General features: G+C 37.5%; 3 protein-coding genes across 8 annotated transcripts; 1 reads left to right on the top strand and 2 right to left on the bottom strand.

The window, feature by feature from the left end:
• Positions 1–25,575: 25,575 nt before the first annotated feature.
• Positions 25,576–65,526, bottom strand: BTLA (B and T lymphocyte associated). Of its 3 annotated transcripts, none has more exons than XM_030329071.1 (10): positions 64,345–65,526; positions 63,353–63,425; positions 60,944–61,226; positions 58,677–58,797; positions 57,100–57,282; positions 39,981–40,304; positions 33,192–33,227; positions 31,848–32,006; positions 30,331–30,377; positions 25,576–26,668 (listed from the first exon to the last, which is right to left on the bottom strand). In XM_030329071.1, exons 5-10 carry the CDS (start codon positions 57,185–57,187, stop codon positions 26,393–26,395), a joined length of 930 nt encoding a protein of 309 aa, XP_030184931.1. In that variant the 5' UTR covers positions 57,188–57,282; positions 58,677–58,797; positions 60,944–61,226; positions 63,353–63,425; positions 64,345–65,526; the 3' UTR covers positions 25,576–26,392. The 3 variants fall into 3 exon arrangements, with proteins under 3 accessions (XP_030184931.1, XP_030184932.1, XP_030184933.1); XM_030329072.1 differs by having other exon boundaries at positions 31,848–31,988; XM_030329073.1 differs by lacking the exons at positions 58,677–58,797; positions 60,944–61,226; positions 63,353–63,425; positions 64,345–65,526 and adding an exon at positions 41,428–41,551 and having other exon boundaries at positions 57,100–57,182.
• A 23,049-nt stretch (positions 65,527–88,575) lies between these two features.
• Positions 88,576–115,410, bottom strand: ATG3 (autophagy related 3). The gene is made up of 12 exons (XM_030330552.1): positions 115,002–115,410; positions 112,255–112,296; positions 108,524–108,573; positions 105,776–105,846; positions 104,083–104,190; positions 99,344–99,393; positions 96,979–97,060; positions 93,733–93,767; positions 93,327–93,482; positions 92,212–92,339; positions 90,386–90,454; positions 88,576–88,810 (listed from the first exon to the last, which is right to left on the bottom strand). Exons 1-12 carry the CDS (start codon positions 115,071–115,073, stop codon positions 88,729–88,731), a joined length of 945 nt encoding a protein of 314 aa, XP_030186412.1. The 5' UTR covers positions 115,074–115,410; the 3' UTR covers positions 88,576–88,728.
• A 172-nt stretch (positions 115,411–115,582) lies between these two features.
• On the top strand, positions 115,583–136,470 carry SLC35A5 (solute carrier family 35 member A5). 4 transcript variants are annotated; one of them, XM_030330548.2, is made up of 7 exons: positions 115,583–115,845; positions 116,634–116,782; positions 120,651–120,749; positions 122,270–122,403; positions 125,008–125,075; positions 132,606–133,386; positions 135,001–136,470. In XM_030330548.2, exons 1-7 carry the CDS (start codon positions 115,775–115,777, stop codon positions 135,067–135,069), a joined length of 1,371 nt encoding a protein of 456 aa, XP_030186408.1. In that variant the 5' UTR covers positions 115,583–115,774; the 3' UTR covers positions 135,070–136,470. The 4 variants fall into 4 exon arrangements, with proteins under 4 accessions (XP_030186408.1, XP_030186409.1, XP_030186410.1 ...); XM_030330549.2 differs by having other exon boundaries at positions 115,583–115,814; positions 116,606–116,782; positions 135,001–136,007; XM_030330550.2 differs by having other exon boundaries at positions 115,586–115,814.
• Positions 136,471–144,179: the final 7,709 nt, after the last annotated feature.

Here is a 144,179-nt window from a genome sequence, read left to right as displayed (position 1 = left end):
GATTAGTTGGATTAGATTAGATTTTCTAGGAGGGGAGCTTCAGAAATGGATTTTTATAGACAAGTTTTATTGAGGGAGTAGTCTTCAGAACAAATCTCTAAGACAGAATGTGAAGCAGAAGAGGGAAGTAGAGAGAGGTAATCAGGATGTGACTTCAGGTACAAAATAGTCTGGGTTGGTTCCTTGGGGGTGGGGGTGCGCTGGAGCATAAGTTGCACCACAGAGTTGTTCCCCTTTGAGATAAGGGGTTGATCTATCATACCTAGTATGAACTAGTCACTGATTGCTTATAGGCTATGGTGAGGGAGTTGGCAGTCTCCCAGAGAGGTGACAACCATCATCCAAGGAAGTGGGTGGATAGGTAGCTGTGAGTCATTGGCAGTCCACACTTCCAACAGTTTGGGAATTTGTATAACTGCCGGTAAATGCAATTGGGAAGAGGTAACAATGCCATCAATACACATGCCCTATTCCACCTATTTGACTTGAGATAATTGACTTGAAAACTCTAAAAATGTACTAAAGAGGAAACAGAAAACAGTTTAGAAATGTTGTTGATGAAGTGACAAATGTACATGTAACATTAGTGAAGTTGATAGTATGCTTTGTGAAATGAAATAGACTGCACTGGGGTTCCCTTCAGACATGTGGATACATACAGATTCAGTAGAGGTAAGATACTGATAAGTATGGGAGCTTACCAGTTAGGGCAGAATTTACAAAATTTTGATGGCAGGAAACTTGTAATTAAAAAATTGTATACAATTTGAAATTTTTAGCAGGCATTCCTTTTGAAAACCATTACCTGTGCCCAATCAGAGGTGATTTTTTTTGTAATGTTTTTTATTTGAGTATGGTTGCCACACAATGTTACATTAGTTTCGGGTGTACAACTTAGTGATTCACTTTCTCTTTACATTACACTATGCTCACCACGAGATGTGATTTTGGAATAAATTCATGGGTAGCATTTCTTTATTTCTTTATAAAGATGAGAAAACTGACCTTCAATCTATACATTTGTATTATATTATATATATATATTATAAATTATAAGCATATATATATATATATATATATATATATATATATATGGAGAGAGAGAGAGAGAGAGAGAGAGAGATTGATTTTAAGGAATTAGCTTACATATGAAGGCTGGCAAGTCCGAAATCTACAGGGGGAGCTGACAGGCTGGAGACCCAGGGAGGAGCTGATGTTGTAGTTCTAGTCCAAAGGCCATCTGGTAGTGGAATCCTTCTTCTGGGAAGGTTAGTCTTTTTCTATCAAGGCCTTCAACTGATTGGATGAGGCCCACCCTCAAATTATGGAGGACAATGTGCTTAGCTCAAAATCTACTGATTTAAATATTGATCTTATGGTGTCTGGGTGGCTTTGTCAGTTAAGCATCCAACTCTTGATTTTGGCTCAAGTCATGATCTCACACTTCGCGAGATAAAGTCCCACATGGGGCTCTTTGCTGACAGCACAGAGCCTGCTTGGGATTCTTTTTCTCCCTCTCTTTCTCTGCCCCTCCCCCACTCATTCTTTCTCTCTTTCTCTCTCACTCTCAAAAGTAAATAAACATTTAAAAATATAAATATTGATCTCATTTAGAAAATACCTTCACGGAAACTTCTAAAACAACATTTGACCAAATATTTTGGTACTTTGGCCTAGAGAAATTGACACATGAAATTAATCATCATATTGCCCAATCCTTTACAAACTTCTAGAGTATTCAGCTCCTTTTCTTCTCTTATATTTCACAGTATAACTTCTCCTATGCTGAGCCTTGTGCATTTATTCACCAGGTTATTCTTAAATTTTCTATTCTTAAATTTTCCTGGTTCAATGTATTTCACACATCAATCACATTCTCCCCTGAATTAGTTGGAAAGTATAATGTTCTACACTTTTTTTAAGTTTATTTATTTTGAAAGAGACGGAGATAGTTTAAATTTAGCTTTTTAAGTGTATTAATTTTGAGAGAGATGAATGGGGGGAAGGGCAGAGAGACAGGGTGAGAGAAAATCCCAAGCAGGCTCTGCACTGTCAGCACAGGGTCCAATGAAGAGCTCGAACCCACAAAGCCATGAGATCATTACCTGAGCCAAAATCAAGAGTTGAATGCTTAATCGACGGAGCCACTGAGGCACCCCAGAATGTTTTGTACTTTTGCCCCCTCTGCAATAACTATTTGGGGAGTTGTGTTTTAAGAATGCTGCGGTTAAGGTCATAGCAAGGAAAAGCAAAATCAACTCATCTGACATTGCAAATACATGAGTCACAAGATAAAGCTCACAGCACAGGTAACACAAGGGAAGTAGTCAGAAAATTTTTTGGTGTATAATTTCAATGTTTTTCCCATCCCAAGAGTTCATTTTGAGCAGGCAGCATTGGTTTAAGGGTTTGGAGTTCTTTTAAAATATATAAAGAAAATAAATGATTTAGGAAAATGAGCATTTCTATTACACTAAACTGTCCACCAAAACAACGCAAATAATGAACTGTGAACATTCTCTGAGCTCTCTTGCTTCACATCTTTGGTTATTCTTCCCCTTAACCTGAACTTCCACCAGACAAATTCCAACTCCCTCCATCAAGACATTAAAAAGAAGAAGAAGAAGAAGAAGAAGAAGAAGAAGAAGAAGAAGAAGAAGAAGAAGAAGAAGAAAGAAAGAAAATAAGATAGAAAGAAAGAAAGAAAGAAAGAAAGAAAGAAAGAAAGAAAGAAAGAAAGAAAAAAAGAAGAAAGGAAAGAAAAAAAAGGAAAGAAAGAAAGGAAAGAAAGAAAAAGCCTCACTTCCAGGTTCTGAGATTTTCACAAAAGTATTCTTGTCTGGATAGTTGCTATTTGGTTTTCTGGGGAGGAGCGGATTTCATTTTATTTTATTTTTGTTTGTTTTTGTGAAGGGAAAAATAGTGTCAAGAACCTCTCATTCTGCCATATTTATTGATATCACTGTCAGAATTCTATTATTGTTTTTGTAAGAACACTTAACTAAGCAGAATCCTGTAAGATTTATTATATTAAGTCTACTCCTGGAAGAGAGTCTATGTTTCATCAAGCTAAAATTTTATATGGACCATGGGAGTCAATTAAAGAACAGTTAATGATTCAGAATAGGGACAACTTAAGATTTTGGTCACTGTTAGCTCTTCGAGTTACTATTTTAGTCACTATTATCTCTGGAAAAGCAACGATAGTTTTTCATATTATTGGCTATGGTTAAAATCCAAGACTATCTCATATTTTTATTAAATGTTATTTTTGTTATTAGGGGTTTTTTCTTCAAACTCCTGCTTTATGGTATCCTGTGTTAATTAGGAGTGATAAACTTGGATGAGATACTGTAATAAATTTGGGGATTTGTTTCAAGTTAAGAGCTATGCATGTATACTCATGTACAATGCTTGGATTGCTTAGTTATATTCCTTTATGGCTACTGAAGAGTTTCCAAATGCTTTATGGCTGAAGCAGAGCAATTTGGAGAACTGTGTTTTTAAGTTTAATTTTAGAGATTTCTTATTTAAGTAATTCAATCATTATAAGAGATTAAAACCATATTGTAGCATGATTTAGAGGATTTAGAAACTTGGGTAGTTTTTGATGGTGAAGAAATCTGCTTCATTTGGTGATTATGCTGTTCGGTTTCTAATGCGTGGGTGTGGTGATTAATTACCAGTATTTTCAAGTCAAGTGGTTTGTCAGTGTTTGGTATTTTTTTACATTACTATGATCACTGAGAATCCAAAAGACCAGAATTGGGAAAATGCGGGAATAAAATTCATTAAGTACTTTCAAGTGTCATTTGTAATTACATAACTGGATTGATTAGGGCAAGGTGCATAAGCTAGATTTTCCGTTTTTTGTTTTTGTTTTTTTTGTTTTTTTTTTTTTTTTACAATATAATTTATTCTAAAATTGGCTAACATGCAGTGTGTGTAAAGTGTGCTCTTGGTTTTTGGGGTAGATTCCCTTAGCTCATTGCTTACATACCACACCAAGTGCTTATCCCAACAAGTGCCTTCCTCAATGCCCATCACCCATTTTCCCCTCTCCACCAGTCCCCAACAACCCTTAGTTTTTTGTCTGTATTTAAGAGTCTCCTATGGTTTGCCTCCCTCCCTCTCTGTTTGTAACTTTTTTCCCCTTCCCTTCCCCCATGGTCTTCTGTTAATTTTCTCAAGATCCACATATGAGTGAAAACATATGATATTTGTCTTTCTCTGACTGACTTATTTCACTCAGCATAATACCTTCCAGTTCCATCCATGTTGCTGCAAATGGCAAGATTTCATTCTTTCTTATTGCCAAGTAGTATTCCATTGTATATACAAACAACATCTTTGTTACCCATTCATCAGTTGATGGACTTTTAGGCTCTTTCCATAATTTGGCTATTGTTGATAGTGCTGCTATAAACATTGGGGTACATGTGCCCCTATGAATCAGCACTCCTGTATCCCTTGGATAAATTCCTAGTAGTGCTAGTACTGTGTCATGGAGTAGTTCTATTTGTAATTTTTTGAGGAAACTCCACACTGTTTTCCAGAGTGGCTGCACCAGTTTGCATTCCTACCAACAGTGCAAGAGGGTTCCCATTTCTCCACATCCTCGTCAACATCTGTAGTTTCCTCATTTGTTCATTTAGCCACTCTGACCAGTGTGAGGTGGTCTCTCAGTGTGGTTTTGATGTGTATTTCCCTAATGATGGGTGACATTGAGCATTTCTTCATGTGTCTATTGGCCATCTGGATGTCTTCTTTGGAAAAGTGTCTACTCATGTCTTCTGTCCATTTCTTCACTGGATTATTCGTTTTTTGGGTGTGGAGTTTGGTAAGTTCTTTACAGATTTGGACACTAACCCTTTTTCTGGTATGTCATTTGCAAATATCTTTTCCCATTTCATCAGTTGCCTTTTAGTTTTGTCGATTGTTTCCTTTGCAGTGCAAAAGCTTTTTATCTTGGTGAGGTCCAATAGTTCATCTTTGCTTTAATTTTCTTGCCTTTGGAGATGTGTTGAGTAAGAAATTGCTGCAGCTGAGGTCAAAGATGTTGTTTCCTGATTTCTACTCTAGGGTATTGATCGCTTCCTATCTCACATTTAGGTCTTTCATCTATTTCGAGTTTATTTTTGTGAATGGTGTAAGAAAGTAGTCTGGTTTCATTCTTCTGCACATCACTGTCCAGTTCTCCCAGCACCTTTGCTGAAGAGACTTTTTTCCATTGGATACTATTTCTTGCTTTGTCAAAGATTAGTTGGCCATACATTTGGAGGTCCTTTTCTGGGTTCTTTATTTGGTTCCATTGATCTAAATGTTCTTGTGCCAGTACCATACTGTCTTGATGATTATAGCTTTGTAGTACAGCTTGAAGTCCAGGATTGTGATGCTTCCTGCTTTGGTTTTCTTTTTCAAGATTGCTTTGGCTATTTGGGGTCTATTTTGGTTCCATACAAATTTTAGGATTGTTTGTTCTAGCTTTGAGAAAAATGCCAGTGCAATTTTGATTGGGATTGCATTGGATGTGTATATTGCTTTGGGTAGTATTGACATTTTGACAATATTTATTCTTCCAATCCATGAGCATGGAATGTTTTTCCATTTCTTTGTGTCTTCTTCAATTTCCTTCATAAGCTTTCTATAAATTTTCAGTATACAGATCTTTTACATCTTTGGTTAGGTTTATTCCTAGAAATTTTATGGTTATTGATGCATTTGTAAATGGGATCAGTTTCTTGATTTCTCTTTCTGTTGCTTCATTATTGTGTATAGAAATGCAACCGATTTCTGTACATTGATTTTTTACCCTGTGACTTTGCTAAATTCATGTATCAGTTCCAGCAGTCTTTTGATGGAGGCTTTTGGGTTTTACATGAGGAGTATCATGTTGTCTGCGAAAAGGGAAAGTTTGGCTTATTCTTTGCCTGGGTGGCTCAGTCGGTTAAGGGGCCAACTTCAGCTCAGGTCATGATGTCCCAGTCTGTGAGTTTGAGCCCTGTGAGCCCTGTGTTAGGCTCTGTGCTGACAGCCCAGAGCCTGGAGCCTACCTCTGATTCTGTGTCTCCCTCTCTCTCTGCCCGTTTTCTTGCTTGCTCTCTGTCTCTGTCTCACTCAAAAATAATAAACATTAAAAAAAAAATTAAACCCTGATGTCTTAAAGAGTCCCGCCCCATGTGCCCCTGTTTTGAGGAAGTGCTACCAGTTTCAGGGAAGTGCCACTCTGCACTGCCAGATATATTGCCTCTGGCTGGCAGGCGCAGGCAGTCTTTGTCCTTTGAAAGGTTATATACCTTCTTCCCACAGCACTCCAGGGAGGGGATTGTTTTCTCCTATTGCAGACTGTGCCTCTGAACTAGTCACCAAGCCCAGGGCTGGCTCCCCTCCTCCCCTGGTGCGGGAACAGGGCAGCCAGCCCCAGTCCGAAGAAAGCCCTGCAGTTAGAGATTGTATCTTTCTCTAACCTGGTCTGTGATTTCTCTCTTGTCCAGATACAGTCCTATACTTCCCCTAACCTCTCTTTCTCTTCCCTTTATCTTTCCGCAGGAGGGGATCCTTCCCTTCCATTCCTCCACCACCCATTTTATCTCTCCTAGTTCACAATCACACACCTATGGCCTGCCAGGTCATCCCGGTAGGTCCCTGGAGGTGTCTCTGTCACTTTGTCGCCCAGACTCTTGGAGTTCAAAGTCCTTTGGCCTCAACACTACTGTGTTTGAGGGATGAGGGCACTTCGGATCCCCCTACTTCTCTGTCATGTTGGATCTCTCTCCTAGATTTTCCAGTTTTCAAAAATTGGAATTGTAATAACTATTCTTTGATGTGCTAGTTCAATTTTCAGTAGCAAATGTGTATGTAGAGGATCTTATTAAAACTGAGAGTTATTTGAATACCTTAAACCATTTTTTTGTGTGTGATCAATTTTTAACTGTTTTGCACTAAGTATGAAAGTTGGTATATAATCATTGGAAGATATCCAAGTAGGTAAGAGAATCTATTTTGGAGCTCTGAATGTGAAACCAAGAATGTTCAAAGCAGGGGATGTTTAAGTAATCTCAGATTGTTGTGGGTGTGGATTGGCCAATGTTAGAATAATATTTTGAATAAGAACACTGCAAAAATGCTTCTGCTATATGATTTGGTTTATAAAGTAATGCGTGGTTCTAATAAAAGTAACATTGGAAATTGTGACTGACTCGCACAGTTTCTCTAATGCTGTCAAAAAGGTTATTTTTAAATAGTTTGCCAAGTTTTTTCTAATTCTTCTCAGTAGGAGTGTGTTAGCCTGATTTACCCAGATCTCCTTTAATAGAAACAGAACATACAGTTCACTTTTCAACGATGCCAAGTATTTGTGTTATTTCTAGAATCAATTATCTAGTCTAAAATTTTAAATTACTAACTTGCATGATTTGTCAAGGAAGAGAATAGTGTTGAAATGTTTTTTCTTAATTTCCAAATTTTAATATTTTGGGTCCAGTGTAAATAGACTATTTACACAGAGTGGGTCCACTCTATAAACAGAATGCGGTAAACAGATATGGCAATTAAAGTGAGTAATTGGGTACAGATGTTAATATGTGCTTGTGGCTTCCAGGTTAAATATTTAGAATACAAATGTGCAAGGAATAGTGTTCTTATTAACACTAAACTTCCAATTAATAATGACGTGGTAAGTAACTCATCTGAAAACCCTCTTTTTTTTTTTTAATGTTTTTATTTATTTTTGATACAGAGAGAGACACAGTATGAGCAGGGAAGGGGCAGAGAGAGAGGGAGACACAGCATGTGAAGCAGGCTCCAGGCTCTGAGCTGTCAGCACAGAGCCCAACGCGGGTCTAGAACTCAGGAACTGTGAGATCATGACCTGAGCCGAAGTCCAATGCTTAACCGACCGAGCCACCCAGGCGCCCCTGAAAGCCTTCTTTTTAATGAGATATCTTGTTCATAATTTAAGTTGTGAATAACGAATCCTGAATATACGAGTAACAGTTATGAAGAGTGCTTTAATGTAGATATATAAAAACGATAAATGTCAGTGGTTAATTCTTATTGTACTATCACTAGTCCCAAATGACTGGAAGTTGAGAAAGTCATAATTTCTATGCCAATTTATGATAAAGCATAGACAGCAGGAAATTGTATTGCTATGGGAGTGAGAATGATGTCATGGCTTGGACAATAGCATTGTTTTGCAGTGTAGGGTAAAAATCCAACTAGTAGGAAATCTCTTACTATTATGCTTAGCTGAGAATAATGCTCTAACAGGAATTAGATCATCTATGAAGAAAGGAAATCATGAATGGAGGCCAACTTCAGCTGGTTTTATGGATGTTATTATAATTAATCTTAATAAAGTTAAATTGCTAGAAGAATTTAATATAAAATGAATTTATGGCTATCTTGGTTATGATGAAAAATATCTGTAATATAAATAGCATTGAGATAAAAGTTTTTGTTTTCAAGTTTCTTTTTTTAATATTTATTTATTTTTGAGAGACAGAGTGAGACAAAGTGAGTCTGGGGGAGGGGCAGAGAGAGAGGGAGACACAGGATTGGAAACAGGCTCCAGGCTCTGAGCTGTCAGCATAGAGCCTGACGCGGGGCTCGAACCCACAGACTGTGAGATCATGACCTGAGCCGAAGTCGGACGCTCAACCGACTGAGCCACCCAGGCGCCCCTGTTTTCAAGTTTTTAATAGACTAGATTAACTATTGAGAAGGAGATTGAAGATAAAACTTAAAATCTATGAGAAATAGAGACTTATTTCAAATAATTTTTATTTTTATTTTTTTCAAATAATTTTTAAATAAAGGCTATTTAAGCTAATTATGAAGCTATATAAATTGTAGTTAATATAAAACTTAAGTTTTTTGACAGATCATTTATTGTTAGTAATATGAGTGTGGGTATAAAAATAATTAACATTGAAGTAGAATAGTATATTGGGCATATGAGACTGTATGTATTTGACACTATTACTAAGAATGCCAAACCTACATTGGAATCTCAAGCTACAAATGCTAATAAAATGAGTGGTATTAAAACCAATGATGTTAAATATTTGTTTAGGGTAAGCAAAGTTATATAGAGATAATGCTATGCACTCTAAATTTAATAGTGAAGATATTATTTGGGACTGGTAAATGAAAAGTCACAGTACAGCCACAATGAAACTAGTGAGAAGTTCATTTAAATGGTGTGGGGGGTGCATTGGCATGAAGGAATGAGTGAGTCATAATCTAATGAGTCAGTATTATTTGCATATTGCTACACTATTCATTTGAGTCTTTTGAGGAACAAGCTCTTAATATTATAAGAACAAATGGCAGAGCAAGCACAATTTGTAGATCATATTTTCAGTATACTCAAGATAGTGATAATAAAGAGGCAGTCTCTGGGTTAAAGGGCTGGAGGGTGATAGCTACTGGGAAAAATTTTGTTGGAAATAAATGTGTAGATTCTCAACAAGTCTATATTCAGACTGGTTTTTCTGTATATGCATTTAATTGTCATATCATAATACAACAATAATTGATATGAAAGTTAATATTTCATGAGTAGTAGTGATGCCATTTGTAAGTTTATTCTTCCACATTAGACTGAAAATAACTAATTGGAAGCTTGCTATTAGTCAGGGTTCTCCAGAGCAATAGAACCAATAGGATATTACATATATGTACAATATATATAATATATACTATCTTATAAGATATATATACTACATATATCTATATATCTGTATAAGATATCTATTTAGATATAATCTAGATTTAATATTTATTTATGTTATTTACTTATTATTTAGCGTAAGGAATAAGCTCACATAAGTACAGAGCCTGGTAAGTCACAGAGTCAACTATAGATCCAGGAGTCCTGATGGGTCAGCTCCAGTCTGGGTCTGAAGGCCTAAGAAATGGGAGAGCCAAAGCCATAGTTCTAGTATGAAGGTGGCAACTTCGAGACCCAGGAAGAGTCAGTATTTCAGTTTGAATCTGAAGGGAGGACAAAAGCCAATGTCTCAGTCTGAAGGCCTTCAGGAAGAATTGCCTCCTACCTAAGGGAGAATCAGGCCTTCAACTGATTGGATGAGGCCCACCCTCACTGAGGAGGGCAAACTGCTTTACTCAGTCTACAAGTCTTTACTCAGTCTAAGTGTTAACCTCATTCAAAACCACCCTCACAGAAACAACCAGAATAATGTTTCACCAAATATCTAAGAGCCCTGTGGCCCAGTCAAATTGACACATAAAATTAACCATGACAACATCATAGCTCTACTAAACAAGACAAATATAATCTTACCAATAAATTAATGTGAATGAAATCCTCAAAATGTCAATATTAAATGGCAACTTCTAGTCTAAAATGGTACGTATAACAGATATATTCACACATATACGTAAATGTTAATTGTAGTACATGAATTTAATTATTTTAATTATTTAAGGAATAACTGGAAATGTTGTTCCTATTACATATAAATCACAAAATTCCATCTCTCAAAAAATGTTGAGTCATATCCACTATTGGAAGGTGAAATAGTGTCTTGAGTATTCATATATTTGTACCAGCATTAAACCTCTAGGAGAGCGATGGAAATAATTAATGTCTTTTCATTATTCAGACATTGTAAATACATTGCTTGATATTCCTACTATTAGTAAACCTGATATATTAATTTAACTTTATCAAAGTCTAGCCCAGAATTTACCACCACAGTACGCCGTGGGGGTGTGGTTGAGCTAGGTGTGGTAAACCACTTCAGTGAGGGTATGAGGCCAGCTCCATCTGATCTTTTGTAAACCCAAAGGTATTTTTAAAGGCGATGGGCATTGAAAAGTCATAAGGTTACTAATAAAAGGGCCAAGACCAGGCTCTGTGTTTATGGGTATAAAACAGCATTTTCAGCACTTAGATTCAGATTAAACTATATAACTCATTTTTTTAAATTGTGAAAAGTCCTTCTTATGAGGGCTTTCAGGAGTGCTATGGCAACACTGATAAAATAAAAAACTTAATCTATATGCATTCAAAAATGTTTTGGAAAAAAAGTCCAAGCTATCGAAATAGAAAAAAAAAAATTTAATGATGAAATTTGAATAACTGTCATGGAAAAGAAGTATTATATTACTTATATAACTCCCTAAGATTATCAAGTGCTAGTAAGTAATAGTCATATTTGGGATGTAAATTGTAATATTTAAGTGTCAGGAAAACATGTCTTATTATGCCTTTCGTTTTTAATTTGTGAATGCTATCTTAAAGATTTGACAGCCTGGAAAAATCCGGTTGGTACTTAAATTTATAAATATAAATTTATTTTTAAAGTATACTAATAATTAAATTTATAATTATCTACTTGTTTATTATTACATGTGCATGTATATATATTTATAAGGGTATATGTGTATTAACTTGTGTATGTGAGTGTATACGTGTGTAAATGTGTACATGTAAGTGTAACATTATATCTAAGATTATTATTACATGTGTATTTCCATGTGTTTGTATTATATACGAACAGGAATAATGATATGTGTGCATGTGTATTATTGGATAAAATTTATACACAAAATTCTTGTGTTCACTAGGCATTAAATAATATCTTACAGCAAATGCTGCTAATAGCAAAAGTTTAATTAAAGTCTAGCAACAGCTGTTTAACTGTTAAGGCCTTTGACAGCCATAGCTGCAATTGCCCACCCTAAGTTTAAACATATCAAATGAAAGCCATTACAGTTAAATGTGATCATATGCTGATGGTCATTAGTCTAGGATTATGTCATAGTTAAGAGAAAAAAGTAGGAAACTTTAAATGAGAAGTTTCTGAAGGACAAACTAGATACCACTTTTTGTTATAGGATCGTGGAGAAGGGTCAAGGAGTTGCTGGTTTCTTGATGCTTAGTTAGTGAACAATTACATTGGAGATAATATGCATAATGGTGAGGATTTTATGGTATAATGATATGTATAATTAAAGGTTTAATCCTATGTAATTAAAAAATGACTGCTTTGAAAGCTGAACCAGACCACATGTGACTTCAGGTCCCTGAGACCTCACAGCTTAATCCTCCTATTCCTCTGGGGCCTGAAAATCCAGTGGGCCCTCTGATGCTCTAGGACCTGTGTCTCAGGCTGTGTAGCACAGCAGAGCCAATTTACTTCTAGAATTTAGAAACCATTTTATTTATTTAAAAAAAAATTTTTTTAATGTTTATTTATTTTTGAGAGAGACAGAGACAGAATGCGAGTGGGTTGGGACAGAGAGAGAGGGAGATGAATCTGAAACAGACTCCAGGCTCTGAGCTGTCAGCACAGAGCCGGACGCGGGGCTCGAACTCACAAGCTGCGAGATCATGACCTGAACTGAAGTCAGACGCTCAACCGACTTAGCCACCCAGGCGCCCCTAGAAACCATTTTAAATAGCAAAGAATATCAGAAACAAAATTACAAAGATTAAATCAAAATTATAAAACAAGAAATGAAATTGTAACAATGTCAGCTCTCTTAATCTATGAATGCAATTAATTAACTAATAAAAATAGTAATAGGTTTCAGAGTGGCGATATTTGTGTTTTTATAAATTCTTTGTGTGTTATTTTTAAAGCTGATCAAAATTTGTTGAAGTATATATTAATCCAATCAAAACATAATACAAATAGTTAATTCTAGCAGATGCAATGAAAAGGAAACATATTCATGAGGATTATATTTAAATTAACTACATTCAAAAACAGTATTTTATAAAATGTAATTCTGTCACAATTCAATAAGAGCAGCTGTAGAATCAATTAAGTAACTACAGCTAAATTTTGTTTCTGTTTAGAGAATGAGTGGGGGAGAGGGGCAAAGGGAGATGGAGAGAGAGAATCTTAAGCAGGCTCCATGCTCAGTGTGAAGATTGACAAGGGGTTTGATCCCATGACCCTGGAATCATGACCTGAGCCAAAATCAAGACTCTGATGCTCAACCAACTGAGCCTTTTACATTTTTACAAAATAAAAATCAAACTTTTAAACTTGCAATTGTCCTGCTGCGGTTTGGGGTTTTGGGGTTTGACTGCTTTGAAAGCCGAACCAGACCACATGTGACTTCAGGTCCCTGAGACCTCACAGCTTAATCCTCCTATTCCTCTGGGGCCTGAAAATCCAGTGGGCCCTCTGATGCTCTAGGACCTGTGTCTCAGGCTGTGTAGCACAGCAGAGCCAAAAAGACCACTCGGGAAAAAGTAGAATTTAAATTCACTTCAGTCATTTTTGTTTGTTGTGACCATTTTTTTAGTGCATTGAACTTTTTCTCAGTCAACAGAGCTGTCAAAAGGAAATTTTCTAAAGCTTTTTCTCTCATGGGAGATAATCTAGCTTTGATAAAAAGGAGTAGATTTTTCTAATTCTTTTTCAAGGTCCTTTATTCCAGGATATTTGTATAGCAAACAGCCTTGGAAGAAAGAGATAATGTCTGCCTCCAGAGCAAATGGCAGGCATGCTTACTAACCAGTTAAAAGATCAGGTTACTTAAGTTTGGAGTTCCTGTCCTGCAACCCACTGTTTGTGCAGGCATCCATCTGGTCATATCTGCATCATCCTTGTGGGACTTGAGGGGCAAGGGCAATGGACACAAATAGGCTGATGCTCATGTTGCTTGCTGTGCCATGAATGAAAACATCCTTTTCTCTGGTCCAAGGATCTCATGTCTTCTCCCAGAACCCATGAAATTGTGGCAGGTCAACTTGTCAGCTTGCAAGTAAGGTAAAATCTCAGACCTTTTACAGTTCTTGCCATTAAACTTAAATTTATATACTGTGTGATTCTATTTATGTCAAGTTCAAAAGCATTAAAGCTAATATATGGTGTTAGAAGTCAGGATAGTTTCATTGGAGAGCAGAGGCATGGCTTGGAGAAAGCATTAGTGGAGCTTCTGCTGTGCTGGCCATGTTCTGTCTCTTGCTCTGAAAATGTGCTGATTGCATAAACTTATTCAATTCAAGTTCAGCAATCTTTGTACTTATCATTTTTGCTTTCCTCCCCTTTATGAATGTTTTACTTCTATAAAAGTTCAACTTAAAATTTAAGAAAAATAAAAAAAATAAAAATCAAAGATCGTGACCAGGATAGCCACATCAATGAAGTAAAAAAAAAAAAAAAAAGTGGAACTGGGGTACCTGGGTGGCTCAGTTGGTTAAGCATCCAACTCTTGATCTCACTATCAAGTCCCAAATTGAGCTCAGCACTGGCTGTGGAGCCTGTTTAAGATTCTCTCCCTCTCCCACTGCCCTTCGCCTATTCATTCTCTCTCTCCCTTTCTCTTTCTCTCTCTCCTTTCTCTTAAAAAAAAAAAAAAAGGTGGAACTAATTATCCATAACTCAAAGAAAGAGAAAAAGAACTGAACATTATTAGCTAAAAGGTAAAGAAAATGGAGGAGAGATCCAAGAAGAAAAATACACTTTAGTTGAGATTTCAGAAGTAGAGACGAATCAAGGAAGACACACATTTGGATATATGCTATTTGATATTCAGAATTTCAAGGATAGAAAAATAATCTCTGTAACTGTCTAGTCAGAAAAAAGAAAGACAAGCAAGTTACCTAACATGGAAAAAAATTATATTTACAACAGACTTTGTTTCCATAATATTCAATGTCAGAACCAAATAAAACAGTACCTGCATCATTCTGGGGTTGGGGGGTGGGTGGGGAAGTTATCCAAGAATACCACGTTACCATCTATATATGTGGCAAGAGAAATATACTCTCAGATGTAGATGGAATCAAAAACTACACCATTTATTTACCTTACTGGAAAAAAATATTGGAAGAAATATTTCATCTGCCAGAGAAACAAATCTAAATGGACATCCAAAAACCAGGAAGACATACTGCAGAAGAGAAAACTACCACTAAAAGAGCATTGAATGCTTTTAATAGGCTTATAAATTACCCAGAGATGGTTACATTACCTATGGGACAACGTAACAGTCTTCCTGCCTCTCAGGCCCCCAAATGGCCCTACAGTGGCATACAGCTGTAGAGATTATGCCCATTCTGCGTGAGAAATCTACAAAGATGGAGAAGGAATCTTTGCTGTTGTTGGAGCTGTTAAGCCAGGAGTAGGCCAAAGACCCTCCTGGTACCCTCTCCTGCCTGACTTCTCTGAGGTCTCTAGCTTATCCCCTTACCCACTCACCATATATAAACAATTTGGGATATAAAGCAACCCCAAGACATTTCCATCAGGCGGAACCAAGACCAATTTCTGAGACTCCTCCTTTAAGTTCAGACATTAAGTTTTGTCTGAAGTCCGATCCTTCACTTAAACATCACTCTGACATATTTAGCTATCAGATTCAGATGAAACCAACCATTCCCTTCCCCCATGTGCCCAGCAGGAACACTAAAGGTACAGATGGATGGCAGTTTATATACACGAAGCCACCTTCTTCTACCATCCCACAGCTGAATATTCGGATAGATATTAATGTGAAAGCCCAGTAGAAGGCTCTGGCGAGGCTCCTAGAGCAGCCTAAATCAAATACATCAATCAGAGTGAGTTTATTTCCTATCCAGGCTTACAAAACACAACTCTTTTAACTGATCATTTTCACTTCCCTGTTTAAATGGTTTACTGAAACAGAGGGTCATCTGTCACTTCCTGTTTTTGAATATGTACATTTTAATGGGGCTAGGAGTTTTATCTTATATGAAATGTCCTTGTTTTGGTGTAGTCAAGCTGCTATAACAAAATCCCATAAACTGGGTGGTTTATAAGCAATGAACATTTATTTCTCACAGTTCTGGAAGCTGGAAGAAAGATCAGGGTGCCAGCATAGTCAGGTGAGGACTTTTTTCAGGGTGCAGACTACCCATTGTATCCTCATATGGTGGGAAAGGCTGTAGATTTCTCTGAGGTCTCTCTTGTAAGTCATTACTCTCATTCATGAAGGCTCCACCCTCATGATCTAATCACTTTCCCAAAGCCCCACCTATTAATATTACCTTTGCAGTGAGGGTTTTAACTTATGATTTTGGAGGGACAGAAATATTCAGACCATAGCAATTCTCAGAGGATTGAAGTAAATGTCATGTTCACAAACCATTCAATGGCTTTCCCGATGTCTATTAAATATATTCCAAATCTGACAACCTAGCAGACCCACAATGCCTTTCCTAGTGCTAGGGATACACAAAGGCCAATGATATCTTAGTCTTTATTTTCATGCATAAGGACTTCATTTATTTTCTACCTATGTGCTTTCTCTTCTATTCCATTGATCTGTGGGCTCTTCCAGGGGTTCTCAACTGATATTTAAGGTTGCAGATTTTTCTTTTTTTTTTTTTTTTTTTTTTTTTTTTTTTTTAATTTATTTTTGGGACAGAGAGAGACAGAGCATGAACGGGGGAGGGGCAGAGAGAGAGGGAGACACAGAATCGGAAACAGTCTCCAGGCTCTGAGCCATCAGCCCAGAGCCTGACGCGGGGCTCAAACTCACGGACCGCGAGATCGTGACCTGGCTGAAGTCGGACGCTTAACCGACTGCGCCACCCAGGCGCCCCAAGGTTGCAGATTTTTCAACTACTGCCCTAAATCTGTCAGGTTTTGTTTCATGTGTTTTGAAGCTCTACTAACTAATAAGTTCAAACACATTTAGTATTGTCCTTTTCCTTGAGAGGTTGACACTGTGAAGTGTCCTTTATCTCTGACAAACTCTTTGTCTTCAGTTGTACATTCAACAATCATACAGCCTTTTCAGCTTTATTATGATTGATGTTTGTGTGATATCTTCTTCTACCCTTTTACTTTTAGCTTATGTATTTTTACTTAAAGTATATCTGATATAACAGCATACAGTACAGTCTTGTTTTTCAATTTGAAAGTTTCTATTAATTGGAATCCATAGTTCATTTATATTTAATAAAATTATTTATACAGTTAGGTTTAAGTGTGTAACCTTAGTATTTGTTTTTATTTGCCCCATATGTTTTCTGTCCATTTCCCTTCTTTCCTGATTTCTATTGAGTATTTATACTATATTTGTATCTCCTTAATTGGTTCTTTAGCTAGAATTTTTTTAAAAAAATTTAGTGATTGCTCTATGGATTTCAATTTGCATCCTTAACTTATCACACTCTATCATGTTGTATTATTATACTTCCATTTACCACTTTCCCATTCTTTGGGCTGCTACTACCCCGTATTTTACTCCTACATATTCTATACAATTTACATTACATTATTATTTTTCTTTAAACAATTATCTTTTAAAGAAATTAAAAATAGGATTTCAAATGTGTTTTACATTTACTACTTATTTCTTATGTCATTTCAACAGTCAAATTTAGAGACAGTTTTTAAGAGAAAAAAAAATCATGAATGTATGCTTAGACTTTCAACTGGAAACTTGGATTTCAGGATTCTGAACATCTTTAAGTTTGCTATTTTGTTATATTTTGTTGTACAGGAAAGCTTTATTTCTAAATATATTAACATAGTTATGTATTTGCTTTATCCTATATTATCTACATGTTTATTTTTAAAATAATAACATCAGGGTAACTGTGAAAAATGCCAAATGCAGATTAAAATATATGTTTTTTTTTTGTTCCTATAATATAATCTCTACAGGATGTATAGTTAAAACACTGATTAAAGTCATTTAACATAATTATTCTGTATACATGGTTATTGACCTGAGATACAGTTAAGCTTGATTCAGTTTGGTTTATTTATTTATTTTTAAAAGTAATTTTCCGGGATTTTTTTTAAGTTCATTTATTTTTGAAAAAGGGAGCATGTGCGCACATGAGTGGAGGAGGGGCAGAGAGAGAGAGAGGGAGAGGGAGAATCCCAAGCAGGCTCTGTGCTGACAGCAGGGATCAATCCCATGACCCCATGAGATCATGACCTGGGCAGAAATCAAGAGTTGGATGCTTAACCAACTGAGCCATCCAGGTGCCCCAGTTGAGTTTGTTTTCAGTTTGGGGGGATTACTTTTTTCTTTATATATTGTTATTATTTAACTATGCAACTAATTTTCATGATTCCAAAGTTAAAACTCGATACCAAGATACATGTACTGAAAGTCTCATTTCCATCCTTGACTATTCCACACATATATGTATAGGTATATGTATATGTGTGTGTGAGGATATGTGTAGATATGTTACATCCACTACCCATACCATTTTTCTGATGTTTCTGGGATGTGGTAAGGCACTGGGGATACTTGTAATGCAGAATAGGGCAGTGCATTTTACAGACAAAAGAATCTTAACATTGTTCTGGCCACTTGGAGAATCAGATACCACGAGGTCAGCATAATTTGAAAAGAGTTGCCAGTTAAAAGAGGTTAAAACTAGGACATTTTGTGATATGTGGGTTTTAGCAAATGGGACACTTGATTTTCCCCAAGACCACTAGGGTGCTTTTATAACTCAGGAGCAGTGAGACTTACCTTCACCGAAATTTTGGTCCAATGATTTTACTCCTGAGACTCTGGGCCTTATTTTTCTCTTGGCTTCATCACTGTTTGTCTAATTGGTTTTTCCAACACATTGATACTTCTCACGGGGAGGAGAGATGGAGCAGTGATGAGAAATGTCAAGTCTGCCCAAGCCCCATATCTCCCATCACTGATGCTAGCATCCTTAAGATTCACTAATCCCTCAGTTTCACACCGGTCTGCATACTTGTCTTTATCTTCAGTTTTAAGTGCATCACACTGTGACATCAGGCTTGAGTAAGACCAATGTTAGAGACTCCTGCATTCAAGTGCAATTGGCTCAGATCCAGTTGCATTCATGCTGCTGAGCCCTGTGCTAGTCTCCTACCCCATGCTTAATCTCATTACAGTATCTTCATTATACCCTGCCCATTTTTGTATCCTCCTATACATACTTACCCTGATGGCCATTTTATGATCTGTCCTTGACATCAGCATATGTATTATTCTCTCCAGTGTAATTTCAGGTCCTTGCCTGGTACAATTCCTTTCTTCTCTCAATGGCCCAGAACTGGGAACTGGGAACCAAAAGCATCACTGGGTTACATAGTGTTATACATGGATTGCAGGGATTAGTCCAACATTTTTGGGTCAGCTTCAGCAGATAGATCTAAGGCATTATAGAATGAGTCCAGAACAGCTCAAATCCTTCTCCATTGCTCCTTAAGCTGATGTTGCAGTAAGAACATGGGTTCTGGAATCAGATAACTAGGTTATAATTCAGATTCTACCACTTATTAGCTCTGTAAAATTGGACATGTTAGTTGACCATTATGTGCCTCAGTTTCCTGATCAGTAGAATGAACACAACAGCTACCTACTTCATAAGGTGATTGTATGAATTGAGCAAGTCATACACTTAAAAGGCTTAGAACAATGCTTTACACATAGACAAGCACTCAATGAATAGTATCTATCTGTTATGATGAACAATAAGAGGTGGGGCGCCTGCGTGGCTCAGTCAGTTAAGCGTCCAACTTCAGCTCTGGTCATGATCTCAAGGTTCCTGACTTTCAGCCCTGCATTGGGCTCTGTGCTCACTGCTCAGAACCTGGAGCCTCCTTTGGATTCTGTATCTCCCTCTCTCCCTGCCGCCCCCCTCAAAAATAAACATTAAACTTTTTTTAAAAAAAATCATAAGAGGTAAAATATTGTCTAGTGATTATTATGCTTGGTTATGGACCATAGAAAGCCCCAGGGCACAAGACTCAATTTAATATAGCAGTCAACCTATGGGCTATAGCTCCACTATGGATCCAATTCTATTTGGATTACTTCCTTGGAAGAGATTCATTATATTATTTAATTTGCACTTCTTAACTTGAGAGACATACTAAATATTAGTATCACTCAAATAAAAGTTGAGATTGAGATCTTATGTTATTCAATCTCTACATAGAGTATCACTCAAAGAAAACACAAATTCCCAGAAGTCTGAAAAACAATTCAATCTGTCGTTATCCGGTGTGGAGTTATTATCGTTTTTAGCCATTGTAAGGTAGCTGGAGAGAGTTGAAAGTTTCTAACCTGATGAAATTCTAGCCAGTCCTGACCCTCCTTTTATTTTAAAAAACCCCAAATAAAAATTATTTATCAATTGTTAAGCTTTAAGACTTGGATAAGTTTATAATGATATTGTCTAAACTCAAAATAAAATGTATGGCTATATCAGGATTTTAGTTACATACCAAGAAGTGTAAAGAAGCATAAAGAGAAAATAGTTGCAATAGAGCTCTCTGTTTGGCATAAACTGTTTGGTATAATATACAGGAAACACTTTGTAACTACCTACATGCTATTTAGATGACAATTACAACCAAAATTTGGCTCGTATCTTGTCACTTCCTCTAGTAATTTAACACCCACTAAGTACTTACCAAAATTTAAAAAAAAAAAAAATCATTCTTTTGCTTTCCTCACATTCTTACTCAACTTCTGAAATCCATGTTTCACCGATCTACCTTCTTGCAGACTTCCCGCACGGAAAGACGGAAAGACGATTGATTTCACTGACTGGAGAGATGGGCAGAGCCCCTGGCTCTGTTAACCACATTAACCTTGGGAAGAAGCCCTTGCATTAAAGGCAAAGGAGTCACATCCCTGACTCTCATTCATTTGCATTTAGAGAGGTTTGAGGCAGACTGACATCTCCCACTTGGCTGGTTGGGTATCTCTCTTTAGATCTAACTTTTCCTATAAATAAGTCCCAAAGTCAAGCAGGATTTAGGGGTAGAATTGGTAGGAAACTTATGTTGTCTTTGGACCCAAGCCATGCTCACCAATTTACCATTCCTATTAATATTAGTCTTTTCCCCCAGTCTGACTTCTTTATGTTTCAGGCAGTCAAGGACCTGTAGACACAGAGGGCTGAGAACAATTCAACTATTAGAATATATTTTTTGTTTGGTTTCTATCTCTTCATCTATGCTATAAACAGTGATGAGCAGTAATGGAATCTTTCTCAACCAAGTCACCTCAGAACCTAACAAACTAGGTGCCTAGTCTATGATCATAGATTGTTTGCAGATAAAGCGATTCCCATGGAACGTTTACCCTGACTAACTTCAGAATAGAGTTTGATTTTAAAGATCAATCCCCAGAACTTGCTTTTGAACTTTTAATTTGATTTCTAACATAGGATTTTCAGTTCCTGTCTTCTCAAGTTTAGCACAAACATTCTATAAAGTAGTAATGTTTTCTTTCTCACTTGCCATTTTTACTTTCTGGGCTGGGTGGTGAGGCCCTTCCTGTTCCTGCCTAAAATAGAACTTTCCAAATGAGTCTATCATGAATGTGACTTGGCTTCCTGCCACACCTGACTCCTGGTGGGGACATGTGGGTTCATAAAGGCTAAGCTTCACAAATCATCTGAGTGATCTTGTGAAAAATGCAGATTCTTATTTAGTAGGTGAAGACTGAAATTCTACATTTTTAACAGTTCCCAGAGGATGTCCATGCTACCGACTTGAAGACCATCCTTTGAGTAGCAAGGAATTAGACGACTCACTTCACAAACAATATCATCCATTCCTTAAACACTATTTAATTCTACTGTGTGCCAAACACTGGGATAAGAAACTAAAAAGAAATGTAACCTAATCTCACCCATAAGAAGCCCAGAGTCTAATATGGCAACAAATTTAACAAATAAATGTTCTGGGGTGCCTGGGTGGCTCAGTTGTTGAGTGTTTGACCCTTTATTTCAGCTCAGGTCATGATCTGGTCATGACTCAGGTCAGGGGATCCACCCCCAAGTTGGGCTGTGTGTTGAGTATAGAGCCTGTTTAAGATTCTCTCTCTTACCCCCTGTCCCTCTCCCTTACTTGCTATGTCTCTTTAAGTTAAAAAATATTTTAAAAAAGCAAATAAATGATATGACCATTAATAGAATGAGAAGACAATCCACAACCTGGGAGAAAACAGTTGCAAAAGCTGTATTTCTTAAAACATTGTTCTCCAAACTATGCAAATAAACTCTTAAAACTCAACAATAAGCAGACAAGCAACCCAATTTAAAACATGTGTAAAAGATTTGAATAGATACCTTGCCAAGAAGATACACGGATAGCAAATAAGACTATAAAAAGATGATCAACATCATATGTTGTTAATAGGAAATTGCAAATTAGGACAAAGAGATATTATGACACACCTATTAAAATGGATAAAATCCAGAACAGTGATAACACCAGATGCCAGTGACGATGTAGAGCAACAGGAACTCTCCTTCATTGCTAGTGGGAATGCAGAATGGTACAGCCACTTTGGAAGGCATTTTGACAGTTTCTTACAAAACTAAACACACTCTTACCATCCTGAAATCACACGGTATTTGCTCAAATGAGTTAAAAACTGATGTCTATCTATGCAAAAACCTGCATAGGAATGACTGTAGCAGCTTTATTCATAACTGTCAACTTTTGGAAACAACCAAAATGTAAGTGATTGGATAAATAAACTGTGCTACCTCCAGACAATAGAATATTATTCAGTGCTAAAAAAAACAAATGAGCTATCAATGGGGCGCCTGGGTGGCTCAGTCGGTTAAGCAACTGATTTCAGCTCAGGTCATGATCTCATCATTCCTCAGACTAAGCCCAGCATCTGGCTCTACTGTCAGTGTAGAGCCCACTTGGGATTCTCTCTCTCCCTCTCCCTCTGCCCCTCTCCCACTTGTGCGATCTCTCTCTCTCCCTCTCTCTCTCTCTTACTCTTTCTCTCTCTCTCTCTCTCAAAATAAATAAACATTAAAAAATAAAAAATAGAAATAAATGTGGTATCAATACACAAATAGACATGGAAGAATCTTAAGTGCATATTATTAAGTGAAAGAAGTCAATGATAACATATGGTTCCAACTGTATGACATTCTGGAAAGAGCAAAACTGTGGAGATAGTAAAAGGATCAGTGGTTGTCAGGAGATTGGGGGAGGGAAGGATAAATAGATAGGGCACAGAAGATTTTTAGGGAAGTGAGACTATTATGTACATTACTATAATAAAGGATACATGTCACCATACATTTGTAAAAACCAATAGAGTTAAAACACCAAGAATGAATCCTAATGTAAACAATGGACTTTGGTTGATAATGATGTGTCAATGTTTGTTCACTGATTGTAACAGGTGTACCATGTACCACTCTGGTGCAAGATGTTAATGATGAAGGAGGCTGTGCATGCACAGGGGCAGGGAATACATGGGAATTCCCTGTACTTTCCACTCAACTTTACTGAACCTAAAATAAATTGAGAGAGAGAAGAGGAGGGAAAGAAGAGAAGAGGGGGGGAGGGGAGAGGAGGGGCAGGGAGGGGAGAGGAGGGGAGATAATCTGGCCAGAGAATCAATTCTGGGACCTAGAAAGTCTTCATTGGTAGGCAAAACTGATCAAATAAACCACATATACCAAACTAGCCTCTACACTGGGAAACCTGCATTAAATTATCTGGGATGCCTTTCGTTGTGAAAATTGTAGAACCGTATTCTGGATCTCCTGAACTAGAACTTCTTAGTGCTAGCAGTTGGTAGTTTACAGTTTATCAAGCTTTTCGGGCTGTTTTTTGTACCATAAAGTTTGAGAATCACTTTCTACTTCATGTCCACACATGTTTTTAGTACAAAAGCCAATACCAAATTGATTCTAAATAAATTTTAATAACTTTACTTTCTTATAGGTAACGATCAACAAGCTTAAAATTCATGAAAAATCTGTTTTCACTCTTATGTGGATCCTGAGAAACTTAACAGAAACCCATGGGGGAGGGGAAGGAAAAAAAAAAAAGAGGTTAGAGAGGGAGAGAGCCAAAGCTTATAAGAGACTCTTAAAAACAGAACAAACTGAGGGTTGATGGGGGGTGGGAGGGAGGGGAGGGTGGGTGATGGGTATTGAGGAGGGCACCTTTTGGGATGAGCACTGGGTGTTGTATGGAAACCAATTTGACAATAAATTTCATATATTGAAAAAAAAATAAAAAGAAAAGAAAATTTGCATAAGAAATTAAAAAAAAGAAATAAAACACTTGTATCTATTAATAATAAATACTCCTGAATTGTCAAAAAAATTCATAAAAAATCATTAAATTATATACATATTCTTTTTCTCATATTTCCTTAATTAAATACACCATGTAAATAATACTGAGTAGATTTGTTGGGGGAAATACATGTATAACTCTGATAGCTTTTATTAAGAAGGAATAAAAACATCAATGATTTGGAATTTTGGCAGCATGGTACAAATGTAAGAATAAATCATTTATAGAAGTGAAATCTTTACCAACATTATTTTTACTATAAGACATGCTAATAATATCCTCAATAATACACAGACATATTTTGTTTAAATTTTAAAAAAATTATGAAGGAACTGTTCAGCATTGTGTGTTCATCTGATAAGGACAGCTAAATGTATCCTCCCCATACTTCCTGTTTCTATATTTAAGAATACCACAAACAGTTATTCTAATATATCTTTTGTACGTAATTGCCCATAAATGCTGGGCTGAAAAAGCCTACCTGGAACTGATTGCTCAAAATTTCGGGTATAGCCATATCATACTGGCTAGATAACAGTGACTCACAATCTCAATCTAATGGGCAAAATCTTAATGCCAGTGTTACATGAGGAAAGCTCCACCACAAAGTCCCAGTTTTATCTTCATGGCATAAAAAATTGTATGGGATGTCATACTCCTGTCCCCACAACTTCATACATTACTTTCATACATTTTCTTTAATGATCCATTTGCTGTAGTATTTTAAACTTTTTAGGAAACTGAAATGGAATGTCAGTTTTGTCAGTTTGTCTTTTTTACCACTTCTGTAAGTCATCTATCCTCCCTTATACACACACACACACACACACACACACACACACATCCCGCATTCATTTGTGCAGCAGCTCACATATTTGTGCAAATGGATCCCAACCTTTGCTGTCCACTTTGTAAGAGGTCTACTGCATTCTTCAGTAGCAGCACCTGAGAAGCCTAATAGACTCATGCTGTTGAATGAAGTTGTAGGCTATTTTTGACATAATTAGACTCAAGTACTCTGGAAATTCAGAAAGTTTGAACCCATCTCTTTTTGCTCTACTCAAGTGGCTGCAACTACAAAATTTTTAATGAATTGTTATGAAGCTATACCACTTCACTCTGGATGATTTGCCCTGACTTCCCTAGAAAGGAGTAAGAAGAACAGCAAGATACAGATGTGGTTAGTGAAAGTATGGTGACCTGGGCTGGCCAACTAAATATTCAAGACTTTTCTCCATTCCATTTTTTTTTTAACATTTATTTATTTTTGAGAGACAGAGAGAGGCAGAGCATGAGCAGGGGACGGGGAGAGAGACACACACACAGAATCCGAAGGAGGCTCCAGGCTCTGAGCTGTTTGTTAGCACAGAGCCTGACGTGGGGCCCGAACTCATGAACCGCAAGATCATGACCTGAGCTGCAGTTGGGCGCTCAACTGACTGAGCCACCCAGGCACCCCTCTCCATTCCATTAATAGTTCTTTTAATTTGCTATCAGATCAACTATGAAGCAGTTTAAGTCATTAATCTGCATTTGCTCGATGATGCTTATTTTTATGTTTATTTAAACAACCACGAGTATATTAATTCAGCAGCATTATATCACATTCATATACATTAGTCCATGTGACCTAACCACTGAGTCACAACTTTGTTTATAAATGCACCACACATTAATTGCTCCATTACTACCTATATTTGCTCAACAATGTAAAACCATTTGCGTGTCAGGTATGGGGAGCATCTGCTCCATGGTAGTCGGTGTAGCCAACATCTTTACTGAACCATTTATGCTTTCCATTCTTTTCTTATATCAAGTCTAAAGTTACTTCTTTACATTAAAAAAAAAAACAGTATTAGAGGGACAGAGGGATATTTCTCATCATGGAAGAATGACCAGAAATAAACATATTATCATGACTGTGTTGATGGTTAGTCAAATTGGGACATCCTTTCTTTGTCAAGAGAGTGTAGTGAACTGATCCAGATAACACAAACCTCTCTTACTTACATGTGTCTCTTATCCTCCAAAAAATATATTAGCTTTGTAAATTGGGTAAAATGTAGCTACGTTTAAATATTCTGCCACTCTGCTACTCATAATATCACTTAGTCTTGGAGGGAAAGGTTTTTGTGTTGTTGTTCAAGGGGGTCATATAAAAAGTTCCCTCAGAATTTGGGGGGAGAAATTTTAGTCATTTGTCCTATGAACCCTTAAGACCCGAGCACCAACATGAACCTCCTTAAAGTGAAGCTTCTCAGGTCAAGGAATGTTATTTAACCTTTTGTTGGGCTTGGTAATGGTGTTGACATGCATATCTTTCAGTGATCACCAGTTGGAGATCAAGATCGAATTTAACTCCTCACACATATGGCCGCATATTCTGTAGGTGTTTCTTTCACATTCCTTGATTGTCTTGGGTTTATTCCAATGACAGAATGGTTCAAAGAAGCGTAAACAATGCCCTGCTTGTTTTCCTCCAGACATGGGTTAGAATAAACTTCAGACTCTTCCTGGACCCTGAACCAGGGGTCATTATCATAAGTACTAGTTTCTGATAGCAGTGTTTGGGGATTTTGCCCGGTTCCCACTTCAGTTTCCTCACTCCGAAAGGGCTGGGGAATATCAACCTATAAGAGAAAAAAGATTGTTTTAACTACCATGTGGTAGTGCATACAATTAGCAAACTATTAGTATATGCTAAATGGAGTCAACACATCACCAGAAATAATTTATTCTTCCTCACATTTGCTGCTGACATCCACATTTTTAACATATTCTTATTTGTTAAAAGATGAAAGTCTTAGGAACACTATGTTCCTCCCAAGTACTTATTTTGTGCTTTGTTATTGTTCACTTTTGAGGTCACAGAACACTTTTCTTTAAGTTTTATTTATTTATTTAGAGAGAGAGCATGAGCTGGGGACGGGTAGAGAGAGGGAGCGAGAACCCCAAGCAGGCTTAGCACTGTCAGCACAGAGCCCAAAATGGTGCTCCATCCCACGAACCATGAGATCATGACCTGAGCCAAAATCAAGAGCTACATGTTTAACCAAATGAGCCACCCAAGTGCCCCAACAGAATACTTTTCAATCTCTCAGCCCAAATTAATAAGAAAAGCATAAATATACCACAAGAAACTTCAGACAGCTTATAAGATAATGGATAGCATTAACACAGCTTAGAAGTAAATGATTAAAAATAAAATAGAACAGATGCCCTCTAAGGGGTCAGAAAGAATAAATATGATGAGTTATCCAAGATACATTATTATGATTTAAAACCTGGAATTAGAAATTGCTTTCAATTTTGGAAAAGGAGGGCCTAACTACAGGAAAAATTTTACAATATTTGGATTATCACAAGAAAATTATTATACTTCCAAATAATTCAAATATCTTACAGCTTCTGAGAAAGAGGTGAACTTAAAAAAAAAAAAAAGAGAGGGACACCTGGGTGGCTCAATCGGTTAAGCATCCAACTTGGGCTCATGATCTCACTGTTTGTGAGTTCGAGCCCCGCATCAGGCTTTCTGCTGTCAGCATAGAGCCTGCTTCGGATCCTCTGTTCCCCGTCTCTCTGCCCCACCCCTACTCGTGCTTTCTCTCTCTCAAAAATAAATAAATATTTTTAAAAATTAAGAAAAAAAAGGGGAAAAGAGGTGAACTTACAAAAACTAAAATAAAATGTGTCCTGATGCTTCTCACTCTTTTCAGTTATTTGTTACCCACTCCTAACTATTCAAGGACATTACCAGGTAAAAATGAAGATATTATTTTAACTCTAAGAGTTGTTAATTCAATTTTTAATCACAATTTTGCCAGTCAATTTACATACATGTAGTTTGGTCTAACTCCGTGAAGGTATCAGATCCACAGTCTTTGACAGTCTACATGCCTGTCTGGTCCTTTATCGTCCTTATTTTGTATGTGAAGTAACCCATATCCTACCCTTTCCTGGCAGAATTCTACCACACGTGCACGTCTGGCCCTATCCCAAGAAACTAAGCATTAGATGCTGAGTACACCGCTACCTTTCAATGAGGTGGCTGCCCAGGAAATAGCTCCAAGGCAGGATGATTGAATGAGGCAGGAATAGCTTTACCCCCCTCAGTCTCTTAGCTCAGCTGAAAAGTGTCCCAACCCCCATTCGAAGGAACCTGGGTAATTTCTCCAAAGAAGCTTTGAAGAAGAAAACTGTCATGTGACCTAATAAATAGCCATAAGTCCTCAATATAGCAACAAGATCCCTGTTGTACTTTTACAATTGTATAAAAGTCTGTCAACTCAGTTACCTGGCTCCCTTCCCAAAAGATGGCTGGTTTCTGTGGAAAACTTGGTTAGAATGAATGATGTAAAAGAAAACACGGTGTCCTGTGGCTGAGCCTATCCTGTAGGACCTCAGGAAAGTGGGTGGAGGCCATAAGGCTCTATCTGTGGATAGAGATGACAAACGCCAAAGCCACTATCCTACTCTATATTTGTAATGCCATTTTACAGTTTACAAAGCACTTTAAAAAAATACACAGTTCCGGGTTTTCAGTATTTTAACTATTTTTATATACTCCAGGGACCATTGTGGAATAAGATGAGAATTTCGGCTTTTATATGTACCTGCCATAATTTTACCAGTTCCTTTCCCTCCGTTGGATTTCTATTCCACTGATTTCAATACAAGTCCCTTCCTAAGAAATCTTTAATCTCAAAGATCTAATATGGCATCACTATATTTTCTGAAATGTTGGCCAACTCAAATGGGCCAAAGCTGTGAGTTCCTGCAAAAGACACAGGCATCTTAAAACAAAATTCCTAAATAATTGCACACATAGAGAAGCCCATTCAATTCAACTTCAGATCATAAATAATTTGTTCAGCCTACACAGGAAGACATATGACTACATTTTAACCAAGCTGGGCTTTATCTAAACAAGAAACTATTTAGATTATTGTTTTAGATAGTTTCATAGATCTCAGTCCTGATTGTAACAGAATGTAGTTCATTGTTGTTCACTATAGGAAGAAAGAAAACAACATTTAAGAAAATTTTCCTACTTGAAAAAACAAAACTTCAGCACACAACACAATGATGCCTACTGCTGCTTACTAAAAACTTAATACGAGTTTACAAAGTTGAATGTATTTGGTTTGATTTAAAATTGGGCAACCTGGTGAGGAATGCTGAGTGTCATTTAATATTATACATAAAATTATTGGCTGTATCTGCCTTTGGTATTTCTGGAACTTTTGAGAAGGTTACTACAACTTTATCTCTACCCTTCCACAGTGAAACATGCACGCACACACACACACACACGCACACACACACACACACACTACACACACACACACACAGACACGTTCCTTTGCAGTACCTCATTTACGATTATTTGTTTTTAACTGAAGACCCTCACTAAAATTTTTTCAGAAATGTATTGCCTCATCTTCCATTTTTTTTGAGTTCCAATATTTACACAACATTGAGCCCCAAATAAAAAGCCTATGTTTAGATTCCAAGAACTTGTAGGGAAACGACACTGCTTCCAAAATGCCCTTGGCTTTGTCTGAGAGGTCTCTTCCTTGATGAGCCCACACCCATTATGAGAGTTTTTGCATAATAACTAGACTTAGGGTCATGTTTCTTTAGCTGCTGGGAGTCTGTGAAGATATCACATGTCATTTACGAGATTATTTATGGTTCATTCTTTCATTAACTCTCAATTCTCTACCAAAAGACTTTAAGGTGTTTTTGTGAGAATATTTAAATAGCCTGAAGTCACATAACAGGCCAATAGCAAGCCAAGGCTGTACAAGCTACTCTCTGACTTTTCTGCTTCAGGTCTACCCTGCCACTAATGCCCTTCCAAAAGGCCACTTATTGTGAGACTTGTGAATTCTGAAGAATCTTTGCTGCAGGTGGAGATTAATGTAAAATAAACACATCCTGGGTGGCTCAGTCGGTTAAGTGTCCGACTTCGGCTCAAGTCATGATCTCACAGTTTGTTGAGTTCGAGCCCCGTGTCGGGCTCTGTGCTGACAGCTCAGAGCCTGCAGCCTGCTTCGGATTCTGTGTCTCCCTCTCTCTCTGCCCCTCCTCTGCTCTCTCTCTCTCTCTCTCCAATTAATAAACATTAAAAAAATAAACACATTTTTAGAAGTAAGTCTATATATAGCATTTAGAACAGTTCCTGGGACAGGGTAAATGTTACATAGACTTATTAAATTTAAAATATTATATCAAGATTCAGATGGTATAACATAGATTGCATTTGTTTTAACAGATGCATGGAACATACCAGGTTAATTTCCCTTCCTGCTGTGTCAGAAGGCTCCTTTTTTTCTGCTGGAATTCAAAAAGACAAATAAGAAACCAAGAAGAGTAAAGAACGACACCAAATTCTTTCCCAATTCCCTGTAAGTTAAGGTTGTGGTAAGAATATGTGTTTTGGAATCAGATTGCTAGGTTGAAATTCTGGGGCAGAGGTGGGATGCCTCCCAGGCCAGTGGCAGCGTTGCTATTTGTTTTGACGTGTTTATTTGCTGGAACCAACAAGGCACATACACTTCGGTTTGTGTGCATTCGCTGGCTCTTCCCTTCTGACTCCGGAGAGTCCTATGGCATATCCAAGAGGAAGGGGCAGGATGTACTGTATCACTTTAAACAGGCTGGAAATCCTGTTCTGGGGACATTCTATACCTGATGCCAGACACACTGCTGTCCCCTCACCCACAAAGGCCAGGATCTCCTATGGCCCAGTTCACTTCAGATATAGTAGATCAAAGCATTTATTCCTGCCTCTTTTTCTAAAGTTTTCTAAAGCAGCCTCAAGAAAGATGGTGAAAGCTAGGGAGGGACTATCGAAAGAGACTTGGAGTTGCACATGTGAAGTGGGGGTTACAGAGGATTCCTTCAGTATTCTGAGAATGTTCTGGGCTCCGGAAGTCCTTACCACAAAACACCGAAAGTACTTTTGCCCAGACAAAGCTTTCTCTTGTGGCAGAGAAAAGGGTTGCTCTGTGTAGCTCTGTTTCTGTAGCTACCCTGAGGCTGCCCATGTGGGAGCTGGGATGGGAGGAGATGGCAGAGCGGGAAAAGTAAAGAGAGAGAGAACAGGGATGTTTTGGAACAGAGCTGCATCAGAATTCTCTACACATCTCTTTCTTACTATGTTTAAGTGTTTGCTCCCGACACCAAAGGAATTCTTACACAAGCAGAAGGGAATTGTTACCAAGATTTCACACCTCTCTTGTCCTAGCCAAACCCACATTTTTTCAAATGCATTACTTTTGGGTGAGAGTTCAGTTCAGGCCTGTGTTTGCGGTGGCAAAAGAAAGTACAGACATAGGAATTTCCTTCTGGGAAATACAGTCTTCATTTAGGCAAGGGCGTGTATGAGTGGTATGATGTGGTGTGGCTCTGAAAAAGAGGATGAGACAAACTAACTCAAAGCAGACTTGTTGGCCTGAGAGATTATGTCAACCTCCCTTTCACTACCCTTAAAGTTTAGAAGAGCTGCTTGTCACATAAACTTAAGACAGACACAAGTGGAATGGGTCAGTCCCAGCCACATGCCCTCTTTAGCACAGGCCTGGGGCACTGTGCTGTGGAGAACATGCCTCTCTATGACTGGAGGGGACCTGAATTAATCCATTTGTCTTTTTGGTGGAAGGATGTTGTCCCTGAGGAAATCATTATCCATGGCTCCTTGCAGAATATGGGAAAGAAAACAAGAACCAACTAAAAATCAATCAGCCCTAGTAACTGACCCCCAGATGTGTAGCATATAAGCAGCAGATGGAAGGTAGAACCCACCTTGGTGCCTTCTAAGGCAGAAGAACAGGCACAAACAGGTAATGAGCAGAGGCAATGCCCCCAAAGGAAGCAAACTATAAAGCATCCATCGTTTGTCCGCCGTCACTTCCTGAGAGGGTGGTCCTGAGGCACCAGTTGTATCTGAAATGTGAGTCAATGCTAAAGACAGTTAGGAAATTTCAGATATAATAGGATCGGTAATACCTCCTGCATCATCAGAACTTGAATGAAGGAGATTTCCAGCTGATGCCTCTATTTCCCTTCCGGGATGCATTCCCACAGAACCCCTGGCCTCAGTATTCTCACCCACCTCTTGCTTTATTGATGAGCATATGTGGGTGGCTCTGGGTTAAAATTCATCTTTTGTAAGAATTTGTAATTCTGCTAGGATTGATCCCCTCTAAAAGAATACCCATAACAGCTCTCAGAAAGCACTTCACCAAGCTTTATCTTACTTGACTTACTTACTTGACATTGACATTGTCTTACTTAACTCTCATATTCACCACTAAAGAAAAGTAAAGAAACTGTTATTTTTATCTAGTTCCATGCCTTGATAAAAGGGTTATTGTTCCAAGACTCTTACCCGAGGTCAGATAGCTAGTGAGTTGTAGTTGGGACCCAAGCCAACATGTTTTTGATACTAAATTCCAGTTTCTTTAACACAAAGGTCTTTTTGTTGTCTCGTAACTCTTTGGTATCTCCATATACTATATAATTTTGTTATCTACAGACAGCCTTGTTATCTCCAAATATGCTCTGCTGGGCATACAGCTTATACTCATTGCTATGATCAATGTTAACATGCGTTAATGTTCTGTTTGTCCATGATAGGTTGCAACTAATCGACTGATCGTGAAACAATTTAATAGACCACAAAAAAACATTAAAAATAAGAATCACAACAGGATAGAAAAAAATCAGAATGCATCACACAGCATTAATTTTGTATATATGTTAAGTATTTTATGCAGCAAATTTTTATTTCTAAATATATTAACATAGTTATCTACCTTCTTCCTCATATGCTTGGTTCAAGGTAAAGGTGGTCAGGAGCTACTGAAGCTGGGCAAATAGTGCTTAGATAACAACAGAGTGGTAACAAAGTCTTCATTATCCATGCTGCAGCTGCTGCTTAGGTTAGGACAGCAGCCAAGTCATTACCAACAACAGACACAGCTGTCTGGGGGGAGGGTATGAATAGAAATAGGGACAAGGGTTCCCACATAGAAAACCTAATACAAAAAAAAAATTCACTCCATTAGGAAAATCCAACTTTTATCCTTTCTTCAACCATGAAACAATCTTATTTCCTTATTTTTATTTGACTAGTTTGATACTTACTTATTAGAGGGTATTCTGAATTATTTTGAGTCTGTTCTGAAATAGAAAAGCAAGATAAAGAATTGAAACTGGTTGCAAAAACAATACTTATGTGTGTCTAGAGTCAGAGTTAGTCTGAGAGGACTCCTGCATTTGCACACTAACCGAACCCAGTAACCCAGCTCAAAGGAGTTTGCATGATGTGCAAATCACCACCTCAAAGATCACGGACACAAAGTTAAGTCCCTAGATTTATTTTGAGGCTTGAAAAATTACCCTAAATACAACACAAACGTCATCTGTCTGCGTTGATTCCCTTTTCCCTATTACTTAAGTATAAGGACAGAATACAGCCTGTGTGACACCTTCCGGCACTTGGAAAAACAGGATGCTCATTCAGCAGGTGCTCCAAGTGGAGGGCCTTGTGGAGGGCCACAAGGAAAGGATGCTTTGGAAGCCATGCTGACTACTCACTCTGAAACAGAGATTGTGCCTTTCACTTCCTGCCTACTCATACCACTCTCACTTTTCTGCTAAGAGAATGACCACTTGACTTTGTGAAGTTCCTAATCACGGACTGACCAAGGGAGGTTGGGGAGGATGTACAGGCCCATGTGCATTCCAGGGATTGTTCCCCAGCTCTGTCACCTTTTCTTCTGGGGCTTTGCTTTGCAAAGCACTTTTCCTCATTCTGGGAGAATACTGCTTTCCCAGCAGCGTCCAAGCCCTGACTCTGCGACAGCCCTGTTCTTACATGGACCAATTCTTAACTTGGACAAAGAAAGAGAGTCAGATGCAAAACAGGAAAATTCCCAATAGCGCCAAAGAAAGATATTTGAAGGGGAGAAATATTTTTTGTGTCACACCTCCACATCATTTTTATGCAAAGCATTGTTTTTAAATATAATTTTATAGTATATTTTTCTCCTTCGGTACTCAGCTCACTGAGTACTCCCACATACAGAAGGAAAAGGAATTTTTCTTGAACTCTTTCCCTATTATGTTTGCTTTCATCACTTCATAAAAGGCAAATTCACACCCATTTCAAAGCCAATTCTGAAATAATTCATTTGACTTTTGTGAAGGAAGCAAGGATGACCCAGAAAAATATGACACAGTTCCTGCTTTCCAGACATTATAATTCTTCATGGGATAAAGAACATTTTCCATACATTACTACAGTGCAAGGAAATGTCTGATAAATGAGAGGCACAGACCTTAAATGGCATAAAATTTGCTAGAAAAGAGAAATCACTTCCCCTAGGGCGAACATGGAAAGCTTCCTTAAGAATGTGGGAAATGGGCTGGGCTTGACAGGATGGCCAGAATTGTGGTAAGTGGAGGCAGATGAGTGGTTGCCCTATAAGTGGAGAGAGCAGCATAGGGTGAAGACATGCGATGGCAGGTAAGGCTGTGGGGCTGGAGTAGAGGCTCATGGTGGAGTCCAGAAGCAATCAAGGAAGGTAGGTGTGGGTGGACTGTGGAAGGCCTTGAATGTTGGTTAAATGGGAGCCCAACATGGGAAGCACCGCAGATGCTCTGCGGGGACTCAGGAAAGGAGCGGCATTATGGAAGACATTTATTAGGCAAGTGAAGTGTATTAGGAAGATGTTTGGCTGAAATGGACTAAAACAGGAAACACTAAAGACAAAGAGTCCATAAGGCTGATTGGAAGATTTGGAAGGAAGATAATGAAAGTTTGAGATGCTCATGAAGCTACAGGAAGGAAGCAATTCCAGAGTGAAGGTTGCTGCCAGACAAGAGTAGACGGCCAAAGCAAAGTCCTGGGGACCTCCCCTTAGGGCAGGAGCACTGATTCAAAAGTGATAAGAAAGTCAGGAGAGTACAGATTAGAATAGGAATCTCCAAAGGGAAATTTAAAAAGCCCTTCCTGTCTTCTAGGTAGCTTTTCCTTCTCACATCTCCATCTTTCTTGCTCATCCCCAGTGTGATCCTAATAAGCACATCCCCCCCCCCCCCCCCCCCCCCCCCCCCCCCCCCCGCCCCACAGGCACAGGGTTCAAGAGAGAAACTGCCTCTCTTCCCTTTGGCCCCTTCCTCCCCAAGGGAGACAGATTGTTGATCCTAATTTCAGCTCCGACTTTTTCCTAGAACAGGAACCTTCATGCACTTTACAAACTGTGCAACCATCTGTAGTGGCTGTGGCATGACCCCAAAATGGGACAGAGGAGACACAGTAATACCCCTGGGACACTGTCATGCCATAAGTCATTTTTGGGTTGCCTCTGACCTTGGCTGAATTCCTCCCTCTTGCACAGAAGGGGGTTAATTCCCACAAAAGAAGACAGAATTACACAAGACAGTCCCTCTTCCAAGGAGAGTGGACTCAATGCCACTGCATTTAATTTTATTATACATTATATTAATATACATTATATAAATAATCTAATAGCACTGAATTACTATTTCATAGCATCATTAATATCCTGGAAGTAATGTTTTGCAAGTTTTGCTTATTTTTATCATTTTATTTTGCCAGTTAAAAAAGTACTACTTCTTAAAAAATTCAATATTTTACCTCATTATGTGAATGTGCAATTTTCTCCAGAAAGGATTCATTCCATAATCTATAGTATAAGCTTCTCCAGGTTGTTAAAGGCAATTGTTTCACTTTGCATAGATGATGTTATTTAATTCATTTAAGAATTATAAAGAAATATTTATTGAACACCTACTATGTGCTACACACTGTGCCATCTATTTGTAGAGAAGCAAAAATGTTTAAGACACAGCTTCCATTCCAAAGAGGTTTATAAGCCAATGCACGGATAGTCACAGGCAATTAGCATTGAGTTTGATAACAAATTTGCAAAAGCAGGGTCTCCAACTCTGCCTTAAATCCCTTCTACACTTCTGTGCTTGATGATAGAGGTTGTAACCAGCGCTAGATTGTTGTGCATTCCTTTACCAGGCTGCTTTCAGAGGTCTTAAAATAACTTAAAAGATTTTTAAGGAATTTAAGTGGATTCCTTCATTGGGTTACTTTAAGGGAGTTAAAAGATGCTCCAAAGTGTGCATATATAGTAATAAATTAATTTTTACAAACACAAGTGTATGCATTCAAATGAATGGTGTCCATAGAGGAAGTGACTGCATACGTCTGCATCTAGATATCAGACATTACTATTGCACCAGAACTCTTTGAAATTTCTCTTTGCAGTAATCTTCATGGTCAATTTAACATAAATATTATTATTTTAATATTTTAAAGCATACAACTTAGTGTAATGTTGTACAACTCTCTAGTGTTGTGCACTATCTACTTTCAGAACATTTTCATCATCCCCAAAGGAAATTCCATATACATTTAAGTAGTTACTCCCATTAACCCTTTCTGCCAGCCTCTGGCAGCCATTAGTCACTTTCTATCTCCACAGATTTTTCTGTTCTTCATATTTCATGCAAACAGAATCAAGATTATAATATGTAATCTTTTATATCTGGCTTCTTTTACTTAGCACAATGTTTTTGAAGTTCAACAGTTTTGTAACATAACAGTACTTCATTCCTCTTTTGCCTGAATAATATTCCACTGTATGAATATAACACATTTCCTTTATCAGTTTGACAAACATTTGGATTGTTTCGACTTTTTGACTTTTGTGAATAGTATGGCTATAAGCATTCATGTACAAGTTTTAATGTGGACATATACTTTCATTTCACTTGGATATTGCTGGGTCTTGTGGACACTGTTTAACCTTTTGAAGAAAGGTTGCCAGACCTTTTCCAAAGCAACTGCAACATTTTACATTCCCACCAGCACAGTACAAGGAGTTCAATTTGTCCACATCTTTGCTATCACTTGTTATTTTCCATTAAAAAAAAATCTAGTAATCTTAGTGTGTGTGAGTGGTGTCTCATTGTGATTTTGATTTGCATTCCTCTAATAACTAATGACATCGAGCATTTCTTCATGTGCTTATTGGCCATTTATATATTTTCTTTGAAGGAATGTCTATTCAGTCTTTTGCCCATTTTAATTGAGTTGCTTATCTGTTGTTGAGTTGTAAGACTTCTTTATATATTCTGGGTACTAGTCCCTTATCAGATATATGATTTGCAAATATTTTCTCACATTCTATATGTTGTCTTTTCATTCTCTTTATAGCGTCCTTTGATGTACAAAAGTTTTTAATTTTTATGAAGTATAATTTATTTATTCATGTATTTATGTATATATGCTTTTGATGCTGTAGCAAAATAATATTGACAAATCCAAGATCATGAAGATCTACTCCTGTGTTTTCCTCTAAGGAAAAATAGTATTAAAATTTTATACAAACATAGATTCTATTGTTTTAGTTCTTATATTAAATATCTGATCCATTTTTACTTATTTTTACATGTTGTATGAGGTAGAGGTCCAAATTCATTTTTCTGTGTATGTATATCCAATTGCTTCAGCACTATTTACTGAAGAAACTATCATTTTTCCATTGAATGGGTTTGGAAGTCTTGTTAAAAGTCAATTGGCCAAAAGAAGACATCCAAATGGCTAAGAGACCCATGAAAAGATGCTCACTATCATTCATAATCAGGGAAATACAAATCAAAACTACAATGAGATACCACCTCAGATTGGTCAGAGTGGCTAAAATTAAAAACTCAGGGAACAACAGATGTTGGTGAAGATGTGGAGAAAGGGTAACCCTCTTGCACTGTTGGGGAATGCAAACTGGTGCAGCCACTCTGGAAAACAGTGTGGAGGTTCCTCAAAAAATTAAAGATTGATTACCCTATGACCCAGAAATGGCACTACTAGGAGTTTATCCAAAGGATGCAGGAGTGCTGATTCATAGGGGCACATATACCCCAATGTTTATAGCAGCACTTTCAACAATAGCCAAATTATGGAAAGAGCCTAAGTGTCCATTGACTGATGAATGGATAAAGAAGATGTGTTTTATATACACAAAGGAATACTACTTGGCAATTAAAAAGAATGAAATCTTGCCATTTGCAACAACTTGGATGGAACTGGAGGGTATTATGCTAAGTAAAATAAGTCAGTCAGAGAAAGACAGATATCATGGTTTCATTCATATGTGGAAGTTGAGAAACTTAACAGAAGACCATATGGGAAGGGAAAGAAACAAAAATATATAGTTACAAACAGAGAGGAAGGCAAACCATAAGAGACTTTTAAATACAGAGAACAAACTGAGGGTAGAAAGGGGTGGGGGGCAGGGAAAATGGGTGATGGGCATTGAGGAGGGCTCTTGGGATGAGCACTGGGTGTTTTATATAAGTGATGAATCACAGGAATCTACTCCCGAAGCCAAGAGTACACTGTATACACTCTGTGTTAGCTAACTTGATGATAAATTATCAAAAACAAAAAAAGTCAATTGACCAAAGATGTGTGGATTTATTACGGACTCTCAATTCTATTCTATTGATCTTTATATCTATACTATGTCAGCACCACACTGTTTTGATTATTGTAGTTTTGTAGTACATTTTAAAATAAAGGAGTGTGAGTCCTCTAACTTTGCTCTTCTTTTTCAAGATTTTTTTCAGCTATTTTGTATTTGTTGCAACTTTATGTGAATTTTAGGATCAGCTTTTTCATCTATGCAAAAAAAGAAAAAAAAACGTTTGTTGGGATTTTGATGGGAATTGTATTGAGTCCATAGATCACTTTGGGAAATATTGCCACATTAACAATTTTAAGTCTTTTAGCCATATTTTGTTCAGTGTACAAGTGTTGAGTCTCCGAGGTTAGATTAATTTGTAAATATTTTATTCTTTTTGATGCTATTATAAATAGAATTGTTTTTGTTTTTAATTTCCTTCTCAGATTGTTCATTGGTAACGTATAGAAATACCACTGACTTTTTTAGTTGATCATACAACCTTGTTGAATTCATCTATTCACTCTAGTAGCTTTTGTGGATTTTTAATGATTTTCTATATATATAATCATATCATCTGTGAATAGAGATAGTTTCACTTCTTCTTGTTCAATTTGGATGCCTTTTATTTCTTTTTTCTTGTCTAAGTGCTCTGGCTGGAACTTCCAGTTCAGTGTTGAATAGAAGTGACAAAAGTAGACATTCTTGTCTTCTTCCTGTTCTTAGAGGAAAAGCTTTCAATCTTTTACCATTGAGTATGATGTGAGATTTTCGTAAATCAAACTTTTAAAAAAAAATTTTCCTCTACTTCTCTCTTTGCTTTCCATTTTTTATTCTAGGTTTTTAACTTCAACCTGTTCTCCTGATATTTGAGCCTATTTGAGGACCTCTGGGAGGGACTGGGGAGGCAGCTAAAACTATGAACGTCCTCAAATCACATCAGGGAGTCAGGTTTATTTGTGTGCTGTTTGCTCTCTGTGCAAACTGTGAATTATTAACAAGCTTATAATTGTCTGAGCACCACAAATGTAACTTCAAGGATTTGTTATCAACAAAAGTCAAGGACTGGTAAGTGGACGAAAAAATAGAAGGAAAAGAGGACAAAGAATAGACAGCTATCTACTACTATTGGTATTCACTTTGTAATTTTTTCCATATTTCAGTGATCTACTTTTGGATTTATCAAATAAATGCTATACCCCCTAAAAGCAAGAACAAGAACTTTTATTGTATTTTTTTCTCTATTCTTTTTTATCTCACTCACCTCAAAATTACATACACACGTGCTCACACAGATAACCATCTGAGGAGTGTGGCAACCTTCTCATTTACATGAGTTCAGTGTCTAACATAATCACTTGAGAATCTGGGTCCTCCTTTTCCTTGAAACATGTTGAAAAAATATCAGATAGCCCTGGAGTGCAGAACTCACCTGTCACATTAATGGTTACTGAATGGCTTTCAATAACTCCAGATGTAAAATTCGCAGAACAGCGGTATGAACCAGAATCACTAGCCAGCGCGTGATTAAAATGAAGACTAAAAACTGAAATATTCTCCCCTTCTTTCCAAGTTGTGTATCCCAGAAGTTTATATGCAAGAGGTAAACAGTTTTTTCCTTTGAGCTTGCACCAGGTCACAATAGGCCTCTTAGTACAGTATTTCACAGGGCACTCCAGATTAAATGGATACCCTGCTGACACAGTGTATGTGGAATATCTCTTTACATACAGTTGTTCATTACATGATCTTTGCCCTGAAAGATGAAAACAAAATTAAAATCAAATATGCTCCGGAAGGACCAGATATTTGCGACTCAACAGTTTCTGCCAAAGATTTCTCAAATATGATCTTACAATTTTCCCAGATAACATTCTCAGTATATTAACCCCTAGTAACAAAGTGTCTGGTACATGGTAGACACATAATAAGTATTTGTCGAAAAAAATTTTCCTCAATTGTTCAATAACTTCCTCAATTTCTTAACTATTACTGATATTTTTAGGGGTGCCAGGGTGGCTCAGTTGGTTAAGTGTCCGACTTTGGCTCAGGTCATGATCTCATGGTCCGTGAGTTCGAGCCCCGCGTGGGGTTCTATGCTGACAGCTCACAGCCTGGAGCCTGCTTCGGATTCTGTGTCTCCCTCCCTCTCTGCCCTTCCCCTGCTCACAATCTGTCTCTCTCTCTCAAAAATAAATAAACATTAAAAAAAATTTTAACTATTACTGATATTTTTATTATTATATTTTGCACTTACCATATTCTTTTTTATTTTTTTATTTTATTAAATATAATTTATTGTCAAGTTGGCTATTATAAAATATTTTATTTTATTATCTGGTAGCTACTTCAATAGTAGCAAATAATAACAATTTCTGTTCAATTATTTTATTATATTCCAAGGGCTGTTCAAAACACATCAAATATCTTAACTCATTTCATCTTCACAATAAAATATATATTATTATGAAACCTATTTTACAGATAAGGAAATTGATGTGCTGAAATTTGCCTAGTGTTATATGCTAATAATTAGGGGAATCACAACTCAAACTCATACTAGAGTCCATTATTCTATAATTCATTAACCATTACTCTGTTATTGTGTCTTGAGGAGTAACCACATTTTCTATTACTAGCTCTGATATATTCTAATAAGTGGGAGAGAGGAACTTTTGTTAACAACTATTTCCCTATAGTACCTGGCATTAGAAATTTTCTTTACTTGTTTCTCAAAGGCTTTAGTACTGCCTTGTAATTTTTTCCATGCCTTTTTCTATGTAGGACACATGCAGCTCAAGATAATTATTGAAAGATAGGATGTTCTGACATAACCTGAATGTTTTGTCTTCCAAAGTGGGAGGAGGAACACAATGTACCTCTTTTGGTCTGCATACAGGAAATTGCCTCCCTTTGTTTTGGTGGGAGAGTTTTTTCTTGGAAACAGGTTTTCTGTTATCTTCTACAAACCTTCTGTTAGTAATTGTCAATTGTACATAAAATCTAAAGCCAAGAGAAATAATTTATTTTTATTATTTTTTAAAGTTTATTTTTTGAGAGAGATAGAGAGTGAGAGGGGAGGGGCAGAGGGAGAGAAGGAGACAGAGAATCCCAAGCAGGACTTGAATAGAGGGCTTGAATTCCCAAACCATGAGTCATGACCTGAGCTAAAAACAAGAGTTGAACGTTTAACCCACTGAGCCACCCAGGCGCCCCAAGAAAAATAATTTCTTAAATTATCAACATTATTGAGCAAGTTCTACTACCTTTAACCTGTCATGAAAGCATTTACCTTGTAACTTCAATATCTAGGACGCAACTTAGAACCAAGACACATGATGAAGAAATGTTCTCTAAACAAGCAAAATAAATATGGCAAGATCCCAAACTCCTCTCACTTGATACATAATCCTCATAACTTTATGATCATTTCCTAATTAGCCAGAGGGAATGATTGTGTTATATAACAGAGTAATAACTATGCTCATAATGAGAAGATTGAATCCACAGCAAAACTTTCAATTAGGTTTAATATATCCATTTTTTTGAAGCAAAGAATTCAACCCATTTTATTCAAAAGAATTTCATCAGAAATAGTCACTTCAAAAAATGTTTTGGCCTCCAAAGGGACAAATGTCAGTTACTTAGAACATATATATTCATTCTCTGATAATTGTTGGATTATATTGTCCCTCTGAAGACTCATGCACGTGAGCAAGAGAAATGGCACCAGTTTACGACAACCACTTAATATTTTTAGCATCAGTTACATGATGAGTGTATATAAATCATAGAATATTCCGCTACTGAACTGACTCTCTGTGTTGGCAAATCAAAATAACTAAAATAGGCCAGACTCCTTTTAGTTAAGAACTCTGTAGAGGTCCATGCCTTTCTATTTTTCCATTAGAGCTAAGGTCTTGAGAGTGTTTTCTCTTTAAGTTCCTTTTCCTACATCCTGATAGTTTTTATCTTGAGTGTCTTTCCCTGTTTTGAGCTATTCTCTCAGCAATACATACAATACATCTGCCTAATTTATTTCACTCATCTTCAAGCACCGTTCTGAATAGATGTACTGTCTCACAAGTTAAAATGACATAAGCATAACCAAGATGATAGCCTAAACTCTCTTAAAAAAATTTTTTTTTACATTTATTTATTTTTGAGAGACAGAGAGAGACAGAGCACAAGTGGGGGAGGGGCAGAGAGAGAATGAGACACAGAATCTGAAGCAGGCTCCAGGCTCAGTACTGTCAGCACAGAGCCCAACGCGGGGCTTGAACTCACAAACCGTGAGGTTGTGACCTGAGCCGAAGTCTAACGCTTCACTGACTGAGCCACCCAGGGGCCCCAACCTAAATTCTCTTTTAAAGACAAAGCAGGCTAAGGGCTACTCCAATGTTGAAGTGGGAGACAGCTTTTGGCCCTGCATTGCACATGCTGCTTTACTTATCTTACTGCTCCACTTTATTTCGACACCTTTGCCAGCATAAATATTCTCATTTTTAGTTATTTCCTAACCTCCAAAAAAACCTCTCACTGTAATTTCTGCTCACATCTTGTCAACCTCTGTTCAGAAACTTGGTTGAATTCCCAGGAACCAGATTGAGAGAAGGGCCCTGCAGAGAACATTTAGAAACTTGTAGTATTTATTATATATTTATAAATGTATTGACACCTCAAACAAGTTCACTTTAAGACTTACTAATTCAGTTGCTTCCAAAAATTCAAAATAAAAATGAAAGCAAACTAAAAAGCCAAGTTATGAGCATGAAGTTTTCAAAAACTTGAAGAGAAAGGGTAAGATAATCTACCAAAAGGAAGTGCCTAACAATATAACACCTGGATGTGGTTAGACTTACGACAAAAAAGCAAAGAGGCCAGAATCTGAAAAGCCAAGTGAAACTCACATTTCCAGAACTCCATCCCCCCTAAAGTTAATAGATTATCTCAACCTCCTCACTTCCCTTTTCATGCACTTGGATAAATCAGTCATAGCGTATGGAGCCTAGGACTTGGTGCCAACATTGTGGAAAACAATAAGGTAGTTTTAGACAAAGACCCTCCTGCCCTCAAGAAGCTTAGCATTTAATTGATGAGACAAGGTTAACTAACAATGCCACTTTCCCAGAATAAATTTACTATCTTCCGTTTTTTTAATCTTCAAATTGATCTGAGTTGAAAGAAGGGCTCAGAGAGAGCTTGTGTGTCCTTGTACGTTAGTTGTTAGGGGGTAGAGAAATAAATAAGGCAAGGTGTCTTCCTTCAAGGGGCTTGCCTTCTAATGGGAAATAAAGATGTTTGACAAACGAGAGAATGAAATAACACTATAAAGAGGTGTAACTTCGCTTGTGTGTACAGAGGCTTAACTTCAGCTGGGACTATTGGGATAAGGCTTGATGGAAAGGTTACATACTTTGAGCTGAACCTTAGTGAATGAATAGCCCTTTGATAATCAGCAGTGAATGGGACAGGGGAGGTATTTTAAGACTGAGCACATGGAAGGGCAAAGGCAGAGAAGCCAGGAATCTCATGGCAAATTCAAGGAATCGAAACTCACTTCGATCATGCTTTTCTCAAATAGTGACATGGAAACCACTGGTTGTTTCAGAATAAATGCAATAGCGTTAGGAAGAACACACTAAAAGTTTGCTTGTTCACCATGAGAAAATACAGAGCCTGATTCTTTTGGGATATTTATAAAAGTCATGTAAATAGCTAAAAATTGGAATATTTATTCAAACATGGTTGTTCAAATACTAACATATTGTGTGATGGTGAGATAGCCACCCAGTCTCTCTGGTCCTCAATCTCTGTAAAACAGGATGAAAATAGGAAAATTCTTACCCACCATCCTCTCCTACACAAACACATACACAACTTCATCTCCCTCAGTGTGTGACCGATGTGATAAAACCAGCTCTAAGTCTCTCTTTTTACTACAGTACGTTACCTTTCCATTTAGCCATCAGCTCTCACCCAATGCTAGTAGCACAAGTGAATATCCCTTCTAGTCCCAACCTATGTGGTTGTGTGGTTGAGGGTAGGCAAGAAGAGCCAACTGATGGTCCCAACCACGTCACTGACTCTCCCAATGGGATTACAGAAACATCACGGTGGTTCCTGCATACTCTTATCAGCAGGGCAAGGATCACTGACTGTCACATTGACTGGCACAGGGATTTTTCTTGAATGGAGGAATGAATAGACAAATGAAGACTTGCCAACAGGCACTAAAAGTCATCAAGAATATTCACTTTTTGTACAAAGAAAGTATTAACACTTCCCATCTCCCTGAGACTCAAGCGGATGTTTGTAGCACAGCAATACTGCACAGAGCTAAATGGCACCATTGCAAGTCTCCATCGGACAGGCACGTGGACACTTTGCTGCTTGTCCTGAATTATGAATAGCTATTTCACGGCATTCAGGAAATCAAAAGCTGTGCCCAAGGGGCTTGTCTTGTGAAACAATTATTTTCTAAAGAGAGGTGAAGATTGCAGTTGTTTTTGTTTGGGATGTATCAGCTAACATTAATTGTTCCTGCTGTTATTCTCAAACATTCATACTAATGCATAGGGAATTTTCAATGCTAAAAATAATTCAAATAAACATATGCAGTAAAAGAATGAAATTTCTACCATCCTCAGTCTTTCCTGTGATGAAGTATCCCTTTTTAAGTAACTGTAGGTTTAGGAAGACTTACATTTAAAAAATCCTTATGAAAACCATGACTGTTTAGCACAGCATGCATATTCCATGACCAGGGTATACCTAGCATATTTGATGCCCAGAGTGCACCATTTAAAAAAAATTTTTTTTAATGTTTTAATTTATTTTTGAAGGAGAGAGAGAGAGAGAGAGAGCGCATGAGCAGGGGAGGGGTGGGGGCGGGGGGACACAGAATCTGAGCAGGCTCCAGGTTCTGAGCTGCCAGCGCAGAGTCCGATGAGGGGCTCGAACTCACAAACTGTGAGATCATGACCTGAGCCGAAGTCGGACACTTAACTGACTGAGCCACCCAGGTGCCCCTGAGAGTGCATTATTTTTAACAACCTCTTCCTCTATATGGAAAAATGTTTTCAGAAATCATGAAATGAAACAAACCATAAAATGGCCAAAAAATAAATATTCATTCAAATTCATATATAAAATCATGCAAATTAAAAAATACTTTTAAAATATTAGAATACAAAAAAAGAAAAAATGCACAGCTATTTATTTAATAATTTTATTTAAATAAATTAAATTTAAAATAATTAAATTTATTTAATAAACAGTGTGAACTTTGATACAGCCTGATATAGTTTATATAAGTAATTTTCCAGTGACTAACAAATGAATTTTATTAAAACTAAAATTCTACAAAAGATACAATGTAGGCAATTACTCAATTGTACCCTGAATGTGAAGTTTTATTTTGATTCATTCTTTAAGTTTAAAACAACACTTGAAGGGGGCGTCTGGGGGGCTCAGTCAGTTAAGCAACCAACTTTGGTTCAGGTCATGGTCTCCTGGTTCATGGGTTTGAGCCCCATGTCAGGCTCCGTGCTGACAGCTTGGAGCCTGGAGCCTGCTTTGGATTCTGTGTCTCCCTCTTTGCCTTTTCCCCACTGGTGCTCTGTTTCTCTATGTGTCTCAAAAATAAACACTTAAAAAAAACTTTTTTAAAATAAGTACAACAACACTTGGAGGAGAAGAATACATTGAAGTTGTATAGATAATAATCAATAAAACATGAAGTCTTAAACTTTGAAACTAAAGTTCATACCTGGAAACAAATTACACTGCACAGTTGGAACTCATTGTTTTAGATTTAATTAATTAATTAATTAATTTTAAGAAAGAAAGAGAACATGAGTGGGGCAGGGGAAGAGAAAGAAGGAAAAAGAGAAGCCCAACCCGGGGCTCAATCCCATGACCTTAGCCAAAATCAGATCCCAAACTGGGATCATGACCTGAGCCAAAATCAAGAGTGAGACGTTCAACCGACTGAGCCATCCAGGCTCCCTTCACTGTTTTAGATTTTAAATAAATAAATATTCAAAGTGGTTGGATAGGATGAAAGCAATGAAATGGCTCACATTCTGTTTCTTTGGTTTCATAATCACAGTGGTATTGTTGTTTATTTAAAATCTACTCTGGAAATGAAGGAATATGTAGTGTCACAGGGATCAGAGACACAAGCTGCCTAGAGCAAGCTCCAGAGATTCTGAATGTTATAAATTTACTCATGAAATGAACACAGGAATTTGTATGCGTCCAGAGCCAACTCCATCATGAGGAAGTTCTCTGAGTTAGCTTTCATGTAGAATGCAATGTTTATCAAAAGGGAAGTCCTAAAAATGTGCTAATTTGAAATTTACATATATATTATTTAGAGTAATTATTCAGAATTTAGACCAAAGATATTATGAGGGGGAAGAATATTTTATCACTCATATTGTTCAGAATTGCTGGTATATGGTGATAATTAAAAGTACCTTTATTTGTTTTTAAATTCTGTACAGATAATGTCCCCTTAGTGCCCACACCCAGGGGTGTGGGCAAACCCCTGTCTATGACTACTTAGTAACGTGACAGTTTCTAGTGCAAAAGTAATGCAAAAAGAGACTTCCATTGCTCTTCAATTTTCCCTTCAGATCTTTTTTTTTTTTTTTTTTTTTGGTTATCCTACACAAGATACAATCCCTCAGAGCTTTCAAATTTCCAAGGAGGGAGACTTCTGCCCGGGTCAGTCATGAAAGGCTTCAAGGAGGAGGTTGAATCCCCTCTAGCCTCAAACCCACCCTAGGGCAAAGCTAGCCCACCTTCTATTATCACAGTATGATACCTTCACCTACCTATGACATGGTCTGAACCTGGGAGCCCTCTTGGTTCTTTCCTCCTTCCTGCCCCATTCCATCAGTCATAAGGTTAAGTTGATTCAGCATCCAAAATATCTTTCAAATTTGTTTCCATGACACTGTCTTAATTTGGGTTTTATTTTGTTTCATGTGGATTTATTGTCATAGCCCACCAACTAGTCTCCTACAGTCCAAACTTGGCCTTGTTCCCCTCCCCCACCCCATTTATTTTCCACATCATTGTCACAGTTTGCATTCTTTTTTTTTTTTAAGTTTATTTATTTACTTAAGATGGGTGGGGGAGAGCAGAGAGAGGGAGTGAGAGAGAAGTCCAAGCAGGTCTGCAGTGTGAGCACAGAGCCTGATGTTGGGTTCAAACCCACAAACTGTGATCATGAAACCAAGAATCGGTCGCTTAACCGACTGAACCACCCAGGTGCCCCACAGTTTGTATTCTTGAAAGTAAAATCCAGTTGTGAGATTTGTGTCTAAAACCCTCCAGAGACTCTTCAACACCTGTAAGAAATGTCCAGACTTCATCAAATGAAATTTGGCCCCTGCTTCCTTATGCGAACTCACTGCACCCCCATCCTCCAGCCACCCAAGCCCACTTGACATCCCCCTACTCCACGAACGTCTCAGGCTGTTCTGTGTGACAGGCAGCATTCTTTTATAATTAAATGTGTGTGTGCATCACACACAGGGCCACAACTTTCTTGATGAGCTACTACCTGTCTCTGCAGGAGGAGGTGGCCTTAGAAAACGTATGAAAGGAAGAAGGCATGATGTAGCCCGAGACTGAACAAAGAGATCTCAGGAAGAGAAAAATTTCCTGTTCACAACTCTGACTAATGCTTTCTATGCACTAAGGGTGCAGAGCAGACACCTCTGAGTTCTTACAAAGGTGGCCTACAAGGCACTGAGGTGAAGAATATATGCATCTCAATATACCCTAAAGTGGTTAAGTTATAACCACTAAAGAAAAATTAGACCTTACAAGTATACAGTGTGGGAAGGCCTGATTTATGTCCACTCAGGGGTGATATTCAAAGTACTTAGCAAGTGATACTCTGTGGTCATTTAGATACCTGGATCCAGCCAATCAGAAAGGCGTGCCAGCCACAAACAACTACACGGGCCAGTACCTTCCAGCTGAGCAAGTGTATTTGCAGGTATGAATACCATCAGGAGCTAGGAAGGGTAGATAAATCTGTTAGCTCTTAAAAAAAAAAAAAGAGTTTTGTGATTATGAATTTTATGTGAAGTAATTATTTCTTATTTTTAAAGACCACGTACCTTGATTATAAGTATCACCATGAGGAAAATCCCAACTACGATTCACTCTTTCTCCATAGAAAAATTCTTACATATGGAAGGTTCAAAATGGTTACATGTACTGAAAGAAATGAATGACTGTAACAAATGCAGGCTGCCTTAATTTGAGATAAGACAGAGTTAAACATAAAAGTGCAAATAATTTTTGAAAACTACAATGGTTATGAAAGGTATAATACATCAATAATTTTCTGTGTCACGAAGCAGGATTTTAGTTTCTGTCAGAAGATATTGTGATAGACAAACACGAAAAAACAAAAACTTCGGACACAGGGCGGGGGTGGGAGCTACAAAAGGAGAAAAGTCTTCAGACTTAAGAGGAAAACAAGCCTTCAGACGGTCATGGTGGTACAATTTGCCTTACTTTCGAGGGCCTGTGTGATGGATGGCAGGGGAGGTCTGATGACCACCAGGGAAGGGAAACAAGTGCTTCTCCCCTTATAAATTGGTATGGGCTTAGGGGCCCCCTGAGGCAGCGGAATGAACAAAGTCAAGGCCAATTCATGCACAGCAACAGCAGCCATGTGATCACACATCAAAGATTCTGAAGGACATCCACCTGGACACCTTAAGGAATCCCATGAACAGCATCAGAAAGCCCACGTGGCATAGTTCTCATCATAAGCTAGCTGGCTGGCATAGCCTCGGAAAATCACAAATGTGGTGACATGAGATGAAGTTCCACCTCATACAGATGCCACTGTTTTAATGTTGTATCACGTAGTGTTGATTATACTTATTACTTTAACTCTCTGGTAAACACACCCACTACATATGTCAGGTATCCCCAGAAGTTCTAGGAATACCTGGGAAATTTATTGTATGCGTGCAGTGTTAAAACAGGGCTCCTATTGTAAAGAGAACATCGGTAATCTAAGCAAAACCTTGTGACATGATCTCAGGGGTACAATGAAAACTGACCGAGCCTCAGTCCCTACCACAAGATGAAAGCTACTCACTCACGTATATCTACCTGACAAACAACAATGTAATAGAGATCAAAGACATAGAAGTAGTATGAAATAGTAGTTCAGATTTTTCTTCTTCTCTGTGATTATTGTGTGATACTGGTCTTCAGATGGGGATAAGCATCTGTTCCCTGTCCAAACACACACATGCAAACATGCACACATACAGAGAGAGAGAGAGAGAGAGAGAGAGAGGAAGAAACTCATATAATATAAAGTTTCTATAGCAAAAAGGGAACTGGAAAGAATTAAGGAATTAACTTCACAACAAGAGTATGCATAGTACAAATCCATATTTATTCCCTTTGCTTAAAAAAACAAAAGAAATGAGAAAATTGAATTTTCACAATCATCTCCATTATTGTTTCCTCTTTATTTTTATTCTTTTTTCATTTTTTTTTTAAATTTTTTTTTTCAACGTTTATTTATTTTTGGGACAGAGAGAGACAGAGCATGAACGGGGGAGGGGCAGAGAGAGAGGGAGACACAGAATCGGAAACAGGCTCCAGGCTCTGAGCCATCAGCCCAGAGCCCGACGCGGGGCTCGAACTCACGGACCGCGAGATCGTGACCTGGCTGAAGTCGGACGCTTAACCGACTGCGCCACCCAGGCGCCCCTCTTTTTTCATTTTTTAACATTTATTCATTTTTGAGAGACAGAGAGAGACAGAGCATGAGTGGGGGAGGGGCCAAGAGAGAGGGAGACACAGAATCTGAAACAGGCTCCATGCTCTGAGCTATTAGCACAGAGCCCAAAGCGGGCCTTGAACTCACAGACTGCGAGATCATGACCTGAGCTGAAGTTGGACGCTTACCCAATTGAGCCACCCAGATGCCCCTACTATTTCCTCTTGAAAATTTTTGTTATACTGGTATGTGAAAACATTCTTTAAGTTTGCTTTCATGTGGTATTTATTCAGCACACTTTGAGGCAACTTCTTCTAGGCCTAGAATTTCTCATTGTGCGATATGACTATTTGAAGGAAAATTTGAAGTCTATCTCTTCAACCTAGTTTTATTGAGCAATTTGAGACTTTATGCCATATATCTCTTGGTTTTATCCAGTCTGGGATAATTCTAAAATTGTTTTGTCTTAAAATAGTCATTTTAGTATTTGCCATAGCTTTGTAAGTTAGCAAAACTTACACAGCACCTGTGTCATTCCCTCTCCCTGAGAGGACAGGACCCACAGAGAGCTTTAGTGATCATCAGGTCAGACAGTACCCGGATAGTGGAAGCCACTTCCAGAATCACTGCTTCACATTCATTGCTGCTTGTGCACAAGCACATGGCACCTTGCGTTATCAAAGTGCTGCAGACTCATCCTCCAGATGGGAGGAAGATAGGGATATAGCTAATATTTTTGAATTCTTATTATGTGCTATTCACTTTTAGGTACCATGCATATATCGTTTCATTTGATCCTTAAAATTAGTATCTTTATATTTAAGTTGGAGAAACCAAGTATTAGAGAAGCTAAGCCACTTTCTTAAGACAACCAGCTGGTGGGAGGCAGAGCCAGGACCAGGATTGAGTCCTCCACAGCACGAGCCCTTACCTGCCAGGATAGTTGTGGAAGGAAATGAGAACACACAGGAAGAGTTCTTAGCACTGTGCTTGGTTTGTAATAAACAACAATAAGTACCAGGTATTATTATTTGTTTAGGGAAGGGGACACAGCAGTTGAGCAAAGCCTACGGGTGGCAGAGACAAGATAGAAACCAGAAGGTCTGCCCTAAGTGCCTCTGCTCTGAGCAGTTATTCCCAACTGTGTTCAAGGATCAGCAGTAATGCATAATGACTGGTATATACATTGGGGAAACAGATATAATAGACATAGAAAAGGCAGTGTATCCCATAGGAAAATGTCCTTTTGTGTGAGAGATGAACTCCTACTGGATTATACTAACCAGCAAAGCCTGCCTTGGCCAAAAGTGGGAAGTAAAACTACCTTTGACTTTGGATATTTTTCTAAGATTTCTCTCAGTACTTCCCCATTACGTCTCTACCAAGTGATAAATGTCTCTTTGTCACGGACTGTCTCTCCAGCCAAAGGATTCATGTGTGTTCCATTTCTGCAGAGTCCTGCCCACCCTATTTGACAAGAATGAGTAGTGCAGTGTTTGTTGGCCAATTCTGCAATCTTCTCAATGGAGTAGCAAATGTTTTTAGCCAGTTTAATGGGCTGTAAAGAACAATGACTCATATTGACAATTTAAAGAATAGTTCTGGAAGACTTTGACTGCCTGCTATATAGATGGGCCCTTTACTTCAGAAATGCTAGGCCCTCCACCTTGATCACAGTGCCTTCTGGAAGAAAATCAGTGCAGAAAAGGCCTAGAGCATACCTTAGAAGCCATGTCCAGTAGTATCAAAGAAAGCTTTGTCACTGTATCAGAAACCAACGAAAGTATTTCTATATATTGCCTTCAGTGATAATGTAGTTACTTGTGAGCTCAGAGTAAGTGTGGGTTATGTGTTACTCCAAAGACCCAGGGAACGTCCATCTTGACTTCTTTGCCAGGTACTTCCTCACCTTCCTAATGCACCCTACCACAGAGATCACAATGAGATTCACTGGCTTTTTCAAAACCGAAGAAGATACTTAACAATATCCATGTGAGCAGAAATTGCCAATTGTCCCCCAACATTAATTATCTTCCTTTAATATGGTTGAAGAAAATGAAATAGGGCCATGACCACTCAGCTAGAACCTAAATACCCCAGCCTGCCTTATAGCCACTTCTGGACAATGAGCTATTTGTGACATATGTGAGTTCCAGGTTGATCTCACAACATAAATATGGCTAACAGGAAGGAGAAAAGGAGAAGTTAGCTACACCAGCTAAACCTGAGGTTTCCCTATGACTGACCCAGATGACCCCTCCAACATTCTCATGGACTCTGTTCAAGGTGAACCTCAAATTATACATGTTTAGATTCTGAGCATATGAAAATGATAGCCCTGCATGTGTACAAAAAGACACACGCACACAATAATTTCTTCCACAGAGATAAGCATGTAAATTAGAGCCTATAACCATAAGAGGATAGGTGGATAATATTGAGCTTATTTGGAAGTAAGGGAGTGAGGAATATTACAAAAGTGAAGCAAATTACATATGACAGAACAGCTTGCTGACACAATGTAACTCAAGTCAAATGACTACCAAACTCTTATTGTTATTTATTGGTAACTGTGGATGATCTTAGACGATGATATGGAATTTATAGGCAACTTTTCTCAACCCCAAATGAGAGATGGTCTCCCAATACTACTTTAAGGGAATTATCAAGCTAATTAAATTTTGAACTAAAGGAAAAAAAAAAAACACTATTAGCTGAATTTACACAACACTTAGTGATGCATCAAGTAAGTCATGGGAAATCCTCAAGATATAAAGGTTAAAATTAATATGTTCTAAGTGTTTTACAGAATTAATTCACTTAATACTCACAAAATTCCTATATTGGATCAGTGTCAATATTGTCCCATCACTTAGATGGGGAAACAGAACCAGAAAGATTATAGTTACAGGACCAGGAAATGGCAGAGATGGGACAGTAATCCAGATGGTCTGGCTCTAAAGTCCCTGATCCTAACCATTCTGCCACTGCCTTTCCAAGAAACATAGGAAAAGACTGACTTAAATTTTGGGCCTGATTATGAATGCCTGTGAACATTTTGCGTTCAATAATTTTGAACTCTTTTTTTTTTTTTTTAATTTACTTTTGAGAGAGAGTGTGTGAATGGCAGTGGGCGGGGGGCGGGGGCACAGAGAGAGAGAGGGGGACAGAGGATCCCAAGTGGACTCTGAACTCACAGCAGCAAGGCTTATGCAGGGCTCTAACTCATGAACATCGAGCTCATGACCTCAGCTGAAGTTGGATTCTCAACCAACTGATCCACGCAGGAGCCCCAACAATTCTGAACTCTTAAGATAAAACTTACAAATAAGGAAAATTAAGTAGGAAAGCCCCAGTGAAGCAAGATAACCAGCATTTGTCTTCAGTACGACAATAGAGAAAATTTTGATAGTGGAACAGATAAAGGAACTATTAATTAAAGAATTATCAGTGTTAGGAAAGTCTACTCCAGGCTCTTATCAGCACAGGAGTTCATCTTTTCACGCTTTAATCCACAAAGTCCTTTAGCTGCAGAATATATTCCTAGACATTTACGTAAAAGGTAATCATATTTTGTGGCAGACATTTTGATAATAACAAAGCACAGGCACTTGGCAGAAGACGGAGTTCTATCTCTAGCATACCATGTACACATTTCAATAGGAACGGATAGCTAGAGCCATAGAAATAAGTCTGAAAAAGACGCCGTGTTACAAAACAGAAACTTAAAAAATGATAGACAGGCACAGGACACCTTCTTCCCTGTTTCTGCCCAGACACAAGGACATGGCCAGTTTGTGGTGGAGCGGCATACCCTGTGTGGGATGTGGGGTACGGATCCATGGGCCATACTGAACTATCACAACGAAGGAGAAAGGACACAGGCAGGAGCCAAGTGGAGAGTGGCCCTAACTACTGCGTTCTCAGTGGAACTATAAGTGTCCACTGGTACTAGACTAGAAATTTTTTTTTTAATCACAGTAAGCAGCAATCAAAGATTTACTACTGTCTTCATTTCAGACCATATATAGTGCTAAGAAATACCCACATATTAATTGCAGTACTCCTGCCTGCTTGAAGACAGAATCCTTGGTCCAAAGCCTTGTAGCTGGACCTGCTCCATGGTGATGCGTCTTCACCTGCAGCCTAGTTCTTTTTGGTATAATCTGCCCATCTGTGCATTAAGGGAAGGTGCTGACACCTTTATTACTTTCATCAGGACAGAAGTCATACCCAGATACCAAGAGGCAGAGTTCCCTCTGACTTTTTTGAGAAACACAAAAAGCAAGCAAGCATAATTTTAAGGAACAATTTTAAACAAGAAGTTTGTAGAGAACATAACATTTTTCCAACCTTATTACAGACACAGATTCATTCCTAGGAAGAGGCACACAGATCTCACATTGCTTTTAAGTGGATGGAAAGAAATCTATAAAAATTATTTTTAAGCCTTTTGAAACTCTGCCAGTGTAAAGAATTCAGTAGTTAAGTATAACATAGGAAACCCCCAAGATATGTAGGTTAACATGAATGTGGTTTTAAGGAACAGAGCCTTCAGCTCTGTCTGGAGGAACAAATTTCACCAAACATTTATCTCAACCTGTATCTTAAATGTAATGCAAGTCATGTTGCAATCTATCAACTGCTTTATAATATACCTGGCTGGCACTTTATCTGAGGCTTTCTGTTTAATTTTCCAAATAATTCGATACACTATAGTTGGGACTAAACATATTGTGCAACATATTTCATTTTTTCATTTTGTTTAGCTTTAAAAGCTCAACTATTTTAAATGATAATGTTAATGCTTATTTCCCATTTAACTGAATTTTTGGGAGGTTTGCTTGGTTTTGTTTAGCAAAAACACCGTTAACATTTGTCAGCTTTTATTATGTGCACTTTTTATACCAGGCACTTCACCCATATTATTGCATTTATAGTCTTCACAATAGGCCCATAATTTAGGTACAATTGTTATCTCTATCTTACAAATGAGGAAATGAAGAATAAGAGAGAAGAAGAAACTTAACCAAGGTCACACAGCAATGGGCAGAGCCAGTAAACAAACTCGGGCCTAACACCCATGTATGGCTTTATAAGCATATTGGGAAAGGAATAAAAGTTGTACCCCACCTCCAGGGTGAAATAGCACTGAAAATTCTTTTACTCCATTTCACACAGGATAGTTTATGTGTTCTTCAAATTGGTATGAATTCTGTTTTTTAATGTTTATTTATTTTTGAGAGAGAGAGAGAGAGAGAGAGAGAGAGAGAGAGAGAGAGCATGAGTAGGGGAAGGTCAGAGAGAGAGGGAGACAGAATCCAAGGCAGGCTCCAGGCTCTGAGCTGTCAGCACAGAGCCTGATGCAGGGCTCGAACCCACGAAATGTGAGATGATGACCTGAGCCAAAGTCAGATGCTTAACTGACTGAGCCACCCAGGCACCCCAGAATTCTGTTTAATATTTGACTCCAGTTGTAACTGGGATTTTAGGCATCTGATGGAAAGTGAAAAACCCAGCCAGCCATCTAAGCACCCTATCAATGTAATACCAAATATTTGCACACATGAAAATGTTTAGATGACTGGGAATTTTTACTTTGCACCTGGTTGTGAGCCATCCTTGCATCGTGAAGACAAATTCCAAACCACACTGTTCCAGAATTTAAGATGACATTCTATAGGATTTCAGCGACCATATTTTCTGATTTAAAACCACAGCACACAAACTAATATGAGTATGTGTATTTGCAGGGATAACAAGGCAGGATATTTGCAATCAGACCTGCGAACATCAGAAACACCTGATAGCTATTTATAGCCTTTCCAATATATGGGCTCCTATATCAGTGTAAGGGAGCAAAGGAACTCACCAGAGGAAGAAATTGCTTTTTTTGCCTGCATAAAATCTTTGCAGAAGAACACCATCTATGCAGAACCCAAGCTGTTTTCTATATCATATGACACCCAAGTAGGAACCATCCTCTTTCAGCCTAATAGAAGCAATGACAGAATGCTCCAATCCTAGATTTCTGAGCATTTTCTCTTTTAGTATTCTCCAGGTGCACACCCCACTGAAGCAAATAATACAACTTTATTTAGTGACACTATTCAAGAGTAACCAGAGTCAGATATAACCTCAGTTATCAAACACCTACCCAACGGAACACTATAGCACTCTGCTTGCTTCAGTTTGGAAAAGACCAGCTATTTAGTCACCATCAAGATGGCATCCAGAGCATTTTTTCCAGAAATAGTGATAAATTTGTACTTTATTTAAACATCTGCCCAATTCTCTGTCCTTACTATCAGAACATGTTTTTTTTTAGTTTTATTTATTTTGAGAGAGAGAGAGAGAGAGAGAGAGAGAGAGAGAGAGAGTGTGTGAGTGGGGGAGGGGCAGAGAGAGGGAGAGAGAGAGAATCCCAAGCAGGCTCCACACTGTCAGCACAGATCCCAATGCAGGATTCAATCCCATGAACTGTGAGATCATGACCTGAGCCAAAATTAAGAGTCGGACACTCAACCAACTGACCTGCCCAAGTGCCCCCCATCAGAACATGTTTTTAAGAAAATCAGCCATGCCATGACTTGAAAACGATGTTACTTAGTTTATGTTCTAAAATGTGCTCACTGAGCAAACCTCACTCTATGGTTTCATTTACCATTATCCACTTGACATAAATAATACATCCTGCTAACATCGGCAAGCAAAATTATTCCCTCCAACACCCCCTGGGAAATAAAACAAGACATTATTTAAGTAAATGCCTTACCGTTGATACTCCAGATGCCCAGATGTGGGATTAGGAAGAGCACCCAGGACATTTTCTCAATTCCAAGCATCCCAGGTGACCTCTTCATTTCCTGTGCATATCAGGGATGGAAAAAGTCCAGTAGACTTCTCTTCTTTCCTTGAATTCCTCAGGCTTGGACCACGTTACCTACCTCAGTGACATCTGTGAGATACAGAAGAGCAAGGAGGCAGCAGAAGATAGTAGGAAGAGCTTGAATAAATTTGTAAAACAAAGTGAGCAGAAAGATTACGTGGTACTCTATTGTGTGGTTTTTGCTTCTTGTCAAATCGGCTTCTCACTTTCAAACACTATGATCTGCAAAGCAGCTCAGTCCTTAACTTCTCCTTCCGCTTACCACCCTTTTTGCCCCACACTGAGGTTTTCTCATGTTCAGTGACATGAAAAATCAAACTTTAAAGAAGTCTATAGTGTTGCAATCTTTAGGTTGAGATTTCAATCACATTAAGTTCAGGGAATTCATGGTAAAAAGTACCTATGGTAAGTATGCCTTTTCCCATTTCATAGCTTTAGATTATGAAACTTCTTTTATGTAAAAGGTCTTAGATTTTTCTTCCCAAACATCATGTCATGGCAAGATGAAAATGCTTATTGTCATTACACCAGTGATTTATCTGAGGTTATGGAGAATATGAGTGACAGGAAGCACTTCCTCAACAGATGAGGGAAGGGCAAGTGTCTTTAATCTGTAGTTAGATATCAATGGAACAAGACCATCGTTAATATTAGCTACATGTTCTCTCTAAATAATAAAGTTCCGAACTGAATGACATCTTGAATATCAATTAAAGGAAACTTCCATTTTCAACATTCTTCATGTGGTTATTGTCTGGATGAAACAGAATAGAAATAAGAGGAAGAAATGGAAAAGTTTAAGATCAGATAGCTCAGGGTGGAGGTAGGACAGTTTTGTCCAAGTTAGCTGTGCTTCTAATTATAGAAGCTAATTAAATTCACCCATTTGAGGGGCGCCTGGGTGGTGCAGTTGGTTAAGCGTCCGACTTCAGCCAGGTCATGATCTCGCGGTCCGTGAGTTCGAGCCCCGCATCGGGCTCTGGGCTGATGGCTCAGAGCCTGGAGCCTGTTTCCAATTCTGTGTCTCCCTCTCTCTCTGACCCTCCCCCGTTCATGCTCTGTCTCTCTCTGTCCCAAAAATAAATAAACGTTGAAAAAAAAAAAATTCACCCATTTGAGATTCCAAATGAGAAACTGAGACTTGTGACATCTCTGGTCATTGGCAGAAGTTGACCTTGTAAGTCTTTCTCCCAGAGGCTGGTGATTTTCTAACAAGACCAAACTTCAATGGTTTTAAACAAGTTAAAAAAAATAGTTATATCAATTTAAACAGATATTGTGTGATGGTTGGAGAAACCAAGATGAATGAGCCATTGTTCCTCATTTTAAAGAGCTCAGTGAATGAGTACTGTAATCTCCTCATATCTGTCTTTAGTGTGGGAACTGAAACATTCATGCATTTCAACCACCACAGTTTAACATACAGCAACTGTACCTGTCGTCTTAGAGCATCCATTACTTACTAAGTAAACATCCTGTGAAATATTTATGCAGCATTTATAAACTTTTTTTCCGGTGCTCAAGGTGGAATGCAAACTTTCGGTGACAGCTGAGGCAAGGCTCATTATGTCTTTGAAATGGTCCCTGAAGTGAAAAGCCATAAACCATAAGCCAAAGATCTCAGAATATTGTCCCAAATCAGAGAGAAGTCATATATGCTTTGTTTATCTCAGCATAAATCCTTTATGATCCACTATTTTAAAAACATTTTTCCATATTAAAAAAGCCCAAGTTGACTAGATAAAATTTGGAAAAGATGTTATGCAACATCTAGTGTATTTTTTAAGATATCTATTTTGATACTTCCATCAGCATGACTTGCCCTTTACCCCTCCACTGCTGCGGTCCTGATAGACCCGCTGTAGACAGAACTCTCCCTCAGAATCTCACTCCTGTCTTCCTTCTAGTGAAGAAGAATGGAAAGAGGCCTAGCTTCAAAGTTTGTTAGCTCAGCTACAAGTCAATTTTGCTTTACATCTCTACCTCATCTAGTAATTACGTTTCTATCCTGACCCTCCCCTCATTATAACCATGTAATTTTTGATTTAAAACAACCCAGGTGCCCTAACTTGGAGGTGCTTGGGTCATTCAGTCAGTTAAGTGTTCGACCCTTGGTTTCAGCTCAGGTCATGATCTTATGGTTCGTGAGTTCAAGCCCTGCATCCGGCTCTGCACTGACAGTGCAAAGACTGCTTGGGATTCTCTCTCTCCCTTTCTCTCTGCCTCTCCCTCACACACACTCTCTCTCTCCAAATAAATAAATACATAAAAAAAAATTTTTACTTAAATGTGAAAATTTAAAGAATTTAGTACATTTTAAAAAGGAATTGTATTGTATTTTAGAAACAATTTTAAAAATATGCGTCTATCTCCAATTTTATTGTGAAAGACAAAAATCAAAGTAGAATTTGGCTTCCTAAAATTCATTTTGCAAACAGTGGCACTTGGGTGGCTCAGTCAGTTGAGCATCTGAGTCTTGATTTCAGCTCAGGTCATGATCCCGGAGTCATAGGATTGGATCCCGCATTGGGCTCTGCACTGAACATGGAGCCTGCTTAAGATTCTCTCTCTCTTTCTTCTGTCCCTCTCCCATGCTCTCTCTCTCTAAAATAAAATACTAAATAAAATTCATTTTGCAAACTTCTTAGGAGGTACATAGAGGGCAAATTCTTCAGTTCACTTACAGATTCAGTTGCTTTCTTGAATCATGAAGCAGCTGTACTTTCTCCAAGATTTTTACCCCAGGGGTGGGGTCAGAAAAACAGGAATCACAAAACAGATGCCAGACCCTAGAGAGGTCTTAGCACTGACATCATATTCTGTGTCTCCCTCTCTCTCTCTGCCCCTCTCCTGCTCACATTCTGTCTCTCTCAAAAATAAATAAACATTAAAAAAATTTAAAAATTTTAGCACCCTGAAAAACACTGCATAGCTTCTACTGTTACGGAACCAGGCTGGAACGCTGGCAGAAAAACCAAGTGACACTCAGAGATTTTGGTGGATTGGAGATTTATTTAACACCGGCGGGCTCAGAGGAGATCATTTCTCCAAAGATCTGAGCACCAAATGCAAGTGGGAATGGTAATTTGTAGTTATCAGCTTCCATATCTGTGGGGGTTTTCACGTGCGGCAAACAGGGAAAGGAGAACCCGGAAGAGGGGTCTCTAAGCTAGAGACCAGAGCATGTTTTAGTCCTGTGTAAAACCTTATTCATTTTTCCAACACTACCACAAAAGTAGTACAGCATTTAAAACTTTTTCCATTCTTCTGCTTGTTGTCCTCTCTTCATCAATATTCTTGATAGCATTGGTTTCCAAATATGCCTGTACTTTAGAATCAGTCTGGGCATTTTTTATATAGTGGGTGGGATTCCCAGATCCCATCTACATCCATTGGATGAGAATCTCACAGGATTGAGGCCACATACCCCTATTTTAAAGAAATCTCCCAAAGTGATTCTGTTAGCTGATCTGAATGGATACTTGGAAACCAAGTATCAATTTGTGGGATACATGGACTTTTGAGTCACAAAAGACTTGGTACCAAATCTTTGCCACTTATTAGCTATAGAACCTTTCATAAATTTCCTAGATTCTTAGAGTCTATAGTAGACACAGAGATGTACCACGTGGGTACCCCTTCAAAGACATTTTTCTTAGCTGTGGGAAATGCAGTCAGTAGACAGCTTCCAGGTATAAACTTCTTTAGGGACTGCCCGGTTGAGACTCACCTTGTCCAAGGTCATGATTTTCCAGGACAGCCTGCATCTAGTGATGGAGCAGGGAAAATGCGTAAAAGGCTGGCCATTTCAGCCTCCCATGTGATGTTGATGGGCCATACTTGATCCAGAGGTGCTGGTTGTCAGCCAAGGTTATGGCAGGCCTATATCAGTTTAACTTCTTCCTCTGCCCAGTCTTGCTTCTGCCCTCTTATTTTCACAGGTGCTAATCCCTAATTTATCTCAGTGTCTGCTTCCAGAAAATCAAATTTGTTCCACATCTTGATTTTATGTTCTGTAGAACACAGATGGTAATAACATCAATCTGTCATGTTGGTGAGCTGCGATAATGTATGCAAAGTGATCATTAAATTGTATCTATAATTATTCCTGAGTCAACGATGGGCTTAATTTGGACAAGATGGATACCAGGAAACCCCGTGTTAATAAGTCAAAATACAATGGTGGCAGAGCAATTTGAATATGTTTATTTGCTAATGGGAGTCACTGTTGCATGGAGATTGAGACTGTGAATAAGCATCCTAACAAAGCTTTGATTAGCAAATAAATGTAGCAGATTAAAGGTGGTCTGAATTCCCCCCCAAATTTACAAGGATGGATCGGTCATGCCAGGAGGCCTCAGAAGTAAAGGGCAGAAAGAATTAGAAGCCTGAGGGCAGGAGATCTAAAGAAGGGCCTATATTGAGAAAACTCTCCAACCACTTAAGACTGGAAGGAGTCAAAGCAGGGGTGCTATCACAGTAGAACTAGAGGGCTGGGTAGGTAACCAAGGCAGGGAGGGACGATTCATCAAAACTGGAATACAAAAAAAGGATCCACACCCCAAGATGGGCAAAGAGGCCAATTTGATATTGAGTCTTTGCTCCTTAAAGTATCCCTTGGGTGAAAGGATTGGTCCCACACTATGAGGTGGAGAAGGTTGACCCAAAACATGGTATAAAATACCCTCAGCTGCAAAACTTAGAAGACTGAAGATGCTTTGGGCAGGCAGATGCTTTGGGCAGGCAGATGTATACACAGAGAATGCCCAAGAATGCCCTTCTCCCCTTACTTCCCTACTGGCAGACTTGAAGTGTATTCTGGTTCTATCATTTCCTAGATGTGTGGCCTTAGACAAATTACTTAACTTTGAATCTATTACCTCGGGAATAATAACACCTACTGAAAGGTTGCTATAAGTGTTCAATAAGGGGCTTAAATAGTGCTATATATTTTAAGTTACTATACATGAAACCACCTACCACAGTGCCTTACTCAAAACTAGGATCCTGACAAATGCATTTTCCTTTCTTTCTTCCCATTCAGATACGGACATAAAGTTGACTTCTCTTATATCCTATGCACCTGGGTGTACCAAATTTGTATGTGTTTATAGTACTTACTTGTACTATACTTTTGTGCTATTGTGTATGTTTATCGCATTGCTTTCCTCATGAAACCAACTATGGTTGCATCCATAGCTTTGGATGCATCATAGCTTTACAAATTGTTTTTTATCTTTTACTTTTGTGGATGTGTACATGCTTTGATGTATTTGCAGCTTCAGGTCTCAGCAGAATGTTAGAGTCTGAAGCCATGAACTTGTTCTTTCAGGAGGAATTATGGGGGCTACATGGAAAAGAAGGGTAGCATACCTTATAGATTTCCAGCTACAAGCAGTGTAAAGGACCAGGAGCCCCAGGTTCTGTGCCCCCAAATCCATCATCCACTTTGTGAAAGAGGCCATGCTTTTTAGCCAGTGACTAAAGAAAATGCAAATACCAAGGCAGGTCCATTTCTGAGACACAGGACTCCTCTAATGACAGACTTTGGCTTAAGAACTCCCTTATAGCCTTGCCAAACCTTCCTTAGAGTTCATATTAGTCTAGGATACTTCCCCCTAACCTACTTCCTGCTCCCCATCACTATGGATCAGGGTTGCTTTGTGGTCTTTCTCCCTTCTCCCCATTTTTCTCTCATACCTCCCCACTTTTTCTCACAGGCATTTCTCCTAATCTAATCCTTGAACAGTTTGGAGCCTGCATTTGGAGAACCCAGTCTAACACGTTAATTTTTCATAGTTACAACAACATAGAATATACAATTTCTTATCTTGCTTCCCCTTTCCTCTTGTTCAGTGGGTAGTAATCTTCATAGGGGGAAAATTTTTTTTAGAAGGTAGGAAGGCATGACAGCTAGTTAGTAAAAATACCAGGATTAAATTAGTCAATTTGGGAGAAACTGTAAAGATCAGCCAAATCATGGAGAAAATAGTGAAAACACAGGCAGAGAAAAGAGATAGAGACATGGAAAAGTCACAGTATTTTAACTATAACAGTGATGGTAGCTAAGAGCACTGTGGGAATTTGACCAAAAAAAGTGAAAGGCTTTTTCAGAGCTTCACTGCTCATGCTCACTCACATTTGTCTTCACGGCAGAGTCCTCTTCTTATTTATATGGCTTTATGAGGAGAAAAAAATGCAGATGAAGTAAACTGTAATTTGAAACAAAACACAATGGAGTTAGCTTGGTTTGGAGTAAGGTTAAAGAAATAATTTGGAAGAAGTTGTCCTGAAATGAAATATATACACATTTAATAACCAGTATGGTACCAGTCAGATCACATGCTGGCCACAGAGCTAGAAAAGCTTTCTGAAGGCCCCAAATGTGCCAGTCATCTTACTTGGTCAATAATTAGGAGATCCAAATTGAGAGACCCCAAGGAAGGGTCCCAGGAAGTCAGGTAAGCAGGGACTACTTGAGGGCTCAGGATAGCAACTAGTTGCCATTCACCAACTGGTCTGGAAGTGCAGCATTCATATTTTAATGTCTGGTAGAGCTGTGCCAATGGTAACTGACTACCTTTGAGTTGCTTATCCCTTTAATATTGATTAGTCAGTGTTAATAAATCCAAATTACACAGCTGACCCTTGAACAACATGAGGGTTAGAGGCCCCGACTCCCCCACACAGTCAAAATCTGAACATAACTTTTGACGCTCTCAAAACTTAAGTATTAATAGTGAGAGCCAGGAGAGATCACTTTTTACTGTGATCTACAATTTGCTGGAGAAAGGAACTGCTCACACAAGAGATGATTAATCTCACAGGGCATTTTAAGTGGATACTGGCAACACTCAAGGTCACTGCAGTAGCAATAGCAGGTGGCTATGAAATTACTACAACACTACAGTATATACTATGGTACATTTTATGAAGTTACAATTTAATACTAGGTCTATGTTTGTTTACATTTCTCTCAACTGTGCATGCCACCATATATAGTCCATTAAGTGTTTGTGAGATTTGATAAATTTTAACTTTCTATATTTTGTGTGTATTTTATGTATATTAGTGTACATTTTATGGTAGTAAATAATAAACTAGACTAGTATCTATGCATTTATGACATACCTTTTTCCTAATTTTTTCTATACTTCCAGGCTATGGGGTTCATCTGCGAAGTTCTTCAAATTTTTGCAAATCTCCAAAACATTTTCCAAAATATTTATTGAAAAAAAAAAAAACAAACAAACATGTGTAAGTGAACCTGCTCAATTCAAACCCACATTGTCCAAGGGTCAACTGTGATTCTCAATTGTCCAACACAGTAGCATCTAGTGGGTAGAGGCCAGACATGTGGCTCAACATCCTACAATGCACAGGACAGAACTCATAACAAAGAATTATCCAGCTCAAAATGTCAATGGTGCTAAGATTGAGAAATTCTGGTGTAGAATGAACCAATATGCAGTATCTTCCTCAAACTTCTCTAGATTCACATTCCCTGGTGGCAGTGGAGGCCCTAGAAGTCATTTCTGGAGACTCAGAAAGCAGAGTCTTACACTAAGTACTAAAGAACCACACAATGATCATGTCCAAAAAGGAAAAAAAAAAAAAAAAGAAAAAAAAAAAAAAGCTTTGTAACAAATATAGGGACTATGTTTTGTGACCACTTGAGTTTCAGGCTTCCACCCCACTTTGCAAGGCCTCTGCATTACTGCATCTTGGAACTGATGAAAATTTATGATAAATATAGAACTCTCTACTCCTTCAATTCAAACTTGAAGAATTTGAAGAAGTACCTATATCAGTCTTTTACCAAAGCCATCTCAAATTCCATTTTAGATGGGTTCCCCCTAAAGCAAACCCCAATTCAAGGACTCGAGTGCAAGCAGTTTATTTTGAGATGTTCCCAATACAGTAGGGGAGTGAAGAACACAGGAAGGAGAAGAAGGCTAATAGGCAGTGTGCTTTCTAGCAAGTTATTGCTGTGAATAATATACTTAATCCTCACCTCAGGAACGCTGAAAGCCAACAATGAACGGAAGCCTCAGTCATCCCACTCAAGGACTGAGGAAGTTGGGGCATTTAACCATTTTATTAGTTTCCTATTGCTACTATAACAAACATGTGGCTTAAAATAATACAAGTTGATTATTTTACAGTTCTGAAGGTCAAAAGTAAAAAACAGATCATACTAGGCTAAAATCATGGAGACAGCTGGGCTGCATCTGGAGGTTCTAGAGGCGAGTGTGTTTCCTTGCCTTTTCATCTTCTAAACATGACCTGTATCCCTTGGCTAGTGTCCCCTTCCTCCATCTTTTTTTTTTTTTTTTCAACGTTTATTTATTTTTGGGACAGAGAGAGACAGAGCATGAACGGGGGAGGGGCAGAGAGAGAGGGAGACACAGAATCGGAAACAGGCTCCAGGCTCCGAGCCATCAGCCCAGAGCCTGACGCGGGGCTCGAACTCACGGACCACGAGATCGTGACCTGGCTGAAGTCGGACGCTTAACCGACTGCGCCACCCAGGCGCCCTGCCTTCCTCCATCTTTAAAGCCAGCAGCATAGGATCTACAAATTGCTCTCTGTGACTTCCTTCTTTCAGTTATAAGGATTATGTGGTAAAACTGGCCACACCTGGATAATTCAGGATTATCTTCCTTCTAAAGATCATGAACATAGTCACTTCTACAGAATAACTTTTGCCAAGTAAGGTAACATATTTGTAGATTTAGGGGATTAGGATGTGGACATCGTTGAGTGGGTCATTGTCCAATTATATACATATGCTCTTATCAGTCATTAAAGACTGCTCCCAAGAGGGGCATTAGCATTTCTAGCCTGCTGCTCAGGTAAACCAACCAGACTCTGGTGGCCAGGGAAAGCTTGTAAGCAGTGAAATACAGGTGCCAGCAATTGGAAGTTGGGCAATGTCCACAAAAGTGGCTGAGGGTAAGGAATATAGGTGGGGCCCAGACACCTTATGCTGCAATTCCTCTTGGATACAAGCTAATAATCAGAAAGCACAACCATTTTGTTAGTTTTCATTTTGGTTTAAGAGGGAAAAAAAGGGAGGGAGGGTGAGGTGATTAAAAATCATAGGAATCTATGTAAAGATAATGTCTATATGTAAGAAAATGTTTACATAAAGGTGGAGGAGAGACACAGAATTCAAAAAGCAAGCCACCATATTTTTTTAACACTGTTAAGGGGCACATGGGTGGCTCAGTTGGTTAAGTATCTGACTCTTGATTTTGGTTCGGGTTATGATCCAAGAGTTGTGGGATTAAGCCCTACACTTAAGATTCTCTCTCTCCCTCTGTGACACTCTCCTGCTGTCCCTACTCCCAAATAAAATACAATATTTTAAAAACACCGTTAAAAAAAAGATAGCTTGGAAAATCAAAGGAAACTTCCTTTTGAAAGAGATTTATTAAGAGAAACAATAAATTTTGGAAAATTTTATGTTCAATATGATTCAGGAATTCATCGTTCATTTTGGGAAGTTGAGCAGCATGCTTTTTGAATCTTTCCAAATCTCCACATCAAAACAAATAGAGCAACTATATAGTGCTCACAAATAACATTCACCAAACACACACACACACACACACACACACACACACACACACACACAAAACCCAGATAATGCACTGCCCAACAGACCACAGAGGAAGACAGACTACCAATAGGCATAAATCTGCATGATGTCAGGGGCACCTGGGTGGCTCAGTCTGTTGGGCGTCTGACTTCAGCTCAGGTCATGATCTCGCAGTTCATGGGTTTGAGCCCTGCGTCGGGCTCTGTGCTGACAGCTCAGAGCCTGGAGCCTGCTCTGGATTCTGTGTCTCCCTCTCTCAATCTGTCCCTCCCCTGCTCGTGCTCTGCCTCTCTCTCCCTCTCTCTCTCTCTCTCTCTCTCAAAAATAAATAAACATTTAAAAAAATAATAATAATAAAAAAATTAAAAAAAATCTGCATGATGTCAACTCTGTGCTAGAGGAATAAGAGGCATGCAACAGGTATCTCTCAGATATGAGAATAAGAGAACCACCAAATAGCTAAGAGGACTAAATCACTGCAGCATATAGAAGGCCAAATAGAAAACAGCAGCTGAAACTGGGATGACAGTGCCCACTCAATCAGAAGGTAATCACAAAAGCCCACTGTCAGAGGGCTGGAAAAGCCTAGTCCCCATGAACCTTCAAAATGGAGCCTCATGGTCCCTCCCAGAACAGGGCCCTATTCTGAATAGTAACTATTAGGAGTGACATCAGAGCAAAATAGAATAGAGATGATAAAGACGAAGAGAAAAAAAAAAGGTTCATATAAAGGTGGGGGAGGGAAACAGAGTTCAAAAAGTGAGCCACAATATTTTTGAACTGTATATAAAAAAAAGAAAGAAAGAAAATAGAGCTTTCTGAAGTTATAAAAGCTATAGTGAATCATTCTTCCTTTTAAAAATCTGGAAAAACTAAAAAACAGGAAAGTATTGATGTCAAGTCCCATACGAAATTATTAAAGGAAGGAGAATAAAAACAGAATAGCTTCCCTACAAACAATGAAAGCATTGAATAAAAGAAAGACATGTTTGCAGAAGAGATTCAAAAAAGATCTAAAAGAAATTAATTAACACAACACATGAAAGAACAATATAATTTAGATCAGAGACATTCAAAATGAAGTGATAATTCAAAAAAGAATTAGAAATAAAATAACAAAACTTATTTCAAAACAAAGACTAAATTAGAAGGAACACAGGAGTGGATTAGCACAACAGAATGCCTTAATGAAATACAAAGTGAACATGAAACAAATTTTTAAATTCTAAAGAAATGAGTAAGTAAAAAGGATTTGTAAACAAGAATTGAAAGTAGGCAAAGAAGATCCAATATGCAACACAGAAGAACTACAAATACAACCACAAAACAAGTAACAAAATGGCAATAAGTACATACCTATAAATAATTACTTTGAATGTAATGGAGTAAATGCTTCAATCAAAGGACATAGGATGATGCAATGGATAAAAACACAAGACTCATCTATATGTTGCCTACAAGAGACTCAATTCAGACCTAAAGACACATGCAGACTGAAAGTGAAGGGATAAAGAAACATTTAGCATGCAAATAAATGTAAAAAGAAAGCCAGAAGTGGCAATACTTACATCAGACAAGATAGACTTTAAAACAAAGACTGTAACAAGAGACAAATAAGGACATTATATAATCATAAAGGGAACAATCCAACAAGAAGACATAAGAATAAATATTTATGCACTCAACATGGAAGAACCCAAATACAAAGACAAACATAAAGGAAGTAATCAACAGTAATACAGTAATAATAGGTGGCTATAATACACCACTTACATCAATGGACAGATAATCCAGGCAGAAAATCAACAAGGAAATGGTTGCTTTGAATGACACATTGGACCAGATGGGCCTTAACAGATATATTCAGAATATTTCATCCTAAAATAGAATGCATATTCTTTTAAGTGTACATGGAACTTTCTCCAGAATAGATCACATATTAGGCCACAAAACAAGTCTCAACAAACTCAAAAAGATTGAAATAGGCACCTTTTCTGACCACATATTATGAACCTAGAAATCAACCACAAGAAAAAATCTAGAAAGAACAGATACATATGGAGGTTAAATAATACACTGCCAAACAATAAATGGGTGAACCAATAAATCAAAGAGGAAAAAAAAATATATGGAGAAAAATGAAAATGAAAACACAATGGTCCAAAATCTTTGGGATACAGCAAAAGTGTTTCTAAGAGCAAAGTTTATAGCAATGCATCCTATCTCAAGAAGCAAGAAAAATCTCAAACGACTTAACCTTACATTTAAGGAGCTAAAAAAAGAACAAACAAAACCCCAAACCAGTAGAAGGAAGAAAATAATAAAGATTAGAGCAGAAATAAACAAAATAGATACTAAAAAAAAGAATAGAATAGATTAATGAAACTAGGAGCTGATTCTTTGAAAAGATCAACAGAATTGATAAACCTTAGGCCAGACTTGTAAAAAAAAACAAAAACAAAAACATCGAGAAGACTCAAATAAACCAAATCAGGAATGAAAAAGGAGAAATAACAACTGACACCACAGAAATACAAAGGATTGTAACAGAATATTGTGAAAAATTATATGCCACAAAGATTGGACAACTAGAAGAAATGGATAAATTCCTAGAAACATATAACTTCCAAAAACTCAATCAGAAATAAATAGGAAATTTGAACAGACTAATTACTAGCAGTAATTGAATTGAATCAGTAATACTAACAAACAAAACTCTAGGACCAGACAGCTTCACAGGTGAATTCAACCAACCACTTAAAGAAGAGTTAATACCTATTCTTCTCAAACTATTCCAAAAACTCAAAGAGGACAGAAAGCTTCCAAATTTATTCTATGAGACCAGCATTACTCTGATACCAAAACCAGAAAAGACACTACAAAAAAGAGAACTAGAGGCCAATACTTCGGACGAACAAAGGTGCAAAAATCCTCAACAAAATATTAGCAAACTGAATCCAACAATACATCTAAAAAAATCACTCACCAGGATCAAATGGGATTTATTCCCAGGAAGTAAGGGTAGTTCAATATTTGCAAATCAATCAGTGTGACACACTACATCAAAAAGAGAAACAATAAGAACTATATGATCATTTCAATAGATACAGAAAAAAGCATTTCACAAAGTACAACATCCATTCATGATAAAAACCCTCAACAAAGTAGGTTTAGAGGGAACATACCTCAACTAAATAAAGGCCATATATGAAAAACTCACAGCTAACATCATACTCAGTAGTGAAAAACTGAGAGCTTTTCCCCTCAAGTCAGGAATAAGACAAGGATGTCCATTCTCATCAGTTTTATTCAACATAGTACTGGAAGTCCTACCCACAGCAATCAGATGAGAAAAAGAAATAAAACTCATCCATATCGGTAAGGAAAAAATAAAACTTTCACTCTTTGACATGACACTGTAAACAGAAAACCCTAAAGACTCCACCAAAAAACTACTAGAACTGATAAACAAATTTAGTAAGGTCACAGGATACAAAATCAATGTACAGAAATCCTTGCATTTCTATACACTAATAATGAAGCAGCAGAAAGAAATTAAGAAAGCAATCTCATTTCTAATTGCATCAAAAATAATAACATACCTAAGAATAAACTTAACCAAGGAGGTGAAAGACCTGGATTCTGAAAACTATAAAACATTTAGGAAAGAAACTGAAGATGTTCCATGCTCATGGATTGGATGAACAAATATTTTTAAATGTCCATACTATCCAAAGCAATCTACAGATTTAATGTAATCCCTATCAAAATACAAATAGCATTTTTCACAGAATTAGAAGAAACAATCCTAAATTTTTCATGGAACTACAAAAGACCCTGAATAGCAAAAGCAATTTTGAAAAAGGAAAACAAAGCTGTAGGTATCATGATTCCAGATTTCACATTCTATTATAAAGCTGTAGTCATCAAAACAGTATGGTAATAGCACAAAAATAGACACACAGATCAACAGAACAGACCAGAAAGCCCAGAAATAAACCTGTAATTATATGGTCAATTAATCTTTTTTTTTATACTTTTTCAAATGTTTATTTATTTTTGAGAGAGAGAGAGAGACAGAATATGAGTGGGGGAGGGGCAGAGAGAGAGGGAGACACAGAATCCAAAGCAGGCTCCAGGCTCTGAGCCGTCAGCACAGAGCCTGACGCGGGGCTAGAACTTACGAACCGTGAGATCATGACCTGAGCTGAAGTCGGACGCTCAACCGATTGAGCCACTCAGGCGCCCCTATGGTCAATTAATCTTTGACAAATGAGACAAGAATATGCAATGGGAAAAAGACAGTGTCCTCAACAAATGGCTTCGGGAAAACTGGTCAGAAATATGTGAAAGAATGAAACTGGACCACGTTCTTATATAAGACACAGAAATAAAATCAAAATGGATTAAGAACCTAAATATGTGGGGCGCCTGGGTGGCTCAGTCGGTTAAGCATCCAACTTCGGCTCTGGTCATGATTTCACAGTTCGTGAGTCCGAGCCCCTCACTGGGCTCTGTGCTGACGGCTCAGAGCCTAGAGCCTGTTGTGAGTTCTGTGTCTCCCTCTCTCTCTGCCCCTCCCCTGCTCATGCTCCATCTCTCTCTCTCTCTCTCTCTCTCAAAAATAAACATTAAAAAAATTTTAAGAAAAGAACCTAAATATGAGACCTGAACTGATACAAATCCTAGAAGAAAGCACAGGCAGTAATTTCTCTTACATCAGCCAGCCATATAACAACTTTTTTCTAGATAGGTCTCCAGAAGCAATGCAAACAAAAACAAAAATAAACTATAGAGACTATGTCAAAATAAAAATCTGCACAGCAAAGGAAACAATCAGCAAAACTAAAAGACAACCTACTGAAAGGAAGAATAACATATTTGATAAAGGATTAGTATATAAAACATATAAAGAACTTATACAACTCAACACCAAAAGTCCCCAAATAATCCAATTAAAAAATGGGCAGAAGACAGGAACAGACATTTCTGCAAAGATGACATACAGATGGCAAACAGACACATGAAAAGATGCTCAACATCACTTATTATCAGGGAAATTAAAATCAAAGCCACAATGAGATATCACCTCACACCTGTCAGAATGGCTAAGTCAAAACCATAATAAACAGTAAGTGTTGGTAAGGATGTGGAGAAAAAGGAACCCTCATGCACTGTTGGTGCCAATGCAAACTGGTGTGGCCACTGTGGAAGACAGTATTAAATTTTAATTTAATTTAAAAAATAAAATTAGAACTACCATTTGACCTAGTAATTGCACTAGTAGGTATTTACTCAAAGAATATGAGAATACTAATTTGGAAGAATATATACACCTCTATGGGGTGCCTGGGGGGCTTAGTCGGTTAAGCGTCTGACTTTGGCTCAGGTCATGATCTCACGGTTTGTGAGTTTGAGCCCCGTGTCGGGCTCTGTGCTGACAGCTTGGAGCCTGGAGCCTGCTTCAGATTCTGTGTCTCCCTCTCTCTCTGCCCCTCCCCCACTCATACTCTGTCTCTATCTGTCTCTCCAAAAAGAATAAACATTAAAAAAATTTTTTTTTAAAAAGAAAGAATATATGCACCTCTAGGTTTATTGTGGTATTATTTACAATAGCCAAGTTATGGAAGCAGTCCAAATGTCCATCAATAGGTGAATGGTTAAAGAAGACGTGGAATATATATACAATGGAATATTATTTCAGCTATGAATGAAATCTTGCCATTTGCAACAACCTGGATGCATTTAGAGAGTATAATGTTGAGTGAAATAATTCAGTCAGAGAAAGACAAATACCATATGGTTTCACTCATATGTGGAATTTAAGAAACAAAACAAATAACCAAAAGGAAAAAGGAGGCAAACCAAAAAACAAATTCTTAACTACAGAGAATAAACAGATGGTTACCAGAGAGGAGGTGGGTAGAGGGATGGGTGAACTAGGTGAGGGGGATTAAGAGTAAGAGTATACTTATCTTGATGAGAACTGAGTAATGTATAGAATTGCTGAATCACTACATCTGAAACTAATATATCACTGTATGTTAACTAAAGTGGAATTAAATTAAACTAAATTAAATTAAAATTAAAAAACAAAAAACAAACCAAAACAGAAGATGCAATATGGGATTAATATAAATCCTTGGTGAAGAAAAAAAGCAAGAGAATAAAAATACTTAAAAATATAATTAAACAGTTTTCCTGAAAACAAACAAAATATTGGCATCCAGACTATTATGTGTGTAATGTGGGATAAAGTAAGTATGTATTTATAGAATAGTATAATTCTACCAATTCCTGTGTCTCTAAGAACCATGAGTCCCAACGAAAGAAAGGAGATAAAGATGTAACATAGAGGTCAAAGACTGTAGCATCCTCAAATTTTGGTTGGTGGTATTAAATATTTTACCCTAAAGTATGTATAAATATATTTTTAAACATGGAACTAGGAGATAGTTGGATAGAAAAAAAAAAAAAAAGGAAAGAAAGGAGGGAAGGAAGGAGGGAGAGAAGACAGAAGGAGAAGGAGGGAGGGAGATCTTTTAAGATCTATCCACCCAAGAGGCCTAAAAACTGACCAACCCAGTAGCAATAAGCATCTCTAGTACTGAACTGTGTGGTCTTAACATTTTCCACTTGAAAACAAAACAAAGCAAACAAAGACAACAACCAAACACCAGGGCCTGTTGGAGAAAGTTAATTCAGTGCGTAGGGCAGGAAACATACAAAATAAACCTAGAACATCTTGTCCGAAAGATAGCAAGGAAGTTATGAAAGATTACTAGGTTATATCAAAAGGGTTTGAAGAAAACTTGAAGAGGATCCTAATGGCCAAAGGTGGAAAAATAGAGCATTTAAATAGATAACTGCAATTTATTAAAACCTATCAAGTGTGAGGAAATAAGTGAGCAGGAAGAAAACAGAAAGCAGGGTGCTTATCCCAGCAAGACCAAGACAGAAAACCTCATGTCAGTTTGTGGGGTTTGTCTTCTAGGTGGATTGAGCACAGTGATACTGAATCATGACTGTGTTTGCAGACATGATTCTAGGACAATCTATTACTCAAGAAAAACCAGAACAGCCATGGACCTGCTGGAGCCTTTACCCAGAGTCAGGGAAGGATTATTCCTACTGAATAAAGTTTCAAAGAATGGTGAAGGATTAAAAAAAAAAAAAAAAAAAGTGATGTTTTGATTATAATCCATGGGACTTGTTTATTCAACATATCAGTTACATGCATAAAATATAACTCCGTCCCCATGGAGCAGACAATCTAGAAAGATTTTACATGCATACAAATAACAATAATGCAAAATAGTATGAAATTTGTGCCACAATAGAGGCACAATCAAAATTCTATAGTTCAGTAGGCAGAAATATCACTTCTGACAATGGTGAGAGAGAAAAGTAGGATCAGAGCTGGTCTTTCAAGGATGAGTGGCATCTAGTAGGCAGAGATAACAGGGAAATCATGCTAGTCTAAGGAAATAGATTGAACAGAAATGCAGGATAGGAAAGTACAGGGACTGTCTTGAATTGCAATAGGAAATTCCAACTGTCTGGAGAGAAGGTATGTGATGAAGAAGTGAGAGACAAGGCTGGAAAGATGATTTGGGAACAGGCAGCTGCACAGGCCTGCATCATCAGTGTAAAAGCTTGGAATTTATCCCATAATAGAGAGTCACTGAAAGTTTTCAAATGAAATAAAAGTCCTACCAACTAAAAAGCATTTTAGAGTACATGAAGGATAGGCTCAAAGAAAGAGCATGCAGAAACAGAGGGACCAGTGAGGAGGCCACGGCAGTCATTAAAGAACCAGGCTGCCATGGTGGCAGTGGGGATGGAAAGGAAGAAAGGGGTGCCAGAAATATTTTGAATGAAATCTCAAAATAGATTTTTGATGAATGACTAGATACGGAGTTGAGAAACTTGAAGCAGATGAGGTTAACTGAAACTACATGATCAGAAAGAGCTACGATTGGAGAGGAGAGAATTTTGTGTCTTCTCAACTTGCAGTATGTTGAGTGGGAGAAGCAGGAATCAGAGAAGAGCTGGGGAGAAACTGGAATCAGAGAAGAGCTGGGGTAGGAAACAGTTTTATGAGACAGGCCCAAAATGCAACTCTGGGAGAGTAAATGAACACTCAAGGAAGTGCAGAGGAAGAAAAGAAAGGAATCAGTGACAGGCTCTTGGGAGAGACTGGTATTTGGTGAGGGCGGAAGGAATCAATGGAGAGTAGGGTAGACCCAGTGCAAATTCTCCGGCATAGTCTCCCAGGGCTTGCGCTGCCTACCCTGGGTGGATTACATCAACCCACCCGTTCCACTAGACACTCACTACCCAACAGAAGGCACACTGTAGAGTAGCACTTCACAACCTGTGACGAAAGACCCATTTTTCCTTTTCGATTTGTTAGAATCATTACTTGTATAAAATCAATATAAGTTAATCACTAAAAAAGAAAATGATCAAGTGCTTCGATGTTTTGGCAATATAAACTGCTGTGAAAGTTTTTGAAAGCTTACTTTCAATTTCTGTACTTACACCGTGGTAAATATAAACACCAACATATCCAAGTAGCGTAAGAGGAACTGACACCAAGACAGGATGCTGTTTCTAGTTCTGTTATTACCACTGTGACTACTGACAACCCTTTTAACTTCTTTGAGCTTACAGTCCCTTGTTTGTAAAGTAAGAGGATTAAATCTGTCCTATAAAGTCTAGATTGTATGGTGTTTAAATGTTAGTTGAAACCACAATGGCCTGATTAAATTATCATTCTGCCCATTCTCACTTCCGTGCCTAAGTGGGAAAGAACCGTTTTCATCTCCTGGAGTATTTCCCCCCTCCTAATATTTTAAAGTGTATTGTTGTATTTTGAGGCTAGGAGGCTCAGGGAGCCAGATTTTCTGCAAAACTATTCTGAACTAATCTCTAGTTGTCTCTAATCATGGTACATCAAAACCACAGGAAATCTAAAACAAAAACCTTAATCTGAATCACAGAGCCAGTTTACATAACAGGATCCATGATTCACCTACTCAGGATTCCAGGCTACCAGCACCCTGAACCGGGCTGAGGGTGTGCACGTTTCCACATGCCCCAGTCGATTTGAGATGGTCAGTAGCATTTATCATATCCTGTTTATCTTCTTGCTAACAGGCATACAGTAAATGCCCAACAGCTCTTTCCCAAGTAAATAAATGAATGAAGGTGAATGCCTCATGTCCTACAAAAGCCTTCCACACCCCAGGGTGACATTAAGTTTCTCTTTATTCAGTGTTTCCCTAGCACTTATTCCGTGAAGAAATTACCTGTTTTCTGTCATTTGCTGTAGGAATTGTGATTCACATCTCTGAAAAATGCCTGTCTGGACTGAACTGTGTCCCTCCCCTTTCTCCAAATTCATATGTTAAAGCCCTACCTCTCAATGTGACTGTATTTGGAGATAGGATCTGTAAGAGGGTAATAAAGGTTAGGAGAAATAATAACAATGAGGCCTTGATATGTTAGGGCTGGCATCCTTATATGAAGAAGAAATCTCTCTCTCCCTGCACATCGCAGAGGAAAAGCCATATGAAGAGACAGTGAGAAGACAGCCATCTGTAAACCAAGAAAAAAGTCCCCGCCAGAAACAGAATTTGCCAGTATCTTGATCATGAACTGTGAGACATTGCTTAAGCCACCTAGTCTGTGGTATTTTGTTATGGCGGGCCAAGCAGACTAATACAATACCCTTTCCTGATTTCTCCCATGCATGCATCAGATGATCGAATGAAACTAGTTCCATAAAAGCAAGAAAACAGGACTATTCACAAATACATGAAAATTAACTCTTGAACAACTATTGAGTCAAAAAGGAAATCAGAAGAAAATTAAAAAACATCTCAAGACAAACACAAATGAAAACAAAACATATCCAAACCTATGGGATGCAGGAAAAGTAGCAATATGGATGTTTATGATGATAAATAGCTATATTAAAAAAGAAGCAAGATCACAAATAGTAACTTTACACCTCAAAGAACCGGAAAAAGGATAAACTAGGCTCAACATTGGCAGAAGAAAGGCAAAACAAGTATCAGAGCAGAAAAAAAAAATGAAAGAGACTAGAAAGACAATTATAAAGATCAATGAAACTAAGAGGATAAACAAAATAGAAAAATCTTTATTTACACTAAGAAAAAAAACAGGGAAGACTCAAAATCACAAATAAAAGGAGACATTATAGCTGATAACACAGAAATACTAAGGATCATAGGAAACTACTATGAACAATTATGTGCCAACAAATTAGATAAACTAGAAGAAATGGATAAATTACTGGAGGCATATAATTTATCAAGATTGAAGCAGGAAGAAATAGAAAATGTGAACAGACTGATAACAAATAACGAAATTGCATCAGTAACCAAAACATCTCTCTCAACAAAGAAAACTCGAGGACTATCTGGCTTCACTGGTGAATTCTACCAAACATTTAAAGAAGAATTAATACCAATCCTTTTCAAATTCTTCCAAAAAATAAAAAAAAAAGGAGGAAACACTTCTAAATTCATTTTACAAGACCAACAATATCCTGGTATTAAAGACAGACAAGGGCACTACAAGAAAATTACAGGTCAATATCTCTGATGAACATAAATGCAAAAAATCCTCAACAAACCAAATTTATTAGTACATTAAAGGAATCTGGGGCACCTGGGTGTCTCAGTCGATTGGGTATCCAACTTTGGCTCAGGTCATGATCTCACAGTTTGTGAGTTCGAGCCCCTTGTCGGGCTCTGTGCTGACAGCTTGGAGCCTAGAGCCTACTTCAGATTCTGTGTCTCCCTCTCTCTCTGCCCCTCCCCTGCAAATGCTCTCTCTCAAAAAATGAATGTTAATGGGTGCCTGGGTGGTTCAGTCAGTTAAGCATCTGACTTCAGCTCAGGTCATGATCTTGCAATTCGTGAGTTCAAGCCCCACGTTGGGCTCTGTGCTGACAGCTCGGAGCCTGGAGCCTGCTTCGGATTCTCTGTCTCCTCTCTCTCTGCCCCTCCCCCACTCATGCTCTGTCTCTCTCTCTCTCTCTCTCTCAAAAATAAACATTAAAAAATTAAAAAAAATAAATATTAAAAAAATTTTTAAAAAGGAATCATACACATGATCAAGAGAGATTTATTCCTGAATGTTTCAAAATATGCAAGTCAACAAATATGTTACAGCACATTAATACAATTAAGGATAAAAAGAATATGAGCATCCCAATGTATGAAGAAAAAATTTTGGACAAAATTCAACATTCTTTCATGATAAAAACTCTCAACAAGTTAGGTACAGATGGACTGCATCTCAACATAATAAAGGCTATCTATGATAAGCCCACAGCTAACATCATACTCAATGGTGAAAAGCTGAAAAGTTTTCCTCTAAGAGCAGAAACAAGTCAAGAATCCCCACTCTCATCACTTCTATTCAACATTGTAGTGGAAGTCCTAGCCCAAGAAATCAGACAAAAAAAAAAGGGGGGGGGGCATGGAAATAGTAAAGGAAGAAGTTAAATCTTCTTTGTCTGTAGATAATATTATATATAGACCAGCCTAGTGTCTGTCAAAAAACTATTAGGCTAATAAATTTAGTAAAATTTCAGGATACAAAATCAATACACAAAAACTAGTTGTTCTTCTATATACTAATAGTGCACTATTCAAAAAAGAAATTAATAAAACCCTATTTACAATAGATTCAAAACCAATAAAATATTCAGTAATAAATTTAACCAAGGGGGTGAAAGATCTGTTCCCACAAAAACTATAAAATATTGATGAGAGAAACTGAAGATGATACAAATAAATGGAAAGATATTCCGTGTTTATGGATTGAAAGAATATTGTGAAAATGTCCATACTACTCAAAGCAATCCATAGATTCAATGCAATCCCTATCAGAATTCCAATGGTATTTTTCACAGAAATAGAAAAATCAATCCTAAAATTCATATGGAAGCACAAAACACCTTGAACAGCCAAAGCAATCTTGGGGAAGAACAAACTAGAGACATCACACTACCTGCTTTCAAACTGTATTATAAAACTGTAGTAATACAAACAGTATGGTATTGACATAAAATCAAACATACAGACAAATGGAACAGAATCAAGAGCCCAGAAAGAAACCCACACATACATGGTCAATTAATTTTCAACAAAGGTGTCAAGAATAAACAGTGCGGAAAGGAGAGTTGCTTCAATAAATAATGTTGGGGAAACTGGATATACACATGCAGAGGAATGAAATTTGGGACCCCTACCTTATACCACACACAAAAATCAACTGAAGTGTACTAAAGACTTGCAGATAAGACCTAAAACCATTAAGCTCCTAGAGGAGAACATAGCAGACCATTGGCATTGGTTAGGCAATGATTTTTTTTTGGATTTGCCAACAAAATCTAAGGCAACAAAAGCAAAAATAAACAAATGGGACTACATCAAACTAAAAAACTTCTGTACAGCAAAGGAAATGATCAACAAAATAAAGGGCAACCTATGGAGTAGGAGAAAATATTTACAACCACATATTCAAAAAAGGGTTAATATCCAAATTATACAGGAACTCCCACACTTCAATAGCAAAAAACCCCACATGACCCAATTAAAAAATGGGCAAAGGACTTGAATAGACATTTTTTTCCAAATAAGACATACAAATGGCTAACAGATACATGAAAAGATGTTCAACATCACTCACTAATCATGAGGGAGATGCAAATCAATACAGTAATAAAATATCACCTCACATCTGTTGGGATGGCTATTGTCAAAAAGAGATAACAAGTGCTGGTGAGGATGTGAAGAAAAAGGACTTGATACACTGTCAGTGGGAATGTAAACTGGTATGAAACTGGTATGAGACTGGTATAGATGGTATGAAAAACAACACGGATGTTTCCTCAAGAAATTAAAACCGGAACTACCATATGATCCCGATACCTCGCTTCTGGATGTGTATCTCAAGGAAATGAAATCATTATCTCAAGGAGATATCTACACTCCCATGGTCATTGCAGCATTATATATGATACACAAGATATTGAACAACCTAATTGTCCTTCGAAAGATAATGGATAAAGAAAATGTGACACACACACACATCATATACACAATAGAATATTATTCAGCCTTTAAAAACAAGAAAATCTTGTCATTTGCAATAACGTGGATGACTCTGGAGGGCATTTCACCAAGTGAAATCAGCCAGATAGAAGACAAATACCACACATTATCACTTATATGTAGAGTCTTAAAAAAAAAAAAAAAAAGCCAAACTCATAGAACTAGAGAGTAGAATGGTGGTTATCAGAGGCTGGAGGAAATAGGGAGGGGTTGGTAAAAAGGTACATTGACTTTTAGTTATGAGATGAATAAGGTATCAAGATCTAATGAATTGTATGGTGACTACAGTTGCCAATACTTGAATGGATTTTAAGTGTTCTCACCCACCTACCCTCACCCAAAAAAAGGGAAATATGTGGTGATGGGTGTGATGGATGTGTTAAGTCTAAGAATCCTTTTACAGTTTATTTATATATCAAATAATCACTTTGTACACAGTAAACACAATTATACTTTGATAAGACAAAAATAATTTGAGTCCATTTTCCTAATTTTAGAAGGATAAATATGAAGGGTAGCAAAGGTGTTATGAGATTGAAACTGCAAATAATTACAAAAACAGAACCACAAATATTTGCAAACCACGTATTTGATAAAGGGTTAATAACCATAATAAACTGGATGCATCACTGTTATTCAATAAATGGACGAATGAGAATCTCAAACGCAAAGGATGTTCACCGACATCATCAATTTCCTTCCTCCATCACAAGAAATACCAGGAGAGAGAGGTAGTGATTTTTGGTAACTGACATCTCCAGTATGCTTAAATACTTAATTCTTGTGCTATTCTACTGCCCTCTGCTGGACGTATGTGATACTCAAAACTACGTCTAGAGTGGTGGCAATAGTGCTCATTATCATATTAGCAGCAGCATTAAAGGTCAAGCACTGTGCTAAGTGCTTTACACGCACTATTGAATTCAATCCTCTTAATAACTCTATAGCTAGAAAATGCTATTCTCATTTTGTAGGTGAGGAACCTGGAGGTTCAAAGGCAAGCAAAACTAGGGGCGCCTGGGTGGCGCAGTCGGTTAAGCGTCCGACTTCAGCCAGGTCACGATCTCGCGGTCCGGGAGTTCGAGCCCCGCGTCGGGCTCTGGGCTGATGGCTCGGAGCCTGGAGCCTGTTTCCGATTCTGTGTCTCCCTCTCTCTCTGCCCCTCCCCCGTTCATGCTCTGTCTCTCTCTGTCCCAAAAATAAATAAACGTTGAAAAAAAAAATTTTTAAATAAAAAAATAAAAAAAACAAAGGCAAGCAAAACTAAGTTTACATAACTAAAGAAAGGGAACTGAGAATTAAATACTGGCTCTAGAACCCAGCTCTCAGCTACCTCTTGTTCACTAAACACAAAACTTTCATACTATCAACTGTATTAGAAATAAACCTGGAAAGGTATTTTCATTTGAGACCTGTTTATTCACTAACAATGGAATCGAGAATATGACCTTTATTCTAAAAGCCCAAATGTATATCTTCTAAGTTTTCCCTCTTAGGAAGCCCCAAATTATTCAAAAAGGAAAAGTTTACTCCTCAATCAAGAGCAGGAGAGTGTTTCTTAGGGGTTCTCACGTGTGATCCATGAATCTCTTGCATCAGAATCATGTGAATTACTTGTTCAGTACACAGAATCCCAGGCATCCAGATGTACTACTATTGGAGGTAGAGAGGACAGAACATTACTATGGCATCATGTGTTACTAGTGTAGGGAGGGACAGAAAGAAAAATCAAAGATGATTCCTAGGATTTTTGGCTCAGCAACAGGATTGGTAGTAATGACATTAATTGAGATGGGGAAAATTGGAAGAAGAGAATGGGTTTTTAGCAGTTCACTTGTGATAGGTGGGTGTTTGGCAGTGGATAAAAACTGGGAGCTTTGATTTTGACATGTTAAGTTTGTAATGTCTAACAGACAGCCAAATAAAAATGGAAAACAGAGGAAACTACAAAGGAAATAACTGAGACTTACTTTTTTAAATTCAAAACCGTGTAAGATCGATCCATGTTGTGTTATGTTTATCTATTCTGTTTCTAATAGCCATGTAGTACCTCGTAACCCTACCAATGAAAATAGCCAGATTGCTTCCAACTTCTGTTACCACGAATAATACAGCAATGGCATCCTCCTATCTGTTCCCTGTAAAATAATAATAAATATATATTGATCCTTGCCCTCAGCTCTTAACACAAGGCTCCTAAACCTCTTAGAAATTCCTAAGTGATAAGAACACTAAGAGCATCTTTTGTTCTACTGAGGTGATTCTGGGTAGGTTCTTGGTTGGCTGCTGGTAACCAGGAAGATCAAGCCATGATTAGAAGCTTGGAATTTTCAATCCCACCTGTCATCCTCCAGAGAGAGAGGGGCTAGAAATAGTTAATGATTGATTATGCCTATGTGAGGAAGTCTTCATAAAATCTCAATAGTACATACAGGGTTACTTTCAGTTGGCCAAACACAGCCACACCGGGAGGGTGAAGCATCCCAATTCCACAGGGACAAAAGCTCCCGCACTCAGGACCCTCCCGGACCTCATGCTATATAGATCTCTTCATCTGGCTGTTCATCTGTATCCTTTATCATATCTTTTAATAAACCGGTAAAACATTAAGTGTTTCTCTGAGTTCTGTGAGCCACTCTAGAAAATTGAGACCGAGGAGGGCATTGTGGGAACCTATAATTTGTAGCCAAATTGGACTAAGTTGTGAGTAACCTGGGGGCCTATTACTTGGAACTGGGATCTGAAGTAGGGTGGATAAGTCTTACGGGACTGAGCTCTTAAACTTTGGGACTGATAGCATCTCCAGGTAGTGAGAACTGAGTTGAATTACAGGACGCCTAACTGGTGTCACAGAAAATTGCTTGACGTGGGGAAAAACCTCCACACAGTTGGTGACTAGAAGTAAAATGTTCTACACAAGTAGTAAAGGAGAAACACAGGTGCAAAATATATCCCTATAAGATCTTCTGCATCTATTCCTTTGGATTATACACTCAAGAGTGAGACATTCTTAATTTGACCAGGTATTACCAGATTCATCCCTAAAATGGCTGTGTCAGTCTACACTCCAGCAGTGCACAAGGGTTGGTTCCAATATCTTCACATGTCTTTGAATGCCTGCCATTATCCAACAAAATGTTTGCCAACTGAATAGGTACAAAGAAGCATCTTGTTTTAACATCTTTCTGGTAAGTTTGACTATCTTTTTTTCTTTTTTTTGTTTGTTTATTTTTGAAAAAGGTGGGGGTGGGGAGAATCTCAAGCAGGCTCCGCTCCATTAGTGCAGAGCCGGACATGGGGCTCGAACTCACAAGCTGTGAGATCAAGACCTGAGCAGCAATCAAGAGTTAAACACTTAGCCAATGGAATCGCCCAGATACTCCAAGTTTGAGTATCTACACATCTTAGCTTTTTGAGTTTTTCTTCTATAAACTGCCTATTCATATTTCATCTTTTTAAAAAAAAATTAGAATTCCTGGCTGTGGACTTTGAGTCTATAAAGTGGCCCACAACGATCCTTGCCTCACAGCATTCACATCTTTGTATAGTTGCCTTCCACACTGGATAGGGCTGACCTGTGCAACCACACCGGATAGGGCTGACCTGTGTAACCACACCGGATAGGGCTGACCTGTGTAACCACACCGGATAGGGCTGACCTGTGTAACCACACTGGATAGGGTTGACCTGTGAAGCCACACTAGATAGGGTTGGATACTAGGGAAACCACGCTGTGAATTCTCAGACTAGGTCATAAAATATACTGTGGTTTCTGCCGTACTCTCTTGATGACTTGTTCTTGGAAAAGCCCCATCATGTCGCGAGGACACTCAAGAAACCTGATGGAGAGGTCCACATGGTGACAAATAATCACTAGTCAGCACCAACCTGCTGGTCATCTGCCAAGACAGTCATCTTAGAAGCGGATCCTCCAGGTCCAATCAAACCTTCAAGCACCTGCAACCATGGCCAACATGCTGACTGGCAACATCACTAAGACCTTGCCCAGAAACACAGCTAAGCCACTCCCAAATTCCTGATCTACAGAGACTGTGAGATAATAAGTGATTATTACTGTTTTAAGCCACTAACATTTTGGGGCAATTTGTTATGCAATGGACTGACACCCTGATTTTTCTGTTGTTGATTTGTAGGATTTCCTTGGATAGTCTAAAAAGATGAGTCTCCTGTCAGTTTTAGACTTTATAAATATCCTTTTCTAGACTACCGTTTAATAGAAAATTTGTCTGTATTGTCTTTTTAAAACAAATTCATAATTTTCATATAGTAAAATTCATCTATTTGCTGAATTATGGTTCATGCTGGGTAGGGGAAGGACTGGTTTTCAAGGAGACTTCTACATACTAGGTCACAAGGTATTTCCTATATTTTCTTCTAGAAAGTTTTTAATTTTACCTGTGATGGCTGTTCTGGCCTACTTCATCCTCTCTTCAGGGAAGGTTTACCTCAATTCAGGCATATGTAATTTTTTGCTGCAAGAATATGCCCCTTCAAATCTTTGCAAGTAGAAAGAGTGTAAGTTATAAATTCAAAGCATTTTCCATTCTGTAGCTTAACAAGTAATAAGCTTTACCTATAAAGCTCACGTGCTTTTAAGAGTTCCTTCTAACAAGCTGTTATTCTTACCTAATATTTTAGGAAAATCTAGGCTTGAGTTGCTTGGTTGTCTGTCCTTACTTCAAATAGAAGTCTATATCCTAAAAAATAAATAAAGCATTATTTAGGTAAGTGAGCTTCACAGAGTGCTTTAGGAGCTCTTAAGTCATTATCACATCATCATGTATTTCCAGAATAAATCATTCATGTGCAGAGGTCAGAATAAACATTCTTCTATTTGGCTTAGCTGAGGAGTATATTTTGAAGCTAGTGTTTTAAAGTTTATTTGAGAGAGAGAGATAGAGGGCACACATGAGTGGAGGAAGGGCAGAGAGAGAGGGAGAGAGGGAATCCCAAGCAGGCACCATGCTCAGCACACAGCCCCATGTGGGGTTCAATCTCATGGAGCTGGTAGATCATGACATGAACTGAAATCAAGAGTCAGATGCTTAACCAGAAGAACCACCCAGGCACCCCAGAAATTGATGTTGTAAAAAACATAAAGACCTCTGCCTCAAGATGTAGAGAGCTGAAAAAAGTATTTCTTCCATCCTTGTGGCAAAAAAAGAAAACTAGCTTCAAATTTAAGAATTTATGTAAACCCACAGGAGACCTGAGGTTGCAGAGAAAACACCTGGTCCAAAAGCTTCCCTCCAGCAAGAAAGAAGGGTGGCACAAGCCCACCAGAGGGAGTAAACTGGTATGGCTGGGAAGCAGTGAAGGCAGACTCCAGAATGCAGAATACTGTGAAACCTTTGGGGCTAAACATACTGGGGGGAGTCCACACCCTCTTCTTCCATGGACTCCATGTGGCACTCACAGAAGAGATCAGAAGGAGCCTTAAGAAGTATCTGCTGTGGTGCTGACCCAGGGTGGGGGAACAGCAGCTATGCACGGGTGGGGGGGGCTAGAAACTCCACCAAGATTGTTCCCCTCTATCTCTACTATAGAACAAAATCCCTCCAAAAAATACAGATTACCAAACTCAAGAATAGTTATATCATAAACAAAGTAACTGAATTTGTATTTAAAACTTCCCCAGGGGTGCCTGGGTGGCTCAAACGGTTGGGCATCCGACTTTGGCTCAGGTCATGATCTCATGGTCTGTGAGTTTGAGCCCCACGTCGGGCTCTGTGCTGACAGCTCAGAGCCTGGAGCCTGCTTCAGATTCTGTGTCTCCCTCTCTCTCTGACCCTCCCCCGTTCATGCTCTGTCTCTCTCTGTCTCAAGAATAAACATTAAAAAAAAAAAAATTAAAAAACAAAAAACAAAAAAAAACTTCCCCCAAAATCTCCAGGCCCAGATAGATGATTTCACAGGAAAATTCTATTTGTACACAATATCTTCGAGAAAATACAGAGGCAACACTTCCCAACTCATACTATTGGGCTAACATTACTGGAAAACCAAAATCAAAATTAAAGACATTAGAAGAAAACCATTGGCAATATCCCTCATGAACATAAATGTAAAACTCATCAATAAAATTTCAGCAAATTTGAATCCAGCCATAATAAAAATATGTGGTTCATCTGAGGAATGCAAGGCTATCGCAATAATCAATGTAATCCTTTTTTACAGGCATAATACAAAACACTATATGACTGTTTCAATAGATACAGAAGACAAATTTGACCAAATTTAACATTTATAACAAAAATTCAGCAAACTAGGGATAGAAGGGAGATTCCTTAACCTAATAAAGGCTTAACACAAAAAGCTACAACTAACATCCTACTTAATGGTGAGAAACTGAGTGCTTTCTCCCAAAGATCAGGAACAGGAAAGGATGTCCACTCACATTACTCCTAATCAACACTGTACTGTTCAATTAGGTAAGAAAAATACAAGACACATAGATTGGAAACAAAAAAGTAAAATTATCTATATATGCAGATGATATGATTGTCTATATAGAAAATCTATAGGACCTGCAATAAACAGGAATTGAAAATGAATTTAGCAAGGATACAGAACACATCAGTATATGAAAGTCTGTTGTATTGCAAGCAATAAACAATTGGAATTTGAAATTAAGAAACCTAGTCTGACTTCAGCTCAGGTCATTATCTAAGCTCATGGGTTTGGGCCCCAACGTCAGGCTCTGTGCTGGTAGTTCAGAGCCTGGAGCCTGCTCTGGATGGTGTCTCCCTCTCTCTTTGCCCCTCCCCTGCTCGTGCTCTGTCTTGCTTTCAAAAATAAATAGTAAACATTAAAAAAAAAAAAAGAAAGAAACCTAGCAGACACCACCTTAATCAACTGCTTCCTAACATAATGTTAAAAGGGCACACCAGCTCTGTGGTATTCTTTCCCAAATTTTTTAACCTCAGTCTCATCATGAGAAAACATCAGATAAATCCAGATTGAGGGGTATTGTACAAAATTTCTGACTATTACTCTTTAAAACTATCAGGATCATGAAAGATAAAGACAGAAACGGTCACAGATTGGAAGAGACTTAAGACAACTAAATACAGTGTATCCTAGATTGGATTCTGGAACAGAAAAAAGACATTAAGTAAAAAAAACTCGGGGGAGTGTGAATAAAATCTGCAGTTAATAGTATGATATCAATGTTAATTTCTTAGTTTTGATAAACATGGTTACATAAGATGTTACAACAGAGGATGCTGGGTGAAGGGTATACAGGACTTGTAATGCTTCTGTAAATATAAAATTATTTCAAAATAAAGTTAAAAAATAAAGAAAACTATTGCCATTTGCTACTATTTATACAAATCAGAGTTTAAAAATACCACCACGAAGCTAATATAAAAAGTAAATTAGGTGCAAAGGCTTTAAGACTGTCATCCATGATCCAAATTTCATCAAAACAATTATTGTTCTCATAAAACTCATGAGTTTAAAAACACATTCATACCATTAACACATCCATTTTGTATATATTAAGGATCTATACAAAGATTTCAATTGGAAAAAATTACTGAAACTAAAAAAAGGTTTGACCAACAAAATGGCTTATGCCACCTAGTGGTGACTGAAATATGACCTTTACTTGAAAAGATTTGAGGTTATCTATATTATTGATAAGACTAACTGGGAAAAAGTGCTGACTATGTGATAATATCTAATAATGGATATAATTTAGATTAAAGGTATTCAAAAATAGAACACTTCAGTAAAATCAGTTTGGAAGATTAACAAAGGAAAAGAGCTGGCTGGCTTTATGAGCAAGCAGGATATCTGAAGTGTATTCGATGATGCTCATTTTTGTATCTCCATATGACACCCTATCAGACAGCATCTTAACTCTACCAAAACATTATCTTTATAATGGAGATTTCCTTGCAATAAAAGAACTGAACTACAAATGGGAAAAGGAGAAAAGTAAAGGGGCACTGAAAGAGAGTATTCTTGAATGATGAGAAAACAGCAACAACAAAACAAGGAAAGTTCCTTAGAGGCAGGGTTAGCCATTCCATTATATGCAGAATGGAAAGAACAGAGCCAAGAGGCAAAGTACAAAGAGAATATATCCTAATGGGCATTCTGGTCCTTCTCCCTAGTTGTCCCACAGTAGAATGCATTTGATCTTTCTGAACTTCTACACCCAGATCTATACACTGATGTGATACAACCAAGAGATCCCTTTAAATTCTAATATTCTACCATGCAATTTCCAGAGATTTTTTTTTAATGTTTATTTTGAGAGAGGGAGATGAGAGAGACAGAGAGAGAGACAGACAGAGAGAGAGAGAGAGAGAGAGAGAGAGAGAGAACGAGCACAATTAGGGGAGAGGCAAGGAGAGAGGATCCCAAGCAGGCTGTGCACTGACAGCTCGTTGGGCTCGATCTCAGGAACCGTGAGATCATGACCTGAGCCGACATCAAGAGTCAGATGCTTAACCAACTGAGCCACCCAGGTACCCCCCGTTTCCAGAGTTCTAAAATACTACTATCATCTTTTGATAAGAAGCAAGAAAAACAGTCTCCTTACACTCATTTTTATTAAACAAATAAGGCTGGTAGTGGAACTTTTTTTATTTAATGCATAAACATATAAGTCCCTTTATTAGAGAAATTGTACATATTGGTGTATATGGTCAATGTCACATCTATGGGTTAATTCTTTAAAAATCAGAACCAGTAATTAGGATAAATTCTATGCTCTCTTCGTTACATTGTGAAGTGTCTTGTGTAGTCATATTCTATTGTTGGAATGACAGCTTGTACGAACTTCAAGAAAATTAGAAGATACCTAAAGGTCTTTAGCTAAGGAAAATTGATTGGTAAATAGTACTAGGATTTAAGCTAACATTGTAATTATCCTTATTAAACAATTTCTCAGAAAAAATACATAAGACAAAATCTTAAGTATATTAAAAAATAATTCATGGAAGTTTGTGTCTATTCAACATGAGGTTCTCTGTAACTTGAAGACTGCTTGACCTACTCCCATTTAGCATCTAAATGTGAAACTTCCTAATAAGTATGAGTTTGCATGAGCCCATTTTTTTTTTTTTATATAAAAGTGAGAACAAGGTTGTTCATGTTTAAATGAGTGGGAAATGGTTCCTTTACTGCCTATTAGTTTGTTAGAAAATAAGACAGGGTAAAAAATATAAAAGCACTGAAGCAAAAGAGAAAAAAATAATTAAGTGGAAACCCTCCATAAGGACTGATTGTAGTTAGTGTATGTACTTGCCATACAATCTGCTACGCTAGACTGTGTTTAATAAAATCCTGAATTTTTTTTCTATGTTCCACTGCACCTGAAAATATTAAGACCTTAATTTTTATTGGGGGAACTGATGACTCAATTATTAAACACAGAGTCTTACAAGTCGCTACCCAGTCTCCAACACAGAGATGAATGCTCAAGTTATGCGCAATAGGGTTTCAGGAATCAGATTGGCTTGGTCCGAGGGTTCCAGGTTTGTTTCAGTGTCAAATAAGCCCAGTGTTCCTCTGAGGGACACACTTTATTAGCAATTTTTAGGTCCTTTACAGTTCTAAGACAGGGGTGACCCCTCACAGTCTACATCTAACACTGAGTGGCAAGAACCAAGTGTTGTATCAATGTAGCACCAAACTTATGTAAACTATCTGGCATCTACATTATTGACTTTGGCTGCTTTTGCCAAATCCATGCTATGGGTACATGTATTTCAGGATCCAGCAGTTTACTTAGTTTATTCTTGTCAACCCCAGAAGTAGGAAAACCATAGTAAGATATAAGAAGGGTGCTCTTAAAATAAAAAAGATACTCTATTTTAAGAATATATGAAATATACTTCGTGTGCTTTACTTTTTATTAACCTATTAAGCTGAATTCTGTTTCAGAGACCTCAGAATGACACAACCTAACTTTACTTTTACCTGATGGGAAGCACATTTTTTAATAATAGTTAAACTGGAAATATACTTAGGGAAAAGATACTCAAGTGTTATCCTCTAAATTAGTAGGTTACTCTTCTTTTTGCCCGTTTTTTTCCATTAAGAGCAATGGTTCTATATTCACATACTCTTAGCCATTGCCTCTTCCACAAACAAAAGCAACTCGCAAGCTGCTACCTAGACAAACACACTGACCGAGGTTCTGTCATAAGGCAGGGCTGATGGGAGCACAAAGGAACATGTGCTCATCATCTGGACAAAGCATAACTATCACAATATGGCATTTTCTAAATAAAGACTCCCATTAAGACTTCCAGATATGAGGGGCTAAAACAAGTTATAGGTACTGTGTCATTAACATTATACTACATGTCCCAAAGAGGAAAACAATCCTAGGAGCCAATGTGCCACTAATGACATACACAGGTAAGGATACATATGAACACCAAGTTCTCCCCCTCCTTCTGCAACAGTCTCAATTATTTTCTTCATCACCTCAGCATGCCTAAAAGCAAAAGAATAAATAAATCTTATCAGCATAGAGTAGATCAAAATAGGAAAAGCAAGGAATCTACCTTATTAGTGTCAGTGAATTAATTTTAACGTAATAGTTATATTATAAAATATTCTCCTTCCTATTCCCAAACAAATCAGATTGTTGAGTCATGTAGAATATTTTACTGGAGCTCAGGCTAAATTTTAAAAGCTATGGTAGTCACAAACACAATGGCACTAGTTAGCTATCCTACAATACGGGCTGAAGGAGTTTGGGGGATAGTGCAGCAGAAAACTAGAGAAAAGGGAAACCATGCCAGGGTATAATTGCAGAGCAAGGGCTGTGTGCTCTAAGAAACAAGAATTATACCAGGCAAATTCAAAAAACCTACATGGTAACAGCTAATCAAAAAAAAAAAAAAAAAAAAAGACATATTTACAATGCTGGAATTTCAGCTGCTCAAATATTTAGCTGAGAATAAGCCCCTGCTCACTCTCTCTCAAAATAAAAATAAAATACAGTTTAAAAAAAAAAAAAAAAAAAAAGATTCTCAGAGTCCTGAGAATCCAAAAACATAATCTGAGGTGGCCCATGGCCAGGCCTAAAATGTACTTGAAATCTTACCTTATAGGCCCCCAACTTTTTGCTACTTACATTACATTGTATAATACAGCCATTTATTAAAACGTTTAACATTAATTACCAGTTAAATTACTTATCTCTTTTCCCTAACACAGCTAAGAAAGAGACATGCCTCAGTTTGATAAGCACCATCCTAAAACCTCAAACCATCAGAGAAGGCAACAAAATAAAATGAAAACCTTTCAGATAATCCAAAACTAAAACTAAGGACTCTTGAATTACTTTTCAGTTAGCAATATTAACAACTCTTGACATAAATGAACTGGAAAAATGAACTAGGCTTTCTATTGGATAAAGTATGAGGACAAAGAGGTTGCAAAAAATAAGAAAATACTAAGAATTTTTAAAAACTAGAATGTTGCATCTAATTAATTGGATAATTGGATAAAGTATGAGGACAAAGAGGTTGCAAAAAATAAGAAAATACTAAGAATTTTTAAAAACTAGAATGTCCATCTAATTAGACAATGGAATACCAAAGTTTTCATCCAAAAAATATTGTTACCAGAATTTCTCAGTGATTTGTAAGAGTCACCCATTAGAAATAACAGAGTAAATTGTGCATATAGAGCCCGCTTCACTTACTTGGCCCTACGAAAACACAATGATGCAAAGAAAATCCCAAATAGTAGGGCTGAATATCTCTTAACGGGAGACTAAAGGAAAATAGAAACTCTGAATACATCTTCCTTCACTAACCAATAAAAGGAGAAAAATAAAAAACACAAGGATAACTTTATACTCCACATTCATAGCAAGATTTATCACAATAGGGCAAACCATGTCTAAATGATGAGTACTTTTTAATCTAAAGAGCATCTTCTAAACTATTCTTGGAGCTGAAAACAGTAAAACCACAAAGATCTATACTACACTATAGCTAAACACACAAAGAGAACAAAAAATAGTCTTATTAATTAAACTTATAATAAATTGGGTCTTTTTCCTTTGTTCTTACATATTTAAGCACAAGAACCTTTCTAAAAAAGACAAAAGAGAATTTTACTTGCTTATTAAACTTTTCTGTTAGGACACTTTGTTTACAGACTCTCAAGTAATAAATCCTTATGGACACACAACACACACACAACACACACACAACACACACACACACACACACACACCTGCACGGGTGAACTGAACACATAGGAGGAGGTGGGAGATGAGGGTGATTTTCAATGGTCACTGTTTTCTTCACATGATCTTGACTGATGTCTTCATACATGTGTTCAACTGTTAAAGGCTGCCTTTGCTGAAATGATAAAAAATGTTTTGAAATCACTGTTTAAAATCTTTCAAGCCTGGGGCACCTGGGTGGCTCAGTCAATTGAGCATCGAACTTTGGCTCAGGTCATGATCTTGCGTGGTTCAGAAGTTCAAGCCCCACATTGGGCTGGCTGCTGTCAGCACAGAGCCTGTTTCAGATCCTCTTGCGCTCTCTCTCAAAAAACAAAAACAAAAACAAAAACAAACAAACAAAAAACACTTAAAAAATTTCAGGCCTAAACTTCAATGTTTAAAATAGATATATCCCTCCCTCCCATATCACCTGCAATACACTATTACAGACTATTTCGAATCACCAGACTCTTTGGGGAAGAAATTACAATTTATTTATACTAGGGAAAGGAGGAAGGAGTCTGTACACCAAGGTTATATAACTTCAGCTGCAGTAAAGATTCCACAAAAAAGTAGGTTCATAGCTGTCGAAACAACTTTATAACTTTATAATTCATCTTTGGGGCCTATTTTGTTTTACTTTTTTATTTTCCCATTTATAGTCATAAGAATGACATACATGTTAAAACAAGTTGATTTTATTTCAGTTATCCCTTAATTCAATTACGTAAACAAGTAAAAAAAAAAAAAAAGGTTTTCCGTCGTAAGGAAAAAAAACACACGCAACATGATCATTTTGTAAATGTCTTATGTACGCAACAAATGTAATACCCCCAAAATTTAATACAAGAAACTAAGTTCAATTTCTCTTATATTTTGAATGAATAACCTCAAGAACAAAGCAATAAATATGTAGCAGATTATTTCTGTTTAATTCTTAGTAGTGTTATTGTCACACTGAATAATTCATAGTTTCTTTAAAATAAGAATTAAGTTCAGTATTAATCATGAAATTATAAAACAAATGATTTCTAAAATTTAAAAGGTCACAGTATATACACATGGACCTAATGACAAAGGAATTAAATCCAAAAATTATAAATATATTTTCTGTTTGTACCTCATCATAGCCGAACAACCATAGCCGTGGTGTCTGGTAATATTTATCATAAGTGATATAAAGGTCATAAGTTCGCGTTTGCAAAATAGCATCTTCACCTCCAGCATCAGTTTTAGCTTTACAAGCTTCTACCATTTTCCTTGTGTCTAGGGTAGCCTAGCAATAATGGAGAAAAATTTACAGCCGTTAAAATTAGTATGAATGTAACAATTTAGAAAAGGTAATTTTCCCACCTTATATTTTTTTCCAAAAACAAATAGAACTTAAAAGTCAAAGCTAAAATGTTATACACTATAACCAATGTAAACATACAAATAAAAGTTTACTGGAAAGATCAAGATACTATTAGAAATATTAATCAGCAAGTTTATTCAGTAAAAGTTAACTAAAAACTCAATTTACAAACCTCATCTGTTTCCAACAATCCACTCTCTTCATATTCTGTTATAAAAAGCAACAAAAGATTAATCAAGTACAAGATTTCTTAAACCAAATAACATATATTACTTCAGAGTATGATTCAAAACCTGGGTTTTTGCTTTTGTTTTTACTTTATTTACTTATTTATTGACTTTTTTATTTTGAGAGACAGAGACAGCATGAGCAGGAGAAGGGCAGAAAGAGAGGGGGAGAGAGAGTCCCAAGCAGGCTCTGCACTGTCAGCACAGAGCCTGACACAGGGCTTAAACTCACGAAACCATGAGATCAAGACCTGAGCCAAAACCAAGAGTCGAACGCTTAACCGACTGAGCCACCCAGGCACCCCTGCTTTTGTTTTTAACTGAAGATATTGAATAGGTATGAGTGGGCTAATTCCATACTTCCAAAGCAGCACTATACCTGACAAAGCCAGAGAACATTAGCATGGCAAGGCTTGGTCCACACTACTGTCTATTAGCAATACCAAATGGCATGATACTGTAGAACCCTCAGTGACTCCACTGTATAACATAAGGCTGTTTATATAATTGCATAAAGTGTGCTTATTAAAATCATCAGTGACTTCCTCTTTGCTGAATCCAGGGGTAAATTCCCAGGTTTCATCTTAACTGACCTTCCAAGACCATCTGGATGATTTATTCCCACCTTCCTGAACACTTTCCTTGGCTTTGCCTCTCATCTCAGCGGCTTCTCCTTTACTAACTTCTATGCTTGGTTCTTCTTCATCTCAACTTTATTTCCTTTTTTTTCTTTCTTTTCTTTTAAAAAAACTCTATAGTAACCAAGGGCTCAGTTTTTGGACTTTGTCTTTTCTCTATCTACCCTTACTCCCTTGATGATTTCATCCAGTCTGAATAGCTTTAAATGCTACTGATCCCCAAATTTACCCCTGCTCACAATATCTAACTCTTCACTTATGGCTCCAATGGAATGACTAATGTACATGGCAAACAGCACACATCTAAAACTGAACTCCTAAACTCCCCCTCCAAAGCTATTTGGTCCTACAATTTTCCTCATCTCAGTTCAAGACACCTTGCCAGACACTCACACCAAAAATCTTTGGCTACTCTGTCTCTCCCATGCCACTTCCCACTCAGCAGCAAATCCCTTTGACCCTACCCTCAAAATATGTCCAGAAGTCTATTTCTCATCACTTTCAGTGTTGCCACTCGAGCCCAACCTCTTATCATTTCTTGCCTAGATTATCCAAACAGCGTCCTGTTGTCCCTAATCCCCTTCAGCCTGTTCTCAATACAACAATTACAGTGATTCTGTTAAAATAGTAAATCTTATTCTAAGTTGCTCTTCTAGTTAGAAAAACCTTCCAATGGCTTCTCATCTCACTGAATTAAAGCCAGGGCCCTACATGATCTGGTCCCAAGGTTACCTCATTGACTCCATGCCTTACTTCTCTGCCCTCGCTCATCTCTGGACACAGGATTTTTTTTTTTTTTAAAGTAAGTTCTATACCCAATGTGGGGCTTGAACTTATGACCTCAAGATCAAGAGTCACATGCCCTACCGACCGAGCCAGCTAGGTGCCCCTGCTCACAGTATTTTATATAAGCCACACAAGCTCCTTCCTCAGGGCCTCAGATATCCAAATAGCTTGCTCACTCACCTCCTGCCAGGCTTTACTTAAAATTCATGTTCTCAATGAATTTCTTGACCAACCTATTTTAAATAGTACTCATCCCTCCCCAAGACTCTGTCCCCTCCCCCTCCTTTATTTTGCTAATACTTATAACCACCTAATAAAGTATATTGCTTATCTATTTTTTTTGTCTCCCATAACTAGAATATAAGCTCCGTAAGATGTCTACCGCTTTATCTCTAGCACCAAGAACAGTGCCTGCTACATAGATACTATATTGCCCAATAAACATTTGCTGACTAATGAAAACTGCCTGTTATATTAATTATTATATTACCTCCTATACCATCAACACAGTTTTTTAAGCAAAATTCCACACACAGCAATTTTTTCTTCAGCTCTATCCAAGGGAAATGTCACAAACACACTAAAAGGCTGTCGGTCAGATATTTAAGGCAGTCCCACAACTTGTACTCTAAAAACAGTGCTTTCTTCACTGTTTTCTTCCTACCCTCTACCCCAGCCTGGGTAACTGTACACCATTCAGACAGATGGAATGCGCAAAAGTATTTGTGCAAGAAGGTGGTTCTGACAATTATGAGACATCCAGGTACAAAGGAAACTACACAAGTACCTCTGAAGTTCAGGAGATCTGGACTGGAGGTTTAGATACAGAAGTCGATCACTGGGATGATTGGTATGTGAGGTTGCTGTGAGCAATTCTGGTTACAAGTAACTCATACAGATTTCTTCCAAGAATGGGTGTTTGCCACAAAAATAAGGACAAAACTCTCACTAGAATTCAGTAACAGATATACAGCTAGGTTTCATGAAGACTCAAAAGTAATTTAGAAAACAAAACAGAAAAGTACTTTGAGTCAAGACTATGCTGGTAATTCAGCTACGCGTCATCTCCTCATGAGCAAACGCCACTTGCTATTAACAGCACCTCGACTCTCCCTGGCACCATCTTCCACTTCTGCGTGCTACAGAACATTTCTATCTCACCATAAATTCTATGTATTTGGTCAAAAGAAGAAAAGTAAATGCATAATACAAGAGCACACTTTGCTCTGCTCTAAAATAGTTTTCAAGAATTAGCTTTTAAGTGGGCACCTGGGTGGCTTAATGGGTTAAGTGTCCAACTCTTGATTTTGGCTCAGGTCATGATCTCTTGGTCTGTGAGTTTGAACCCTGCATCCAGCTCTGCGCTGACAGCATGGAGCCTGCTTGGGATTCTCTGTCTCCCTCTCTCTCTGCCCCTCCCCTGTTCAAGCATGTGCCCACATTGTAGGCCCTCTCTCTCTCTCTCTCTCTCTCAGAAATAAACATTAAAGAAAAAAAAAAAAAGAATTAGAGCTGTCCCCAGTGTTAAAGATTTATGACTAAGATGTATCCCACTAGAAATAATACTATCAAGGCTATGCCTTAGGTAAAGTAGAAGAGTCCAAGATAAGGTAAGTTCTGCACTACTTAAGTTTAAATAAAAGCCTCTGTAGGTTGTTAAATGTTAAAACCTAGAACACAATGGAGTAGAATTCTTGTCCACCTCAACTAGAAATACTCCAAAATCCATATTCTAGTGTGATTAAAGCAAATCTAGAACACAAATACCTTCCATATCTGCAGCTTCTCCTTCATCTTCCTCTTCTTCCTCCTCACATATTGCTGAGCAATCTTGAAGTTTTATACTGTCCTTTGAAAATAAGTATATTTAAAGTCACTTAAGTATGTCCATTAGTTCACACACTGAGCACTCATGCATCAGCACAGTGCAAACCACCGTGAAAATAAGAGTGGTAAAGACAGTTCTTATCCTCAAGAAACTCCTACTCCACTGGAGATGACAAACCCATAAGCCAAATATTAAAAATGATATGCTAAGTGCTGTGACTGAAAAATATAAAAGTATTATAGAAGTACCAAGAATCACCTAAGCTCTCCATTTAAAAATAGTTGTCAGCTGCACTTCCAAAAAACTGTATTTTTATTTAACCAATTCATTAGTATTAGGAAACTGGTTCATAGTTATAACTTACTTACACGCATAATTTAAAAGAAAAAAAAGGTATATTTTATAAATCACAATACATTTATAAGTTAAACTTATTAGAAATCAAACATTATGTTCTAATTTGTTAACAATATCTTCAGTTGAATTTAGTAAAATTATCAGACTCTACAGTTACTATAATATGTAAGATTTCAGTTCAATTTTTAACCTATATTTGCACTAGAATAAAAGAATAATGCTAACCAAAGACAAGCCTAATATAGAATTATTTCACAAAATCAATATTCTAAAAAAGTGAAGTCAATGTAGTAAAGTAAAAAAAAAAAAAAAAAAAAAAATCCTGGATATCTAGTTTCACCTAATTCGTAATTTTACTTAGGGAAGATTTTATTTACCACTAGAAGCTTAAATTGTATGTATCATTACTACACTCAAAATGTGAAACCAGAGAAGATAATATCTGGGTAATTATTAGAAGAGCCAATATCTAACAAAGTGATTGTTAAGGGAAATTTTAATCATGTTGATGTCATGGTGATCATACTTGAAACAGAATACAGTAGAAATCAACAAGAAAGATTAATATTTGGGTCTGGACAACAAATATTCTAAGCACTAAATTATGAAAAATAATATAAATTCTATATTAAATAGGAAATGACAGGAAAGATACATTCCAGTTGTCCATTATTCTAAGTAGTCACACTTTAGTAGGACATAAGGATGTTAGATGGGATATCAAGTACCATATTAACCACTACTGCATTTATAAAAAATTCTTTCAAGAATTATCATCAACCTATCATAAAATGCTACCCCACACTACACTGCCATTTATCATTCCCAAAGGCTGAAGGATACATAATTAACAGCCGGAGTAAACAAGATTTTCTAAAGTAGCCAAAGCCATTTTGGGGTTTTTCAGTCATTCAAACTCTCCAAAAAACAGAATTTCAAAAGGCTGAATTTTCAGGCCAATGAACTGAACCTTAATCCCTAGCAAGCATAAAACTGTACATTAAAAAAACAAAACAAAACAAAAAGAAAACTTGTTTTAGTTTCTAACCCTTCCTGTTAAGACTCAGTTATGAATCCCCAAAGATCTAAATGATAAAAACACACAAAAAAGAGTATCTTAAACTTGTAGCAAATGTTGTATCAAGTGTTTCCTAAGGACAAAAGAAATGCAATTATTCTGTCCAAACATTCTGCTCTCTAAGAGATCTATTAACAAAATAATAAAGAAAAGATAAGAATAAAGGCATTTTGTATTTTTCATATTATTTCAAATATAAAAATATGAAGACAGCTTCAATCATCCTCTCTTTAGAAATGAAAAGCTTCTATAATAAAGTTAGCTTGAATTAACTGAAAATTTTCAAGCAGAAAAATTCCACCCCGTTACAGATTTTTATCCCCTCTCCCCACAATAAACCATACAATAAAACCCAACTGATTTAGCTCTCACTCAGTCAAAATCCATTCTGGATGATGTTAAAATTTACCTTTAAATTTTCAAAAACAAAATTTTCAAAAACAAAAACTTCCACTGAAAACAACAGTAAATTAAGAGATTACAGAGGGAATGAGTAAATTACTTAAGACAATGTTTAAACTACAAAATTTGAAATTAGTAGCTACTAATCACTAAGTACATAAACCTCTTCAAAAACTTCTATTCACAGAAAATTTTGTACTTAAAAATAAAAAAATTTCTTTTAAACTAGCGTAGTAGCCTTCCCAATTAGTGAAAATTAGTTGTTTTTACCAGTTACAATCTGAAAAAAAAATTTTATCATACACAGATTTAGGAAGATAAGCACTGAGAAGGAGTAGTTTTGATATGATCATATAAAAAAGTGAGAGGAGAAAAAAATAACTCGAATTTTAAAAAGCTTGAATAAGAATATATATATGCAATTAATTACATCACTGAATTTAGAAATGTAACTAATTAACCAGTACCTTGCTCTCCAATGTAATCTCCTTAACTGCTTCAGTTATTCCTGCAATACCTGTTTAAAATTCAAAAAAATACCTGAATTAAAGTGTAAACATCTACCATTTCCCAGATTCAAACAACATATAAATTAACACTTAAAATTACCTAAATTCTCACAACTCCTCTGAAATAAGGAGGCAATGTTAGCAGTATTTTACAAATAAACTCTAATAGGAATAAATAATGCCAAAAGCACTTCTCAAATTAAAAAATATACCAATTTGATATTTTACCATGAATTATTCTATCACTCATTTACCATTCCTCATTTACTTTCCCTGTGTGAGTCTTTATCAAATATACATTCATTCTCAGAGTGAACACATTAGAAGACTATAGGATTCATATTCATATTTCATTTAAACCTGCATTAAAATTTTCTCAAGAAGATATTAATGTTATTTGTTTCAGAAATCTAGGAGAGCCAGAAGTAGTAATACCATACCACACTTACATGGACCTTTCTATTTTATTGTTTCCATAGGTTATTTGATCCTTATAAACACTATCCTTTGAGGTAATTAGGTAATCATTTCTCCTTATAAAGAAATGAATGAGACTTGCTGAGTCTCACAGTGAAGAAACTGGGATTCGAATCCATATGTGCTACCTTTTAGTTCAATGCTCTGTCTACTGCACCCCATTAAGCAACTACCTTGAACATACTTGTCTCAATGAAGGTGGCACTAAGCAGATGGCAGCACCACAAGTCAGCTAAGTACATTTTCATTTAAAATACATGCCAGTTTATTTATTTTATTTATTTATTCATTTAGAGAACAAGCATGGGAGGGGCAGAGACACAGGGAGAGACAGAGAATCCCAAGCAGGCCTCATTTTGTCAGTGTGGAGCCTGATGCAGGGCTCAAACTCACAAATCATGACATCATGACCTGAACTGAAATCAAGAGTCAGCTGCTTAACCAACTGAGCCACTCAGGCGCCCCCACCACCACTTTTTTAAAAGCTTCTTTATTTATTTTGAGAAAGAGAGACAGAGACAGGGAGGGAACATGAGTGGGGGAGGGGCAGAAAGACAGGGAGAGAGAGAACATGTCAATCTTTCTAATTTGATAGTTTATTTAAAAAAAATTTTTTTTAAACATTTATTCATTTTTTGAGAGACAGAGAGAGAGCACAAGCAGGGGAGGGGCAGAGAGAGGGGGAGACACAATCCGAAGCAGGCTCCAGGCTCTGAGCTGTCAGCACAGAGCCCAATGCGGGGCTTGAACTCATGATACGCAAGATCATGACCTGAGCTGAAGTCGGACACTTAGCCAACTGAGCCACCCAGGTGCCCCCTAATTTGATAGTTTAAGAAGGATGAGATACACTAGAGAAAAAACTCTACATACAAAATATGCTTTGCTCCCTTTTTAATCTTCTAAAACTTTGAGAAATCTGTTCAACATGTCCAAAGAATAACTCACTTTTTACTAATAGAAAATATCACAATCCACAGCTCTAGCACAATGCTTTTACTTCATCCTTTTTTAGAAATTATTATATAATAAATACGATTATTTCATAACATTAAGACCCAAATCTTAACATACTGAATTGGTATTACAAAATGATTCCCTGAATCCAATACATATATACAAAGAAAATAAACCTCTTCAATTCATTTATATATAAGTAGTATGCCACTAGACTCTTCTAAATGTAGGACTAACAAAGAAAAAAAAAAGCTCAAATGACTCTAATGAGGGTAACATTCTCAAAGACTGTGATGGTTAATTTTATGTCACCTTGGCTACGTTACTGTGTCCAGATGCCTGGTCAAACACCAGTCTAGATGTAGCTTTGAAGGTGGTTTTTAGATTTTTGTAGACTCTAACATTTAAATCAGTAGACTTTGAATAAAGTAGATCACTCCCCATAATGTAGGTGGGCCTCATCCAATCAGTTGAAGGCTTTATAAAAAAAGACTGAAGTGCTCAGAAGGACAGAATTCTGCTTTCAGACTGTCTTCACACTCAGGCAGAAGCAATCAACCCTTACCTGGGTCTTCGGCCTGCTGGCCAGTCCATCCTATAAACTGCAATCTTGTTAGCTACCACAATCATGTAAGCCAATTCCTCAAAATAAATCTATGTATACCTATATATCTATACCTGTATCTACCTCTATAATGTAATCTATATCTATATATATACATTCTATTGTTTCTGTTTCTCTGAGAACCATGACTAATACAAGGGCTAAAAGAAATAAAAGAAACCTATGAGAAGCAAGGATGAAGCAAAGAGAACTGAGGTAACTAAGGAACCGGGCACATGGCCTTTTGAGTCCATCGGAAGTAGTGTTTTAATCAGATCAGGACAGAGTTTAAACTAAAATCCTAAGGATATCTCTCCAGCAGGGCAAACATTTTTTCAGTTGTTGAATTTCTTTAATAGACTTTCATCAATCCAATCGTACTAATACCAACTTACCTCTGTAATGAATGCCTTTGTAAATAGCACCAAATTTTGAGCTAGTGATTATGGAATAGAATACAACCAGACAACAGAATAGCTCATTTACTTCACATCAGAAACATACTGATACAACTAATGGCTTTGGTTAGTCAACAATTGCCTATAGAGGTCCTGCGCATGTCATCCAGACAGAGGAAAACTAAAGCAGAGCAGCTGAACAATTTTGGAAAGGTCAAAAAATAAAGGTTTTCAAACCACATTTTCTTAAGGCCTTGACTAATTAACACTCAACACATTAAGAAACAAACAAGTTTCAGAATATTATTCAGCCATCAAAAAGAATGAAATCTTGCCATTTACAACAACATGGATGGAACTAGAGTATATTATGCTAAATGAAATAAATCAGTCAGGGAAAGACAAATATATGATTTCACTCCTATGTAGAATTTAAGAAATAAAACAGATGAACACAGGGGAAGGCAAGGCAAAATAAGATAAAAACAGAGAGGGAGGCAAACCATAAGAGACTCTTAACTATAGAGAACTGAGGGCTGCTGGAGGGGAGGTGGGTTAGGGGATGGACTAGATGGGTGATGGGCACTAAGGAGGGCACTTGGGATGAGCACTGGGTGTTATATATTAAGTGATGAATCATTATTTTTGTTTTATATATATATATATTTTTTTTTTCAATATATGAAATTTATTGCCAAATTGGTTTCCATACAACACCCAGTGCTCATCCCAAAAGGTGCCCTCCTCAATACCCATCACCCACCCTCCCATCCCTCCCACCCCCATCAACCCTCAGTTTGTTCTCAGTTTTTAAGAGTCTCTTATGCTTTGGCTCTCTCCCACTCTAACCTCTTTTTTTTTTTTTTTTAAGTGATGAATCATTAAATTCTACTCCTGAAACCAATACTGCACCATATGTTGACTAACTTGAATTTAAATAAAATCCTGGAAGAAAGAAAAAGAAACAGGTTTCAAATGAAGAAGCCCAAGCACTGAATCTATGCTTCTATCACCATGAAGAAACACATGGCAGTGTCCCTTTTTAAGGGTAGAGAAAAACTGACCTAACAAGGTACTTTTTCCTGTGCAGATTACTTAGCCCTCTGACCACTGTATGGGTCTCAACAGATGGCAGCAATATGTCCTTCACAGAACACTTGGTACTGTCTGGAGGCATTCTTAATTACCACAATTGGGTAAGTACTACTGGCATCTAGTGGGCATCTAGTACCAGAGATACTGCTAAATATTCTGCAATGTACAGGAAATGCTACAACAAAGAATCACGCAGCCCAAAACGTTAGTAGTGCTAAGACTGAGAAACCCTGTGCTAGTACTACTTTTGATACAGCTGCTACTCTCTAGGACTTAGAAAATTTATTTTTAGTACCTAGATTTAAACTCAGAACACATTTTCTCCATTAAAACTAAGCCAAAAATGGCACTTATATAACTGTGTAAATTAACTAATTGTTAACTATTAACTAACATTAATTAATTCATGTAGCTGTATATTAATGTAACTACATACAACTACATAAATGCACATTAGTATATGCTGCTGTCTCTGTCATAAATGGTAGTTAGCTATAGCAGCATATACTAATCTACGTTTACATATTTAAATACAGTAGCAAAATCAGTGTTTAGGACTTGGAATAAAAAATCATATTCAGATTTACAACTTCTGCAAACACACTTATGAAAGGCTTAAATTTAGTCAATTTCTTTAACAAAAATCTATTGATCAACTTGTGTATCAGATACTATGTTAGATACTGAGGATTCAGCAATGAATCTCTACCTCCACAGAGTATACAGTGTTTGTCACTGAACAAATAATTATTAAATAATTTTAAATGTGGGTCTCTGAGTACAATAAATACAAGCGTAGTTCCTGTCCTAAAGTTCGTCACACAGCAATGGAATGACACGTAAATAAGGAACTCTAAAGCAAAGCAGTATGCATACTCAGCAATACTAATTGTCTTTCTTTCTTTAGAAATAAAGAAAATGATATGGATATTTTCAAATTGCTACTGAAGTAGCAGTACTATAGAAATTTGGTATTCTCCAAAGGCACTTTTTCTTTTTTTTTCCAATTTGTCTTCCTGCTATTTTTCAGGTAAAAGTGTATTGGGACAACTGTGCCTTATGTATCCTTTGTTGTTGTTGTTTTATAAAATCAATGCTGTTATAAAAGATTGTAAAAGAGTTTAAAACAATTTAGACGAAAATACAGTATTTTATTCTCCTCTTACCTGTGTTATGGTAAGTATCTACCCATCCCCCATCACCATCATCTTCTTCAATGATAGCTTCCAATTCATCTGAATATTCCATCTGTTTGCACCGCTTGTAGCATGGCACTATTAAACAAGTGGCAAATACAGTTACTAGCACATAATCTGCTTCCTATGAATCCATTAGAAAAAAAGAGAAAATTTATTCCATTTTAAGGAAATACTGTATTTCATTTCTAATAAGTGCTTAAGTAAGTGTTTAAAGAATTATATTCAGCTCATAAATACATTAATGATCACACTTATCTTTCCCTAAATAGCTCTGTCAGAACACAGGTAGAAAAGTTCTATTGAAAATTTTTTTTGTTTGTTTATTTACTTATTTTGACAGAGAGGGAAAGGGGGAGAGGGAGAGGGCGAGGGCGAGGGCGAGGGCGAGGGCGAGGGCGAGAGAGAGCACAAGAGGTGGAGGGGCAGAGAGAGAGGGAGAGAGAGAATCCCAGGCAGGATCCACACGGTCAGCACAGAACCTGACATGGGGCTCAATCCCACAAACTATGAGATCATGACCTAAGCCAATATCAAGAGTCCAATGCTTAACTCACTGAGCCATCCAAATGCCTCTCTACTTGAAAGTTTCTGTGTATTCTTTACCCTGATGGTCTGTGAAGAACAGCAAGCTAAAGCCAGAGATGACACTGTACAATTTCAGGCTAATGAATAATAATACCTTATTTTAATGGCTTTACTCTCAAAACATGAAGGCACCACCTGGCATTCTCAGAGGTGGTAGAGGTGACCTCCAGTTTGCAATGCTGCAGTAACTTTCAATATGTATTTCATAATTCATACCTAAGTTCCAGCTATTCATAAAGGATAAGCTAGTGTAAAAGTCACTAACTGCTAAATTTTACTATCTTCTATAATATCGGAGCCAAGTTTTTCATATAGCATATGTGTGAACAGTTATTTGTATTCACACCAACCTAGAACTGAACAATTATAAGGTAAAAACATGATGTAGAGTCGAGAAATTGCTATTCATCTCCTGATTTCTTTAAAAAACAAGCAGGATATAAATGAGCAACTCTAATAAAACATATGCTGTAGGAAAGAAAAAAAAACTGGTATGTTATACATATTTTCCTTTGCTGTAATAGATAAACCAGAACAAAAATCAATGTGCTGTTTTGTGATTAGATAGGGACTATAACAACCTTCTGAGGCTGTTTTCATAAATAAGAAACCACTTGTTTCAAAAAACAATTTTGTTCCTAAAGGCAATCTTTAAAAGACACAATGGATAATAAAATCTTTAGCTTGGAGCTTTTAGATGTCAAAGGTAGTATCAATTTCATTTTTCATGACAAATGTTTAAGTCTAAAGGAGATCAGAATCAAACAGCTAAAAAAATTATGACTATGAAGTCAACTTTTGAAAAAGGCCATTAAAATTCCAACTCTGCTCGGGTCCTTTTCCTCCACACCTTACAAGTGGATCTTTTTGGCAAAAAGAAGTTAACAAAAAGGAAGAGGGTAAAAATCAAATAAGGAAAAAATACTCTAGCAACAGAAAACACAGCACTTCATCAAATTTTTAAATTTCTGTCTGAGAGAAGCTGTAAGTATGGCTTCAAGCATAAATTAAGTTTTATTTTTTTAAATATAACTCTTTGTGCAAGATTTACTGATATACACAATGTAATTCTTACCATTTTTGGTGACCAAAAATTGTTTGCCTGTTGGTAGATATGCCTTCACTTTCAATTCTTCCCCTGTAGCCCTTTAAAGAGTAAAAAGGACCAAATATGAGAACTATTTTAACAGGCAAAGACAGAACAGAAGCTATCACATCTAAATACCAAAACTACACAATCCACACTCTTGACAAAACGGTCTCAGGACTGGTTTGGGAAGGATGCTGTTAAGTGATGTATGTTAGGGCACGGAAAGACACAGCATTTTAAGTAAAATGTACTAAGAGACACAGACAGACCTAACAGAATTTATATTACACATGAGACAAAAAAAGACAACAATACAGAATTACTAAACAACTATTATGTTTGCCTCAAACAAAAAGAAAATGTTGTTCCTTAGTGAGTATAATCTCAGACTTTGAGTTCTAAAGTATTGTTCATCTTCAGACCAAGAGGAGGCCAGAAAAATAGTTGCATGACATTACATAACAAAGTAGGTGGTTGGCAAGATCCTTGTTTCTTCCACTCTATTAAAATTGGAACTAAGAGAAAAAAGATGCTTTGAGTCACAAGATGATAATGTTAAAAATAATGAGTGAAAACAGAAAAAATCCTTTTATCAAGTATTTATTAACTGTAAGACTTAATAACTTTTATTTACTCCTCGGAACTCAAAGTGGTAATATTAACATCTCTATTTTAGCTTAAAGAAGTCAGATGGCTCACAGTCATAAAACCAAAACACAGAACAGCAGGGCTCCTGCTCTTCAACACTATTCCCTCTGTGGGTCAGAGCCAGCTATAACCATTTCTGATTTTTCATAGCTACTTTGGACTATCAAGAATTGGTTCAAAGATTCTTCTGTGGGTCTCATAATGGAATTGGCCAGAGCTGGAGCGGCATGTGGTTTACTGCAAAAACTGAGAGTCTGCTGCCTTATCAGAGCTTCAGTCTAAAGTTTAACACATTTGAGCACAAAATAAAGCCAGGAAATGACCTACTATCTTTTAGTAGCCACCTAGGCTTCTTTAGACCATTCTCAACTGTCAAATTCAACAATGAAATGGCAATGCCTTAAGTTCTGAGTGAAGAATATACAACAAGGTCATGATGGTGCCTGCAGACACGAAACTGTAACATACAAATCATCTTTTTCTAGCACAGGTTTTAAATGAATCGCTCCTTTGGCTCCAGCTGTTCGGCCAGTATGGACACTGGAGTAACTAACTTCTAAGTTACAATAAAATGATTTCAACTATCACATTTCATAAAGTGAAACTATAAACTACCTGCTAAAGAGCCTGACCATATACCAAACCTCCATAATACTACTATTAATCATATGTTTGAACTAATTAGACAAATAAAGACTATGACTAAGAAACCTAAAGAAAATGTATACCTATTAAAGAAAATCCTAAATTACTTCCTTTTATAAAATGTATATTATTTTAAATTTTATATACCTATTTGACTTGAAATATAAAAAATTGTAGGCTAGAACCAAGCTAAATATAGTTTTAACAGACAATTTGTAATCTAAAAAAATCAATCACCCTTACTACATCAGACAACTGCTATGATATTAACTCAATTCTAAATACAAAACAGAAATACACGTAAGGAAGACAAGGACATAAAAATAAACCTGACATTTTGGCCTTTTTTTTGTACATTAAGAAACAGTGTTCTAAAAGAGCAATTGACAAAGAGCAGTAACAACTATTTTGGGTATGTGCAAATATAAAAATTAAGAAGAGAATAGGCCACAGATAAAAGAGAGTTTCAACTTTGGCTTAAAACAGTTTTAACTATTTAAGCTCTTTAGATATGAAGGAAAACAGTATCAGTTCTAACTTTATTAATTTTAGAACCCCTGCTCCTAAATCAAAACTACACCTTTCAACAATTGTAAAAGTGTCATTGGGGGAATTTAAAAAAAAAAGGGGGGGCGGGGGGAGAAGGAGTTGAGCCACTTATATCCAAACAAGATGGTAATTCCAAAACAATTCTAGCCTTTAAATTAAAACAGCTCTGCCAGTATTGGGATCACTTTTTCAGCCACAGTCAGGTAGTTTTACTGTAAGTACTTGAAAGTACTGAAACAGCATTTGTTTTAAAACATTGTTATTATTCAGAATATTTAAAATATGTTATGAGATCTGCTAAGTTGCTTAAATTAATTTTATAATTAAAAGTGTTAATAAAAAAATTAAAATGTAAAAAGCCTATTACCAGCAAATTTCCAGTTAAGACCTTAATGAGTATCATGAACCTTCTTTTCGGCTAATTCCTAAAATGGGAACATACTTTTGAACATGAATACAAAGTTTTATGATTAAAAAACATAAGACTGTAAAATGTCTGTGTTTATTAATGTTATAAAAATATTCAATAAACATTTTAGTTAAAAAAAAGTGAGCTGGTCATATTTATTGAACTCTTGAACATTAATTTTTAAAGATCCACCGTAAGATCAGACCTAGACACTACAAAGAAAGTGAATACTAATAAAGGAAGACATTTATCTCAAAAATATCTTTTATTCTAATGGAGCAAAACAAAATAGGTATAACACCCAATTTGTCAGCCTTTATTTTACTTTAAGTATCATGGGCACACTGCTTAACAAAGAAATCTATTAGAAGAGGGTTAAACTGGTCATTCTAAAGTTCATGCCCTAATTTATTCTGCCAATTGCCGTGATTATGAAGTCATACCTTTTACTAATTTTCGATTTCTCACTCAAGATTACTTACCATTGCCATGTTGGACAGTGGTGGACTAAGTGATCTCCAGCTGCCACAAACTTTAGGATTTAGAAGGAATATAAAGAAAAAGGAAAAAGAAAAATTGAACATCACTGAATGTTAGATGGTAAAATACCAAAGTGACCATCTGTGTAATCTTGTTACACAATAATCACATAAATGCAAACAACACCAAACCTGCTCTACCAGTCTGGTGATTTATTTTTTATTATTACTAAAACTGCAACATTTTTTACATCCATAAAGTTTAAATTTTGGAAGAAAAAAAGTATTGAGTGTTATTTTTTATTCTTTATTTTAAATTCAATTTTTATCTTTGGATTAAATAATGCCAAAAGGATACTGTATCATGAAATGAACAAAGGTAACACTGCAGGATTTAAAATGTCAAAACCATTTTATGGATAAATAAGATGAAGAGAGATTCTTGCTAGTGGTTGAAAATTCAAAGAAGATCTTTGTGAAAAATTACTAAATAGACACAGGCCTACAATGTAAGAATAGTTTATTACATCACAGTGTACACTTCTCTTTTTTTGTTCTTTTTTAAAATTCAGATAACAGCCCATTTTGAAAGCTTTTTCATATTAACAAGAGTGAGAAACGCAGTGCCAAGCAATGGAGAAGAAGTTAGAAGCTTTTGGATTGACTCAGAAAATACCAACACAGTTAAGAAATTGAATCCTCTAACACCTTGGACTTTCTGGGCAGGTTGAACACTGCACAAGTTTTTGTTTTTCTTCAGAAATAAAAAACTGAGAAAGAAAAGAGTTTAAGCTTTTGAGAATTTCCATTATACATGAGCATGAACTGATCTTACTATAAGACAGGAATCAGGCTTATTCTTGAGAGCAGAAAATGAAAGTCTGTTAAGCGTAACTGCAGTGTCCCAACTCAAGCAATACACATGCACATATTTTCCCAATTACTTCTGTTTCACAACAGCTCTAACTTAAAATCATTGTTCATGGGTTATTACACGCCAAAAAAAAAAAAAAAAGTTACCTTTAATCTTCCAATGCTTTTCTGAGAAAACAATGTCTACATTAATACTCTATCTTCGTTTAAGAAAGTAAAATTTTATAAAATAAGAATTCTAAGAGTAATTTCTTTAGAGAAGATACATTAACAAGATAAGATTTAGCAGCATATTCCCAACAGCAACTTTTCAAATGTTTCTGTTCTTTCATTTCAAAGAATCTTTTTATTATTTAAACTAGTTAAGTGAAGACAAAAAACCCAAATGAAAACAATACTCTCTCCCAAAGTTTTAAGCATTTTAGTTCACTGTAACCAATGCTACCATTAACTCTGTGGTTATCAGAAACTAATTTATTACTGAAAAAGTATTAACTCAACAAAATACAATACAAAAACAGTCAAAAACTTAATTCTTTAATGATATTGCCTTGACTCTAGTATTTTATTCCATGGCACCTCCAGTAGCATCTATTGAAAAACAACAGGGGCACCTAGCTGGCTTAGTTGGTAGAGCATGCAACTTTTGATCTTGGATTTGTGAGTTTGAGCCCCACATTGGGTGTAGAGATTAAAAAATTTTTTAGAAATTAAAAAAACTAAAAAACACTAGAAGAAAAATTATAAAGGAACAAAGAATTGTACAGATAGCTAATATATGTACACATTTATCCTCATTAGCAATGGCCTTTATTGCATGGTTTATATGCTCAAATGAAACAAAATGCAAGGCAGACTCGAGTTTCTCAAGCTGTAGTTTCTCTCAGTGATTAAAAATTGCACTGTACTGAATAATTCCAACAAGACGGAACCAATATTAACATTTTAGTCAGCAACTTTATCCTTCAAGCTATTGTATTACTGATAATCCAGTCACATATATATACATATATTAATTTTAGTCAGACAATTCTGTATTAGATAATGTCTACCTCTCTTTTTAAACACAGTACTTCCAATACCTCTCAATGAAAACAAAAGAGAGCTGGAGACTAACAGCCAGAAGCCCAGAAACAGTAAGAGAAAACAAATACGTAGATCAACTCAGTATATCATTTATCCGAAGTAAATTATGTCTTATTTTCCTCCTGGAGACTCATTCTAATCAAACTGAACTCTGTAACTGTGTTCTCTCTCAATCCAGCATTATGTGGTTGGTACCCAGCTGAGCTAGTTTTGCCTTGCATTTTTTTTTTTAAAGGAGGAAATTTATAAACCACTTAATGATACAACTCTGTTGGAGTATAACTGTTAGTTATTCATTCTATGGTGAGTAGCTGTTTTAAAACAGTTAGCTTAAGTCTATCCAATGACCACAGACTTGCATCTCTCACTCCAACTGTCTATTTACCAATTAGTCATCTTCCCATATATAAAGCCAAAGAGTGGAAGAAGAATAGCATACTTTCATTCCTGCTCTTGATTTCAGACAGTTTTCAGAGCTATGTCTAAATTATACGTTTGTCTGGCAAGAAAGTTAAGAATATCAAAACTTCATTTTATGTGGTATTCAAAATATTAAACTCTTGGTGCCTAAGGTAGAATCGATCCTTTAGAGAATGTCTAGCCAAAACCCCTCATTTTATAGACGAGAAAACATGAGGCCTGTGTGTAGTAGCTTAACTGATTTGCCCAAGTCAGAAAAGGAGAAATTAAGAGAAATGGGTCTAGAAGGTCGATCTCCCAGGTTCTTTCTATACCGCCATCTGTCTTCACTAAAAATAAAGACAATTTCAGATAAAAAGATCAGTTCAGCACACCATTCTCAGAACTCACAAGGATTTGGAACCCAAGAGATTCCATCACAATTGAAAACTGAAAAATCAATAAATTCTTAGGTGTGGTCTTAGAATTTCTAGCAACAGCCAGATCACAAAGCATGGCCCAATTCAAAATGTTTCTTTCAAAACAGTAAATAAAGTTCTATTGCCAGCGAGTGGTATTTTTAATGAAAGTCAAAGGTGAAGCTTAAAATTTTCGCCATTTATTAAGACAAGAAAGTAAGTCTGATGCAACTGTAACTATTCATGAAACTGGAATGTAAAAGGATTTTTAGGACAGTATTTATTTCTCAAAGGATAACAAAACAAACTACCTAAAAAAAGAGAACATTTTTATTATATAGATTTGGTGAACAAGTAAAATGATTCCTCAAAACCTAATTCTATATTAAAAGTTCAATAAAACACAACTGGCCTATAAAATAGCCATCAGTTTCAGCATTAGGTAGACTCAACATTACTTGGTTAGTAGAAAAAGTTAAAGAATTGTGAGAAAAAAGTCAGCCTTAAGTACGTAGCAATAAAATATTTAAGCTAAATACTGAAAGAAAACATACAAGCAGTAAGCCAAGTTTCCAAATGAAAAGCCATGAAATCTCATGTTTGATGCAGACAAAGGCAAGACACAGCAAACACCACAAGAGCTCCCTGCACAGCTTCAATATAACACAAATATAAGTGAGGGGTAAGTGACCAAGAATATTTTCCATTCCCTCTCCCACCATTTCTAAATCAAGAGGAACTACAGAGAAATATGAGAAGTGGCAAACTGAGAGGGAAGTTACATCTTCTTCTCACATAGGAAGTAGAAGTCCCTATAAAACTGCTAATATAGTCAAAAGAATCTAATTTTAATCAAATCAAAATTAAACTTTAAGATATTTTCTAATAAAACAAAAAAGCCACACAGTTTAATATAATTGTAAGACATAACAGCTTCAGAATATCTTTAACACTCACCTCTTCTGGTGTGATTACACCTGTTTCCTTAAATTTTGATTCCTAAAAAGAGCAAAAAGAATTAACCTATTACACTTTCGCTTTCAAATTAAAGATGTTTGTGGGCAAGTATTTGCCTGGTACCCTTCTAGGCAAAGGAGCACATACAAAAAAGAATGTATCACTGGTACCTAGAGGAATATACAAGTCTAATGAAGGAAACTGACATGAAATAATTACAATTTGATCAGTGCTATAATAGAGCAAAGCTCTTTGGAAAAGCATCCAAAGGTTTATACATAAAGTCTTACAATGATTTTGTACACATCTTTATTTTTACAGAACGATAAAGATGTCTTAAAAATGTTTAGACTTTTTACTATTTAGTGAACATCTCCAACATCTCATTTCAATGGAGTAATATTAGAACCCAAATCTAGAGGTCATAAATTATTTAGTCCTTTCCCATTATTATATCACCAAGATATTGATACAATATTTTCTCCTCCAAAGCAAAGATGCTATTTACCAAATGTTTCTAAATTTTAAGTTAAATGTAAGATTTTGTAGTACAGTCTACAAAAATGAAAGAATTCATTTATGAACATTATTCATTCAACACGTATTTAGAATGACCAATACGTGTCAGGCACTATTTGAAGTAATGGGGCTACAGGAGTGAATAAAATAGACCAAACTGATCCTTGTCCTCATAAGGAATTTAAACTCTAGTGGAGGGAGAAAAGCCAAATGGTAATGAAAACCACGAAGAAAAATGAGGCAGAGAGGAAACTGGTCAGGGGTGGAGGAAAAGAGATGGCTATTTAAAATAGGATGGTGAGAAAACAAAGACTTCCCTGATAGGTGACTACTGAGCAGAGACCTTAAAAAAATGAACAAGCCACACAGCTGTAAAAGAGCATTTTAGGCAGATGGAGTGGCAAATACAAAAACACAAGGCAAGAGAGCATTAAACGGAGAAACAAACAGGACAGACTAGACTGGCTTAAGCCAAAGTGAGCAAGGAATAAAGTAGCAGTTGAGATAAGGGTCTCTCCCAATCAAGTAGAGGCTTGAAGATCATTGAAAGGACTTTGGCCTTTACTGTACCATGACTTTTCTTAATTTCTACTTGCTAGGATAAGTCACTGTTTCTTTCAAGGGATTTGGTTTTTCTTCCTTGCCATCTTATGTCTAGTAGGAAACTACAGGATTCTCTCTGTAAACAGGGACAGGCAAGGAAAGGATCAATAATTCTGCTTTCCTTATTACTAAAAATACACACTAACAAGTACATTCTGACAAGCTAACACTTCTCAGTTTGGAGAATAAGTAAAATGATTCTTCAAAATATAATTCTAAGTTCAATAAAATACAACTGACCAATAAAACAGTAGTTTTATATTTAATTTGGGAACTCTTTTTCTTTTCCTTGGAAAAAAAAGTTTAAGAATATGTATTATTTCAATGCTACATACCTTGGTAGACATATTTCTGAAAAATGACATAATATGCAAAAGAATCATTTGATTTAAATGTCAAAATTATTTTCAATTTCAGAGTTGAATGAGTTATTTTAATTACAAGGGATTTCACTGTAAAATATATATATATATCATATAACATATATAAAAGCATAGCAAGAGTTGGAATTCCCATTTATAAACTTATCCCCCCCCCCTTTTTTTTTACTTGGCCCAACAAGGTATCATTTTAAAATCAGTCTTGGAAATAAATATTAAAAAAGTAAGTACAGGGCTAACATTTCCCTTTGTCATGGAAAAGGAGCAAAATAAAGCTACCCACTATTCCTAGCATATCAGAATAACTTCTTGAATAAAGAGGACCAACCATTTCCATGGGTATTTCATCCCTACCGTAAGATTTGTAAAATTTTTACTGAAAGCTTAAAAAAATAATAAAAGCACTTAAGAACTCCCTATTCATTTATTCTCATTGCTCAGTTTTCAGAAAGGAAAAACAATGACAACAAACTTAAATTTTAAGACTTATCAAAACTTGAACGCACTTGTAGAAATTTATCTTTGAAAATAAAGTCACTGCTTTAAAACCAGTATGCTACAAATTTTACTTTAAAGACGCCGTACTGACAATGCAAAAAAAATAAGTATATCTAGGAGCGTCAAGCTGCTCCTTATTATCACTTAAATCCAAGATTTACAAATAGTTTTTCGGCTATTTAAAAAACTCAGGAAAGGGAGGTTTTGCCTGGTAGGTTCAATGGTACTGTTGGAGATAACGTTGCACTTCACAGTGTTCTCTGAAATCTAACAAGATGAGACCTCAGTCACAATTTACTCTTTCAAACTCCTAATCATAAGAGACTTTCTATGAAATTTGAGGAACAGTGACATGTCATTTTAATACCAAATACTGATTTCGTTTTTAAAAAGATAAGCAATACGCTCGTTTAAAAAGTTCAAAAGACTTCCGATGTTAAGATTTAACATTCTCAAATCTACTTAGCTGCGGACCACCTTCCAACTTGACGTACCCAGACGCGCTGAGCTCTGACGGGTGGCGACAGCAGTGCTCCAAGTTTACCTGAAGAGCCCGAAAGCCCTACAGAGCAGCTGGATAACACCTCCGGTGTGTGCTGCGCCTTTGCCTGTGTCCCATCCCACCCTTACCACCTTCCTACACTTTCCCCCGCCGGAAAACACGGTGTCCCTCCCGGCGCCGGGTCCTCAGTCCCTGCGGAGTTGAGCGTGTACCTGACAGCCCCTGGCAAGCCCGGCCTGGCTTACCTTGAGGACCGGGGTCAGGTACTCAGCCACTTCCAGTGCCTTTCCCTTCACCGTGTTAATCACATTCTGCATCCTGGGGCCGGAGAAGCGGCCGGCCCCGCGATGGGGTGGGAAAGGCAGCGGGGGCAGGGACCGGGAGTCAGAAAAAATCCCCGCTGCCCCCGACGCGCATCGGCACCCAGCCGGCGGCACCAGAGGGGACGGGACGCGACGGGACGGACGGGACGAGGGGGAGGGGCGGCTGCGCCAATCGCGAGGGCAGGGCGCACGCTGCTCACAACCCAGGCAGCGCGCGGAAGACCGGGCCTAGGTGTCTCCCTGGCCGCAAGGGAGGGCGGCGGGGACGAGGGGAGAGTTGGGGGGAGAGGCGGGCGCACGCGCACCCCTCGCCTTCTCGGGAGCTGTCTTCTCCCCCTCGCTTCACTCGCGCCCCTTCCGGCTTCCCCTTCTCTCTCTTGCCGTAGCTCCGCCGCTACCTGGGCCTCACGTGACACAGGACTCTCCCGCCACGTGACGCGAGAGAGGGCTCGCTGGGGCGGGCTCAGGCCTCTTCTCCCCTCCCTCCGGAAGCGTAACACTGAGCGCGCCTGCGCAATGGGTGCCGGGTCCGCTCTTTCCTAGTCTGGACGTAGTTGTGCTTTTTTGTTCCGGAATAGGAGGTTCAGGGGCTGGGGTTTTTCGCCTTTCTTTCCCTCCCGTAGCTTCCCCGACCATGGACCCTAAAAGCTATTGCTGCCTCTGCAGAGCTACACAGTTACTGTTTCAGCTGTAGGATGTGCGCTCTTCCACCAAAAACCCTTTGGACGGACAGAGGTAACCTCGCCCGGCTGGCAAAGAAATGCGCGTGCGTATGAGGGGAGGGCGCGCCGCTCGAGATCCCTACTGCGCATGTGTGACAAGAAGGCTTTTCTCCCTCCCCCCCCCCTCCCCCGCCGTGCCTGGAGGGAAACCTGCCTGCCTTCAGCAGGGGAGGTGTCTCTTTTACCTCTACGTTTGCGCGCTGGTGGGCTGTCGGTGTTGACGTTTCAAGCCCATCTCTCACCAGTCCTCCCGGCCCTGTGCGCTATCCCTTACACAGGCAGGCTTTGGACAGGTTACTCAGCCTAGAGTTTAGTGCCCTCAACATGTCAGAAGAGGACTCTAGAGTCATTGATTTCTAAGCTCTCTTGTACTTTTAACACTAGTTAGGTGCAGATTCACAACACTGTTTCAGATATTCCCCTTTCGGTCATTATTGTAATGAACTGTCCCTCTTTCTAGGGAAGAGCTGCTACTGAGGTGAAGGGAAATCTGAAATTCTCCTCTAGGGCAAAGTTGCTAATAGGAATGGAAGTTAAAATTGGCTTTCTGCAAAATTCTGCAGTCCCCAGATGTCAGTTGCTCACTTGCTACTTTTAGCAGCACTTCTAGTCTGGCGCTGCCTTTCTGTCTTTGGAGTCCCCCCCCCTCCCCCAACAACTTTTGACACTTTCATTTTCTTTCCCTTTTCTCTGGTTCTCCTCAATTTTCTTGGTTTGGATACAACTGTAGCCAAACATCTAAAAAATTGCTTTTCTGTTCCTCACTAATCAGTGGTATTTGTACTATGCTTTATCTACCAACAGTGTTGCTCACGAATATGTTCTCTTTAAGACCATTAAAAACCAGTGGAATGGAAAGCAAGTGCTGTGATCATCCCACATTGTGCTCCTTGTCAGCGATGTATACATTCCTACTAGGCACCATATTCATTGCTTTGAGCTCAAGTCGAATCCTACTAGTAAAATACTCAGCCAATGAAGGTAAGTGAAGACTTGGAATATATGGAACACTTGCATCTAATCACACGTTACGTCTCCTGTCGCTGGTCTCCTTGTATGCAAAATAGAGAAAATACCCTGGCAAGTACTCTGCTTCATGTGAAGGGCAAAGCGTGTTTAAGTTTGATTCTTTAACCTTTTATTCCTTAGCAAGAAAAATTTTTCATGCTGAGTGAAATTTGGGTTAAATACAGTGTCACACCCTTTACAGAACAGATCATAACATCTTACTATTATTTTAATCAACAGGTATTTCTGGACCTATAGCAATATGTGTAATTATAACTTACTTTGAAATAGGAGGATATATTTGGCCACTTGGCATTTGTGAGTTAGTCTTAATTACTATATCATTGAGGCAGTACAGATTATTTGCTTTGAAATCTTTGAAATTATTAGCTAAGAAGTCTTCTGTGTTTTGTTTTGTTTTTTTAATGTAGGAATTTGGATTTAGACAAACAGTTTAATTCTACAAAGCTGTATTGAGAGCCTCTCACTAGTTATTCAGGACACATAGAAGTATGACATCATGACCCTTAATGGTCTGCTTGGGGAGTCAGATGTGTATATAGGTCTCTACTTCGGTTAACATTTCTGTCTTGGGCAGTAGGCTAAATATTAAGAACAAAATTCAAAGTGTATAAGACATAGTCGTTGTTCTCAAGAATTCAGTTTATTAGAGGAGAGCTGTACATTTGAAACGTCATGAAAGTACAGTATAATAAATGCAGCCCTATACCAAAGGCGTGGAGATAGTTTTATGTAGAAAGTGCTATGTTCTCTCTGGGACAGGAGGATGTGGAGTGTAAAGGGATTAGGGAATACTTCCCTGAGAAGGTGAAGTTGATCCACAAGAGGACAGGTGGGCAGTGGTATTCAAAACAGAAGCAACAATCCATAGAATCAAATAGATATGTTTAAAAAAAAAAGAAAAGCAGGATGGATTGTAAGAACATGTACTTCAGAATGACTGAGCAAAAAGTTTAAGGACTTGAAGGAGAGGAGGAAGGAACGCATGCATATGAGCAGAGGGGAAGTAATGATCGGATACTAAGGGACTTCATATGCCACGCTAAGGAACTGGGACTTTATTTTCTAGGCTCTAGAGTCTGGGGAATAAGGAATGCTTGAAGGATTATAAACAGAATGAGAGAGACTGTTACACTAGCTGAATAGAGGATGGACTTGGGAAGAGACTGGATGCAGAGTAGCCAGTTGGGGTTATTGCAAATACAAGCCACAGATTAAGAAGACTAACCATGGCTTTGGAGGTAGGAATAGAGAAGAGAGGAGAGATTCAAGAAATATACTAAACATGAGAAAAGACAGGACTCAGAGAATATTGAATGTAGAGACTAAAGGACGTGAAATATTGGACAGCTCAGAGGTTTCCTGTTTGGGTGCTAAGTGGATTGATGATGCTCTCAGCTAAGATGGAAGCTGTTAGTAGGAATAAGCAGATAGGACAGAATTCAGAAAGATTGAACAGTTTTAGTTAGGTACCTTCCGTGAAGTCAGGAGCTATGTCCTTGTTCATTGCCATATTCTGCACTATCTAGCACATCCCATATATGAAGGAAATACGAATTAAATTTATAAATAGGAAGTAGTACTTCATGTGGATATGTTTAGTGAGCGTTAATGTTCCAGAATACAGATTTGGAGACATGAATATTACATTGCTATTTAAAACCGTAGGAGCCAGAGGGCTTTTTCAGGGTAAGCACACAGAATGAGAAAATGAGAGCCAAGGATACAACTCCAAGGAAGCCAACATTTAAGAGGCATGCTGACACTCAGATGTTAGGAAAGAATCATCAAAGAAATAAGAGAACTAAATGCACATGATTCATAGAAGGGAAGGAAATAAGTTTGAACACAGAGGAAATTGCAACATCATAGTAAGATAGGGGTTCAAGCATGCCCTTTGGAATTAGAAATTAAAAGATGTTTGGTAATCTCAGAGACCAGGTAGTTTGAATAAAGTGATGGGATCAGAAACCTGATTGCTTGGGAAGAAGACCTGAATGGAAAGTGGGCACAATGGAGATAATGAATGTTGATGCTGTTTTAGGGAAAGAAGGAGAAAGTATGGTAGCTGGGGCAGGGCTGGGATCGTATATTTTGTTTTTCGGATGGGACAGTTTGGGCATCCTTAAAGGCCAAGGGGAGCAAGCCAGTTAATAGAAAGATAAAAGAGATACACTGAAGCCAGAAGAAGAAATACTCACTGAAGCAAAGTTCCTGAAGAGAAAGGAAAGTTTTAAAGGGGAGAATGGGTCATCCTGGGGCTATGGCCTGTTTCTTTGGACTAATGGGAGATCAGTAAGGATGAATGCAGTGTAGATTCGGTGTATGAGTGTCAGCAGAAGGTTAAGTGGAGGGAGGTACCACATGATGCTGAATCATAGTTTGGGATCTACTATGAGAGAAATATGATTTAAAAGTAAATAAAAGTCAAAGTGAGTTCTGGAGCAGTGGTAAGAGTTTGAGACTTCTAATCTGAAGACCTCTGCCTCCATTCTTGTGTGTGCATGTTCCCTCGTGTGTATCATAGAGATTAATGCAAAGTATTAGTGGAAGATAGTAGAGTGTGATTTCAGTCTAGGTTTAAGCTCAGAGAAGGGAGGAGGAGATGTTTTAATTAGGCTTTGAATGATGGAGAGAGTTTAACAGGCAAATATTAAATTCAGGAGAACATTTATCAAGTGCCTACCAAGTGCAGAATACCATTAACTGCCAGTTTTATCAAGATGACTGACATGGGCCCTTTTTTCATAAGGGGCTTACATTCCAAGGGTAAGATATACACAGAAGTAGCAGCTATAATATAATGCGACAGGTATTGTTATAAAGGTTTATAGGTAGCACAAAAGGATTAGAGATGAATAAAGAATTGACTGTTTAGGTTGAGAAGGTCAAGGGAAACCACAGGAAAAAAAAGAAAAAAGGTGTTCTGGATAGAAAGAGTGTTGAGTTGGCATTGTCCCCATTTACTTGGCCAGTTTTGGTTTTTCATATCATGGCCAAGGAAAATAAGGAAATGTTTCAAATGATAGGAAAAATGCATTCCTTAAAATAGGACCTACTAAAGTTTATGTTTGTCCTTGGCAAAATTTTACAGCAAGTTGTTTGTAAGCATTTGGAATAGACGTAACAGCTAAGACCAAGGCATACAAACCTAACCTCATTTTCTGATTAGATTGACTTATAAGTGATCTTTCCAACTCATCAGTGGGTTTTGATATATCAGAGTATTTCCTCTCAGCCCTAGAGGTAGCCAGAGCTCTGGGCAGTTGCCTCTTGGCTCCTTTTACCGCAACGTACCATTTATTCCAGAGTGCCAGACCAATACTGTTTTCTGTATGTGCCGTGATGCAAAACAGATAGGAAGATTCCAAGTTAAGGGACTATCACAGACCATTTACTTTGATTGTAGCAAGGCAAACAAATGACACAAGAGGAACCATAAGCTGGGTCATAATTCCGCCAGTTAAATTCATAGCTTTTTGATGAGTCAGGCTCTCAGTGCTAAATAATGGTCCTGTCTAATGCCATACCACAAAGCCTTCTGTGCCCATAGCCTTAGCCTCCTCAACATATTTATCAGCAACTTGGGTGAAAAGGTGAGAAACTCAAGAATAATAAAACACTGAATGTGGTAGGGATAGCTAATACATTAGGTGAATTGATTAAAAAAATCCAAGAGAAGAAAGCCAATTGGATGAAGTTAAATATAATCAGTATTAAAATCCAGCTTTTAAGTTTAAAAACAGATATAAATTGTTATCTGTATACAAGCATAATATAGCACAAAATTTATAGTTAAAAAATGCCTGTTACATTTCAGAGAACAAGTATGATTATCTTCCAACTACTGTGAACGTGTGCTCAGAATTGGTGAAACTGGTTTTCTGTGTGCTTGTGTCATTGTGGATTTTAAAGAAAGGTGAGTCTTGAAGTCTTGAACTCTATACTTGTTAATTTATTTTTTATTTTTTTTTTTATTTTTGAGAACATGAACGGAGGAGGGTCAGAGAGAGGGAGACACAGAATCTGAAGCAGACACCAGGCTCCGAGCTGTCAGCACAGAGCCCGATACGGGGCTCGAACTTATGGACTGTGAGATCATGACCTGAGCTGAAGTCGGACGCTTAACCGACTGAGCCACCCAGGCGCCCCTATACTTGTTAAAAATCACAGAATCAAAACATTTTAGGAAAACTAAAAGGAAGATTTTATGTCATTTAGTCTAGCCCAGTAATTTTATATATGAGGACACTAAGATACAAACATACCTACAGTTACCCATGTTTTGCAAAAGCAAGGACAGGCTCAAAAGAACAGATGTTATGCAGTGGTAGGTAGGAGGGGGCAGAGCCAGGACTCCAGCCCATGTTTTCCTCACGTCTTGGCCATTGCTCTACCTTGTTACTTGTTCCTTTGTTGGAGCACACAGCAAGTTCGTTTTTATTCAAATTCAGGGTTTTGTAAATCACTGCTGTCTGATTTGATATGTAGCACATTGCAAAAACAGTCCCCATTTCCTGCAAGGGAGGTAGCAGAGTGGATTGGAGACTATATTCTAGGGCGGGATTATTTTAACTTCTCTGAGTTCCAGTCTCATCAATTATCAAGCAGGGATACTCATCCCTTCCTCAAATCTAAAGCATCTAGCCTTTTGTGGCTCTTCCTGTGTATTAATTCTTCATCTTAGTTCCCCATTTATTGAGCCTTACCTTTCTCTGTTCTGTGATCTGCCTTCACATATGAAGTAAACAGAATTCAAAGTATTAAAAGTCTTTTCCAAGAAGATTTCTGTTTTATTCTTAAAAGTGTCAGTTTGTGCAAAGATTCTAGTTGGTGGAATATATTTCTTAATCTCATGAATTTGCAGGACTTAAATTGTTTTCTATTTTTGCATGTTATTTTACATTCTCTGGTTACAGTACCTTCCTGAGTTCTTGGAACTCTGGAGATGGGATCATAACTCATACCAGGATTAGCAAAATTTAATTTTCTCTGCTCCTGTATGTACAAATCTTCACCTGGTACTCCCTTTTCCTGATTCCCCCTGGGGGGAAAAATCCCAACATAAATACTTGATTTATTTTCTCTGGATTCTAACTTCTTTCTTTGCTTTAGGCTCTCATAGTAGTAAATAAAACCATAGTATCCTGAGTTGTTCTAAGTGGTGTTTCTATCTCAAGTTAACAGGAATTAGGAGAATCAGTATTCCTCAGGGTGTTGCTGATTGTCAGTGATGAGGTCTGGTGGGGAGTTGAAGAGAGACCATAAATGAAATCTTATATTGTGTTTAATTTCTTAAGGCTAATAGTCACTGATAAAAGTAAGTTCATAAAACCTCTTTCAAAGAATTGTATCAGTAATCAAATACAACTTGCTTTGTCTAAAAATATGGGCATTCTCATCAATATTCTTTGTTTATTGCTGTCTTTCTTTCTTTAGAAGATCATCAAAGTAGAAACTTGAGATGTGCTTCCTGGAAAGAATTCTCTAATTTCATGAAGTGGTCCATTCCTGCCTTTCTTTATTTCCTGGATAATTTAATTGTCTTCTATGTCATTTCCTACCTTCAGCCTGTAAGTAAATATGATAGAAAATAGCATTAGAAAAACGCAGAGAAATGAATCCCAGAACTAATGTTTTTATCATTTTCCTTATCAGTGTTAGTTTCTCATTACTCTCAGTGGTCTCCCTGAGGTTTCACCAGAATCATCTGAATACTGAGTTACCAATCTGCTGCTCACTGTGTTTTTTCAAAAATGTTTATTTATTTATTTTGAGAGAGAGTGCACAGGTGAGTGGGAAGGGGGAGGGACAGAGAGAAAGGGACAGACAGAATCCCAAGCAGGCTCCGTGCTGTCAGCACAGAGCCCGACGCAGGGCTTAATCCCACAAATCATGAGATCATGACCTAAGCAGAAGTCAAAAGTTGAATATTTAACCAACTGAGCCACCCAGGTGCCCCACATTGTCAGAAAATTGTATACTCAGTGCCCTACTTTTTCCTGCACCTGCTTTAATGTAGTAAATGTATTCTGTTTGTATGATTTTCTTTTTCTGTCAGTCCTATCATTTAACCAACGAGTTCTTTAAGGGTAGAAAATACATTCTCCCAATGATAAATGTTATCTATGACTGATAATACTAGGGATATTTCTCATCTCTCTTGGTGTTCTCTATGCCAATTTAGGAATCCATTAGTAATCAGAATTAAAATTTGGGCTTTTGCTTTTACCTGTTACTCAGTTTGGGGGAATTTGTGTATTTATTTCCCTTAATTTATAAAATGAAGATTTCTGTTGCCATTGTTGCCAAAATGTATTTTAAGTTTCTTTCAAGAATAAATTCAGGCATTTTGATAATAAATAGGATTTTTATTGGTCCTAGTTCTCCATGTGAAGCCTTTTACGTATAGCGAAATCAGTTTGAGAGTGGGACAAGAAGAAAAGGATCAGTAGAGCACTAACTAGACAACAGGTATTTGATTATTTTGCAGTTTAGAAGCTGTGTAACTAGGCAAGCCCAACTACTCTAAGATGACCATCTGTAAAATAGAATAACATTACCATACTAACCCAAAGGCAGGGACTGGGGCCAGGTGATCGATCGCCTGAAGTTCCTTTCAGCTATGTGATCCATGTTATTAGTAAGTGTTTTGAATGTTAGAATGTGTTCTCCCTTAAATTCTTACTTCCACTTTGTTTTTCAGATCTGAGAATTCCTGTACCCAACAACATAATTATTTGCATCAATGAGTACATATTTGTTGTACTTTATTTAGATTAGCTCTAAATTTATATCCCTTTCCAATATCCCCAGCATGAAAGCAAGATTGCAGCTTCCTTGTTCTTCCACCTTATTACTTTGCTCTTCCTTCCTGATTGTGCACAACCACAGATATTACAAAAGAAATCACATGGCATTTTCTGTGTATTGCTGTGCCCAGTCTAGTTGGAAAGAATTAAATAGAGATGCACAGAGATTTTGGGGCAAAGAGCTCTGGTGTTTTGTTTATTCTGTACACTTGCATGGAAAGTAGGTTCTAAATTCATCATCAGGTCAGCCAGGCTGCTTGGTTAGGTGCATCCACTCCATTATTGTGGTTGATCAGAGCTACTATGTCCTCCCTCTTCTTACCAGCCACTTACTTTCCTCCTTAGGTTTTTCTCTGCTTTTACCAAGGGGTTCACAAACATTTGTCTCCAGAGGACACAGTGAAATTCTTAAAACAGTGCTTCTCATAAAAAATTCAGTAGAAAAACAACAATGTTGTATTCTTGGAATTTTTGCTGGTTTTTATTGGATTCACTCTTATTTCTTTAATTTACCTGCATGGTAGCCATGCTTGCTGGTTACATAGGACTAGTGAAAAATACTCTTTGGAGTTTAGTGAACTTAAACTGAGCAAGGAAGAAGGTAGAGTGAAGTAAATGAGTAGGATTTGTTTTTAATTTTTTTTTTTAATGTTGTCAGATCCAAATATGGAGGAGCACTGATGAAATTTCATACTTTTTGAGCCAAATTATATACATGTTCAGATTAATACTCTCTATGTGAAATATGACTGACTTCATAAAAACCCATCTTTATGAAATCTGGCTACCACATTTCTAAGTGTGTAGAGCAATGTGAATAAATCCAAGGATTGTCAGGTATGAGTTTGGGACTGAATCACTGGTATTGAGTCACTGCAGTTCAACCAGGAGAACCGATTCAATTCCTGTAACAGTAAAGATGCTTAAAAACCTCTACCTCTATTGTCTTAACGTATAAATGGGCCTAATAGTACTTGCCTTCTCTCTACCTCTGAAACGGTGTTAAAAGTCTATAAAGCACTTTAAGAGCCTGAAAAAGTATGCTTCATAAGTAAGGTCACTATTATTTTCGGACCTAAACATTTAGAGTTGATAAGTATTCCCTGATCTGCACATACGGATTATTTACACAGGCATTTGCTGAATTTAAACAAGTTTTCAAAGTCTGTCCAATAATTTGATCATATCTGTATAAATTTAACAAGCAATAAAAATGGAATTTCATCCTCTAGTGAAGTAGCTGCCCTAATAACCCCTCAGGTTTTTGACCAAAAAGCTTTTTTTGTCAGGTGAACCAGCAGGCTGGGAGATTTCTGAGGTCACTACTTTGTTTGGATTGTAATTCTATCTTCTCCTTCTTTCTAGGCCATGGCTGTTATCTTCTCAAATTTTAGCATTATAACAACAGCTCTTCTATTCAGGATAGTGCTGAAGTAAGTAACTTGCTCTGAAAGCATATATCATACTTTAAAACGGCACAGCCTTGTTTCAGATCATATACCCGGAGCACTGAACCCTCTGAATCCCAAGGCCAGGATTTTATTCCTAATTGGCTTTGGGCAACTTGTTTAACCCATCTGGAAAGCAGCTCCAGTGCTGGCCTATCTAAATCATTGCAACTAGATGTATGAAAAGTTTTTTCTTAGTATCTCAAAAATAAATAAATAAATAAATAATTGTCCAGCTTACTTTAATTTTCAGTGCCAACTTTTCAACAAATTCATGAGGCTTTTTTTTTTTTTCTTTTCTTTTTTATCTTTTTCAGAATCTCTATACTTTAGTAGGGAACCAAGAAGTTCCTAGATATTGTTAGTACATTTATTACTTGTAGTTTGGAGATGTAAAGAGTGGCAAATTCTTTATCAAGCTACTTGAGTACATGATCTAAGCTCTAATTGGCAGAAGATTTACATGAGAAATCTAGTCAAAATTACAATAAATAAGAATGATAGATTTTTGCTTTTAAAAATGCTGTCACCAGTGTTTCCTGTCGCCAGGAGGACCTTTGAATAGAGTAAACATTTTTAAGTAAACAGTCTCTGCCACCATGTAAAGGCCAGGATATTCTAAGGTGTAATGGGATCTGGGCACTTAACTCCAGTTTAAGTTGTTACTTGATGATAAAAATAAAATTAACTTCTTGTTATATTTGTTGTGATTGTTTTTTTTTTTTTAATTTTACGTTCACTTTGCCCTTTTAATTTCTTATTCTCAATGTGCCATGTCATACTATGTGCTTTCATAATTTATGTGTATGTAAGGGTGAATGGCTTGGCACGTAGGCACTCAATAAATATTTGTTGAATACGTGATGCATTCAGTACATTAATTATATGGAGTTCTTGAAAGACTTTCTTTTACCCTGAGGAAGCATTCAATTTAATGCTTGATGTGAGAGATGGGAAAAAAATGAACATTATATTTCATCCAGGTTAAATATTAGAGTGCACTGATTTTTTTTTTTTTTTGAGAGAAAAAGCACAAGTTGGGGAGGGGCAGAGAAAATGGGGGTACAGAGGATTCGAAGTAGGCTCTGAAAGCTGACAGCAGAGAGCCCAGTACAGGGCTCCAACCCACCCACAGACCATGAGATCATGCCCTGAGCTGAAGTTGGACGCTTAACCAACTGAGGTGCCCCTGAAATTTGTTTCTGCATCAGGTTCTTCATTTAATTTATGAATTGTGAAAATAATTCAACTAGCAAGTGAAAGAATGCTATTCCAAAAATGTTTTGAAGTCCTTAAAATCAACATAAAAGCCACTTTATAGGACAAAAAGTTGATTTCTGAGGGAAAAAAATGTGTGTGTATATGTATATATATATATATAGTAATATAGGTATATATATATGTATACATTCTTAAGTAGCTATATATACATATATGTGTGTGTGTGTGTGTATATATATATACACATATATATAGTAATATCTTTATATTTATTCCTGTGATAAAATTAAAGATGCATGTCCATGGAAGAAAAAAAATGGGCTCTGACATATAATGAAAGGCTCATTATTTAATAAGGGCATCTCATAAAGGGGTCTCAAAAACATGTTGGGTTTTTAAATTTTTTTCCTTTGAAATGACAGTTTATGGGTACACGTAGTGGTGTACTTGTGTTACACAAGACGCAAGTGTTAGATCAAAATTGTATCAATTTAAAATTGAAATTTTCCAAAGCAAAAATATAAAGTATGTATTGCTAGGTTTGGAATTAACCCATAGCTCTAGCTGAGCCTGTAGTTGTATATAATATTTTTTATTTTTTTTTATATGTTTTTGTTTTTTATAAGTTTACTCCAGAGCCTGAGCTATGGCTCTGAGGTTGAGGTGAAGGGCCTCTCAGGCCTTATCCAGGGCTGGTCTTACTGGTTGGTAGACAACAGTGCGAGCAGGCTTTCAGCTGACAGTGACAAGATAATCACACCAAAGACTCCTCAGAGCCAAGGGCTGATCCGAGGGCCTTTCGCCTATCTAGACTTAACCCCCACAACAACCCCAGGAGGTAGGAGTTATTGTCCCCATTCATAAGTAGATTTGTTCCAAGCAGTGTCTGTGCGCAGAGCCACTGGGTATTTTGCAGCATTTATAAGTGGTTTTGACCATGGAGAAGGGAGTATGTGGGGTGGCAGGGTTAGAGGCAGAGACCAAACTAGAACTGCCCCTGTCAGGCTGAGAGAGCTAATATATGGGCAGAGATGGCCCATTAAATTTTTAAGCATTTAACTATTTGTATTAGGAAAGTTAAGGGTGCCTGTGGCTCAAGCAGTTAAGTGTCTGACTTGATTTCAGCTCATGTTGTGATCTCACAGTTCATGGGATGAGCCCTGCTTTGGACCCTGTGCTGAGAGCATGGAGCCTGCTTGGGATTCTCTCTTTCTCTCTCTCTCTCTCTAAAGGATGGATGGATGGATGGAAGGAAGGAAAGAGGAAAAGGAAGTTAATTCCTAGTGTAATCTAAATCTAGTTATACTTAAACTTTAAATGTTTGCTTTTTTTTTCAACTTTTTTTTTTTTTTTTTTTTTTTTTTTTTTTTGGGACAGAGAGAGACAGAGCATGAACAGGGGAGGGGCAGAGAGAGAGGGAGACACAGAATCGGAAACAGGCTCCAGGCTCCGAGCCATCAGCCCAGAGCCTGACGCGGGGCTCGAACTCACGGACCTCGAGATCGTGACCTGGCTGAAGTCGGACGCTTAACCGACTGCGCCACCCAGGCGCCCCTAAATGTTTGCTTTTATAATACTATTAGTTATAATTAGTATTATATTATTGCTAGTTTTAATAATAATTAACGTTATGAACTAAAGTTCCAAAAAGCTTTTTCACATATTTTACCTCTTAATAGAACAGTAATATTCTTAGACATGTGTTTGCTTTGTTGTTAATATCTGTTTTGAATCCTTTGAAGTTATTTATATTAAACAAACAATAAAATCATTTATTTTTTTTATTATTTTTAGAAGCACTAACTTGGCTCCCAAAGGGAGTCTTAATTTGAGTCACAAATTAGCACCGAAGCTACTCTTAATAGTGCTAAAATAATATAATTAATCTAATACTGTCTTTTATGAGAATGTCTTCCAAGTACTGTATTATCTATTATTACAGTTTATTTTATTTTATTATTTAATTAAAATTTCTTTTTTATTTTGAGAGAGAGAGAGAGAGAGTGAATGTACGAGCAGGGCAGAGGGGCAGTGAGAGTGAGAGAGAGAGAGAATCTTAAGGGGGTTTCACACTCAGCAGAGAGCCTGATGCAGGGCTTGATCCCACGAGTCGGACACTCAACCGACTGAATCACCCAAGCGCCCCTATTATTATATTTTAAAATCAACTTTGTTCTATTTTGATCTTTTTGTCGTTGGTGGTATATATTGTTTGTTTGGTTTTTGTTATTCAGTCTACTCTTCTTTTGCCCTTAGCAATAAAATTTTGACCCAGGAGTAGAAGCTTGAGTTCTGTCATATTCTTAATGTGTTTGCCATAAGTAACTCATTTTTCATGGTGAATATGAATATGAAAGCCATTGTCTTATACTTGACTCTAGCGGAGCCACCAAATACCTTTCCCATGAAGACAAATAGTATAAGGCTACAAGGTAGGGAAAAAGAAGCCCAGTGACTAATGCAAGAATTACCTGGAAGAATTTGGAAGCGGTACACAAAAGATCACCGTCCAAATGTCTTACCATATGTTCTAGAGAAACCCCATGTGAATGTGTGCATTTGCTCTTTGAGGAATAGCCACTGGTCCACAGTGGAGACTGGTCACAGGTGTTATCCCTCAAAGCCTTGCTGGCTTGCTGTTTAAGGCTTGGTGAAGTTGTATAATATTGTTTAATTAGTCTTTAGGAAATGGTAGTATCAACCTGAACATTGAGAACTGGGGGCAAAAGGTAACCATTTTTGTCTAAAAAAATGTATATACGTTTCTCTGATATCTTCAAAGGAAAGCTGTTGGGGGAAAAAAATCAATGAAGAACATTTTGGCACAGATGATGGGTGTCTTAGAAGTTATGGTAACATTTACTCTTCAAAATCAGCAGAGAAATAACAGTGCCACTCGGTAGCACACGCATTTCTTCAAAATCATTCATTTGATAATTCTTTTTTATAATTTCTCATTATAAATCTGCTACTGGTCACTCTGTGCTACTAAGAAATGTGTACAGTTTTGTTTTAAAAAGTCATCTGAGTCTTTCCATTTAATTATTTTCATGTTGTGCCCTGTTTTACTATCACCAAATTTGGTAGGGATGCTCTTATCTGATACAATTTGGACTTAATTGTTGAGTTACTAAGAGTACTCAAAGTGGTGAATCATGTTTAAAAAATACATACTTTAAACAGTTTAAGATATGTAAATGTCCATTCATCATTCTTCTGAAGAGCTCAGGCCTTTGAGAATGTGTGGGATTTGCTGATTGGAGTGTTTTAGCTTCTTTCTTTTTAAATGTTTATTTATTTATTTTGAGAGAGAGAAAGAGCGAGCATGTGCACGTGCAAGCATGGGGAGGGCAATAGGAAGAGAGGGAGAATCCCAAGCAGGCTGGGGGAAGGGGGTTCTGTCTCACAACCCTGAGATCGTGACCTGAGCCAAAATCAAGAGTTGGATGCTTAACTTACTGAGCCACCCAAGTGCTCTGTAGCTCTTCTTTCTTGAAGCTACATTCAATCTACATCATACATGCTTCCTGGTTCTAGTTTCTTTAAAAAAGAGCAAGCTCTTGGGGCGCCTGGGTGGCTCAGTCGGTTAAGTGTCCGACTCTTGGCTTCAGCTCAGGTCATGATCTCATGTTTTGTGAGTTTGAGCCCCACATTGGTCTCCATGCTGACAGTGTGAAGCCTGCTTGGGATTCTCTCTCTCCCTCTCTCTCTGCCCCTCCCCTGCTCACTCACTCTGTCTCTCTCAAAATGAATAAATAAACTAAAAAAAAAAAAAAAAAAAATTGAGCAAGCTCTTAAAAATACTTTTAAAGTAGATTGTTGTAGATTTTTATTTCCTAATCTTAAAATTAGCTCACCTGTACCCAGTTTGAAGGCAGATTATCTTGTGAGTAGTGTGCCTTTAATTTTCCCAGAGCATTCAACTTTTCATAAAAACAGCAGTCCTTTTCCTTCACTCATAATTTGTCATTTATGTAATCATTAAAATATGTAATTACAATAATGAGGTCACTGGCAAAAACATAGGAACCAGGTCTCTCTGTGGGCAAGCAGTTCATTTGGGAGTCGAGGCCCTCAGGTAGAGGAGCCTTCTGGCTGTACATGTTCCACTCTGAGCAGCAATCCAAACGGTTTACAGGTGGTTTACTGGGGCAGTGGAGGGATCAGGTGAGTTTTTTACTGTCTCATCCACTAAACTGAGGAGCAAACTGTCACGCACTGTCATTTGTAAGAGCACCTATCCTCAGCTGACTTTATGGGATAATTTATTAAGCTTTATTTTCTTTGCTGAAAATCTACCATTTTCAGCCTAACCCTTAATAATTTTTACCTTCTAGAACATTACCTTGAATGAATGTTTGCAGTGGTACTGATTAACTTGTTTAAGACTGTTTAATTAGATTATTTTTTTCTCAATGTCCATGTTAGTGGAAAGTCTACAGCTATCAGAATTGAAAACTTCTATAGGAATTATAGATTGTTATTGCCTCATTTGTCTGGATGTCCAATAATTAGTTACATGATGATATTTATAAATTGGGCATGTACTTTTCATCTGTTTTTCCTGTCTTCAATCAATTTGGTTTCTACCACTTAATGTGTACCAGCTACACCTTTAGAAATTTATGTGACTAGTTCACAATTTTGGACCTTCCGGGCTATGCTAGCCCCATCACTAAATGCTAGATCTGGCTTTTTGAAAGTGTATACATGAGAAAGCACGATACTGTGCACATGGTGCTGCTATCTAGGCTGGTCTATGCATTTATCAGTCTCCACTCATGAAGCTCTATGGAAGCATTAGTGAAATCAGACACATCTGCCTGTATATGAACCTTGAAAACTCATTATACTTAAGAGGGTCATTGGTCCAGGAAGAAACATGCAGACCATCCTTCAGATCCCTTCTTTGCTCTTTTGTAAGTACATGACCTTAGGGAAGTCAGTCTTAAAGTACTGTGTCCTTCCTTGGAACAGAAATTGCTGATCCGTGGTACGGGCTCAGTAAATGCTCCAAAATCTTGTAACTTCTATTTCTTACCTGTTGCTTTACACTTCTGCCTTTGCTTCTGGTATTCTGTGTGTGTGTGTGTGTGTGTGTGTGTGTGTGTGTGTGTATGTGTGTTTATGTGTATGCGCGCGCGCACGAGCGCCCTCTCCTTCACCTGATAGATCTTTAAACTTGAAGATTTTATTCCTTGACTACCCCAATCTGAGTCAGCTACTCCTCTTTTCTTAGTTAACATTGTGTATTCTTGTTGCCTTTTTATGGACTCTTCCCTCTGCCTGGATATATCACCAATTCCCTTTTCATGTGGCAAATTTCAGTTTATTTTTCATGTGTCAACTCAAGTGTCCTTTTATCTTGGAAACAATACCTGACTCCATTTGCATACTTAAGTGTTCCCTCCCCCGTTGTACCCCAGTTGTTCTGTGTATAGCTTGTCACACATTATATTGTCATTACTTAGTTTCATGGCTCTTCTCCTATTAAAATTCCTTAGGAATGGAGATCAAGTCTTCTTTATCTCCCCAGGCACACAGCAGCTGCTTACTAAATGTCTGTTGAACTAAATAAACCCACAAAATAGATTGACAATAATGTGTGTCGTTTATATTACACAAGCTTGTGGTTAGACAAAATAAATAAAGAAATAAAGCATTGTTAAGACTTTGTAAACTGAAACACTAAAAATATTTTTTCCTTGCCTTCCCAAACAGGAGTTTGCTATAAAATGCTTTATGATTAGGCCATGGATCTAGGAGCTAGCTCCCTCCTTAAATCTTTTTTGGTTCATGAACACCTTTGAAATTTGACAGAGCTTTGAAGGGTCTCATGGGATTGGTAGGGGCAGAGACAGGAACTCAACTGTATAGATGTGGCACCCACTGCAAGGACTCACAGATTTCTGAAGCTCATCACATTCAGGTTCAGGGAAACCAGGTTGAGAATCCCTGCCATAACTTACTTTATAGCAAGATAAAAAGTTATTTTACAAAGATCTAAGATCAGCTCTGGAGGTAGAAAAGAGACTTAGTTAAACCTATAGGTTAAAAGGAAACTTACAATGGCAATGGTATTAAGAGACAGTTATTGTAAAGAAGAATAAAAATACCAAGTTTAAGAAGCAGAGATACCAAAAGGTCTCCTTTGAACTTGAATTGGGAATGCTAGCAAAAATTGGGTACAGTTTATTCAGCCAAGTAGTTAAGTGTCAGAGTTTTCAGTAGAAACAGTCAATATGGGAAGGGAGGGGAAAAAGTAGTAATATCCTGTTTTTCCTCTCTGAACAGGAGGCACCTGAACTGGATACAGTGGGCTTCCCTCCTGATTCTGTTCTTGTCTATTGTGGCTCTCACTGCTGGGACTGAAACTTCACAGCATAACCTGGCAGGACATGGATTTCATCATGATGCCTTCTTCAGCCCATCCAATTCCTGCCTTCTCTTCCGAAGCGGATGTCCCGGAAAAGTCAATTGCACAGCAAAGGCATGGACTTTTCCTGAAACTAAGTGGAACACCACAGCTATGATTTTCAGTCACATCCGTCTCGGCTTGGGCCATGTGCTTATTATAGTCCAGTGTTTTATTTCCTCAATGGCCAATATCTATAATGAAAAGATATTGAAGGAAGGGAACCAGCTCACTGAAAGCATCTTCATACAGAATAGCAAACTCTATTTCTTTGGCGTTCTTTTTAATGGACTGACACTGGTCCTTCAGAGCAGTAACAGTGAACAGATTAAGAACTGTGGGGTTTTCTATGGCCACAATGTGTTTTCAGTCACCCTTATTTTTGTGACTGCATTCCAGGGCCTCTCAGTGGCTTTTATTCTGAAGTTCCTAGATAACATGTTCCACGTCTTGATGGCCCAGGTCACCACTGTCATCATCACAGCGGTGTCTGTCCTGGTCTTTGACTTCAGGCCCTCCCTGGAGTTTTTCTTAGAAGCACCGTCAGTTCTTCTCTCCATATTTATTTACAAAGCCAGCAAGCCTCAAGGTCTGGAATATGCACCTAGGCAAGAAAGGATCCGAGATCTAAGTGGCAGCCTTTGGGAGCGCTCCAGTGGGGTAAGTCTATGGAGATGCTGCTTTTCTCCTGTTCTTCCCAGATTCAGTTCATGCTCATAGAAAAGAAATCGATCAGTGCTTATTTATCAAAGGGTGTATTGGATTTCTGTGACTTTTAAAAATTATTCAGCAAACATTCACTGGACTTACATGTGCAAGGGCTCGTGATAATGCCATCAGTGGTCGAGAAAGAGTGTGAATCAGAGCCTCGAGGACCTTATCCGTTAGTTGTATCTTAGAATATTATAGAGCCACAGAGCTGGGAGACAGCACACAGGTTATCTTGTTCAGTCTTTCTGGTTTGCGGAGTGAATAAACAGATTTGGACAGGCTAAATGGGTTATAGATAGTACGTAAAAAAACTATGATCAACCCATGAGGTCTCACTCCTAGTCCATTACTCTTTCCACTCTGCCATAGTCAGAGAAATATGCCTCATTGGCAAGAAAAGTTGATCATCTTCGACATTAGTAGGTCTTGTTAGATGTAAGCTCCTTGATTTTCCATCTGTAGTTGCTTGTAAACTACACCGTGCCAGAAGGGTAGGCCTCAACTCACTATGAAGGTGATTTTCAAAACTATCTTCATAAGTAAGAGAAAAATATTTTCTAGAAACCTACTTATGTCATTATTCTGAATAAGCATTATTCTTCCAGTTGCTTATAATTGTTTTAGGAAGGTCTGTCAGGCATGGTGTTGACAGATGAACAGTGATCTTTTGGAGACTGAAGTAAGGAGTTAGATACATATTTAAAAGATGAAACCAACTCCTCTAGCTTTAAATTTACAATTTTCCTGTACACCCAAAATACCAAGCACTTCACAAAATGAACATTTCACTCTTTGGGAAAACAGTCTCTTGCCCATTAGAGTTCATGGCAGAGCTTCCATCAGCAATGTCACTGAGGTCACAACAGATCCCTAAGGTGAAAAAATCAGCAGCGCCTGGGTGGCTCAGTCGGTTATGCGTCCCACTCCTGGTTTCAGCTCAGGTCATGATCTCACGATTCATGGGTTCGAGCCCCACTTCAGGGTCTGTGCTGACAGCGTGGAGCCTTGCTTGAGATTATCTCTCCCTCTTTCTCTGCCCCTCCCCATTTCATGCTGACTCTCTCAAAATAAATAAATGTGCTTTAAAAAATAAATTAGAAGCGTGGGTCCCAAATGCCCTTATCTCAGCCAGAGTATAGTTTCAAAAGTCATGCATTCTTTTCCAGTGGTCTGATAACACTGCTTGCCCTACTTTAGAGGTAAAAAAAAAAAAAAAAAAAGTAACAATTTAGATAGTAGCCTAGCTTATTTATACTGTACCTATTTCTTTAACCACTAGTTATTTCCCTTGAAGACCAGCAGAGGGCGCTCCTTACTGTGTTCCTGTGGTCAACTTTGAAATTCAAGTCCTGAGATGCTTGCTTGTCCATGTTTTGTGAATCTCCTTATGTGTCAAAAATGAACTTTCTAAGAACATAAGTATTTATTGAATTTCATTTGACTAGATTATATTTGTAGTTTAATGAAATACATTTGCCAGTAAGGTTTCTCCTTAGTAATCATTACAAATGCTACATTTCTAGTTTTGTTTTAATTAATTACTGATTTCATATTTCTTTTTAGGATGGAGAAGAACTGGAAAGGCTTACGAAACCAAAAAGTGATATTGACTCAGATGAAGATACTTTCTAATTAGTTCCCAAATAATTGGCTGCTCACAGAAACTTTTTTGCACACTTTCAGCATGTGTCATATTTATCTTTTCACTTTGATAAACACGAATATTTCTGAAGTAGAAAATTCTTTGCATATGTGTAACCACTCCCTAAACAGTTCCATCCATGGCTTAGAGGACCCAAAGGCTAAAAAGTTCTAAGGAACTGACACGAGAGTAATAAATAGTATGGAGACTGCATTAATGGTACTTGATAAGTTACAAGTTATCTCCCAGGTTATTTTCCTTGTCCTCCAGGGTTCAAAAAAAACCTGTAATAATCACGTTAGCTGTACCCTAGACATGTACAAATAGAGATCAGCTTGCCAGATATTCATAATGATGTAGTTCTACTCTGCATGCCAAAGTCTTCCCTTGTTTATCATTATAAATATCTCCTAGGTTGTCCCTTGAATTTTGAAGCCCAAGAGAAGCTCATTTTGCTATTAAAAAGTAATGTGACTCTTTCTAAAAAAATTTGGTGGACTACACCATTGATTTGAGGGCAATATAGTCTATGCTGAATGTTTTGCTGAAGAAGCAGGTTTTCAGAACTGAAAGGTTAGAATTTTAATTTTTAAAAATTCACAGGGAATTTGATTTTCAGTGATTATTTTTTGATATATTTTTCTATACAAATAAGCTTCAATTTAGGTGAATGTTTGTTCCCAATTACCACAATTCTCACTTGGATTTTAAGTCACTTAAGCCATGGTGGACTTTTTCCCCTCAATTTGACCTCATTTCTCGTAGATTATTAGATTTCAGAGAACTAATGAGCCATTTCATTGTATCAGTTGTCAATTAGAACTCATGTTTGTTATATATCTTACTATCATATCCTATCCCTAAGAATCAAGCCATTGGCTTCAGAATCATAACAGATTGTCAGTAAGACTAATGCCTAAGAATTCCTTTTAAAAAGATCACCTTGCAAACAAATGACTTTCACTGATTATGAATAGTATTACTCTAAAATGAGGAAGCCTAGTAATATGTAAAGTACTTTATGGTAATATTCATACTTCAAGTGCATGGTATTTTCATGGTATTTTTGCATGCAGTCAATTGAGAATGAGATAGAGAATCCAGATGATAGATCATTTAAAAGTGAGAAAACAGAAGTGACTTGCCCACGATCATGCAGCTGGATGGCAATTGGACAGAGCTAGCTCACAGGCCTATGTTTACAGAACACTGCACTATAGATGTGAACTTTAAGGTGTCATTTTCATGCAGTCTGTACATCTCTTCTGTCCCCTAATTTTCATGCAGATGAACATGTGAAAATACTGTTATATAATCCATCTGTGATACCTGGAATAATATGACAGGCAAGAGTTGGCGGAGATTTATAAATAAAATAATTATTAAACCTATATCTTGAGTCATCACTCTGTCATGGGACATGGGACATGGAATACTTTTCATTACAAAAAATGTACTGAGGCAAGAAATTCAAACAACTTTTAAGACTTTCTATTTCAGTCGATCTTGACCTCTGAGAATAATCAGAAGTACACCCCTCCATGGTGTCAAAGAAGGAGATTGCACTATTATGGCAATTTATTTTATTTGTTTATTTTTTTAATGTTTATATTTGAGCACGCACGAGAGAGAGCATGAGCAGTGGAGGGGCAGAGAAAGAGGGAGACACAGAATCCGAAGCAGGCTCCGGGCTCTGAGCTGTCAGCACAGAGCCCGACACGGGGCTCGAACTCATAACCTGTGAGATCATGACCTGAGCTGAAGTCAGACGCTTAACTGACTGAGCCACCCAGGCGCCTCGTGGCAATTCATTTTAAAGGTAAGGAAATCAAGTATAGGAAGACCTCACTTCCGGGAAATATACGAATCATATTATGGAACAGATAAAATTATAACGTTATTCGCAAAGTTATTGCCTACATTAAATACATTAGATGTCACTGGCCCACAGAGCTTGATTTTCTTATTTACAAGTACTTTATCTAATTATAGGTTTACTTGTGTTAACTGGCCAGTTAATGAGAGAGAAAGAGCTGGAACTAAAATGTGAGGTTCTGGTGTGGATGCCCTGTACTACTTTGTGGGCACTACTGCTTTAAAAGGAGAATAACTGGAAGGTGAGAGGTCCAGAAACCACATCCTTTCATCTCAGGTGCTACTGGAGTCAAGTGTATGACCTGGGGAGAAGAACAGTTGTCACGTGGAAAAAGTAGTCTTTCCTACTCTAAAGAACCAAACTATAGTGAAAATTATAGGTTGACAGCTATTCTTTCCTTATATGAAGACTTTCCTAACAAATGACTCTTTTCAACAGTACAAAAGTCCCTCCTGAAGAGTGGTAGAGAGTACTAGTAAATTCTCCATCTCTGAAGTTTTCAGGAGAGATCGTACCATCAGGATGCTTTAGAAGAGGTTCGGTCACTGGTAGAGAAGTTGGCCTAAGTGATTTCTGAAGTCCCTTCTTATTTTTAGATTCTCTGCTAAGCAGTTATGACCTACAGCTAATATGCTGAATCTGCTTTCTTCATAGTTTCTGAATAGCCTTTGGTTGGACCACAAGTGTGGCTTGCAGTGACCTAGTTCCAGCTCTGTCACTGGCCCTACGACCCGAGTCCTGAGGGGAAACAGGATGTGGATGCCGGTAGTAGAGGGAAAGATGGCCTAAAGCCAGGATCCCAGATCTGTGGCCAGCTGTGTCCTGCTGCTGTAGGTTTTCATGGTCCACATGCGGAGGGGACTCAGGACTAAACGACTTTGTTTATAACTCCAAGGCTTGCCTCTAAATCCCCATGTGGAAGCCCTGTTGCATGAGCTGGACTAGACTATGTGGAGCTACAGGGAATCCCTTCACTTTTCTGAACGGGCCCAACAGGCTCGACCAAACACAGCCCAGGTCCTCCTCAGTTCTTTTTTGTGTTTGTGCTGATTTTTCCCACCAACTCTTACTGCTCCAGCGTGGAGAAGAGGCAGAGAAAGCCAGACTCAAAGGAAAGACACTGGCTTTTCTCCTTCTAACACCTAGAGCTGACTTTCTGAAATTGAGTAATACATCCTCCTCTTTTAAAAGAAAAAAAATTCTCACAGACATCAGCATTGGCTTTTTTCTCCTTTGCTGTTATTTAAATTCATACAAACATAACATGAAGTATAAACTTGCTTATGGTTTTTATATGAAAACCAAAACAAATTTATAAATTAAAATAGAAATGTAGCTATAAAACCAACTTTCAATGCAAATATGAATTTAGTGAGAAGGTGTTGCTCTGCTCAAATAAAATCACAATAACCCCCCCACCAGACCTGCAGAACTTTTGCCCTCCCTTGCTATTTTATTTGCTTCAAGCTCCATCCCATCTTTGCCAAGATAACTGAAGCCTGCTGACATTGCTAGTAATGCACTTAATCCTGCCGGGATTTATCAGCCCATGTCCCTGACAATCCCATACGGATGTGGTGGGGTCAAGCTGCCAACTCCCATTGGCCTCGGTGCCCTGGAAAGATATTTAAAACGTCAGCTTTATGTGTTCCCTAAAGTTTTGAAAGAACTCACCCACAGAATTGCCCAGGCTTGGCACTTTTTGAGGAACACTTTTTTCCCCCCACAACATTCTCTATTTATTCCTTGTCCTCCTTCTGGGTCTACTCTCTGTCACTTATGTTTTGCTAAAAAGTCATTCATCCAGATTTTCAAATTTACTTGCATAGGAATCTATGAATTATTCTCAGAATTCTTTTAATTTCCTCTGTTACTGTAGTTGTTTTCTTCCTTAATTGTGTGTGTGAATGGTTTCTCTATAGTCTTTTTAAATAAGTCAACCAGCAGTTTCTAATTTTCATTTTATTGAAGTTTATTTTATGTTCCATTTTTCTAAGATTTGTTTTATGTTCTTTTTCCATCTTATGTATTTGAAATACATTCATTCTTTCTTGTTCATTAATGAACACTTTTATAACTAGTAGAAACATTTCTTGGAATGAGTACATATTAGGCCAATCCCCAAAGATTTTAAAATTTGGTACTATGATTATTTTCTAACTAATCTGTTTTGAGCCAAGGGCTGTGGGATTGAGGGATTTTTTTGTTTTGTATTTTTGTTACTTTCTAGTTTTCATACACTTGGTTAGAAAGTGAGAATAGTATTCTTTCCATTGTTAAATGTGTATTTTTATTGTATTATTAAGTATATTTTGGCTTCTCCTTTAGTATGCAATAATTTTTTGAGAAAGTTGGTATTGGTTTGATGTTTTGAACCAGTTCAAAAATTTCTTGTAATATTTGAAATTTATTCCACTCACCTTTCTAATCTATTTCGTCACTAGTAATTACTTTTACATTAAAAAAAAACAAACTTAGGGGTGCCTGGGTGGCTCATTCGGTTAAATGTCCCCCTCTTGGTTTCATCTCAGGTCATGATCTCACAGTTTGATGAGTTTGAGCCCTGAGTCGGGCTTTGTGCTGGCAGCGTGGAGGCTGCTTGGAATTCTCTCTCTCCCTCTCTCTTCCCCTCCCTTGCTCATGCTGTCTCTGTCTCAAAATAAATAAACTTAAAAAAAAAAGCCAACTTAGAACCTTATTTACACATTTATCAATTTCAAAAGTTAAAATACAGTCATTGACTCCTTTCACTGAGAGTTGAGGAACATAGAATATTGTGTCCTCCCGATTCCCGGTTTTTGTTAATAAGCTCGAGAATTTTCTTTAGGTCTGCTAAACTGTATTTCATCTACTCTAAGATTCATGTTTTTCCGTTACCATCTCTGAAATTGGAATGCCTTAAACAATGGCAGGTTAAACTAGCTGCCACCTTGCAGCGGTGGTGATGAAGTTGTCTTTGCTTGTGTATGCGGGCATTTGGTATGACCAGATGATATTTCAGTCGGCAAACCACTTAAAAACCATTTGAGGAGAGGATGAGAGCTCTGCTTGTTGTCTGAAAATCTTCCAACGATCCCTCCTGGTAAGATCAGGAACACGTCAGCACTGAATTTTGCAAAATGGTTATCAACAGCTTGAAAGTTTTTGGAAACCCTGGAGACAGTCGAGCAACTTAAGGAATGCTACATCATCATCAGTTCTCTCAAGGGCTCAGAGAACTCTGGAAAACTTCAGACATCTGCAGCTCTGCGCCAGAAAGTGACTCAAAGATCGTTGGCTCAAGATGGGAAGATTCTTTAGAAATAGCTTAATTAATTTATTTAACGTACAGCTTTCCTTGTTATGTAACCAGAATATAAAATGTTGTCTTTAAAAGCTCTTTAAGGAAATATGAAAGTAAAACTCCTGAGTCATGAAAAAGAATGTTTAATCGACAGTGTGCTTTCTTAGTGGAGCATAAAATAGTGATTCCTTTTGGAAGCTGTCATAGGCATGTTGCAATTTGGAAGTTCATTAAATTTTTTGTTGTTGTGCTATAACTCTTCTTTCAAGAATTCATAGTTTGCCTTTTAGTTTGTAATCCCAATTATCACAGCTAATTAAACTTAATTTGTTCATGACATAATTTCCTCATTTATAACTTTTTTTTTTTTAATTTTTTTTTTTCAACGTTTATTTATTTTGGGGACAGAGAGAGACAGAGCATGAATGGGGGAGGGGCAGAGAGAGAGGGAGACACAGAATCGGAAACAGGCTCCAGGCTCTGAGCCATCAGCCCAGAGCCCGACGTGGGGCTCGAACTCCCGGACCGCGAGATCGTGACCTGGCTGAAGTCAGACGCTTAACCGACTGCGCCACCCAGGCGCCCCCATTTATAACTTTTTAATGCTAATTTTTCTCTCAGCTGAAAGCTGACACAAAAGAGGTTTTTCTCTTCTGAAAGAGTTTTTGGCTGATTCACTTCCTGAGGTCTTGGGTTTTTTTGTTTGTTTTGTTTTTTTTTTTTTTTTAGCATCTAGCAATTATTTACTAACTGCACACTTTTTCTTGTCATATTGCTCAAACATAGTCATTTAACATAAAGAAAAGCTTGCTTGGAAAATATTTCTATTTTTTTAAATTTTTTAGAGAGATAGAGCGTGAGTGGGGGAGGGGCAGAGAACAAGAGGGAGATGGAGAATCCCAAGCAGGCTTCGCTCTGTCAGAGCAGAGCCTTATGCAGGGCTCGAACTCATGAACTGTGAGATAATAACCTGAGCCGAAATCAAGAGTTGGATGCTTAACTGACTGAGCCACCCAGGTGCCCCTGGAAAACATTTCTTGAGTCACCCGTTTTTTTCTATCAGAAATCTCTTTTTTATTGTTCAGTGTTGCCAAGAAGTTAAATGTTTCCCTGCTATTTTTATTATGCATGGATTTTTTCTCCTTTTGTAGGTGAGTTGTTTTCTTAGACTAAGTGCTTGAATGACCTTTGTATGAGTCCCTTTTTCAAGGTTTCTGTGTACCCATCTTTAAGCAAATTTAACACTCCAAGCAAGCCAAGTACTTGCCACAAAATGGTGTAGGTAGAATCTCCTTTACTTATTTGCTCTTTACCTGAAAACTGGGAAGCAGGGACCATAGAAAATTGCGACGAGGGACCTTTGTGGTGAGTACTTTTCTTCTGTATTGGTTGAAATTTCTGCTTTGAGGCCAGTTTCAAAAAGATAGGGAAAACTGTCCTGTCTGTAAGGAGGGGAGTTTTAGTTTGTTCCTCTGCTTTAGAAGGAGGCCCTGCTTTGGTAAGAAGTCAGATTAAGCAAAGTGCCTTGAAAGTAGCACACAAACTTTCTCTACAGCTATGAAATTTACTGCTAGAATTTTGATATTACAGACTTCTATATCACAAAATATTTAATGTATTATTTTATATCTTATATACATGTTCTATGCTATATAAAATGTTATATTTTATAAAGTTTTATATATACACACATATGTATACAAATACTTATGCATACTTATAATACTTATATATAATATAATACTTATATATATATTTAAATATACATGTATATATGTGTATGTCTGTGTGTATATATATATATACACATACACATATATACATATGCACACCACCCTGCAAAGATTTCCCAAATTCGTATATTTCAAAGGACTCATCAGACTCCACAGAACACGCTTATTTAAAGGCAAAGGATATGGTGTAGCAAGAAAAGGGGAGCAGAGATATTGGAAGTCCAAAAGAGGGCTCTTGACTAAGCTCTGTGGGGTTCTTATCTGTTCATGCAGACCACACTGTCTCCCCTGTCTCCTGCCTGAGCTACCAAGATCTGTGTGAGGAATCTTGACTTTGGGAGAGCTCAAAGCAGAATTTCCCAACACTTTTATGCCTCGCTGCCCATGTAATCAGCTGGGTTTTCTTAATCTTTAGGCCAGTTGGAAACCATCATTAAAGAAACTGACCCTAGGGATCACCAGAGTGTTCCAGACTTTAAACAGCACATCATAAATCCCACTGCCCTAATCTTGGCCAAGAGTCAAAAAACAGACATCCTCATGGTCTCAGAGATAAAGAGAAAGCATTTCCAGCCTAGCTGTAAACCAACTCTGTCTTCCATATCTATATACACCCTCACCTCCAAACCACCTTCCTCCCACGGAAGCTAGGTGAATCAGAAGGGGGACAAAAAGGACCCAGCCATATCACCTATCTTTGGGTTCTCAGACAGCTGACCTTTGCATGAGCAATGGACTACAAGTGTATTACTTATCTTTCCTACTGCCCTGTTTTTCCAAGTTGGGGATGGTGAATAGGCACACATTACCAAAGTTCATGCATAATATTAAGGCCCTTCCCTAGTTTCAATCTTTTTTTTTTAATACGAAATTTATTGTCAAATTGGTTTCCATACAACACCCAGTGCTCATCCCAACAGGTGCCCTCCTCAATGCCCATCACCCACTTTCCCCTCCCTCCCACCCCCCCATCAATCCTCAGTTTGTTCTCAGTTTTGAAGAATCTCTTATGGTTTGCCTCCCTCCCTCCCTAATCTAGTTTCAATCTTGAGGAAGTTTTCTTCTATAAATTCACTGATGCTTGTTCATTTTGGTTTATTTCAGGGAAAGGGTGGTGTTGACAAATGAATTAATGCCACCATCTTCCCATGGATATCCAGACAACTTCTTAAATCTGGGAGAGGGAAGAAGTTTCTAGGAGAAGCACTTTGAGTACCCAAAGCCCTTGACCTTGGTGACAATAGAGTCAATATGAGGCACTTGCTCACATCATTTGGAGCCTGACTGACAGAGCAATTTATAATTCTAGACTCCAAAAGACTGAAGAACTATCATCACTCATCTTTCCCTGGTCTCGTATTCACCCCTCACCCACCCCCCCTCACCCAAAATGAGGACCTATCATTGATTATCCATACACAGTGTTATATAATTAAATGTATATGACTGTTCTCTACTCGTCTGTGCAGGGAAAAAAATTTTTTTTCAGTTTTGTGTTCCTGATTTCTAGCAGACTACACAGAAAATAGTATAAAATACAATAAATGTTTGAATCATCATATAACTTGAGTCTAATCTACAAGCTAGTATCTTGGATTAAGAACCAGAATGACCAGATGGTTCTTTGCACACATCAAGAATTTCAGCAATTGTGGATCAGGTGTTGCCAAATTTGGGAGTATTCCAGCCTCTGCTTACCCTAGCCTACTTTGGATCTCTAAAGAGTGCTCATCACAAAGAAGTAAGCTAAAGATAGAAAAAAGGACTGGAGGAGACAAATGGAATGATGGTGAAGTCTGCAGGCAGAATTTAATTCTTTCTCTACATTTTTGGGAAGAAAAGTGAGGCTTGCTTCCAGGGATTGGCAATCTTCCAGAAGTGGTTTGTTTCCTACCTCTCTCCTTCAAGGATTTTCCTTTGCACTGTATATATTCCTAGAATGGATGGCACCTTTAGCCTATAAGTTATGCCTAATCAATTGTAGCCATCTCTGAGCCAGAATGGATCATGGGAAAGTGGCCTGGGAAAGGGAAAAGAGCTGGGAGAGATGAAAAAAATTCTTATGTTGGAGGTGGAAAATCAAAGAAAATGTTGCCCAGAGTCACTTTTAGCTCTTTAAAATCACCCCACCCCTTCACCCAGCATCTCTGCCACATGTATCAACCCATGGATTGGAGGATGGAAGGTCATTCTTTTGTTTTTTAGAAG

Source organism: Lynx canadensis, chromosome C2 (genome assembly GCF_007474595.2).
Source record: "Lynx canadensis isolate LIC74 chromosome C2, mLynCan4.pri.v2, whole genome shotgun sequence".
NCBI lineage: Eukaryota > Metazoa > Chordata > Mammalia > Carnivora > Felidae > Lynx > Lynx canadensis.
This window is presented reverse-complemented; position numbering and strand designations above follow the sequence as displayed.

Coding starts and splice junctions, on each gene's coding strand:
- BTLA (XM_030329071.1), bottom strand. CDS start 57,187: ATGAAGAGGTCACCTGGGATGCTTGGAATTGAGAAAATGTCCTGGGTG. Junction 32,007..33,191: donor TTCAGAATACCCTCTAATAA/GTAAGTATCAAA, acceptor AACTGTCTTTAG/CATTGACTCACATTTCAGAT. Junction 30,378..31,847: donor CTGCCTTAGAAGGCACCAAG/GTGGGTTCTACC, acceptor TTTGAATTCCAG/CAGAAAAAAAGGAGCCTTCT.
- ATG3 (XM_030330552.1), bottom strand. CDS start 115,073: ATGCAGAATGTGATTAACACGGTGAAGGGAAAGGCACTGGAAGTGGCT. Junction 112,297..115,001: donor ACCTGACCCCGGTCCTCAAG/GTAAGCCAGGCC, acceptor TGCTCTTTTTAG/GAATCAAAATTTAAGGAAAC. Junction 90,455..92,211: donor TGTTCAGTTCACCCGTGCAG/GTGTGTGTGTGT, acceptor TTTTGCTTTTAG/GCATGCTGAGGTGATGAAGA.
- SLC35A5 (XM_030330548.2), top strand. CDS start 115,775: ATGTGCGCTCTTCCACCAAAAACCCTTTGGACGGACAGAGGTAACCTC. Junction 116,783..120,650: donor AAAATACTCAGCCAATGAAG/GTAAGTGAAGAC, acceptor GTTACATTTCAG/AGAACAAGTATGATTATCTT. Junction 125,076..132,605: donor CTATTCAGGATAGTGCTGAA/GTAAGTAACTTG, acceptor CTCTCTGAACAG/GAGGCACCTGAACTGGATAC.